Here is a 144179-nt window from a genome sequence, read left to right as displayed (position 1 = left end):
GACCAAAACCAACCAGCTGGCCTGGTGGAAAAAGTGCCAAAAACCTCCAAGGAGAGACACAACAGGTGCTGATTCAAACACAGGAATCATGCTGTAAGGAAGTTCTGCTGCCAGAAAAGGATGTCTCCATCATTCTTCCTTGCCCCTCTCTTATAGCGATGAGGTCCCACCCTCCCTTCAGCTGATTCTAGACCCTGTGCTGAACAAATCTAATTAACCAAAATAGCAGAAAACTACCCCACTCTTTCCTCCTCTGAGATATTTTCTGCCATTTTAGTGAGGTAAATTAGCTCATCCAAAGGTCCTAGTAGTGTCGAAGGCAGCACCAAAAAACTGTCAGGAGAAGACACCGACAAGGGGAAGGTGAAATGAGCTCCTATCCCAGAGCCACATGTAGACACTGAGGTGAGCAGTCTTTGCATTTGTTCCCTAGGGGACTGGTGTGTCCTGAGTTTACATATGTCTTGTAACTCTCAGGGAGGGATAGTCTCTTGTGATTTCCCACTTGGTGCCCACACACTTTCCAACAGGATGTGGGTGCATCAGATTTCCTTTGTCTTATCTGCAGCACAGCAGAGGTGCCTTGAATACCCTGTGGCATCTCAACAGGTCCTGAACATCCAGGTTTAGGCACCATCAGTGACCCCAAGTCACTGCCACCAAAAATCTGTTAGTCTCAATGGCTTTAAAGAGGTGTATTTAATACAAGAAAAGCAGATATATTAACTCTTCACAGATGCATAAAGTACGAAAGAACAAGGGTGTCTTTAGAAGCAGTTCCAAGCAGGAGCATATTGAATGATTTTTAATGTACAAAATAAGAACTAATAATTAAAATATTTCTTCCATACATCTATGTGTTCGGTATATTTGCATTTTAAATTCCTGAATTTCTGCTTAGGATTGCTAATAAGGTTACCAGGCTCAGCATTACCCAATTTCTGACACTAAAGGAAAAAAGCAGATCCACACACACACTAATATCTATACATGATTGCATATTTGGGCATTTATTTAACAAGAGGCATTCTCTGGTACTTTCTATAACTGAAAAGAAGAAAAAAAAAAAAAGTAATAAAAAGTCAGATATTCCCATTCGTGTAAATCCTACTAATGGAACTGAAGAAGTGAAGAGAATGTGGCACATAAAATGAGGCTTTACCATGTTATTTGACCATTGTGACATGAATAGCCCCATTAGCAAGGATTGTCCTTTCCCTTCTACTTTTCTTTTCTTGTGTGAGATTTGTCCTCCTGTTTATGAAATAAAGATTTCGGCTAACAGTGCCACCAGATGGACCCTTGGTGGTACTGTATTCCCTAAGTGTTATCCTAATGGAAAAGAGAGGAAAAAAGAAAACCCCAAACTTCAGCATTTCTGCTCATTTCACCCTGTCTTTTCATCTCTCCTCTGGAATTCTCTTTCCAGCAAGAAAATGAAGGCTTTATAGTGTCTTACATAATAAGGTGAAAAGACCTTGGTTTTACTTTTCAATGCAATATCTTAGTGGCTTGCAAATTTCTCACTTGAGGTTAATTGTGCCTTCAGAAAGCATGACCCACACTGCAGGCAGACAGAATAAAACAGTTCTGTATACTTTGAATGGATTTATTTAAAAGGATGAGCAAGCAAATGCTCACTTAAGAGCATCTATTAGTGAGCTAATGTACTACATTTTTACTAGGATAGGTCACAATTAAAATTGAATCAGTAAATCAATAGACTCTGAATGATCAAACCACTGCATTAATACAATACATAATGAAATCGAATTATTAGGTTGATAGTAGATTAAATTACTAGATGATAGTCTCTGGCTTTGGCTGACTTTAACAGAGGCTGTTTCCTTCCAAGAGGACCCCACTGGTGTTGTACCAACATGGTGTTGACCCAACAGGTAAAGGAAGCCAATATCCACATGTGTGGCTCTGCTGGTCTCTTGGTAGTTTTTCCTGGGAGAAATCTAAAAGCTGATAAAGGAGACTTTGCTTAGACTTAAAAGAATATCTCCTCATGTGTGATTTTAATAGGCTCTCCTCAGCTCTCACCACTATTAACACTTTGCTGTGGTTGTTCCCAATTACCACTCTCTGATTTTGCAGCATAACATAGAATCCCTCTAAGGACTCAAAAGAGAATTGTTGATGTAGACATATGTCACAGTGGCCTTGGGAAAACAGTCTTCCTCCAATGCAAAAGAATCCACTCACTAAATCACTAGAATTTTTCTGTTTGTTTCAGAGAATTATCGAGTTGTCATCAATACTATTCTCATACCTGTGGGTATTCTTCTTTAAATGAAGGAACAATAAGGAATATAGTTTCAGCCATTGGCAACATGAAAGGACATGAGAACCCTGATTCTTATGTAAAATACTAGATCTCATAAAGGTTAATTATTTTTTTGCTATGTGTTTGGAGTCAACTGGTACATGAACTCAAGTGGTCTGAATATTCAACATGGTCCAGTACTTCAGTCAATACTTGTTAATTTTTAAGGTTTTGTGTCATGGTAGGAAAATCAAGAGTCAATTTATTCATTTCTGTCTGCCACAGCAGCTGCAGCCATGACAACGGTCCAGAAGAAATGAAAGGTCTTTGACAGAATGGTATGGTGCCAATATTTCAGCCAATACAGCAGATTGAGATTTTGAAAATAAAGTAAATAAATATACACTAGTGAGATCAATATATTATTTCTAACTCAGTTTTCCTTTCATGGCTGTTCTCTCAGTGTTTTTTAGCAATTTTTATTTTTTTTCTGGATTTGTTTTTTTCTCAGGTAAAACTTCAGGAGCAGAAATTAATGACTTATTCTAATGGCTTTTGATCTCAAAAGACTTACAAAAGCTTTTATATTTTTTATCAGCATGTGCTTTATATGTGATTACAACATTTGGGGTGTTTTCCTCCCCAGTTCTACTTAGGTTCCCTAAAATGTCAACAAAAAGAGACACAGAGTTCCAAAAGCAGTATTAGTGACCCCACTCTTCCTCAGAAAGCATTTGTCTCCACTGACTACAGGAGGATAACTACAGTCTAACTTGGCTGTGTCCATTATGTTAACCTAAATTATCTACCCAAAAAGACACAGTCAATCTGAATCAAAGTTGAGAAGCTTCATCATTCAAGTATTGCCTTTGTTCTCTTAAAAACTATGCCGTTATTCTCATCTCTCATCATTTCAAACCTCTGGTCCTAACTTCTATAACTCCTTCACCCAGTAGTCTCTCTTTAACCAGTGAACAAAGCTCTCACAAATAATTAGACAGTGTCAAACTGCCATTCCATCAGCTGATTAAATAGATTTACTCTATTTTAAGAGAAACAATGTAAATGTTTTGGTAAAAACACTTATAAGTATTTTAAATCTTATTTTTCCAGCTACTTATCTCATTAATGATCCATTTCATCCATTTTAATAGGTGTTTCCTATTAAAGAACTTTCAGAAATAAACAGCTAAATGTGGTTATCTTTATAAACATAAAATAACAAAATAATAAATATAAAAAATGCAAGTTGTTTTTTTTTTTTTTTTAATTGTCTCAATACCACAGGAGTAGTGCTCAGATACTATTTCAATTGTTAAGCAAAAGGCTCAGGAAGCCAACTCTTAAAGAGAAGAAAAACACACATTTCTTCACATCATTGGGTGGAGCAGATGGATTATGGTATTGAAACAAGAGCACCAACAATCCCCATATTATAGAGCATTGGTCTGATATTTTGTTCTGGGCCTGTCTCTATGGCCCTTTGCTGTATCCCTGTAAGAAAACAGAACTGCAGCTGCAGTGATTTGTTTTAGAGCTGTAGCACGATTTTTGAGACAAAACCACAGCTGACCTTCATTTACTGTTCGCTAGTTTTGTTATCAGAGCAGTTTAAAACCCCACTGATTTCAGTGGGACGGGGAAGGAGACAATGACCTTGGTCAAGCACCGGCAAGGACCATTAGGTTTCTCCAATAAGACATCCATTTACTGTGTGAACTTTAGATCACACAAGTTGGAATTCATCTCACCTAGCTTCAGTGCATGAGCATCTAGTCCAAACCACTAAAACAGGCTCCTCGGGTTTCTGTTGACATCTGTTTCGAGACCACATGCCTGTTTCTCCAGTAAATGACCAACCATGACTAAAACCCTGGCTTTCAAGTCTGTTAACATGCACCTCTGGAGGTTCACTGCCCATTTCACTGAAAAACAGTGGAAAGTTCAGTGGAAAAGTTACAGTGGAAAGTTACATTTCAGAGTCGTTTTGTGTCTGTGCCAGGGTTTTTGTTTGGGATACACCACAGGCTAGCAACCATGCAGAAGAGATAACTATTCCTGACCAAAATCTGCATTCCATGACAGAACTACTATCTGTGGCCTTGGTGTGTCTCACAGGCCCTGTGCAAAGCAGTCAAAGAGATTATTTCTAGCAGGAGATAATAAGGCGGCAACCTGGGCTTAAGGAACAGGGCAAGCTTAGTTTAATACCATGGGCGACAAGCAGTTCATGTGGCCACTGAGTCTGCAGACTGACAACCAGCAATTCATAAGCTCTACATGGGTGGACTGGGTAGGGAGAGGGAGATAATAACTCACAAACTTTCTAAACAAACATCAAAAAAGATCTGAACACAAGAAGGCTTTATACTATTATATTAAATAAAATCCATGACAGATAGCTAAGTCACAAGAGGCCAGTAGCAAGCCTTTGCTGCTGTGAAGTGATTAATTTCAGTAAGAACATCAAAGAGAAGGAACAAGAAAAACGGATGAGATGCTTGCTGCTTAGGAAAAGACGGCAGTGGGGGATTTTGCCACATTGCAACTGCAGCCCTATGCCCAGAACTGCCCTAATACATCGTAATTGCCATTACATTGGACTCACATAAATTCTATAAGTAGTAAAGCTCACTTTTCCACAGGGCAGTAGTTGATAGCAGGAGGTATAAGCACTTGATGGATGCAGGATAACAATGCTGATCTGCCATTCCCCACCTTGAAAATCATGAGATCAAGTTTAAGAATCACAGTATTCCAAAAGAAAATAAAATCCCTGTGTTGTGATTTGCAGCCTTCAGCTTCCTTTCAAATGGAGGCTGCAAACTCTTCTCTGCAACTGAGAGATATTTTCATCTTAAAAAAAACCCAACCAACCAACCAACCAACCAAACAAATCAAAGATTCTTATGTGAATAAGCTGAATCCAGCTGTCAAAGGTTTATATGAAAAGGGACTGATGGACATGGGAGCCATAATAATTCTGCCGTATTTCTGTGGACAACACACTGTCTAGAAGACTCTCCAGTGTTACTGGTGTTCATAGGAGGCTGTCAGTATGGTCTAGAGAGAGAGGAAAAGGAATGTACTCACTAGGTTGGTCTTTCTATGTACCGGTGAAACCTGGGCACAATTGTAGCAGACCAACTTAGCAGATGAAAGAATTTTTGAGGCCTGATTCTAGCTTCATATTGGAATTCTGGAGAGGCCTTGGGAAGAGCACAGACTTCAATGAGGACTAAAGCTTAATTTTATAATGGAGAAGATCATGGGTGTTTTTTGTTGTTGTTGTTTGATTTGGTTTGTGTTTTTAATTTTTTTCCCTTGTGGCTGAGAGTTAGACCTTTACCAGAAAGGACAGATGTTATTTGATGATTTGATCATCATTGTGAAGACCCTGGTGTTTATTATAAACTCCATCAACCCAGCTGGGTGGAGTTTGAACTCTCATTCCTCATTCCTAGGTGAGTAATGACACACAGAGCATCAGCCAAAAGGGTGGAAATGGCCAATTTCTGAGAGGAAAAATAAAAAAAAAAAAAAAGTGTTCACTCTCTAGAGAGGATCCTAGAGCTAGATTTTGCATAGATATACATGCCCACTGCTTTCAGACACACCGCTCCTACTGTGGGTTTTTCTTTGCTGTATTTAGAGGAGTTAGACCCACCTTTTTCAGCCATTAGATTCTGCCAGATAGGAATCCAGGCTTCTCAATATTGAGGCTGCAGAGCCCATTTGGGTGATGTAGGGCAAAAGCCTAAATTTGAAAGAACCTATGTCTTCTGCCTTCTTGGAAATAGGACTTAACCCACAGATACTATAATGCAAATTCTAGGGCTCTAGAAACTCGGGAGTGCCAAGATGACACTGCAGACTGTTACGGTTTGTGTGGAAATGTATATGTCCAAAAGCTAGATAATTTTTGTGAGATTAATACAACTGCAACCAATTTCACATCTGGCAGGTCTGGGACTTCCCTTCACATATTCAGCAAAACACATAGCAAATGGCAACCTTAGAACACCTACCAGCAGAGATTCATAGATCTCGAAAGAGAATTGATCATAACCCTCTGCAAGCATGACCTTCTGTTTAACACAGGCCACAGGATTTCACCCACCATGGCAGAGGGAATTATTCTTTCTTTCTTCCTAAGTGAACATGACCAAGCCAAATAACTTGCTGGTGGCTGAGCTATAGCTTATCATTAAGTAAGACGTTCAGTCTCAGAGTAAATGCTCCACTGTGAATTTACCACTTTCTTTGGTAAGCTTACCATGTGCTTAAACACCTTGACAGAATTCGTTCTTTTCCATTTGTATTTATTTGACCTAAACTTCTTGCTATTCAATTCTATTATGCTTCAGTGCAGTGGATTGAATACCCTTTAATATAATTTCCCTGGTTAAGATTGTTATACAAACCACCACATGCCAGTGACTTGAAATGGACACTTTCTGTGATAAAATCTTCTGTGTCAACAGTCTGAGGTGCTGCTCCATGGCAGGATACACTAAATTGGGACTGCCACAAACAGACAGTTCAGTGAGTTCAGGATAAAGAAATCCAGTACTATTAAAGCGATGGATCAGATTTTTGTTGGCTTGCTCCCTGAACTGCATAGTCACACAACTCTCTTAGTGCTGGAACAGGGAAAGGCAGCTCAGACAGACTGAGTTAGGCTGTTATGAACTCATTCTTTGGGAGAATCACAGTAGATTTGCATCATCTGTGGAGCATGGTCACACGATACATAGTGACCGGCAGGTTACATACGATCTCAATGAGATCTGAAGATGCAATCCTGAACTTAATGCAAGGCTTTAAAGAAACAACCAAACCCAACCCAACCCAACCCAAACTAACCCAAATCTCATTGCTCCAACTGGTGATTCCTAAATTAATCTCCAGTACATTCAGCACCATGTGCAGGAATCTTGGTACCATAAGAGTACGGAGGGAGTGACACTTTACAGATGGAGTTTGAAAACTAAGATGGAAGGCCAGACCCATAGTCTGTCTTGCAGACACTATATCTGGAAAAACCACCAAAACCAGCTCCTGTGCCCAAAGTGAACTAATGCAAGAAGAATTGATGGACTGGTCTGAATAAAGGTGATCCATTTTTCATATTCTACTAAAATATTATCTTTCCCCCCTTCTTAAATAAAACGTCTGAATGTTAAATCAGCTAAGTGCATCACTTTGATAAAAACTATGCAAATCTTTATACATATAAAGGCATCATCTATAACACTGACAGTCCAGATAAAGGCTTTAGCTTCAGTTTAAAACAGAAGTTCCCAGTACAGAATGTAAATGCAAACATTTGCTTTATTTTATTTTTTTTTAAAGTACTTTGAATATTTTACTCTGACAGTTACAAATTTCATGGATAATTTATTGAAATTTTTCTTCCCCACAGACATGGTCCTTCCTACTTGAAAAGACCCCCTAATATTATAGGAGCCTGGCTAGCAATACATAACTTGAATGGCAGTGGGAAAGAAGATAAAAAACACAGAGAAATGACACAGATTAAAGCAAAATAAATAGCAAGTAGCAGTTAAAATTACACAGTGCTGTGAGTATTAAAAAGAAATCCATCATATGTGCCAGGAAAATGCATGCACTGTATAGCATTCCTGTGCTGGTCCTTCCCTTCTAACTTGGGGTCACAGTCCATCTTTTTTCTCTTCCAAAGGGAACCGGCTATTAGTGACATGACCAGCTCAAGCCCTTTCCTATCAAGAAAGCAAAGAGCACAGCAAGAAAGCATGAAACGACTTACACTTATTCTGTTTTTTTCTCTCAATACTTTTCCATTGCCCCTTCCCTTCCCTTCCCTTCCCTTCCCTTCCCTTCCCTTCCCTTCCCTTCCCTTCCCTTCCCTTCCCTTCCCTTCCCTTCCCTTCCCTTCCCTTCCCTTCCCTTCTCTTCCCTGTCTTTTCTGTACCAAAACAACAGAGTCTATGGTGCTGATGGACAAAGCAAAAATGTACAAAAATAAATTAGAGAACAAGGTTGCATTGTTGGTTTTTTTTTTTTTCTAAACCTAGATAATTTCAGAGACCTGGTTTAAACTGCAATCCCACACATAGTTGTATCAACACAGCTGAAGGGATGGTAGAGAACTTGGCATGCTGCAGAAAAACTGTAGCGTATAACTACTTCTGGCGGAGCCATTCAGTCAAATGGTTTGCCATGCCCATCCTGCCTGGGGAGAACAAAATTTAGGACAGATTTAGTTCAATGTGATTGCACAGCAGTTAAGACCTTGCTCAATGCAAAAGTGCTGTATGGTGATGTTTTGTTGTTGTTGTTTTGTTTTGTTTTTTGTTTTTTTTTTTTGGTGGGGATTTTTTGTTTGTTTGTTTTGATTTGGTTTTTTGTTTTTATTTTTTTTTTTTTATCCTGAGTTAATGTATATAAGTAATATTTTTAAACCAGAGTCTCTAATTTTGTCTTTACAGGATCTAAAAGAGCATAAAAGGACATTATACTGCAAAAATGAAAATCCAAGGAGTCACCTAAAGACCTGAGATGCTGTATCATCAAAATTACTGTGAATTAGATAAACACTCAAGTTATTACCTACTGGAGGCAGCAGAAACAATTTTGTCTCCCTGAACAATGAAGTAGAAGGCAGGTTAGAAATCCTACCCTTGAAAAACCACTTGTGTGTAAAACAGCACAAAACTCACCTTTCTATAAACTAAAAATATGGAACTCAGAGAACTTCACAGGTCTCTAGGCATTTCATCACCATCAGATACCTACAATGAAAGAAAAGGCCAGTGTATTTCTTCTTGTTTAGGTGTCAGAAATCACTTAAAGATTCAGTTCAAAAACAGGGTCTCATCATATACTCTACAGACCTTCTGTTCAGAGAAATAAAACATTCTTCCCCCTGCCTTTTGGACTTTTAAAAAAGCTTCTTTGAATAAAATAAAGAGCCATACGAGAGCCAGCACACAGAGGACTAGAACACTTCATTAGCTTTTGCTATGATGTTACAGAACAGTTCTTGCTTGATTACTTTAGGGCTTAGTCTCAGCCTCTAAGATATGACTAGGATTCAATACATGTTTTCGTAAGTTTGCTTGAAAAATAGCTAAAAATCAGAGAGATGGCTTGACAAAACTATCTGTCTTTATCTCACAGCATACAGTTTTGAAAGTTAGTAATACAGACAGATGGTGGCAAAACAAGCCAAGTTCCATGGGAAACTCAGAACTGAAACCATTTCCACATCATTGTTAGGTTCTGTCAGTAAGAACAAGCTTATTATGCACAAAATGAACACTCAGTCTGCAAACAACTGAAAATTATAGTGGGTAACACCATGGACTGCAAAAAAAAAAAACAAACAACTTTGAGGCAGATGGTACAACATTCTAGGGAAATGGCACCCTGACACAGAAAAACTTCCAGGTTGCTAAACTTATCCGATTACAAACAGATACTACACCTGGGTCAGGATGTATCTCACGTTATGCTGGCAAATCTAAAATTGAGACATTAGGAGTTCTGGTCCCCCTTTTCAATCAAGGGAGAATTAAAGAGAGCCAAAAACTCATGAAGTTGACACCAGAGGTAGGAAGAGCCCAGCCCTTGGTGTGCCCAGCTCTCCATATCCCCCATGGACAGCAGGTCTATACTCCATCAGCACCTCAGAGCAGCCTTCAGACTGTCTTATACATATTATAATAAAATCATAGAATCATTTTAGTTGGAAAAGAATCTCAAGATCATTGAGTTTAACCACTAAACACTGTCACTAAACAATGTCCCTAAGAACCATATAATGCATCTTCTAAGCACCTCCAGCGATGTTGACTCCACCACTTCCCTGGGCAGCCTCTTTCAATGCGTGACAACCTGTTCCATGAAGAAATTTTTCCTAATTTTCAATCTAAATCTCCACTGGTGCAACTTGAGACCATTTCCTCTCATCCTATCACTTGTCACTTGGGAAAGGAGACCAACACCATCCATGTTACAACTTCCTTTCAGGTAGTTGTAGATAACAATAAGGTCTCCCCTCAGCTCCTGTTCTCCTGGCTGAACACCCCAGGTTACTCAGCCGCTCCCATCACACTTGTGCTCCAGCCCCTTCCCCAGCTCCATTCCCTTCTCTGAACTCTCTCCAGCACCTCAAGGTTCTTCTTGTTGTGATGGGACCAAAATTTATCCCAGGAGGATGGCCACTGCCCTGGGCCTGCTGGTCACACCAGTGCTGATACAAGCCAGGATGCTGGTGGTCACCTGTGCACATGCTGGCTCATGGAGTAACAGCCCTCCCTGGATGCCATCATGGGGTTTTCATCAAACCCTAGTGACTGTCCCAAAGCCCTGCACTGAGCCACATGCTGTGCAATTTTTTCTTTACTACTCTCCCTCCTTGCTGTACCAAACTCAATAATTATTCCTTTCTTTTGCTTTCTTTCCTCTCAAGCCTCCTGCTTCTCCCATCAAATCCTCATCTCGCCTTCACTCCCTGATCTAATTATTTCCCACAGAACACCTGGGTTCTGCATGCCGGACTGACATCTTGTGTGATGCACCAATCTTTTGCTCGATTGCCTCAATTAGCTTCCATTTTACACCTGGGCATGGCACTAACATGATGTCTGTACAGTGCAGGGACTGTCTGTTTCATTATGGAGCTTTTCCATCACTTCTCAGAGAGATCCCTCAGCCCGAGGGATCATTCTCTGCCTCCTTGTCTCCCATACAGCCTCTCATCCTCTCTGAAGTTGTTGAAGCCTGGAGAAAATAGGTCCTCTGTGAGAGATGTTAAATAACAAACCCTCAAGGCTTTGGAAATAGTAATTTATTGGAATGCTTGTAGCCAGAACTGCAGAGTTGGGTAAAGTTGTAACTGTTGCACCTTGACCAAACTCTGTGTAGTTCCAGTGAAGCATAGCTCTTCACCCTGTTCCTGCTGGCTATAAAGTTCAGCAGCACCTTAAGCTGAATAACAGGATTTTATAAATCTTAATTAGGCTCAGAGTACCAACCACATGAAGTTCAACGAGGGCAAGTGCTGGATTTTGCACCTGGCACACATCAACCCTGGTTATACACACAGACTGGGGATCGAGATGCAGAAAGCAGCTCTGCAGAGAGGGATCTGGTGGTTCTGCTTGTTGACAAGTTGAACATGAGCCAACAGTGTCCCTGGCAGCCAAGAGGGCCACCCCTGTCCTGGGTTCATCCAGCACAGCATTGCCAGCTGAGTGAGGGAGGTGATTGTCCCGCTCTGCTCTGCACTGGTGTGGCCTCACCTGGAGCACTGTGTGCAGGTCTGGGTGCCACAGAATAAAAAGATATTAAGCTACTGGAGAAGGTCCTGAGGAGGGCTCCAAAGCTGGTGAAGGGTTTGGAGAGGAAGCTGTATGAGGAGCGGCTAAAGTCACTTGGTTTGTTCGGCATGGAGAAGAGGAGACTGAGGGGACACCTCATCATTGTTACAGCTTCCTCACAAGGGGAGAAGGAGGAAGGGTAGGGGCTGATCTCTTCTCTTTAGTGACCAACAACAGAACCCAAGGGAATGGCAGGAAAATGTGCCAGGGAAGGTTCAGGTTTGACATTAGGAAAAGTTTCTTCACCCAGAGTGTGCTGGACACTGGAATATGCTCTCCAGGCTCCCCAAGCCTGATAGTGTTCAAGAAGAGACTGGATAATGACCTCAGACACATGGTGTGAACTGTGGACTTCTGTGCAGGGACAGGAGTTGGACTGGATGATCCTTGTGGATCCGTTCCAACTCAGGGCATTCTATGTTGCTTGCAATAAATTGCAAACCAGGATGTTCAGCGGGTAGGTCCAGACTTTATCATACATAATTCATATTTGCACCATAGAACTGGCTGGCCAAATTTCCCTCATGTTCTTCAAAAGGGCATTGAAGACAGTGATAACAGTATCCTCAGAAGGTGAAACTGCAGAGAATGGTTATTATTTCAAATATAACTTTAACAATAATAAAATGTGCAACAAAATAGTTTGTTCAGTGCAAGTGAGGAAAAATGAAGGTTAATGCTTCCTAGAAAAGATGTCGGCTTTCTCCCTGGATCCAAAACTACTAAATACTATTCTTCAACAAGTCACCATGTTGGGTTCATAAATCAAATTTTTATAAAATTCAGGCTCCTAATTGACCATATTTTTGGGATTGGTATGGAAGAAATTTGCTAGTGTAATTCTATTTCATGGACATCAAAGCTAAGAACAATACTCTTGGTGATGTTATGCTGATGCTGGAAGGTTTATATTATCACTTTTCATCCGTCTGCCCATTCCTCACACTACAACTTCTGAAACTGTTGGACAGTTACAACTGTACCTGCTGGATCAGAGAGGTCTCAAAGATATATGAGTGTATGCTTTATGGAAATTAATCTTTAATCAAGAAGCAGACTTACTAATTTCTCTGTTGATTAAAAGAGCTGTAGCTGCACCAGAAATTTTTATGAAATTACTAGCTTTAGGGAAAAAAAGAAAAAAAAATCAAAAAACACAAACAAACAAAAACAAAACAAAAAACCAAAGCAAACCAAAACAACAACAGCAAAAAACCGCACACTGTCACTATTTGCACTTTAACAAGTACAAGGAAATTCGGCTGAGTGACTACTCTATAATACCCCAGTCTCTACAGTTCTTTAACACTTCCAGTGTTCAAAGAACAAGCTGTTCCAGTGCATTATTTTGGGGGTCCAAGAGGTGTGCCCTTAGATTTGGTTTGCACTTAGAAGCAGTCAACAGTTTAAGAAAGTAAGGAAATGATGGGTGATCACTGTGCTGCATTAAAAACATTTGTCTCAGTCTATCTACCCAATCTATGATGAGACATCATAGAAATTGCTGTGAATTACATATCTCAGGAACTCAGCCGATTAAGTGGCAATCAGCACCAGACACACTGTCACCTCATTTCTAAATGGTGACCCTTTTTAGATGTAGCTAAACTTTGAGGTCATGTGAAGTGTCCTACACGTGTCTTCTCATATTCTTAGGAGGAAAAAGATGATGATAGAATAGGACTTCAGGCTTACTGTTGTTAATTTGAATTTTTGTAGTTGTCATTTTCTTCTATCATGATTGTTTTATTGCTTCAAATTAACAAAAAACCAACCAAACAAACAAAAAAAACCACCCCCCAAAAAAACAAAAAACAAACAAAAAACCCCCCAAACCTGTATCAGGTCTTTTTTTCCACAAAACAGAAACTAAGTTGCTTTTGCAAAATAGGCCTCATGAGGCCAGAATTCAACCCAAGAGGTCTCTTCAGGTTCTTTGAGTTGGTCGTCTTCTGTCATTTTTCTCCTTTTTGTAACTAATTCTGTGTTAATTTGCTTACCTGTCTTCATACGTGCATGTCTCCTAGAAAACAGCTTTAGTTCATCAAATTCAAACTCCAGAGCAGACTCCTACAACTTTGCTGGCATGCCTGAGCCAAACAGAGAAGCCCAGTACTTTCAATGGCTATTAAAACCCTTGTTTCCAAGAAGCCAAATCCAACCCATCAAAGGACTCTCTGCCTTAGAGTTGCTCCACAGGATTATTTGATTATTAAAATTAAATGCCTAAGTGTCAAGCTGAGTGGGAGCCAATCTTCTAAACCACCTTCAGACCATGATTAAATTTCTGCAAAGCATTTCAGCCACTGCCAGAAAGTGCTTAGAAAGCAGAGGGATAATGGAGAAAGGACTGGACCTGTTTAGAAAGACAGAGCTCAGCTGCTTTGTGAGAGGGAAGTACCACATCGCTGATTAAATCTCATCTTCCTTTCAGCTGTAAGTATTTTAATTACATTCCTCACCTTTTTGAGTTAAATTCTTCTCTCATCCCATTTCTTTATCCATCCTCCTGTCAACAGTTTTTCTTTTCAAAGAGTCATGGATTTTTTTTTTTTTTATAGTGTTTTGTGTTGATTCAGGTGATTTCACCACAATCCTACAGCAACACACATTGGTGAGAATGAGCCTGCAGGACAAAGGCAAGGCTACCCTAAATCAGCTTTGCTGCTAGAGAAAATCTCATGTGGAAAGCCACTATCAGTAAGATTTGAAATAGTTATTCTCACCCATGTCTCTGGTGTCCTTGTCTCATTCTTTAGGAACAAACAGAATTAAATAAGAAATTTTTCTTCGACCTCTGTGCTGAGCCAGTAAACCCCTGGAAGTAGCACATCATTTTTCTGGACTTGCAGACTATGTGATCTCTAGTTTCCTTTTGACAAAGGTCCCTTTTGCACACTAAGAGACCACAGAACATGGTTATAGGGGCATCCTAGAACAAGCTCTAGTGTCTTCAGGGGGAAAATATTCCTTCCAGAGAGGCCCCTCATGTACCGCTATGTGTTTTATTTTTTTCCTGCAGTACATATTATTTTCCATATACTATACTATATATACTATAGTCAATCTGGTGAACAGGACAGCTCCACCAGTTGAAAACAATGGTCTGAAAACAAACCTGAACTAAATATACGTGTATAAATATATCTATAATTCTGACTTCTTTTGAGAAAGGGAAAAAAACGTAACACACTCAGTTCCATTTGTCAGCATGGCCAGGGTTTGCTTTCATAGCGAGTACCCCCATGGAAGAAAGATTAAAGAGAATAAAATCACTATACGTAGAGTTTTAGGAAAGTCTGTCCAAACCATTTAAGAGGTGATTTACTCACTGGAGTGTAGGTTTGACTTGACTGTTATAGATTAAAAGTAGTTTTTCAAAGCTCTTTGTATTCATAAATGCTATCTATAACACCTTTCGTGGTGCCTTTTCTGCAATGTATGATAATGTGAGCTCACACGCAGTGAATAATTAGCAGCCAATGGGCTAAAAATAATGGATATGAAAACAGTTTCCAAGAGGGCACTTTTCCTCTTTTTCTCTCTTGACTTTTCAGGCCAGTATTTGAATAGTCAGAGGCAAGAGGTATTATATCCTAAAGGTAATTAACATCAATCAGTCATCAAAACTAGCTGCTTGTGTGAGCTCTAATTACCGAGGAGTCCAACCGCTTGGTGGATCACACCACGCAGAGGGGTTTGGCCATGTCCCTGCTCTGGTCCTTGCAATAATGGTGTATTTCCACTGAGCCAGCCAGAACAGAGCTCTCCCGGGGAAATCACAGAACAGTCTATGGGAACAAGCAGCACTCAGGGAAAAGATTTCAGTCCCTGGTTTGCAGCCTGGAGCTGAGGAAGGGCACAGATGTTGGCCCTCCTTCTGGAGTTTTATCAGTAGCAGAGAGCTACTGAGATGTTGCTGGTGTGACTGCATCGTGTCTCAGTGTCCTGAAAGGCACTTATTTTTTGTATTTCCTTGGAGCAAACCCATCAGATTGAGCCTGTCACAAATGGAGAGGGTCACCTGCTCTCAGAGTCTTGATTTAAGTGTTGGTGTTGTTTAAACCTGGCAAAGCAGGCATAATATAGTGCTTATCCTGAAGCACAACCTTTAAGGTCAAAGGGGGCAATGGAGAAATTCGTCAAAGTTTTTCCTGATTCAGTGGGTGGTTTCAGCACTCCAGACAGTAAAATTCCACTCAAAAGGCATTTTAAGCACTCAGGACCGACCTTCCTTCTTTCCTTCCTTCCTTCTTTCCTTCCTTCCTTCTTTCCTTCCTTCCTTCCTCTCTCTCTCTCTTTTTCTTTCCTTCTTTGCTTCTCTCTTTCTCCCTCTCTTTCTCTTTCTTTTCTCTCTTTCTTTCTTTCTTTCTCTTTCTCTTTCTTCTTTCTTTTCTCTTTCTCTTTCTTTTCTCTTTCTCTCCTTCTTTCTTTCTCTCTGTCTCTCTTTCTCTCTTTCTCCTTCCTTCCTTCCTTCCTTCTTTCTTTCTTTCTCTCATTTTCTCTTTCTTTGGCTCCCTTTTTTTCTCTCTCTTTCTCCATAATATCTCACTATTTAAATCAGAGCTTTTTTCCCCCTGAATCCAGCCATGCTCCTTCATGCTTCTTTTCTGTCTGATGCTTTAAATGTTATTTAATTGTCATCACACACGATAGAACCATATTATGAAAGCAATCAAACCACAGGCAAAGAGACCTACAACATTTATAGCTGCATTCAGCCCTCCAGATGCAGCTCGTGACGTTTGAGCACAGCAAGCACCAGGCTCAGTGCTGGACACAGCAGGTCAGTACTTACCCAGGGCAGATGTGGGGGGAAAAAAAAAGAAAAAGAAAAAAAATAATAATAATAGATGTGATGTTCTGTAGGGCTTTTCCAATCCTAACCAAACAGCCTTTCTGGGTTAGTATCCTGGAGTTCCTCCTTTTTACCATCTCATCCCAACGGCTCGCAAAGCTGCCAACAGAAGGAAGAAGAAAGGTTCTTCAACCAATACCAACATATAATTGATCTGGGTTCCTAATCACTGCTCCACGGGGATCGGCAGCGCTTTAAAAACAAGATGTATTTAATCACAGTGTCCCATTGACATCAGTTCAAAGGCAGCTTCAGCTGCTCTCATCTTCAAGAGAGGACTTTCTTACCCAGACTTCAATTAATCCCCACACTGTCTAATTTATCATCATTTTCAACCTTGTACTGATTTTTAGTACAAAATCCTGTCACACTTGTTCTTTCTTCTCAGTTTGAATATGCAGGTCTTCAGCTAAAAAAAATAAAAGAGAAATAAGAAAACTCTCTTATCCACACTTTTCCTTCTTTGCATTATAAGTCAAGACAGGAGTTGTTTTTTGATTTGCTTTATTTGTCATAATCAAAACTGAAAATAAGCCCCAAAACTCAGTCTCCTCAATTTCAGCCCATTACAGATTGTCAGTTTTCTGCCTTGTGCAAATCAAGTTCTTCACTATTTTTCCTAAGAATTAATTATGATGAACATTTTCTTCAGCATATGTTCCAGATTTTCCTAAAACTATATCATTTGTTTTTTTAAAATGGGAAACTCTTCAGTCTCCTAATATACAGCTATACTCCTGTGTTTTGCAAAAGGAACAGATTTTCTAATTCTCATTTGACGCTAAATAATTTAAGTAATTTTATTCATACTTATATATCTCTGAATTACACCAAGCCTCTTAAAAGCATATTAAATTTTCCTTTGTGCTTGAATAGTTTTCAGTATGGAATTTCCCATATTGTATATCAAACATCAGTTTTAAAAAAGTCTTAAAACACAGTATTCATCAAAAGCAGACATGAGAATGGAGCTTTCTTGCTAAACAAATCAGCCCTCTGTGCAAATTATTTCTTTCTCCGTTCAAGGTATATTTTCTTTTCCAAGACAGACACACATTATCTCTTATGCTTTTCTTACAGAGCATTTGCAATAAAATGGATCACAAAATGCAAATGCATTACACTTATAAACATACAACCAACCACACAAGGTCAGCTGTACTGTGTCATGTTTTCAAGCGTGACCAGTAAAAAAAAGTCAAAACAAGAGTGAAGAGAATGGCAAGAATATATTGATATTTTGCTGTTGTATTCTCTCCATTTCCAACGGCTTGTAAGTTCAGGACATTCGAGAACTGTGGGTAACATTGTGTTTAACTGACCTTGATGAATGTTTCTTCCATGCATTTATCTAATGGTTATTTAGCATCCACACAACATCCATGGTTCAACTACACACTGTGTAAAAAAGCACTTCCTTTTATTTGTTTCAAACCTGGGCAACCTGTACTCAAGTTTGACCACTATCCCAATTAAAACCAACAATTAATTAATTAATTAAAGCTTTCTTGGAGTCAGAAAGAAAATAAGTTTGACAACCAATGGTACGACAAGGAGTAATGGGTTCAAACTGGAACACAGGAGGTTCCACTTAAATATGAGAAGAAACTTCTTCTCAATAAGGGTGACAGAGCACTGGAACAGGCTGCCCAGGGGGGTTGTGGAGTCTCCTGCTCTGGAGACATTCAAAACCTGCCTGGACACGTTCCTATGTAACCTCATCTAAGTGTTCCTGCCACGGCAGGGGAACTGGACTAGATGATCTTTTGAGGTCCCTTCCAATCCCTAACAATCTGTGATCAGATTGAATTTCCCATGCTTAAACTTGTGCCCATTGCATCTTGCCCTGTCACTGGGCAATGCTGAGAAGAGTCTGACACCCTCTTCTTCACTACCTCCCACCATTCTTATATTCATTAATAAGATTCCTCTGAGCCTTCTCTTCTCTAGGCTGAGCAGTCCCGGTTCTTTCAGCCCCTCTTTAGAGGAAAGATGGACCAGTCCCTTGACCATCTTTGTAGCCTTTTGCTGGACTTGCTTCAATAAGCCTGTAACTTTCTTCTACCGGACAGGCCAGAACTCGACACAATACTGCAAATTTTAAAGACTCCTGTCACATCCTTCTTCAGCCACTCCTTTTCTAGACTGAAGCTTCCTTGATCCAGCTATTCATGCTGTGTTGGAGTAATTTTCTTCCCTTGCTTATATTTCCACTCATCTTTATATTCCCTAGATCCAATATATCCATCTTGGGATGGGACAGATGTAGATTTGCTTGGATTCAGTGTGTGGATGCACATGCATAAAGATTTTTTTCTGTACATTTTCTATTCCTTTTCTAACAAATCCTAATGTTCAATTGCTCTTTGACTGCTACTAAGCATGAAAAGCTGTTTTCCTAAAACTGTGTATTAGAACTCTGAGATTCTTCCTTGAATAAGCCTTTAACAGATGGGGTTCTGTAACACCAGTTTTTCCTCATGGTACTATTATTACTAGAATCCCTTTCAAATGATTTCCCCCTGGTCTTCCTTCAGTTTTTATTTGCTCCCTTAAAAACGGAAAATGGAGTTTATTTTGCATCAGCATTTTTGCCCCCTTTCAATTAGTTTCCTATGGCAAAAACAGAAACATGAATAAAAGGGCCAAAAAAAGAGAAGGATAAAAAGGGAAGCAATGTATATGCACAGATGGAATATAGAAGTAATATACTGATTCCACAATTGATTGTCTTTTTGAGATGGTTATGATACAGCTGATGGGAATGCCTTCCACATTTGCATGCTGACCTATGCAATGACAGAAGAATTTGGTCACCTCTGTCAACACCAAGGGCTGGAGACTTCTGGCTGGTGAAGGTGAAATGGCCTTTGCTTTCACTACCTACTTCTGCTATGCTTTTCAAAGCCAGACTGACTACCATGACCTATGACTAGATGCTTGGAGGAGTCCGAAGTAGTTGGATCTCCTTGTACAAGACAGATATGCATAAAGACTGCTTTACTGTAAATCTTTGCATTGTTTTATTTCTTCTCACTTTTCCAATAAATTCTTGTTTAACATTGGACATGCCATGAAGGTTTAATTGCAAGGCAACAATAAACTGTGGCAGATGCTCTCTGTTACCCATTCACCCTCCCCACACCTTCTCCTTAGATAGGAAAAAGTTATAAGAAGGGTAAGGAGGAAGGAAGAAAGGCTTAGACTTGCAGGGTTGGAAAAAGTTGTAAAGGCTTTCCTAATGCTACTAATAAATAGAGAAAACATACAAAATATACAAAACCAATCTAGAATGTCCCAGGGTAGAGCGGCATTTAACCCCTCCTGGGCAGAGCAGGCATGGCCCCAGCAGCTTCAGGGCAGGCACCCAGAAGTCCTGGGTTGGACTTCCTAGAAAACTGGAACTGGATTCAGGGAAGTTAGGTCTCAGGCTTTGAATCACAGGCACGGGTGACAGGGCCCCCTTCAGATGCCAGACATGGTCAAAGAGAGCGAGATCCTCGTGATGTCCCTCTTTCATAGAGTGTATGACTCGTATGGGATGGACTACTTGGTTGGTCAGTTTTAGTCACCTTTCTGTCCACCCCTTCTTGCAAACACACCCCTCTCTATTATGGGATGTGTGGAATCTTATCGGTCTTCTGGGTTGTTATAGCAGTAAATCTAAATATGGGGTTTCTTCTGCATGCCATTGGTTGCTTTTATCAGCTTTGGGACATAGTGTCTGAGAAAACATGTAGGTAAATACAGATAAGTGCAGTTACTTAGAAGAACTTAGCTGAAAGGAAAAATCACTAAGAGAGAACTGGTCTTGTTTTTAACAAAAACAGGTCACATAAAAGATTAGTGGATGGAAAACTCCATGAGATTTGTTCAGAAATGGCTGTTTGTCAACAGACAGAGGTGTGTCACCCTATGAACAAGGCAAGACTTGGGAGTATTTTAGGATTTCATTTCAAAAGGATGAAAAGCACCCAAAATACACTCTGGGCCAAAGGCACAACTGCTTTGTTACAGACAAGGCCTGGCTATCTGTTTGCAACCCAGCACACGGCTTCTCAGTGTGGAGTAAGAAATTCATAGGGATGCATTACTGCAATCTTAATAATAACTTTCTTCTGACTGAAGTTTTACACAAGGAATTTCCTTCCAGCTCTATCCTACATAAAATGGTAAGCTATCTGAATATATTAACTGTTTTATTCTCCACCAGAAGTCATTTGGCACAGTCTAGCAGGCAGACTAGAAGGATTTTACTGGGTGATTAAACAGTTTGGTTTAACAACAAAAGTTGATAGTTCTTCTCACTTTGACTTAGAAAATAAAAACCGATTATTTTTATTATATTTTCAGATTGAGAAAGGAATATGTGAGGTGAACTATTTCTAGCAGAAGGTACAGATTTTCTTCAGAGGGCTACTCCTGTCTTTTATGCAGCTATCTAGTGTCCCTTCTACAGTTAATTTAACTATCAAGATCCAGCTATGTTATTTACATGTGCCTTTTCATTTGCGCTTGGATTGCTGGTTTCTTTCTTAATTATTTATATTACAGGAATGCTCAGAGATTCTAGACCTATGGTGAAAATCACTATGCAGATGTAATGATATGGTCCTTGCTTAGAAGAGCTTATAAATTTAAAAGGTTAAGAGAAGACAACACAGATGGATGCAACAGATGAAATAAGAACCACTTGGATCCCTGATGCCAGTAGGATTTAAAGGAGACTGGATAAACTGCTCATACATATGAAATGGTAAACAGCTGGCATGGTATCTGTGGAGCACTGGGATCAAGTCTGTCCTTTATTGTGCCAGCAGAAATTCACTGTAATGATTTCAAATTCAAATAAAGCTCTTTTCTTAAATTATATAGGTTGAAAATATTTTTTAAGGAAAGTAGCCTCATTCTCACCGTCAATCATGCTGGATTTCATGGAATTAAACAACATACAAGGGCAATAATCAATTAAATCCTCAAGACACATTCAAAAACTGCAGTATCAGTACAAATTCAACTTCAGATTAATTCATGCAAGTCTCAACGTTACAAAAGTTAATAATTTATACCTCTCCTGGCATCTTTCCACTACCATGGTCTGAGCACATTTGTTATTTTAAGCTTCACAAAACACCTGAAAGCAGGTAAAGAACAGAGATCAGAGAAAGCACAACTGAAGTATAGCTACCATGGCAATTGGATGCTACATTAAGATTTACAGCCCAAAGCTGGGCATAAAAGAGCAGCTAGTTGATTTCCTAAGGCAATGTAATTATCTACTCTGTGATTTAAGCTTGGTTGATGTGCCCAGTTGTGTGAAATACTTTCGACTCTACTCCAGCTTCTGAGAAGATGGCATTTTGAAAAAGCTGGTAGTCTCTGTCGCAACATCAGCCACGAATAAATTTAGGTAAAAGCAGTCTGTCTTCTTGGGACACCACCATCTCCTACGGTTCTGGGGAGATACTTTTCATTCATGTAATTCTAGTTCAGTTTAAGGGCATCTGAATGTGGGAAAAGTATCTCAGAATCCAGTGCCAGGGCTGCACTCGTAATACTTTACTGAATGTGAAGCTCTGAACTTCTGCAGAAGTTGGGCTTATGGAAACAACCACCTTCTTAAGGCAACCAGCTGCATGAAAACCCTTTCTCTGAACATTCCTGTACTTATGACTACTCTCAGAAAATGTGTGTGACTACATAGTCAAACAAATTAAAGCTTGAGTGTGATTTTGATGCACACTTAATCCACATCTCACAGTCAATTCCACTGCTCAAAGAGTAACATGTCTGCAAACCAGAAACTGTGATCTCATCTTAGAGAAGGAGATGACCTCGTGCCCTGAACCTCTCCCCTGACAATAAGTAGAACCTCAGAATCCCTTAAAATTATCCAAACTTCCCATGACTGGGAGATTAAGATAGGGATGCCCTCCGTTTGCTCCCTGCAAGGAGCATGCCAATACCGCAAAACAGAACTGCCGTGTGTGTAATTCAGCTTCATATAAATACCTGTATCTAAACTGCCAGCAAGGTCCACGGAAATCTACTCAGTAGAGTCAGTAGAACGTAATAATTTGACAGTCAGCTCATCACAAAGTAGGCACATAAGCCTTGATTTAATTTGGCTGAAAATAAGCAAGCAGTGTCATTTGAAAAGGCCTGGGGTAAAATACCCCCATGACAGTCTGGCAAACGTAACAAGGAAAATATGGGTAATCCATGCTATTCTGGAGCAACAGCCAGAATCCAGGAGGGATACTGGCTAGACCTGGACCTACCTTAAAACAAGTTTCCTTTAGAAATCCTAATCCTAATCTGAGGCTGATGATCCTTATCTGCTTGCCTGGCAAGACAAGTGGGAAGGAAGAGATTATTCAATAGTTGTCCAAGGGCAGCAAAGAACTGAACAGGATCCTGTAGGTACTGTAATCTAGACCATTAGAACATGCATACACCTGGCAGCTTTGATCTAGTAGGATTAATTGACTTCAATCTGTCTGTATGGCAGTGTAAGGGAAAGGGACCTGGGAGTCCTGGTGGACAGCAGGGTGACCATGAGCCAGCACTGGGCCCTTGTGGCCAAGAAGGCCAATGGTACCTGGGGTGGGTTAGAAGGGGGTGGTCAGTAGGTCAGAGAGGTTTTCCTGCCCCTCTACTCTGCCCTGGGGAGACTACACCTGGAATATTGTGCCCAGTTCTGGGCCCCTCAGTTCCAGCAGGACAGGGAACTGCTGGAGAGAGTCCAGCGCAGCCACCAAGATGCTGAAGGGAGTGGAGCATCTCCCGTGTGAGGAAAGGCTGAGGGAGCTGGGGCTCTGAAGCTGGACAAGAGGACACTGACGGTTGACCTCATTCATGTTTATAAATATGTAAAGGGTGTCAGGAGGATGGAGCCAGGCTCTTCTGGGTGACAACCAGTGATAGGACAAGTGGCAATGGGTACAAACTGGAATACGGGATGTTCCACTTAAATAGGAGAAGAAACTTCTTCTCAGTGAGGGTGACAGAGCCTGGCCCAGGCTGCCCAGGGAGGTTGTGAAGTCTCTTTCTCTGCAGACATTCCAACCCGCCTGGACACATTCCTATGCAACCTCATCTAGGTGTTCCTGCTCCAGTGGTGGGATTGGACTGGATGAGCTTTCAAGGTCCCTTCCAACCCCTGACATTCTGGGATTCCGTGTAATTGCAATTATCTCAAATTCTCTTTTCATGCTCCCATGTAACAGTACATTGTGCAAACTGTAGTTAAGTATTTGAGCAGTATCTTCAGAGATATTCTAATCCAAGGCCAATACTCTGCAGTCACAAAAATTAGGATGGGTAGTAACCCTACCACCACACCTATGTTTGCCTTTGCACTAATACCAACAGCACAGCTGAGAACTGGCAAACTAGAATAGTAATGCACCAGCATGAAAAATATTAGTAACAAAAAGAACCATCTTGATGGCTGAACAATAAAACTGCTATTGAGTAGCATTTGTAGGTACATGACCACAGATATTAACATGGGCAACAAAATAATGAAATAGTGGAAAAAACACATGCAAAGTAAGCCTTTTGTATACACACATAGTGGAGATCTAAGACTGAATTGTGGGTGTCCTCATCTATGCTGATTTACAAGTCTTAAATGAGTTGGTCTTCTTGCTTATTACACAGCTCTAACTGCAAATTGGAAAATAATCCTTGGAACTTGTAATTCTTTCTTGTAAACACCCATTTACATTCCACAGAGTGTTAAGCTAGAAAAAATGTACAGCTTCTAGCTATCCTTCTGGCTATATCTCTTAATTGAATAAAATAATTTATCTGTTGCAGTACATTAAATCAGGATCAGGTACCCATTAAGCTGGATGAGGCAGATGCAGAAAACATGGACCCTGATAAAAAGGCCTGACAATGTGTCTTGCGGCTACTGTTTGCTTAAGCTGAAAAACTGATCATCTTATTTTGTTTTATTTCAGTTAAGCTGAAATGTACAGAACTTTAGAATTAGTTAACAAAAGAAACATTTTCATTCTCCCTGTGTTTACTGCAGCTCTCTAAGACAGAAGGATGGAGAGAACCAGCAGAACAGTGTTTGACAGGAGCAGGAGTTTCAGTAAGAACATTTCTTCAGGCATCTTTCAACTGCAACGTATGGAAAAAAATACAAGCCAACAAACCAGGACTGAACGCAAAATGCAATCAAAACACATTGCTCTTTGGCAGATTATAATGGCACTTCCCCGATCCATCTGAAATTAAAGCCCCAAGCTATGGCACTTCTTGTGTGAGACAAGTTAAAAATGGTCCCGCACCACTGAGTTTACAGGGCTGGGAGGGAAACTAAAGTTCAAAAAGTGAAAAGTCTTCAAGGCCAATGGACAACAGAAGTCACAGCCAGGACTGTAACACAGCCATCTCATTTCAAAAATCAGCATCTGTCAAGACAGAAGCAGAATGGGAGCTAAGACTTGTCATCTCCTCATTTGCAGAGTGAGATGCCACTCAGCACCCCCCTGTTATTGGCATGCTGTTTGCGACTTGGAAAAGATAAATGCAATATGGCCCCATATCCTTGAAAAGATACCGCCTACATGTTTTAGTAAATTGTGTGGACTAACCATGCAAAACACCCCTGAACTACACAACCACACTTCTTGTCCCCATTCAGGATTTAAACAACTACAGTTCTTGTGGCAGCCAACTCTCTACAATGTATTTAATTTCTAAAACGACTTAATTACTTACCCCAAGGTCTGTTGCTGTGCTTTCCCTTGGAAAATAAACATAATTAACTTCCAGTGTAATGCTGCCTTGGCAGAATCTGGTCAGGCATCTCAGCTGAATCATTCTTTTAAAGAAAGCTTCCTTACCATGCCTGCTGCTGGTGAATGAATCGGATAATCATTGCAGCATCAGCCATCTCCTCTTCACCTCTGCCAGGTCAGAAAACTCAGTATCTGAGTCATGATCAAACCTGAGTGTCAGAAGTGAAACTGTTACCCACACAAGAATGGCTCCCAGCAGGGACAAAGGGAAAAAACAAAACAAACAAAAGCGTGGGCTTAAGTTGAAAGGGAAGCTGCCTACCTGAGAGAGTAGACACTGCTATTAAATCTGTTCTGCTTTTGTCAGAAATCTCTCCCTGGCATGTCAGTTGATGATACAGCTTCAGAAAGGTGACAGATGGCTGACTGGACTGAATGACTGCAGTTGACATCACCAGGCATGACAAATTAAAAAAAACCCCACTATTTACTGGAAGAGGATAAAACAGCCTGTCCTTGTCCTGGGGACACAGTGTCCCTGTCACTGTGCTACAACACCAGCTAGGCAAGACAAGTAGGTACCCCTCTATATCTGCATGGAGACAGGGAGCTTGTTATTCCACCTGAAGTTCAAAGGGAAGTAGTTTGTGAACGGTTTATTAAAAGCGGAGCTTTTCCCTAATTACTTCCCATGTTCTCAGCTAGAAAGCTGTTTCTATGCGACTGTGCCAGAAAAGCCTTTGGTTGCAATTAACTTCACAATCTGATTCCCAGTGAAAGATGGCACACTGAAGAAAGGACTGTGCAAAGTCTTCCAATTTTATAGATCACGAACAGACGAAGAAATTTGTTTGACAGTGTGGGATATGGATCTGTATGATTTACCCAGTACATATCCCAGTTAATGTCTAAGCACCTAGCGAGAGGGAGAAAGTGCCATTATCCCACTGTCACTATTAGGACTATAGGCTGGAACTAAATGAATGGCTTGTGCATGGAAGAACTGACCTCAGAGTTCCCCAGAGCCACCACATCAGCTCAGCCCTCCCTCCACATCCCTTTGCTTTGCGTGCACAATAGTTTATGAATTGAAAACCCTCCTTTGAGTGAATCTGTAAAATCATCATCTTCTGATGCCTCACCAAGGGGGATGGAAAAAAATTAGGACACATTTCTGTCAAGGGAAGGAATTAAAAGTGGCTCTGTTAAATTTTACACAACATCTAATTGTGGAGAGGTTTATTCAGAATTTAAGTACCTCCCTGTGGTAAAGATTAATCCACTTTGGAAAGGGCCATCCCACACACAGCTTACCTGATTAATGTCTGTGTGTCAATGAGCTATTAATCCCTCTCCAAGCAACATTCCTGCTGTTTCAGGTTTGAACCCATGCAGGTGAACTGCGTCACTGTTTGATACTCTAGAACCAACTGGTGTTAGCTATTTTACCCTCCAAAGGGAAATCTTTTTCCCCTCCACTCCAACAAAGTCCATTCTAAACCATGGATACTTGGAAGGACAGGAGGACGCCAACACTGCTCTTCAAGTAGCTTCACCATTACAAAGAATCGTCAAATTGGCTGAAGAGGTTACAAATATTATTTTTACCACAATCTTCCCACAATCTGTTTCCAACAACTCCCTTAAGACTCCTTAAATGTACACTCTTTACTTCATAATAACCACAGTATTTTACCATCCACTGATGATACCACATCTTGTGAGTAAAACCTTCGCTGACTACAAAAGGCCACTTATCCATTCTGCCTCTTTGCTGCTGCCCCACGCTGCGAGGAGGTGTTAAGATTCCCATTCTCTGTTCCTCCTTCCCTTTTCCAAAGGCATTATTTCCCCAAAGCCTTGCAAAAGTGCTTTTTATTTTAGATTGCACACACACACACAAAAAAACCCAAAGCTAGATGACTGTCTATAGAAACAGGGACATTTCCTGCCAAAAGGATATGTGCTTTTCATATTAAAGAGCCCATCTCTCCTTTTCCCACTCCCCAAAAATATTATTTCGGCAATTGCTGCTTCTTCCCCTGAAAAAAAGATGACTGTGCCACTTCCTCCTCCTGAACAACTGTCAGTTTAAAACAATGACAGTGTATAGGTAGGGGAGAGAGAGAAAAGAAAAAAAAAAGAATAATTTAATTTGCTTCCCTCACTCTCAGTCCCAACAGAAAGACCACCACAGGTTCCACAAAATCAAGATGAAACCAAGACGTTGAAAGGCAAATGAAACACTCAGAAGCTGGCTTTATAGCACCTTCCATCTCTAGTTATACAGAAGACAACTGCTGGGTAAAAGATGCCCATGGCAAAATTAGTTTTCAATTGTTTTGTTGTTTTTTTTTTCTCTGCAGTGCTTTCTGGAGAAACTTAATAGGATGACTTTTGACAAGTTATTCATTCAAAATGGTACAGCTTGGTTTCCTATCAACTACTGCATCATGCTTTGATACACATGACAGAGCTCGCAGCCTCACTCCATGTGCAATTTTGTATGTGTACACCCCCGTCACATATACACACACAAAAACGCATGTGCAGGGTTGTCCTAGTTTTGTTAAAATCAACTTTCTCTTTTAGTGAATGTGTCTGTCAGCTAAAGTCTTCATATTAGCTGCATTTTCCTGGAGAACCAGATACATGTTTTGATAAACATAGCAATGGAATGCGAGGTTATTGATAAGAATTGATGCACACCTTGTGAGAGGGACAATGAGAAACAGGTGACCAAGAAACTGACCAACGGGGTATAACATCCCATTCACGTAAATACTTCATATAAAAGTGGGAGATCACAAGGATCTTGTCCCTTTTCCTTATGGCCAACATAAGGAGAAGACCTTGTGAGTCGTTCCTGTGAACTGAGGCTTAGTGACAGCCTGAATCCAGCTCCGGTTGGCTGCAGGATCCAGCCCAGGACTTTGCAGCTGCTGGGACTTTCAAGATTGGTTTTGCACATTTTGTATAATTTTCTCTATTCTTATTAGCAGCATTAGTAAAACATTTTTAATTTTTCCAACTCTCTTCTCTCTGTCCTTCTTTCCCTCCCAATTGGCTGTCCTTAGTGGGAAGGCGGGAGAGGAAGGGGCTGAATGGGGAAGAGGGGGTTAACAATACATCTGCCACGGTTTCACTGCCACTCCGCAATCAAAACCCTCAACAAGGGTGAAACTGCTGTGTGACATTCCCTGGGGACCTTCCTTTGACTGGGGATCTACCTGTGTGAAATGTGTAGAAATTTCACCTTTAGCATTTGTACCCCTCAAGTCAAGACTGGTAGAAGTTACTCAAGGGATAAAGAAGTTTCTAGAGACAGAGACATAATATACTCACATTATTGCATAGAAATACCAAGCTGTGAGAGAGAAACTATTAAACATTCTTACTCCAGTTAGTCAAAGCTTTAGACTAATATAAAAAACAAAACCCCTTAATTCAATACAAAACAGCTTATTCCCCCTCAGGTTTTTCTGTTCATTTTACTTTAAATATATGATACTGCACTGAAGTGCTAAGAGCCATTAGATCTTACAAAGTAAAGTCAGAACTTATTTTGTGTATCAGGATTTGGAAAAAAAATGTATTCATTTGTGGACTTCTAAGGCTAATTTTAAACAATATTTGGCATTTAGAAGATAGGACTTGAAGTATCAGATTTACTTACATCTAGTATTTTGTAGCAGTCCTGGTGCTGTCCTGTTCTTCATGCAATATGCGTTTATAGAAGCTGGGAACAGAATATTCAGATCATCCCAGAAACAGTCACTAGCTCAATCAGAAACATATCCCAGAGTTTGTCAGCACTCAGCTGGTACATATTCTACAAAGTTATTTGGCAAATACACCAAAAATTATGAGGGGTCATTCAATAAGCACAAACACAGTTGAACACACTGGTTATGTTCTACTGACTCAGGCAAGATTTACCATTTCTGTGCCTGAGGTTCCCTGTTTATAAAGTGGTCAGTGATTTACATATACACTCAGATTCCATTTGGGTTCACGTACTAACATATATGACTGACTTAGTGTATAGTTTAACAGGTGGTTGCATAGTCTAACAGATTAACAGGTCATTATATTCATTTTAAAACACAAGACACAGTGAACAACCATGTAATAATTCATAACATGTTCATAAAAGTTACATTCAACACTTTATAAACTTCTTCACAAAGTGGAATGTGCTATAGAAATGAGCTGATGACGTCTCTGGGGTTTTAACAAGGACTCATTCTCAGTCATCATTAGTCTTGGGCAGGAGGAAGAAGAATTTTTCTTAAAAAGAACTGGGGGAAAAAAATCCTAGGATATATGTACTGGAAAGGGCTATAGGCCATTCAAGAACTCAGCCCAATAAATGTAGCTACATCATACATGCTCACATAACATGTTGATTTATAAGATGCCCCTTCAAAATAAATGCAGGAAACAAAACAACTTTTTTTTTTTCCACAGTTTTCTCTGAACACCTTAAAATTCCATGTTCTCAGGAATATCCTCATAAGATACCACAAAGTACCATATGGAGAATGAGATCATGGGAAATGGAGGCAGTAGAGAAATATGTATTTTTGCCAGGTGAAGCAAGACCAAAAAACTCAAACAAACAAAAAACAACATAACAAGTTCAGGTAATATGCTGAAATAACTAAGGGCCCACTGCAGCCATAGTGGATTTTCCTCCAGCAAATCTCTTCTGGTGTTTGCTAGCAAAAGAAGCACAAGAAAGAATGACTCGCAAATATCAGCCAGATTCAGATTCAATCTGTCCTTATCATTATAAGGGATTTCTTCCTGATTCAAATTATTACTAAAAAAAAAATACCAGAGTAAATGAGCACCTTTTGAAGACATCCACACATCTATGAAGAGCTAATTAAATTGCTGATCATTCAAAACAGATTCATTATGAACTCAACATGTGGCACAAAAGCCATTTTATGAGTGAAAATCCCTGCAAAAAGCCAAGAGTTATGAACATAATCCTCTAGTAGGCCATGTCTCAGCAGGTAAGATTAAAAAGACAAAACAGAACACCTGAAGACTGCAACAACGAAGAGTTTATTAGAGTCAAGAATATATAACCACCGTACAGAAAACATTCAGAGTTAAAGTGTGAAATATTGAACCGCTCACAGCACATTCTGGTTGCTGAGCCTGTTAGTGATGATTTAATTGGCAGCTTACAGCTGGCTAACATATCAGCACTTAAAAACATTTCTGTAAGCAGGGAATAAATGATTGTCCTTTCTAAACGATAACATTGCCCAAGGTGGGAAATAAAGGATCAGACAAATTACACTAAAACCTGCTCAAGGAACAAAGTTGTTGGGAAGGGACGAGAGGAGATCCCCATAGTTTTCTGCATGGAGGAACCGTAGCCTCACTGCTGTGACTCTGTATATACGCACGTTCAGTACATCAATGATTTCTGTTTTTAAATAAGAAAATATATTAATAGGTACAAGAATTTATCATCAAATCCAGCCTCTTCCAGTTATCTTTGGCTTGGCAGGAAGTTTCTTACTTCAGCCTTTGAGGCTCAAATGTTTTCACTTGGAAGAAATGCCATAGTATCTGAGCCCGAAGGGCATTATAAACAACCATTTTCCTTTACAAAAAAAAAAAAAAAAAAAAGTTGTTTTTAAACCTTCAAAGAAGTGAGACTCAAAAAAGTTTCTCTATCTCCTGAGCTCTCAGTTCTCCATGCTACCAAACCTGCAGCTTTTGCCTTCCAAAAGTGTTTAGTGAAGTCCAGAAGGGCTTGAGAAAGTCTCTTTCTTGAGCATTTGCTTGTTTCCGCCACAGGCAGGCAAAGGCTTATTTTCTCCAATACTAAAAGAAAACAAAAGAATACATAGCACAACATTTATTCAATCTGGTTTACTCCCAAAGAATAAAAGTTACATGTAATTTGAACTCTGGGTTTAAAAACATGGTAACATGCTAATGGTAGGCAATTTTCAGAACCCTTCAGGGTAACGAACAGTGTGGAAACAAACTATCTGCCTCTTGACAAATGGTTTCACTCAATCTACACTCTCCTGCTGGTGGATTTTCCCTGTTTTATTCTGGCATCCAACAGCAGGAAAACAGAAGTCCTGCTCTGAAGGAAAGGAATGACAGCTGCACTCTGGGTGCAGCAGCACTGAGACCACAGCTTGGAGATACCTTAGAGCCACATAACAGCTTAAACTGAGTTTACCCCTACGCAGGGAGCAGCCAACCACTAGTGCAACCCCAAATCATAGAGCTGCATTTCAGGAGGGACACCCCTCATCCCCCAAGCTTCCACTTTTTAAATCATTGCTTAACATGAGCCCTGAATGCAACTGACTTGACTTGTAAATTTTCAAGAGAAATAAAATGTGAAATTAGTCACTTCAACTGAAGATTGTTTCCTTCCTCTGCAGAAATAAATAATGCTGCTAAAACGAAGATGACTCTCCAGAGAGAAATGGCTATCTAGTCTTCATTAGCATCAACTAAAATTAGAATGCATTTTTTCTCCTCTTGAGCACCATTGTACACCATTAACTTATTCTAAATGTTAAATTTATTTACTTTTGAGTCAACAGTTTTTTGATAACCATTAGGAAGGAGACAAGTGCTACATAAAAAGGTCTGTAAAATATATGAGAAGATAACAGATTAGCAATACATTAGAAGCTAAACTAAAGGCTTCATAACACAGCTTTGAACTGAACTCAATTTACGATATCATTAAAAAAGAACAATACTAAGCTGATGCCAAAATATCTAGATTGCTCTATCCAAGAGCTTTACTTACTATAGAGTGACATATAGAATGCTGATACGCAATGGTTACTATAATAACAAACCTTATTAAAAAGCTCTTAACTGCTGCAGTAGACAGCACAGATTCCTTGTAGGCCTATTATGGAGGCAGTAATAGAATAAATATCTATTGACAAACAAGAAAACAGGCAGAAGGGCATTTCAAATGAAAATTTGTGTGGCATTAGGGCAAAATCTGCTGTTTAAGCATGTGTCAAAATACCTGCACAGTGGTTTTGGGGCTTTTAGACAACTCATATTACTACTAAGAGCAAGGACATTGGTAATTCAATGCAGCATTATACATGAACAAATTGAAAGCTTCAATTGGCCATTGTGTAAGATGAGTGCTTTACAGCAAATTCAATGACACATTAATTGTTCATTTATTCAACAATTTACACACTTTGCGAAGGCTCCAGCAGCAAATTCTTCGGAAGACCGCCTCAGACAAAAAGGAAAGATAATGGTTTTGACTAATAAAGTACTAAATGTCACTAAAAAGTGACCCACTTTACTTGTAATATAAAGAGAATAGACATTAACTGCATTAAATTTGATGGATCTTTTGTAAGTTTTGTTTGGGTTTTTTTAATATATTAAATAGACTTCAGATTCTTAAGATTTGTCGATTGCTGATAACTACTTTTTTTTTGTATTCTTGCAGGGGAAAGCCTGCAATTATAATTATTAACAGAACATGAATGAAGGCAGTAATCACAACTCCAAAACTAGCAGAAGACTCCTACATCACATGGAGCCGAGATGCCTTAAGCACTTAAAAAGCAACACAGTGTATTTTTTTCATTTTAGGCATCTAAAAGTCGAAAGCTAAAAGCACATACGTAGCAAACTCGGCACCAGCGTGTGAGGAGAGTTCAAGGCCTCAGGAAAAACAGCCCCAAAGTCTCCACACTGGAACCCAGCACCAGCCAGCTGGAGAGGTTAAAAAAACCCCAAAACGAGAAAACTGTATCAGGCTTGCATTAGTGGCTGTAACATCTGTTTATGTGGTATCCAAAATGCAAGACAGACTGTGGGCTTGCTTTTTAACTCCCAAAATATGAGTAGAAGATTCAATTGGTGCGCGCTGGTGTGTGTATCAGCGTGTTGGTCAGAACACCATCCCCGGGAGGTAGAAGCCTGGGGTTCAAATTCTCACGTATTTATAAGTATTCTGAAAAAGTCTGTCCTGTGATTTTAAAAGCAGTTGTAAGTGCTGAGGAAAGGTCAAGCAACAAGGCTGAACAGAAAAAAAAAAAAATAAAAGGTCACCTAAATCAAACCTGTAAACTCTGACTTACTAATACAGCACCGCAAATGCAATAGTGATTATCTAGGAGAGACTGGCAGTCACCTAAAACCAATCAAGTAAAAATACTCCAAACAATGAAGTAAAAAGACATGTCTTAAAAAAAAGTGACTCTCAGTATGTTATTAAAGGTCTACACAGCTGTTAGAGGAATTTGAAATTTTAATCTTTAATTTTAATCTTGAATCTTTTAATGGCTTTTAAATTATTTTTCTTTATCCACAAGGTAGATGCAAGGCATTTTTCACTTCGTCTTATGAAATTAACCATCCTACATTCTATGATCAAAGTTATCGATAATGAATGACAACAAATTTTGCAATATTTTCCTATTATTATACTCCTTTTTCATACCACATAAGAGATAATCTTTGTTACATATATATACAGATGGAAATGCCATTTTTTATTCTTCCCCTATACTACAGTGCAATCCTTCAAAATAAAAATTAAGTTTGCAGGGAACAACAGATTTGAAGACCTTTAGCAAAACAGATAGCCATAAAAATAGTTCTCAGTTTCTAGCAGAATTTGATCAGCCTTTTGAATAAAGAATCAATTAAAAAACCCTCAAATAACAACTGGCTTTTCAGATTGGTTACATTTTCCCTCTGAATTCCATTTATTGTCATGAATCTAATGCTGAATGCAAACAGCATAATATCTGAAGTCACTGATAAACATAAACTAAATATGTCAGATGGCTTTAAGGAAAAAAAAAACATGGAATATTCAAAGAAGAAATGCTTTTGTGAGTATAGATATAAGAATAAAACATTTTATTGTCTTACTGTGGCTTGTAGTAAGATAGCATACAAATGTGTGGTTAAACATTTCATTCTCCATACTACAGCAAGGGCAAATTTTAATGATAAAAATAGTGGAGACAACAAGCTTTCGTCACATCATTAGTGAGAATCAGATAAAGCGTGAGGGCAGATGTGACCTCTGGTGATCATTTAGTCCAACTCTCCTGCTCACGTAGGATCAAACACAACAGAACTTGCTCAGAACTTCGTGCTGTTGGATTTTAAGTATCTCAACAGATGGAGACTCTGACACCTCTCTGTGAAACCTCTCCCAGTGCTTGATTACACTCACAGTGGAAAAAAAAAGTTCTTTATGTGAAATTTCTTGGCTTTCAGTTTGTGCCTATTGTCTCTTGTTCTGTCACTAAAAGAGTTTGACTCAATTTTCTTAACTCCCATTTGTCAGCATTGTTAAGATCCCCCTGAGCCTTCTCCAGGCTGAACAGGCTGACTCTCTTCTCATATGACAGATGCTCCATGAGCTTGATTATCTCCATGGTGTCCCTTTGCCGGATACAGCCCAGTATGTCCATATCTCTCCTGTACCCGAGAGCCCCAAAGGGGCACAGCCCTCCAGATGTAACTCACACAACACTGGGCAGAGGGGAACGACCACCTTCCTCCACCTGCCAGCACCACTCTGCCTCATGTAGTCAACAAAGCTATTGACCTTTCTTTGCCACAAGATCACATTGCTGCACCGTGTGCAGCTTGTCCACCAGAACCTTCAGGGCTTTCTCTGAAAAGCTGGGGGTTAGTTCACACCAGGTGCAGTACTTGGTGCTTCCCTTTGGTGAATTTCATGAGGTTCCTGTGCAGTCATTTCTCCAGCCTGTCAAGGTCCCTGTGAATGGCAGCACATGCTTCTGGTGGACCAGCTACTCCTCCCAGTTTGTACTGTCTGCAAACTTGCTGAGGACACACTTAATCCAGTCATCCAGGTCATTAATGAAGATGTTAAACAATTTAGGCCTCAGTATCAACCCTTCAAGTACACCACTAGTGACTGGCCTCCACATGGAGTTTGTGCCACTGACCACAGCCTTCTAATCTCAGCACACTTACTAGTTTCCAATCTATGTCAATATCCATTTCTCTAGTCTATATTGCTCTGTTTTGTTTACGAGGATATTATGGAAGACAGTGTCAAAGCCTTGTGAAAGCCAGTATAAAGAATATCTACAACTCTCATTCAGTCCAGTGAGCTAGTGATTTTATCTCAGGTGGTTATCAGGCTGGTCGGGCATGGTTTCCCTTTTGCAAATCCATGCTGAACAGTCCCAATCACCTTTAATCTATTCTGCAGGTGTGGATCTGCAGGTAGAGCAGAAGCTACCACTCCTAATACCAGAAGCCTAAAGGTTCCAGCCATCACCATCCTGAGAGTCTCTAGTTATTTCCTAACTCAATGAGCACAATATATTCTAGCTCCTCCTTCAATGCAGCTGGAGGTTCCAGCTCTTTTGTCTCCAAGGTCTTAGGGAAGGTCTGGTCAACTTTTTTCTTGTCAGTCCCAATACTGTGCAGTTTGTTGACCTCCTCCTACAGCTCCTTTAGTTGATAGTGTAGACATGTGACCACTGCACAACTTCTGCAAGCAAGGAGCCCAATCCTACTGCCCCAACAAGAAGTCTCAACCAGTCCCTACAGCCTCATATCTCAAAAACTGCATCATCCCTCAGGAACTTTATCTTTGTAGAGGCCTCTGACATAGGGGACAGGTCTTCAGACAGCTGCTGGGAACCATGTTCTGTGGAACACTGTCAGCACTGCAGAGGATATGGATGCTATTATGAGCAGAGTTCCTCGCCCCTTACATGCTCCCTGCTGTGCAAGCTGCTACAGCTATTAACGATCAAAATGACTACCTGGAATGCACAGTTCAGGATGTCTAGCAAAGGTAGGAAAGAAAGAAAATTTATCCTCACTCATTCATGGAGGGACTGAAAGCTAAGAAAATTCTGGATCGTTCTCTCAGAACTCCAGCTTTACAATTTGCAGTTCTTACCCTACGTAATAAAACTGGTCACATCCTACTTAACACTTTGAACTTATTGGAAAATGGACTAAAACATCATAAACAATGAAGTGAAGTCTTGAACTTACCACTTGCAACTTCACACCTTTCACAGTACTTTCACAGAGAACAACAACTAAGAAGATATCTCACCTGTGCAAACTTGTGTATCTGCTCCACCACAGCTGCAAAGAGGGCATGGACACTTTCATCAATTAGACTCTGCATATAATGGACAGCTTCTTCATCAGACAGGTCCAAACGAAACTTGTCCTGTACCTGGAATGGGGGCAGAGATGACAAAAATTAATTCAATTAAACATTTAAAACACACACTCTTCTATTTGAACTATACAGTAGCAGATACAGTGATTTCAGTTATGGAAGTTTAGTAGAGAATCTCTTTCACTCCTAAGGCAAGCTCAGGAAGTGTGGGCTGGATGAATGCACAGTGTGATGGATCATGAACTGGCTGGATGACAGAGGCCAGAGGATTGTGATCAACCGTGATAAGACTGGTTGGAGGCCTGTAGTTAGTGTAGTTTCCCACGGGTCAGTACTAGGTCCAGTCCTATTCAACCTGTATGAAGAGACTGAGTGCACCCTCAGTGAGTTTGCTGATACCAAACTGGGAGAAAGGGCTGACACTACAAGGCTGTGCTGCCATTCAGCAAGACCTGGACAGACATGAGGACTGGGCAGAGAAGAACCTAATGAGGTTCAACAAGGGCAAGTGTAGGGTCCTGCACCTGGAGAGGAATAACCCCAGGCACCAGTACAGGTTAGGGGTGGACCTGCTGGAAAGCAGCAATGCAGAGGACTTGGGAGTTCTGTTTGACAACAGGTTGACCATGAGTCAGCAAAGTGCCCTTGTGGCCAAGAAAGCCAACAGTGCCTGGTGTGCATTAAGAAGAGTGTGACCAGCAGGTTGAGGAAGGTTGTTCCTTCCCCTCTGTTCCGCCCTGGTGAGGCCACATCTGGAGTTCTGTGTCCAGTTCTGGGCTCCTCAGTTTAAGACACACAAGAAATTAGCGGAGCAGAGGGCTACAAAGATGATTAGGGGCCTAGAGCACCTTTTTTATGAGGAGAGACTGAGAGAGCTGGGTCTCTTCAGCCTGGAGAAGCTGAGAGGGGATCTCATCAATGTTTATAAATATCTGCAGGGTGTGTGTCAAGAAGATGGCACCAGACTCTTTTCAGTGGTGCCCAGTGAGAGCGGCACTGGGCACAGACTGAAGCACAGGAGGTTCCATGTGAATATGAGGAGAAATTTCTTTCCTTTGAAGGTGCCAGAGCCCCGGAACAGGCTGCCCTGGGAGATTGTGGAGTCTCCTTCTCTGGAGACATTAAAGACCTGCCTGGACGTGATCCTGTATGATCTGCTCTGGGTGAACATGCTTTAACAGGTGGGCTGAGCTAGATGATATCCAGAGGTCCCTTCTGACTCTAACCATTCTGTGAAATTTACAATGCTACGTAAAATGTCTATTTTTAACTGATTCATAAAGATGAGTGTTTAAATAAGCCAGAAACAGCACCCTATACCTCATCCCCCCAAGCAGTACTTTCAAAGCTCGAGCCCAGAAAGTCAAGAGAAGTACCTGGACATAAGAGCTGAAACAGAACTAAAATGTTGTAAGAGAAGATACTCAACATACACTAAACAGGAATGAAATGCCACTTGTGAAGAAACACATCACTTTACATATTAAACAGACAGTTGGTAGAAACTGGATGATTCTAACCATCTCTGAAAATAACTAAATACTGCCTTACTCTAAGCTTATGTTGAGGTAAAACTGTCTTTCAGAAACTGTAAGGCAATTAAGAATACAGAACCAGGAAGGCGCAAGCAATTCAACCCTGTCAAAACTGACCTTTGCATGGCATGTGAGAATTTAATTAACTTTGATTATATCCACCATCCAGGTTCAGTTATAAGGGGTAACAGTGTCTCCAACCATTGTTTATTTTCTTTATGTACCAATAATACATTTTGCTTAGTTCTTGCAATTTGTGTAGGAATTAAAAGCTGAAAGCACTATAATTAGCAATACAGCAACAACATCTATACTTTCCAATTTCAGCTTTGGCAAAGCCTTGACCTATGAATATTTACAAAGCTGCAGTGGATGCCTTTCTGTGAATTCCAGCTAATTCCATGGCAATTGTTCAGGACTGCTCCAGATGGCAACATCTCAAAAGCACCATTACCACAGACATTCCTTTGGTAATACTCAAAAAAACGCTCTGTACATAGAACTGGCAAGAGCTTAAACAGATCTTTAGGGAAAAAATATTGCTTTACAGGAGCCAAGCAATTTTTGCAGACATGCCTTATCCCTCCCAACATTTATGAGAGGTAGATGCATAAATAAGCATTTTGGATGAGTTCAAATAATTTAATACATGGATCTGTGAGAGTGCTACAGATATCAAAACATAATTTAAGTTTTCTGAAGTGTTGGATGTGCAGCGAAGTCTGCACATAGGAATGGCAAGTGTTCAGATTCCTTCTGATTAACAACCAAAAACATCACAATGGTTCAAAGCTACATCAGGGGAGGTTCAGACTGGACATTAGGAAGCATTTATTTACCGAGAGGGTGGGCAAACATTGGAACAGGTTTCCACAAAAGGTGGCTGATGCCCCAAACCTGTCAGTGTTTAAGAGACATTTGGACAATGCCTTTTGCAGCATTATTTAACTTGGTCAGTCCTTAGAAGGTCAGGCAGTTGGACTAGATGATCACTGTAGGACTCTTCCAGCTGACACACTCAATTTTTTGGATAATGTGAACTTCGGGTGCTCAAATTGGAAAACCAATTGTACTGTTCAAGACCTGCTAGTTAGTCCTAGCACTCTGCTCATTAGATCCTAGCATTCTCTAATCAATCCTATCCCCAAACTTGCAAAGTAGTGATTACAATATGAAAATTGCCCAGCAAATTCATATTACTTGCACAAAATTAATTGCTGCCATCTAATCACGTGCTTTATTCTCATAAACTTCAAACGATGTGAGCTCTTGTGCAGACCACCATATCAATCTACTTCAGCCTATTGCTTAACGAGCTAGGTAAAATTTTATCAAATAATTTTTGCATCAAGTATGTAACTTCTAGTTTATCTGTGAGTCTTTTTAATGAGACAGAATGCTTCACATCCTAGGTAAATTGTTTCAATTATTAATTGCCTTATGTAACAATTGTGACTTATTTCCTATCTGAATTTGTCCAATTTCCGTCTCAAACAGTTGAGCTGATTACAAATTTTTACATTAAAGAACTGTCCATCAGAAATCTCTAATATAGGTAAAAGTATCAAATAATTTAAGTTGCTTTTTAACCTTCTCCTGGATATGACTAAGGAGACTGACTGTAAGGCAGAATCAAGTCTTTCCTGAACATTTTCCACACATTCACTTTTTTTTTAAGGGTTGACAAAAATGTGAGTCAAATTATTTCAACAATATTTTTAATAAGGTTGAATTTGTGAGATGATACTACTACCTTCTTCTCTTCCCACTTTATATTTTTTCTATCCGCAAAGGTTACTGCATATATAACTACCCTCTTTATGATAGCAAAATAGACCAAGATTTCAGTTTAGTATTACTCTGCTTTCTTTCCAAAGGCAATGTGTTCCAGAATTGTGCCCTTCAGTGCTACAATTAAAAGCACAAATTAGCCTGCCAAGCATGGAAAGATAACGCTGCTTCACTCAGAATACCATTATAACTCTGTTGTTGATACGTTTGAAGTAAGCGTAAATTGAGCTTTTCCTCCACTTTGCCTTAAAAGTAAGTTTGATAAATATGAAAAAACAGATCAAGCTGAAAAAGTTGAAACTCTCAAGGAGGGAAGTACCAGGGAGGGATTCAGAAGATATTTCACGCTAATATTATAGAACTTTTGTCTTCCTAACAAACATTACGAGAAGGAACTTTAATATCTCCCACAGACATATTAGAAGTTAAAGAGCCAATGAAGCACACGGTCAAATCCACCTGAATTTAACGGACTATTCACACGCTTGCAATTACGCAGGAGATTTAATACCTTCCCAAACTAGAGAACAGGCTTCTATCAGATCTATTTTCACGCTCGTAGAAAAGGTGATGTAATGAGAATTCAGCAAAATTCCTAACTGCAGTTTCAAAAAAAAAAAAAAGAGAAAACCAAACCAAAACTGTAATGTTCTTTTACACAACTCCAATAATCGTGCACTTCAGTGATCTTCTAATTTGTTGACAGAAGAGCTTCTCAGAAATTCTTGCAGTTAGTGATGTTAAGATGCAGCTTCATTCTATGGAATTAATGACTCTTTAAGCTACTTCCCACCTTACGCAGAAACAGACTGGCACACTGATATACATGAAAACAAATTTACCCAGATTTAGACCTTTAAATCAGTTTGTAATTAGCAGCAGGATCAAATGCTGCCAAGTACTAGATCCTCACATCAAAGTTTTTCAGTTCTGCAATTAAAACTGGCTGCTGCAAACTAGCTGAGAATACGGCAAGATGAAAAATTACCTCTTGAGCTGCAATGGCAGCAGCAAGATTAATATACATTGATTTATAGTTCTTGTGACAAAACCAATAGTAATTCTTATTCGAAATCTCTGAGTTCCAAAGCAAACCATCTGTTCTGAAAACCAATAGTTTCTCACAGAGGATGTACAACTAGGAAGAGATTTTTGCATGGTGTAAAAAGCCAAAACCAAAACCCAAAAACCACAGAACACCAAAAACAGAATGTAAGGGAATCAAATTTTGATGAGTTACACAATTATGTGTACACACTTAAGAAGAACAGCCACCATTAAGGTGTCAAAACTGTCACATGTGAACTATTTACCTAGAGTTTTCACTTCAGCATTTAAGTGAATTGTTTTAGGTTAGTCATTAGTATCTGTTGAAGAGAAATGAAACACACTTCATGAATCCGGTTAAACTTCTGCTTTGTTTCCAGAAAGGGAGGTTTTAAAACACACATCACATACACACAATTATTTTAAACATGTTCCGTCAGGTCTCAACAGCAGAATTTGAATGTTTAAGTTTGAAAAGGTTGGATAAAGAACTAGAGAGTCCATGAAGATACTGATGTTCAGCTTTTAAGGTTCCATGTTGTCCACTTCCTATCGCCCCGCACAATGATAGTTTAGTAATAAAACATAAAAGAACAAGAAGGCATAGTTATTGGAATCTGCACGGATAAAAATTTCATTATACTTCAGTCAAATTTGAAGTGTCCTGTAAGAAAGTTACTGTCAGTAATCATGACAGAGCTTTCCTTTTTCAAAAGAAAAAGAAAATTAAAATTAAAGGAGGAAGAGGCCATAAACCATGAGGAACAGTTCAGAATAAAACATGGGGGAGTGTGCATGAGAAAATAAGCATTTAAATGTAAGTTACTTGGAGCTGAACTCATGATGAGAATAGAAAGAAAACTGATCATCACTTGCAGCAGAATCACACAGAGGATGGAAATTAGCAAGGTTAAATGACAAAAAAGTGAAAAAATGTATTTTGCAGTAAAATCATGAAGAATTACTACTTTGCACCGTGACTATCCCACCAAAATTATAGATTTATCAACTACAATTCAAACAAATTCAAGAAGAAAGGACTATAAGAGCATGAACTGGATGCTTAGCATATCCCTCACCTTAAAGCACAGGATGCAAAAAAATACAACAATATACGTAGTGGGTTTTTTTGGTGATGTGTGGGTTTTGTTTTTTTTTTTCTGTAACTGATGTATATCAAAAGTCTCCACACACTCCATTACTGCTGCTCCATGCAATGAATTTCTCAGCGTCAGGAAAGATTGCAGATTAAAGCATTAACTAATTTTTTTAATACAAAGATGAACTTACACAGCCCTTATTTTTAATATGGTTTAAAGTTGCATTTACACTTTTTTTTTTTTTTTTAAATAATGGTGTCACAGTTTGCAAATACATTGTGTTTTCTAGAACAGTTTAAACATAAGGGTTAAGGTGCTAAGATATAGGAGGGTGGGGAGGTGAAATAACAAGAAGAGACATCAGTTTTGTTTACACTTTTGCTGAAAAAACCCAAAACAATCAAAAACCAAAAGAATCCCCAGAAGCCCCAAACTCAAACTACAAATACCATGTGAGATCCCAGTCAAAATTACAGTTGACTTCCTCTCTTCCTGTCAAAACCAAACAAAACCCCAGATCAAGTGGTCATTTCTTCCATCTATCGTAAAAAAACCTCAGGATCCTATAATGACATGGCCAGAGAAAACAGTCACTAGAATCCCACATCTTAAATTCTGTGGTAGGTAAAGGACGTCCCACACCACAAATGTTACGGGGAAGCAGATCATCATGGACAGAAAAGACTGCTATAGAAATTACACTATTTTGTGGCAAACACTGATATTTCCCACGATAAAAAAAAGCCCACACTAAAAAAGAAAACAAAACAACACCAAAGCAAACACTAAAAAACTGTTTTAAAGATCTGAGAATTCAAAACCTGTGAACTTGTGTATTTCTATATGATGTGACATTTCACTAGAAAAGGAAAGCTGTAAAGTTAACTGAAAGGCAAAGAGCATTCCAGCTATGAGAAGAACGGGCAGCGTTAATTGCTGGTAAACTCGCACCTTATTTTCGCTTGAAGTGTCTTCAAGAAGAAATAAAAAGAGTCGTTTTCAGAATGGCACCAAATAGGTTGCATGAAGCTGATTTCCAAAAAAAAAAAAAGTTGCATTCAGGCTCACAGAGCTGTGTTCAGTATAAAAATCAGGATGGCAATAAAGAGGAGATAAAATACTCACGAAAACCATAATCATCATTAAAAATTGCAGTTAACGGTTTGAGGTGACGGTAGACAAGGATCGTCTCACTGCTAAAGCGTTACCTAACAAGTACTTTAGGCTCAAGGTTAAGATAGACTTTGTAGAAATTCCTAGAAAGTTTTTATAAACTTGAGAGCAGTATCTGAATCCACAATTCATGAACAAGTCTTGCTATATTTTTCACAATTATTAGAGAAGTTAGCAACACATTTCAAGCTACATCTCACATACACCTCAGAACCCTTTCTCAGTCCTTTTTAGTTTTTACACTATTTGCAAGTCAGCCATTCTGAGGACTGCTGGCTGCTCTGGTATTTATTCTTCCAGTAACATCAGGCACCACTGCTGGTGTTTTCTATGAGTACTAGCTACGTGATTTTATCACTCCAATCCGGGACTGCTCGCTGCAAAGTCAGCTACTTAAATTTAAGAGAAACTTCAGCATCCTTTTTCATTGGGTCATATCACGCACTGGATGTAAGTATCCTGCAGACTATTAAATCCTCTGATAAAAGTCAATTGATAGCCAAAAAAGAAAACAATAATATTAGGTAAGGTTTTCATTATTATTTTTATGGTTTCCCCTTGGAATTGTTAACAACAGTCAGCATCCAACATTCATGTAGCAGAAATTGGCATTAAATGCTTGATTTAATCCTTATCAACATCATCTTATTCAGCAAAAGACTCTTCTTGCAGTCCAAACAATCTACTTTACAAACTATTCAGATATTCTATTTGCATGAGCAATTTTATTTGAAAGACTATTCCAACAACAGCTTTTGTTTCCAAGGCTTTGATTTGAACAAACTGCAGTTTCTAAACAAGCCCATGTAGGCTTTTTTTTTTTTAATAATATAATCCAGTAAAGACGTTCGTGAACATCTCTAAACTGAACTTCCATGAAAATAAGGGCTTCAGATGCTGCAGTACAGAAAGATAACATTGTTCCAGCTCAGAATTTCATCATATTGGCCAAAGCCTTATAATCAAATAGGCAGCATGATAAAAAACATAGGAGTGTTCTCACACTCGGCCCATGTTGTGATGTTTATTCCTTTCTTTTTTTTTAAATGAATTAATGTACATCAGCCTAGAAACAGAAAAAAAGCTGGGTGCGCAGCTGCAGCATCATTACCCAAACAGACAAAAAGATGAATGTCTGCCTAGGCAAAATAAGCTCCATGTCAATGTCACACTTCTACAAAGAATAAACCTCCCCAGAGCAGCAAGCAAATATAAATACTGAAACAAACAGACTCTGATCAAGAAAATCTTGAGTTTATTTCTGCTATAGATTTCCTCTTGGCATTAACAAATCTCAGAAATATTTCCTAGCTCCACCTTTTAACAAATACTGGTATTTTCAGCTGGGTGAAAAGGGACAGATATCCGCTGCTTAAAAAGGCATGCCAAGCACTAAATTAGAAATCCTTTCCATTTCATTAACTCGTGAATTCAACTCTCAGTTATCCATTGACTAACTCCCAGGGAGGACACAGGAGAGGAAAGAGCAGAGGGAGTTCTACTACAACCCAGATGAAGAAACTAGCAAAATTAGCTCAGGCTTAGGAAAAAAGCTAACTCAGAAACTCTTCCTGTACCTCAAGTCATATCGTGTCTTTGCTTCAGCTTTCATACCTGTAGAGCAAGAATCATTTTACTTTGTTTTCTTTAATATGAAAGGAACAAAATATGTCTGCTCTCTCTTCTAGTTTCCAAAAGTTTATGTTATTATTTTTCTTACCAAGGGGCATGAGACCTTGTCAATGTTTGCACAGACTTGGAAACACAGAGGGTGCTCTCAGTGCTACACTCCACACTCTGCTGAACAGTCTGAATTCAGCTTTTTTTCTCACATATACCCAAAGGCGCTGTCAGAACTGAACGGGGCTATTTTCATGGACAGCAGTTACCTTCTGCTTGCTGGCAGCCAGGTCTGCGAGTCTCCATTCACAATAACCTCGCCTGTAAGTGAAACAGTTGCAGCATCTTTGCAGAACCTTCGTTAATCAATGGGCATCTGAAATAGAGCTCAGTCAATTAGGACACTGTCCTTTAATGCCTGCTGAGTTCTTTGTGTGCCAATGAATCACTGGTCCCTGATGTTTTCTAATTTAAAGGTCAAATTTGCTATGAAGGACAGATAGAAGCCATCTGGCTTTCCTGTCGAAAAATCAAAAGCTTTTTTTGTTAGGAGGTGACAATGCTGAATACATTAGCTACATCTGAAGAGTGATGGTCTACCTTTTCCTTACGTGAAACCGGCTGTATAATTGACTTCAGATTTTAGTCATTACTACTAAAATTTATAGCACTGGCTAATTTGAAAAAAATCCTACAATTAGCAATTAGTGCTGCAGCTGTACTGGAAAGAAAAAAGCAAGTAGCATTGGCAGGAAAAAAGGGTGTGTGTGGGGAAAAAAAAGCACTTCATTTTATTGTCTGTTAGGCATTGATAAGTCAACATAAAGACATGTCAGCCTAGCCATTTTCCTGAAAACTGAGAAATGGGAAAGAATAAGTAAAGAGTTGAAAATTTAAAGGCAATTACTTCAGAGGCCACAGAAAGAACAGGCAAACTGGGGAGACTCTTCTGCTGCTTTTCAATTTTATTTCATTTTGTGACATTTTTGAGCCAAAGTGAGTCTTCAAGAAAAGCCTAAATCAGAGAGTGGCAGTAGGAGATCGTGTCATGAACCATAAGGTGAAGCACACTGGCTGACAGTTTTCTTTATAAATAGTACGGAGAGGACAAAAGGAGATGAAAGGAGCAAAAAGACAAGTAATTTCAAGCTCTGCAGCTATCTTTTCTTGGTCAAAAATTGACAAATGTTTTACTCTTAAACAAAACACCAAGAATCTGAAGAGAGTTCCTATGGTTTTGAGGATGACAATTTTGTGTAGTTAGCAATCACCATTTTCTAGGTTCTCCTATGTGGAAAAATAGTGATTGAATCTGGAGTGAGGGAAGTGAGTGACTAAAATAAGCTTTTCTTAGAATTGAAAGGTACTAGGCAATTAACCCAGAGATATTTGGTTTACACACTAAAAGTAAGCTGGTTGAAAAACATTTTTCCATAAGCTCTCAAAGAATAGTTGCTAAACTTTTTTATTTTCAGGCCAACCCTCACTATCTCATGTTCAGTCCAGTTTTAGGTGTCAGAATGCATAATTAAGGTCAGTGCTGATTTAATTTCTGAAAACAGATGCTGTGTAAAGCAAATAGGAAAGTATTGTCAAATAATTTTGGTATGCTCCAAATCTGCATCTCTCATTGAGGCCATTTGGAGTTTCTGGTTCTATTCAAGCTAACAGGAAGAAAATATCTGCATTGTCATCTTTCTCTGATAAGTAAAACCAGTTTGTATAGAGTTTGCTTTCTTTTGAACAAGAAGAATGTGGAAGTACCTTCAGAGATGACAGGAACAGTGCACCCAGCTCTGCTTACACCATCTTGTGCTATAAACCATGTCAAAGAGATGTAATCCATACTTATTTTATAGAAAGCTGTACATGACACAAACTGCTGTTTCAATTTTGCTTTGACTCAATACATATTTCTCCCAAGACATTTCACAACTCTTGGACAGAAAGGACATCCAGACAAAACACTTTCAGTTAGACTTTAAGCTTGGGATGTCATGTAATAGTTAGTGGAAGGCAGGTGCTACTTTGCAAAAACAGTCTCCAACTATAAAGATCCTGCCTTCCCTTTAATTCCCCAGGCTAGTAATAATATTCCTTAAGAACTCTTTCCACAGGTTTTTCTAAAAAGTCACATTTAACGTATCAGTCTGAAATTCTTAAATAATCAAAAAATCACAATTGAAATCACCCCTGCCTTACTCTGTTTCCTGATTTGTTGGAACGTATGAAATTCTAAGGATTGTTGACTTCTAACCATCTTTTCAGTTTAACTAATGAGCACTCTGTTATAACACACATATATATCAATGAGAAGTGACAAAAGAGAGTTAAAAAAAATCAAGTTGTACAAAACGGCAGTAGTTTTCTTTATTCTATTTCAATTGATTTTACCCATCGTTATCACATGGTATATGAAAATTTTATTTTATTTAGACTATGTATATTATTACAAAAATTAAACCTCCATTCTGGCTCTAAAAATTCGGTAGGTTATGTTCTAAAAGTTTAGAAAGGGGGAACACCAAAAATATTTCCAAAGGCAGCTTTACTCACTAGCATGTTATTACATCTTACTGTATTTTTCAGCATCAGGCAGATATTTCCTGCAACGTAAATCACCCCCTGCCCAGTGGTGAGGAGCACACACTATATCACTCTGTGAAGCTAAATATGAGACTGGAACCTGAGCTATCATCTAACATTGTAATGAAGAACGAAATCTGTGGCCATTCATGAAAAATGCTTCTTTAGAAGTCCTCTTTAGAATAATTCATGCCTGCTTCATAACAGTAGGATAGCTGCACCTACTGAAAAATTCCAGTACCAAGGATCTCTATACCAAAATAACTGATGCATAATACTCCATTCAGCAAGAATTCCTTCCCTTAAAAACAAGATTTTTTTTTCTGACTACAGAAATTTCATTGTATTTTAATCATTAAATAGTATTCTGATTCATCACCAAATTTAGACACATATAACCTATCTCATTACCTCAGTGACTTGACTTCAGTTGCCTGTGAGTCCAGAGGCTCAATGGCTCCCCAGCCCCCTAAAGCAAAAATTAGGGCTCTACAAAGCAGAGGATGAGTATTAGTACAGTACTGATATGGAAAAAAACTGGCTATGAACTTCCAGCTACACTATTAAGCAGGATATCTTCTTAGATACAGAAACATTTGTAAATATCCACCTTTATCTTCCATGAAAGTGATATCACGGTTGAAATGGCTATTGACTGGACTCACACATCAAAGGTAATTTAATTTTACAGGTGAGTCCAAAATGGATCTTTAGCTGATTTGAGTCTGTTGAAATATATATGGATTTTTTGTTTAAAGCTTTAGGAAAAAAAAAAAAAAAAATCAATTGATATGCTGAAAGCATTTATTAAATTTTCCTACAACAGGGTACAATATTATCTTGTTAAATGACTGAACAAACTTGACACTCAGGCCACGAGATGCAAGACATCCTGTTCATTTTTTTATTAGCACTAACAAAGCTCATAGCTGATTTCAGACAGGGTAATGGGAATTTAACATCTAAACCAAGTTTTCTAACACATTATTTTTAAAAAAACAATGACCTATTCACCATTCTATAATGGGTTAAGATGATTCTGATCCTAGTCCACTAACAACTGATTCGCTGTTTGTTTTTTTTTAAGCAAAAAAACAAAGCCAAAAATTGAGAACTCAAGAAAATGATGACTGTCATAGTCATATGCATCCATAGATCATAATGTCAACAACTGGTTCTCTGTTCACCTTCCCTTTAGGGATCACATTATGATGTATTAATTTTGCACAAATTACAGAAGTATATACAAAGGACAATATTGGAACCAAAAGGACCAAACCTGAAGAGTTAACAGGAATTGAAAACAGCTGAGCTGTGAGAATAAAAGAAAAACAACAGAGTTTACATTAAATAACAATACTTGGGAGAGGGCTGAAAAGTCTATGAATAACAAAGAAAACATGAACGAGCTAAACAATTTGGTTATCTTTCTGATAATTGATTAATTGATGAAATAAATCTTACTGCATGGGGGTTTTGTTTGTTTGTTTTGTTCTTAAGGAACAAGCACACTGTAAATGAACCTGCAGAACTTGGGAAATTAAACCTTTTTCCTCTCAAAACATTTGAAAATGTGAAGGTGATTGGCATTCCTTATTATAAACACCTGCCTTACAGGTTCGATTCCAGCTCTTTTCATACTTTAAAGCCTGACAGACTCAAACCTACCATGAGGGTAAAAGTCACAGTTCACCAAGCTGCAGCACTGCCAGAGCTCAGAACCTCAATAACTAACAGCTGTATTTGATTAACAGTGATCTGCCACATAATAACTAAACTTTTGTTCTTTTCATGCAAAGAAGGCACTGTTATTTATACCTTGTAAGGTAATTTAGATGTAACCACACTGATCTGATTCACAGATTCTAGCTTTTGCTTCTTTCCATGATCTCATTGGATACAATACAATAATGTTTTATGAAATCTTGATTTTTAACTACTGTACATCAGTAAACTATAACATACTTAGCAGCTGTAGAAATGACTTGTTGGCTTTTGATTCTGTATCTTGATTTGCTATTTCAAGAAAATAATATAGGAAATTTATACAGAGTAATACAGTTTCAGATGTGTCTGAAATATTCAAATGGTGCTACATTAAAACCATCCTTTAAAAATATTTTGTGGAATCTGACATTCTGTTTTCATTAACTACAGAAAGCAATATACCCTTGGACAGCACTGCTGCAGAGTTTACCGACATAAAATACAGTGCCAAGATACTAATAAGAAACAAGGACATTACGTGTTAATTGGCAGGGAACCCTGGGAGACTCAGTTTAATAAAAAAAATGTCAGAGCTCAAAAGAAAGCATTCAAATGAGCACTACCACACCAAGCGACAGTGAACTCTGGGCAGAGATGAGCAAGATAAAAATACGCAGCAAGTCTCAAACACTGCTGCAAACATGAAAGAATCAGCACTCATGGAATTCAGTGAAACCATCAGTTTGACTTCTTGATGAGTATTTCAGTCAACGACAGACTCTCCAAAATTTGTCCCTGCACTTTCCAAAATTAGCCCCTGCATTACCTATAGATACATACTTCAGTTTCTTCCAGGATTTGTTGTGCATCCTTTTGTAGACTTTCCAGTCTAAATATTCCTCCCCATTTTTCCAATAGGTAGCCAGAATGAAACATGCCATCTTTATAAAGATGAAATCCATAGGCATGTGATGCAAGCATACTGTTAGGAAGGCCTCTTCCTTCATGTGAGGGATTGACCCTGGCTGGATACCAGATGCCCACCAAAGCCACTCCCTCACTCCTCTACTCATGTCAACAGGAGAGAAAATATTATAGAAGGCTCATTGGTCGAGATAAGGACAGGGGATTACTCAGCCACTACCATCACAGGTAAAACAGACTCGACTTGGGGAAAATTGTACACAATCAAATCAGAGTAGGGTAATGAAAAAATAAAAACAAGATCTCAAAACACCTTCTCCCCACCCTACCCTTCTTCCCGGGCTCAACTTCATGCCCAATTTTCTCTACCTCCTTCCCCTGAGCAATACATGGGAATTGGGAATGGGGTTGCGGTCGGTTCATGACAAACGGTTTCTGCTGCTCCTTCCTCCTCAGGGCAGGACTCCTCACACTCTTCCTCTGCTCCAGCATGGGGTCGCTCCCACAGATACAGTCCTCCACAAACTTATCCAATGTGACTCCTTTCCACTGGCTGCAGTTCTTCATGAACTGCTCCAGTGTGGGTCCCTTCCACAGGGTGCAGTCCTTCAGGAACAGACTGCTCCAGCCTGGGTCCCCCATGGGGTCACAAGTCCTGACAGCAAACCTGCTCCAGCATGGGCTCCTCTCTTCACAAGGACACAGGACCTGCCAGGAGCATGCTCCAGCTTGGGCTTCCCACAGCATCACAGCCTCCTTTGGGCATCCACCTGTATGGGATCCTCCCTGGGCTGCAGGTGGATCTCTACTTCAGCACAGACACCACTTCTGCCTCCTGCCCCTCCTTGACTGACCCTGGTGCTTGTAGGTTTGTTTCTCTCACACATTCTTTCTCCTCTCTCCAGTTGCAGTTGCCATTCATGCAGTTTCCCACCTGCCCCCCCTTGCCACGCAAACCCAATACACTTCAAAAGAACGTCTCTCTCCAAAATGCCATTATTCCCATCACCTACAACTTTGTAGGTATTGAAGCATTTTGGTTTTCTACTTCAAGCATCTACGTCCCATGTTCTACACGAGTAACCTTTTCAATCTTTGCAGGGTATTTAGGCACAGTGGTTAAATATTGAAATAGCTGTTAGTTTCTCAGGAAAACAGCCAAGTGGAGGGAGAGCTGTCAGCTTACCACAAAATACAGCAGTTCTGGCTAGCCCAGCCATCCTGGAAATGACACTGAATAGCTACACAAATTCCTTGTATCCATTTGGAGTCACAATTTAGTTTTCTTTAAGAGAATTCAACTAGACCATAAAATATTAATTTAAAGTTTCTGAATCTCTGCTTTCATACCTTATTGAAAACACTGAAGAACAGTCTGTTTTAGATAAAATCCACAGTTTGAATAAAAATTATACTGAACTGGTTTCCATTGGATACACAGGCTCCACAAAGTCTTTTGTGGAACTAAACCAGATAGCCCTTCACTATAAATCAGGTTATTAAAAAAAGCTAACATCTGCCTAACATGTAAGTGTAATGAAATCTAGATGAATGTTTATCCCGTATTTTTAATGTCAGCTGTTGCTGAAACATCAAATGGAGAAGAATGATCCAGGCTGGTACAAAGGGACCACATTAGAATTATGGACACAAGTTTGTTTTCACAATAAAAATAAAATTTCTCGGTAATGAAGATATACCAGTCTACTGGCTTTATATCTTCAACAGACTGGTTTTATATCCACCAACAGACTGTTTTTATAAAACCATCCGTGACATGGGATTGCAGACTAGATGGAACAATCTTTCATGATACAGTCCGTGTTGACTGTTCCACTCATCAGAAGTTTCATAAGGTGGGATCACTGGTCTCAGAAGAATGCTGAAATAGCCCCTGGAACAGGGTGCTAGAGAAGACGCTGAGCTACTGCATGGAAGATAAAGATTGAATCCCTATTTATGGGCACATAAATGTTACAAGATCTCAAAAGCAGATTCTCCTACTTTAACTACAAAGATTCTAGAAATTGCTCAAACTTCATAGCAAGTATTTTCACGTCACCAGCTACAAATACGTGACCACAAGTGACTGAAAATTTAATTACATGATGGCTTTCATTATTGAAAGACAAGGAGAGCTTTCTGGTTACCTTTTTTACAGTCTTGTCAGGTTCAAGAGCAATATCTGGAATGTTGGCATCCACCATGAGGGAAAATAAGTTCAAAATCAAGTTGGAATACCTAAGCAGAAGAGTAAATTAGGTAAGACACTTTGCAAATGGTACAAAAGACATTTTGTAAAAAAATTCATTTAAGAACACACCACCATCTTCGCATGAATTGATAATGATTCAGAAGAGATGCATAACAATTTAGTTGAACATATTTATGTTAAAAATATAAGATACTTGATATTAGCAGTGAAAGTTTAACTTTCAAACGATCTCAGGACGCAAAAACTGACCAGACTGCTCTGATTCTGTTAAAATCTTTTAAAAATTGTCAGAACATTCATGCAAAGACACATCAAATATAATTTCAAATAGTGGGGGATTTAATGACATTTTTTACCTCTAGTAGGATAATCATATCCTAGAATATTGATTCAATCTTTTTTTTTTTTTTTTAAAAAAAAAAGTATGTCAGTGATATAGAGGTATTATATAAAATAGAATTCAAACAGTTGAAGTCTTCACAGTTTCAACAAACAATTTTTCAAGTTGCTGTAAGGACTTTTGCCACAACAATTTCAGTGTAAGTGATTTAACTGGATCCAAGTACGCAGTTAGGCTGCTATAACACTGGTAGGCATACTGCATTTATGAAGTACACGACCTTTATAACCACTAAAAAAAGATAGGACAGAGTAGAATTTTCAGCTTTAATGTGGTGTTAGAAGTACTTGTGAATCTTTTAAAGATCTCGATTTTGCCATTGCAGGAAATTAGCTGCAAGGTGATTTTTGAAAGGATAATTTTCAAGCTGTTCAACATAATCTGCAACTTCCCTTCCTCTGTAAAGAGATCTGGGGCCACTTTTCAGAGACCAAGTACGTAACTGACTTCAATATCTGAAATATCGCTTTGTTAAGAGCACTAGGAGTTTCATAGATGATAGAAAGTGAATTCTTAGCAGCAAAACTTGTATATTAAAAAGCTGCTGAATATATATAAGCTGACAACTGCAAGGACTACAAAGTATTTTAACTACACAAACGACTGCTTCATAGCCGTATTTTACAAAGTAAATACTACTCAATAAAAATCTCTCTGGAAAAGCATAATTCCAACAAAAACTCTTAATGCTTCATTGTGAAATAAAATTAGTACTGCCCAACACATTCCAATTTCAGTTTTAACTCTCTGTAACACAAAGATTTAAAATAAACTGTTTGAGCAGAAATCTTCAGTGTCTACTTTGTTTCAGCTGTTCTGTTTCAGTTTCCCAGGGGCTGGAATCAAGAAAAATCACAAGAAAGATGACAGACATAAAAAGTTATGCTACCGCTTTGTTTCAGATTCCACTAACATATCCAGCAGTCAAGCTGCTTTTGTGCCAGGAACGGTCACCACAAGTATTAAGGAAATTTTTTTCTATTTGCCTGAAACAAGCAAATCTCACTTGAAACATGCTTAAATCTTACAGCTACATTCTCTCAAGTCTCTTCCTAGGTCATCAGTAGCTTCCACTGGTAGTCCTCCCATTTAACTTACCCAAGGGTCCAGAGTTTCAAAGTCCCTTTTGCTCTTGAACAACACAGCAAACAAGAGCTTCTGAGCAGTACAGGTTACTGGGGTTAATTAAGTGATGGATGCTCATAAAATGTTTGGGCATCAGTGCCAGATGCCAGTTAACAGCTGTTTCTGTTCCATACAATAACGTTTTGGTTCTTGGTGCTTACAGTAAAAGCATAAGATCCTCTGAAGAACCTCATTCAACAAAAATCAAGACGAGGTAATTTTGGGACATTATAGGGTAGCAAGAGACAAAAATTAGGAAAGAGATGCTCACTATGCTATCTGCAGGTCTTTCTTCTGCCCTTTGCTGCCATATTTCTTTAAATCGTTAATAAACTAGACAGTGGTCTAAGGATGAAGCTTATTAAGTAAATCTGTTAGCTGCCTCTATGATCCTTGTCACAGTTCACAGATTTTTTAGAAAATTTGTTCGAAACGCAGGACTTGACAAGAGAGGTAGGAGCTTCCTACTTTACAGACATCCTCTGTAGGATCTGAGAGGTTGTCATCCTCTCCAGATGCAACATCCTTGGCAAATATGCCAAGATGCTCACAACTGGTCAACTGACAGCCCAAATTAAACCTAACACAGACATTTTGCTAAAAAAACCCAAACAAAACAACAAGTTAGGAATCTAATCTGTAAAAATCAGACCTTTCTCAGGCAAGTCCTATCACTCATCTTTGACATCTGTGTTAACAAAGGGCTGTGGCACGGCTGACTGCCACCCATATCCAAAACAAACCAGGACCTCAGCTTTTCTAGGTATAAAGAACTTCAGTTAAGCACTCAAACCTGACCCCAAATCCTCCTCACATAAATGCATTCTTCTGTTTCCTCAAAGGCCCATACAAATTAATTTACAAAATAAATGAGCACTCAACTACACTGGAGGTTGATTAAACTTACGGTTTGAACATAAAGTCCTGAAATTAAGGAGGTTCTGTAAAAATTTAAGAAATCCAACAAAATAACTCTAATCCTATGTAGAAGAGGCCTCAAATATACCAAGACACACACATCAGACAAAAGTCATCTTTTCTGAGAATATCAACTTTTAGTTTTAAGTGTTTAATATCTCATTAAAAGTACACTTGATCCTAAGCACTTCTTTATGTATTTTTTAAACATTTATCAGCTCATTTGCATAAAGATGTCCTACACCAAACAAATATTTAGGCTCTTGGCATTGCAGTATTTTTTTTTCAAATTCGAAGCCACAAACTTCCACCACAAAGACAGGACAGGAAAGCAGAGTGTTTTCTGCAGTCCCAAACTAAAACACTGTTTACCTAGTCTAACTTAAAAATTTAAAATGCGATCACCTTTGCTGCAGTATAAGTTGTGACTCTCTAGGACTCACCTCTTCTCAAGACTACATACACTCCCCAGTCACTGTCATGTCCCAGTTAGCTGTAATAAACTATGGCATTTAGCCTTCCAAAAATACTTCCTCATAGTCCAAACTCAAGCAAAACTGACCCGATCTCGTCCAGTTTCACTTTTGCTCTGCCCATCTGACCATCTAGCCCCAGCTTTTAGAAGACTGTCTAAGCCTTGCATTGCTTTGCTACCACCTTTACAAAGAATGGGCACTTCCCAATGGACATCACAGCTTTCCACTTATTGCCTACAGTTTCTTCATGCAGAACCACATGCCCTTCTCTGCTCACTATACCCCTGAGAACAGGATGGGGAAAAACACTGTGGTTAACCCAGCTGGATATTCCCATCCATAAAGAACAAATATCTCAGTCTAAATTACAGCTTCTGTCTCCAGCTACTTCCTAATTCTTTGTCCTACCTGTGTCCAGTAACTAAAACTCAATATCAAACTTCTTACATGACTAACGGAGTGGAAATCTTTACAATCTAAAACCTCACTCTGGGAGAAAACTTTCAGATGTTGATGAGGGATTCTTGTCTGCTAGATCCTGCTGAGGACATGCAAAGTGGGATTTCTCAGAGAAAGGAAATGCTGACATATAACAGGACTTGAACATCTTTAGGCTCAATGTGTATAATGAAGGTGTAGAAGGCAGATGCAGCCCAAGGGAGGATGCAAGTTCTGCTGCCAGCCATAATTTGCACAGCAGCACATTCAAAACGCAGAGGCTGCTCCTTCATTACAGCACTGCTGACAGACACACACGGATGATCATCGTTTATCAAAAAGTGGAAAGCATATCTCCCACTGCCTGAAGAAAAAAAAACAACTCGCACCAAAAAGCACACACTAATGATTATATGCCCAACTGCTTCCAACCTACAACAACAAAGAAAACTATTTTTCCACTTATGTTTCAAATTGCTTCTATTTTTACTATGCAACACCCATTCCACCAGGAATTCTAGAAGACTGAGACACAGCACTTCAAATGCGTAGAGAACTGTCTATGGCCCCAGGGAAATAAAGAATAATAAAATAGGAATTGACAGAGATGATACAGTTTGCATTTTGTCTTAGCAATCAAAGACGTTAGGATTTCACACTACTCAATCAGAAGAATTATCTGTGAACAGGTCTGTGTCAACATGCAAAACTTTTAGAAATAAGCCATTCCACTTTTGATTATTATTATTTTTTCAATAAGCAACCAACCTTAGTCACTTTTAGGTCTCGCTGGATAAAGCAATAATTATAACAACATTATTCTACTCTATCTTCGTTGAAAGACTTAAAGATATTTACCCAGATCCATTTAAAAATAGTTTCCTATTAAACTGAACAAATATTGGAGAAACTATAATTACAACTACAATCCCAGACATTAAAAAATGAAACCATCTTGATTTAGAGTTTACTTTTATGCACAAAATTACTGCTATACTGTACACTTAATGATCTTTGTAGCAAATCATTACATAAATTAATGCAATGGATAATCCTTCACTGACACAATAGACCTTTCCATTGAAACAGCTGGGTTTAAATAGTAAAAAACAACTCAAGTATTTCACAAATAAGAAATGCAGTATTACAAAACAGTTTTAAGCAAAATTTAGACCACTGAATACACATTAGGCCTCCTGATTATTGTCTGAAGTCACGGCTATTGTTTGCTAATACCATGCTGATGTTTTTTGATGCTGCTGAGTTGCTTTTAAACCAATAATTTCAGTTCATAAACTCCTTACTCTTTATCCTTCTAACAGAGAGAGAACTACATGTAGCAATTTTTTTTAAAATCACTGTCTTCTTTTAATACTACACATTCTTTTCACATATGCTTTTCATATTACTACTTTTTTCCACATATTTGGAGGTTTATTTTATGTGATCTTGATACCAAAGTGAAATCCTTTCATCTCCTTCGAAGAGGTACTAAACCAATCACTTGGCTCAGAAAGTTCATGATAAGTGATATAGTCACTGCAAAAGAATGAAGTTGATTTCAAGTCTAAAGGGGAGATCTATTGGTTCATAAATAAATACAGTCTAAAGAGGTTTTAGCTGTCACAGTTCTGGATATCTACAGAAACAGCTAACATACTTGATTGTCACTACAATGAGCTAATTTTTGTCCCACGGGACCTGAAGCCAACTGAACTTATGTATGACATATTCAAGCCCAAGAATTTGATCACCACTCATCTAAACTGGAGGAGGATACAGCAGCAAGTGAGTCATAACTAAGAGTTAAAAGGACAGTTGGTTAACTCATCATCAATAACCAGAGAAAAACTTGCTTAAAGGCAAAAACATATCCAAAAAGCAAGATATAAATTAATACTCCAGGAGTTACGAAAAAAGCTATTTAGTTTATTAAACAAGCAAAATTAGGGACTTAACTTGAAGGACAATTACACTCAAGCTCCCCATTACAATGCTGTGATGTTTTCATTGCTTTGTTTCATACAAATTCTTGTATCTACACTCAGACTCCAAAGCCATTTTGAATTTTCAACAGAAGTATCTTCTCTGATTCATCCATTCCTCTTCACTCCTGCTTTATGGTAGATCTAACAAATTTTACCAAGAAAACAGTATTGTTACCTGCGGAGATGGAGAAAGGCCGTGTAGCACTGCTTACGGAACTCCTGGTACTGTTCGCTCTGCGTGCCCCCCATGCCTTCCACCATCTCCTTATTCAACTTCATTGGGGGAGGCAGAGGCTTAGGGTCCCGACCCAAAATATAACCGAAGTCAATATGAAACAGTTTACCTGTAGAAGGAAAGGCAAACATAATCACTTATGTCAACATTTCATGTGGTATCAAATGTCGATAGTAAACTTGGGGAAAAATAAGTCTATGAGCATAAACCATAAGGGTAAGGGGTCTTTGTCTGAGTCATGTTTTAAACTAAATGAGAATTTAAAGACAAGTGAAGTAAATTTCATCCTCTGAGCTTCTTACCTTCTTGTAAGTCTAGATATTAATATAAAAGGCCCTAGATTTCTAATAGTTAGACACTGAAACCTTAGAAACTTATTTAGAATACTGTGTTCCTTATAAAATGGGAGATTTTAGGCATCTGAGGAAACACGAGATAACAATTCAGGAAACACCTTGATACCACAGACAAGTATCCATGAAATTTCTGTTGTGTTTCAAGGCTAGAAGGACTATTCATAGGCACTTACATATAGTTCAAGGCACACAGCTCTGGAGAAACATTTCTGATGTTTAAAGTGCCTCACTCCTGAAAGTCTAAATGATGACATTAACACTCCTTCAGGAAAAAACTCTGCTAGAAAGACTCCAAATAGTCTCTCAACTCAAAAAAACAGTGCCCTAATACTCACTCTCCACTCCCTATTTAATTTATCTTACAGTAGAAAAAGCAAGACATAGGCATTTACTAACTGGAAGAGGATGCTTCCAGGAATATGCAATACAGCAACATGCACACACAAAATTATTTCATTCAAAATCTAAAACCTAATACTACTGTGTATTTTTAAGCTTTTTTTTTTTTTTTTCTTAAATTTTATGGAGTTGATTACATCTTTCTACTGAACAACTGGTTTTCTAACATATGGAATAGAAGAGTTCCAGCCCTTGGAGAGTTCAAGGAAACAGCACCAAGCATGGAAAGTTTCCCCGACTAGCAGTCAGGCCATGAGGGATTTGAATGTCCATCTGAGTTCCTTTCAGCCTTGAGAGTGACGTGATCTTTGATTAAGTGAAGCATGGACTTGTGAAGGCTAAAAATTGATACCTGGTGCTTGCAGCAGCCAATAACATCTGACCGCAGCCAGAAAGGTTGATTTGTCTATCCCTACTAATGCATAGATTTTAGTACAGGAGAAAGCTCCCAGATAGCAGCACAGAAATTGTCTTATTTCACCAGAGGACTGTTGAGAAAAGCTACTACCTGCACAGAAGTCTGAAATCCTTAAACAAAATGTGGAAGGCAAAGTAAGTTAGGTGTATCTACTAATATAACTCTGATGACAATTGTCTTTTAACAGGTAATAAAGCCTTAGAAATTATTCTGAACTTAGCTGTTCCTACCTTTGGGAAGAAGGGAAAAAAAACCCAATCATTACACAAAAATCTCAAAGATCTGAATTTCAATGTCTTTTATGTAAACTGCAACTGCCACTGTTATTTTAACGTGGCTCATATAAACAAAGTACAATTTAGTGACTATGTTAACTGAAATTCCTATTTGAAATTGGAAGTAATAGGATAAGAATTCCATTGATGAAAGTGTGGAGATGGATGGATGGATGGATGGATGGATGGATGGATGGATGGATGGATGGGGTGGTTTCCTGGCTTTCCCAGCAAATTCTGATACTACTGCCAAATTTTCTACTTTACTAACAGAGCACTGCTGTGGTGAAAAAAAATAAATCTGAATGCCTAGTTTATTGTCATATTTTTCATCAGCTCCATGTCATAACATTTCTAAGACTTCACAAAAGTGGAAGGAAGTAGTATGAATTGTTAAGGACTAACTCAGGATACAGACTTTAAACTCAGTATGCAGCAACAGCTGGAGGTAAAGTTTATCATCATCCCAATAACAGATAACGGCCCAGCTTGTGATAAACACTGTAATTTTTTCCTCTCGCACCTCAAGCTGTCCATTCTCAATATACGCTCCATGCAAGCATATTATAAGAAAAAAACGATGTGAGATGTGATGTTAAATAAGAAATACTGTTTAAGATACCTATAAGAGAAAACATTTTAGCAGATCAACAGCTACAAGTTTATATTCTCTTTGGTAGACATCATGGAAATTGGAATTGCAGAGAGAAATCTAAACAATAACAGTATGTGTTAGCTTTTTTTTTTTGTTTTTTAAAGGAAGTTCCTCTATTGAGACCAGTAACATTTAAAAACATATTTAAGAATTCCACCACTTTTTCATGTGTTATAGAAGCTTCAAACAATAATGAATGTATTTATCAATGTACTTATATAAGCACTGGTATATAGAGAGACTCTGAATCCTATAGCTTTTGCATTTTTATCATCTTCAAACCTGCCTTGGCATAGGTGATTTTAACTGAAAAGCACTGAAAGTACAAACACTTAGTGTCTTACACACGGAACTGTTCTGATTTTTATTGTTTTACCTGGCAACTCTTTATAACTGAGAATAAAGAATAAATTAGGTGTCAGCTGGTGCACTTCACACTGAAGACAGACCACAGTGCTACCTCTATGAACTAAATGAGAAGACAGTCCAGTCCTTTTACCTATCTATAAATGATGCTAGAAGTAAACATGGTTTTCAAGTTCTGAGGCCTCAGCCTTTGACCTGCCCACAGATATTAATAACCTAATCTTACCCACATAACAATTTGCCCTACTGCTACAGGTGCTGAGTTCAGATCAAAGTGCCTGTATTTAAGCAATGTATAACGAGAACTTGGATTTACGTGTGGGTACCCTACAGGTTATTGAAAAATTAAGTTGTCCAGTCACTAGGGTGAGAATTAGTCAAACACATGAGGTGCTACTCAAGAATGGCATTTGAATGCCTCAGGATATCCTAAAATATCTACACATAGCCTGCAAATACGAAAAGACCTTTGTCTGTCTATAAAGCAACCGTATGTGGTTGTTACATCAGTAAACAGATCCACAATCAAAACCAGAGTGGAATAAATGCAGAAGAAATTATTTTCAAGGGAAGGCATGACATATCTGAAATGTACTATAATAGCATAATGCATATTACATGAAAGTTAACTGAACAAGCTACATCTGGTATATCACAACGCAGGTTCACAACCACCCAGCTCTTCCTTCCAAGGCAACAAAGGGCATATTAGCTGGTAAGCCAGACACTGGCATTAATATATAAACCAGCCTGTAATCCTACAGCAAGGCAATGATGTTTCTTAAAGCGGAGTATTCAGCCACAAAACAGAGTTTTGTTATTTACAAGTCACAATAATATCTGCTGTTATAGATTTGGAAACAAAAAAATTAAAACTCACAAGAACTGATAAAATATTTCATGTCCAGAAGACCCAGGATTTTATTCTTTTAATTTTTAACATTACTGATAGATGAGGATGTTTTTACTGAAGGATGCCTATATGTCTTTCCAGACAAACTTCTACAGCTGCCATTGAAGTATAATGGGAAAGCATTTAAAAATCTGAACACCTAGATTTCTTGTCTAAGGCTACTTAAAAACCAGTCTCCCTATTTCTAGAACTAGAGGCATAAAAGAGTCATGAAAAACAGCAGAAATTATTTCACCCAGACAACAGACATTTTCATCCTATAGCACAAAGAAATCCCATTTCTAACACTGAGTGAGAAACAATTTGTTTTTAAGAACTTCAGCATCTACTACTTAATATTTAAATTGTACTGTATCAATTATAAGCATAGACATCTGTATGTTAGAAGAAGATGCAAAATTCTATTGGAAAGAAGCAAACACAGATGTGGCTGCATCCACCAAACCCATGAGTAGAGCTGAAAAAGGTAACTATATATATTGCCATATATATAAAAGTATGTGAACCCACAGCTGGTACTCAGCATTCTTTACCCTACTGGAAAAGCTTCAATTCATTAAATAAATATCATCAAGGAGGCATATCTGGTCATATAATTTTCAAGAAAAGTACTTATAAGCTTCAAAAGAAGAATGAAGTTAGCTTTTTCCAACTTCAGTCTAAGGGATTTTTCAGTAGCAAGAAACAAGCCTTTGTTGTATTTGGAACATACAAATTTCTCTTGATTGGTCAAAAACCTTCAGCAAATCTCAGTATATGACAGAGCACAGCTACGTAGCAGATGAAAAACAATTTCAGATTCAGAATATATCATGGATGTGTGCTGCCCTCTGCTGTACTGGTTAAATTCCTCCACTGAGCCAACAGCCACCGTGCTGTTATTTTTTACCATAGACAGGTAAGCTGCACTTTACTCCAAAACACAAAAATATTACTAGTCTGAGTATGCAAACAGTACCTGCTATGGCAAGATTTATATCCATCACCTTAGACAAATGTTTGAGATCTCGAGACATATTTTTAAATGCAGATTTGAAGGAATACATGCTTCAGCCTTATCTGTAAACTAACAAACCTCATATGTGAATGTGTCTCTGTTCCCCAAATAATATTTTTTTAATTAAAATGTTTCTCAGTCAATAAACATTTCACTTTATAATAAGCACTCAACCACAACTCCTAATTCTTCATCATAATGTAAGGAAGGTATTTGAAGCATCAGAACTCCTATGGAAAGTTGTAGTTCGAAAATAAGAAAAATAAAACCAAATCAAACAAGAAGCTTAAAAAACAAACAAACAAACAAACAAACTGAAAAAAATAACCCAAAACCTAATTTCCTTTTTTTTTTTTTTTTTTTTTTTTGGTTAGAACTTTGTGAAAGTCATGCAGCTACACACAAACTCATTTCTCAACTGAAATACCTGAATTTCCCTTCACCCCAAGGCACTGTTTGCAATAGTGGGAACAGTTACATTTTCAAATCTTTAATTTCCTCTAGCAGAGAAGTCTTCTATTAATTTAGAATTTCTACAATTATTCAGTCTACTTGGTCCATTATTAACCCTTACAGATTGCAACAAAAAACAACATTGAAAAAGTTAAAACAAGTTAGACAGACTTGAAGTCCATTTATCTGCTATTCTGAACTTTCAAGATGCACAGGTTTTGCTGCAAGCTAATGGATATACTTAGTTTTTAGAGAAGACTTAAAGAAATATATATATATACATATTATCTGAACTGGAGCTGAATGATCCATCCAGCTCAGCTACGCTGCTGATGAAAAACTTGGATTTTGCTGTACAGTTGTTTGGTTTCATCAAGAACACAAATTGATAGGGAACAGGAAATGCTGAAGTGAATCTTACTTCAACATTTCTCAGGTGGCACTCCTACTTTTGAGACATATCATGTGCATTTGTTAGAAAAACATGTAAATATGGGAAGTTCACATAACTACTTTGTTTAAAAGTTAAATCAGAGGCAAGAATTCATATGGATGTCTCAGTGAAGTCACCCCCATTATACCTAATTCCACGTGACTACTGATAATGCTTGTATAAACATCTACTGTGTTTGCAACAGCATACATAAAAACCCCAGAATTATTTAACAACTATTAAAATACAACTGGCATCCAATTATTAGATCTTGAAATTATTTTCTGGTAGCATCTTAAAAAAAAGCTATGAAACATAAATGCTACAAATTAATGAAAAAAATAAATGGTTTGATACAGAACTATTACAATGTTTGTGCTTGGAGGCATTTTATAAATGTTTTTTTAATGCATCCTTTTTTTCAGCTTTGGAGTTCTCTTTGGAGAACTAAGAGTTCTGAAAAACAATGTAATTATGATTTAGTCAGGTTTAAGATAACAGTAAAATGTTTCCTGGTCTTAAGTAAAGACAGTTAAGACAGTTGAATTATATGTTATACTATGCCCATCCTACTTTCAAGAAAGGTATCATCACTCAAGAAAATTCCTGTGTTTAAAAAGAAATAACATGTAGGTCCAGCTTTAAATTGTAAAACAAAATAAAAAAAAGGAACGGTAGAGCACAGGATTGTAAAATAAGCCAACTGAAAATTATACAAAAATCCCAATGTTTATAAACGTATTTGCTGAGCTGAAGTTAACTTCCATTACCTGAAGATGCATAAATGATTCCTAAAATGACATCAATACCATGTATCTGATACACATTATATCACATCTTGCCTACTGATGTGTTTGGAAAGCAATTAATCCACTTGCTTTCTGATTCTTCAACTGCCACTTCACACTACTAACACACTACTAACTAAGCTTTGATTCACTGGATCAAATATTACCTTAGACAAGACAACATAACTTTACACTTAAACATATATTCTAATCCACAGGGTGTTTCAAAAAAGAAGGACCCAATTTCAAAGCAGTATATTTCACAGTATCTTGGTAATGAATTACGCCAGGGCCTGTTTGTGCACTGGAGAGGCATTCAGCAGGAATTATTTGAAACTCTATGTCCCACCCTTTTGAGTGGTGAGAGTTTCATTCATGGGTGGTTCATGGTTGCCACGATATAGTGATTTCAAACTGGGTCCATCTTTAAGAAATACCCTGTACAATACTCAGTGTGTTATACTCAAAAGAAAAATGAAGGAAAACAGTACCAACACAACAGAAATTAAACAACGACTATTAGAAAACCTTAGTGCTAAACGGAATTACCTGTTTTTGTTAGCAGAAGATTATCCAGGTGTCTATCTCCCACTCCAAGGATATACGTAATTACACAATAACCAGCTGTAACAAGTAAATTATAAACATCATTTTTAGGACATTGGAGAATAACAAGTTCTACTCTATTAACAACAATAACAAAATACATTAACTTAGTTCTTGTTCACAAATAATAAATATACCATAGAGACGGGGGCAGGGGTAGTGCTGGTGAAGAATAATCATGACTGTCAGCACTACGAAGAATATTTGGAGCAATAAATTAAAACTCTGAAGTTTATTCGGTACTGCCTAGATCCTCATTTATTTCTACACAATTACATGCCTAACACTAAAAGCCTGAATTCATTCAATATTGGGATTAAGATACTTCAAAGGAAGATGGAAGTGTTTTGAGTAAAATGAATGGATGCATTTTAAACATGACATTTTAAGACAATTGTAAACAGGCATCAGACATTGATATTAATCTGAACATGTATGTCAGCAGTAAGCCAGGCAGCAGTAAATAAATTAAAACTAATGCAAACCGTTTTAGTTCTTACTATCACCCACTAACCAGAACAGTTTCAAGCTGTTCTAAAGACTCAAAAAGACAAGAGGAAAATAGAAGATTACTTTTGATCACTTTTTTTTTTTTTAATAGAATAAAGTTGCTTTTAATTTAATAGACAGCAAATGTGACATTTTAAGATTGCCATCTGTTTACTGAACAAGAAATACCACTTTTTCCTGTCATCCAAATGGAGCAGGAAGTTGAATGTTTTAAAAGCAAATTAAAATTTTCTACCTCAAATCCAGATGATTTACTGCTGTATAAATGCTTTACATCTCCCTGAATTATAGACCCCAACCCATGATGTGGAGAGGCAGAGGTAAGGTTATTGCTAGAAATCAAAGAATATTTAAGGAGAGAGGAGGAGGGCTGAGCAGAGGAATTGTGTATCACATGGCAGACTCAAAACTATTCTTTTCACAGGGATTCTGACAGGAAGTACATGGGCAGTTCTCCATCTGAACAGATACACCTTAATACCTCATCTACCCTGTGCTTTATACTTCAGATATTAAGTAGTCAGTTGCAGGACTGTAACTTACCACAGCTCTTAACGTACGTGTCCATTACCTCTGCACTTATTCCATGAGGACCAGTCTCACTAGGTGCATGTTTTCTGAAGAAGTTCTGCAGGGCAAGTCAACAACATGTTTATTTATTCCACATGATCTGAACTAGGATCTTTAGAACTGGTAGAAAAAAAAGACTTAAATCAAGACCACAAATGGCTGTTATTACAATCTATTACACTAACAATCACTCCCAAAAACCCCAGTAAGATCTAATCTACTCTTATATTGCTTTATTTATTTTCTGTCCTGATCACATTCTCATACTCAAGAGAAACAGATTCCAAGTTGAAATTTAAAAGTAGTTTTCTTTATTAACAACTACAGAAAATTAACAATGCATTGAGAAGTTACTAACTAATAACTATGAGCGCAAAATACTTCCACAGGAAACTCTTCAGGCCAGGTTAACAAATACTAAAACAGGACTAACAGTCCAGATCGACAACTACATTTGGGACACATGCTCTTATAAGGTTTTCCAGGCCTAAGCACAAGTTTCTGCCAAAAACATAAAGCTTAGCAAACACTGTTAAGAGGAGCTTTGTAGGCATCTGGATGACATTTAAGTGACTAAAACAATAATAAGAAAGTGAAAGGAATCTTAAAAAGAGAAGAAGGTACTGGATGAAGGCACCTGAAGGCTATTTAAGAAAGTTCTGCTTAGAAAGCCGTCCAGTTGTAACATGTATCAGAATTTTAAGGCTTGGAGACAGCTTTAATTATCGGTACTCACAGAGGAACAAGCCCTTCTGAGATACGTTTAAAAAGCTGACAGAGTAGAAAGATTCTGGTAAATGTAATCTGTAAGTGAATTGTGGAAGGAAATTTTTAAGAGGTTAACAGGGTAGTAGAAAGCTACTTTCAGTGCTCCAAAATTTTCCATGAAGTATGTAAAAAACCAAATCAAACTAAACCATGAACTGTATTTTCAAGATTGTTGGTAGAAGGTAAGTAACACTCAAACATCAAAACATCTTTCCTGTCCTGCAGATCTGCATTATCAGCCAGTGTTAGGTTAGTTGCTTTAAATCTATTCAGAAGTGAAATATTTAATATTTTTTATATACAGACCCCAATTTTATTAAAACAGCTGTGACACCCAAAAGGAACATAAAGAATAAACGAAATTTTCACAACACCTACAAGTGTTCATTTAGGTTTTACTTCCTTAGCCTACAATGCCCAGCTATTTTTTTCATGCCTTGGCACATTAAATTTGGGCTCTATAATGTATTTTGCCATTGACCTGTGAAGTTATCTTAAATCATACTCTCTTGGCATCTTGTCTATTTAGATTAGCAATTCTTCACAGGAGGAATTGCTCCTTACATCTGCACAGCAACTAAAACAGTGGGCTACGTATTTTAGACTGCAATATGATGTTATAAGTAATTGCAAAATGACTAGAATATGAAGTACATTCCCAAGACTACAAACCATTGCCAATAAAACACTTCATAAACTGTGCAATTACTGAATGTGTAGATGTGGCTTATCACAATCTTTATGAAATGGAAAGTTCAAAAAAAGATAGGCAGCTCTATGCCGCTCATTGTCTGATTAATGATAAACATTTTTTTTAGAAATTATAAGCAGTTCACAACATCTACTTGTTAAGTAAATTATAATGGCAAATGATAGGTATTTTTTAATCTCCATATTTTTAATATATGTAGTTTATAGTAGCTGTCAGCCATTTGCTTTGCAAACTTCCATATCAACTACAAAAAAGGGAAAAAAAGGTACTGTGACAATTTGAATCCATCATGAACATGCTGTGTATTCATTAAAAAATGTATTAGCTACATATCTTATACAACAATTTGCTATGTTTTATGTAACTATATTTATCTCAACCAGCTGAGTTCTGCTACCTCGCCTGTGTGCAGTGCTTGAAATCAGCATGAATTTTGTGTGCCACTGTTCAGTTATGTATCCCTACTCAATTCCATGACAGTTACAGAAGGTTTGGAGAGAAAAAGAAAAAAAAATAAATGAAATCACACAGTATCAATACATCCACTGTGGCAGGGAAACAGACTTCAGAAATTATATGAATGAACTATTTAGCTGTTCCCTCAAAAAATCATTTAAACATACTTTGAGGTATTAATCCAAAAGTACTGGGTGAATAATAGAAACACTTAAAACCACAGAAAAGTGTCATGTGCCTACCACTCAGCATTACTGCAAATCCAGAACACTTCAGTATCACAACTAAAGCACACTTTATTTAAACAGTATTTCTTTTAGGACATGAGATACTAATATGGTAATTTAAGTATACTGACTGTTTTAAAGCAAAACTTCTGCTTTAAATACTCTCATGTTTCAAGCTGTAAGTTGTCTTCTAACAACAGACATAAAAATCAGCTGAGAGACTAAAGACTTTTGTGTGAGATCTAAGCTTGCAATTTATACTGTTTTTAATCAGATTACTTAAAAATGCCCTCATCACATACCTGTATACTTTCCTCAGTAGCAAGAACTTCTGCAACCGGTACTGACTGAATAAACTGCATGAAGCCTGTGACAGAAAACAATCAAAAGAGTCTCCAACGCACAGAACTTTGAAGATACTCTATGATGCATGTTTATTAAAGGATAACACTAATACATACTTCAATCCAACTGCTTCTCATTATGACATGCCTTGGGACATGTTTTGTCCCCATTTTCCACCTTCAGTACTTTCAAAATGACTAGCCATTAACATCAAATTAGCTTAAAGGTCTACAGTCCCAAGTTTTCATGAGAAGATAAATATATATCAATAGCTTTCTAAATATTTATCCAGAATGTATCTAAAAGCATAGCCAAGTTGGATTTTTCTTTGCCCTTTTCTTCCTTCCTTCATTTCATACAAAGATCTATAAATAGAAGCACTACAAGTTCTTTGTCTGAGATCGTACAAGCTAGCAGGAAAAATAAAAATATTGTCACATACTCCTAAATCCAGGTCGGGCTTCTTTTATGAAGATATTTGGGTCATCTACAGAATATTGTGGTCACTCAGGTTGTTCACTTCCATGACTTACATTGCAACAAGATTTTCATAAACATTTGAGCTCCTTTTTAGAATGCTGGACTAGCAAAAAATCTCTCAGGAAAATAGTGTGTTGCAACAGTCTATGAACAGAAGAAGATTTCTCCTAATACTGTATTTTTCCAAAATAAAATTATTCATACCATGTTTTGTACTAGTTGCCAGTACTTTATAGGGTGTCAGCTTCAAATCCAAATTCTCTTTTCTTAGCAGCTGGAAGAAAAAAAAAAAAAGCAGGTTCAATTTCTAAAAGAAATGTGTATTGGACACCGATCTTCACTGTTCTTCATTGAAATCACTAATGAGTGAAACTTGTTTGCCAGTTTATTTACTTATTTACCTTTAAGTATATACAAGGTCATTGCTTGTGTACAAAGAAAAGGAAAAAGGCAACTAAGATTTGAGTTTATTACCAACATAAGATGCGCTAACAGTTTTCAACAGTCTTGCTCTCAACAAGGAAAATCAAAATGCAGAAGGACAAGGGTGTGGAATAATAACTCTCACCTTATCCATTAGTGAAATAATCTGAAGAATAAGTTGATCTTGACGTAAATCATCACCATGCTTAAAAATTACAGGATATTTGCCTCCATCTTCTGTCTTGAAAAACAGCTGGGCAGGCATTAAGGCACTCTGGAAAAGGAAACTTCTTATACTAAACTGGTTGACAGCAAAGTCTGTATTAACTTGTTGCTACAGGGGAGTTCTAAAATATAAATCCTTGTTTACTGCATTGGAAATCTGTGTGAATTAAGCAAGTAACAGTTCACAGCATTCAAGTGTCAAATTCAGTTGCAAAAAGGTTTAGAATAGTCCCATTTGAATACCAACAGTATGGCAGCAAGCAGCAGAACTCTTCTCACATTCCTGAAGTTTAGTGGATTAGAAGACATTCTAAAGCTTCTAAAAGCAGTTACTCACTGTCTAGGACTCAACAATTAGAACATACAATTTCTTCTACCAGAAGTGCATGTTTTTTAAAAAGCAACACCTTAAGGCTTTCCTTTTTTAGCAAGGAATATGAAGGATACACTTTCTTCCCCATCTCCCCTCCCCCAGCAGCTGCAGAGGAAAGCACAGAAGGATTCAAATTTTGTTTGTATGCATGTAATTCCAATCAACATAGAAGCACTATGCAAAAGGTCACAATAAAACAAATTTAAGCTGACCAGATCAAAAAGAGACACAATTATAGGATAAACATCAAAGAAATGCTAGGGGCAAGACATCTTAAACAATTAATTGTTTCCTTAATCCATTTAGTAAAAGCAAAAATGCTTTTTTACATTGTTTGAGAAAGTCAATTTAATTGTTTGCAATTTCTCTGCATAAAGAGGGTTGAAGGGGATCAATTACCAACATGAATGATTTCATTTATTTCAACTGACCTAGTCACTTGCCTCAAAACCAAGCAAACACAAAAAGGAATACAGACTTTAATATTTGAGTAGTTACATTAGATTCTCATATGCAATGAATTATTATTAATTAAATAAAGGAAAAACAATTCTTTAAATAGTTCTACAAAAGCTGGCATATAATGTCCAAGAGCACCAAAAATTAGTCATTCTTCCCTCTTCATGTTTGTTTGTTATTTATCCCACAGTACAGAATGAGACATTAAATGGAAATCTGCACCCTTTCAGAATCAGGATAATCAAAATCATCTATGACTTTGAAAGAAGTTACATCTCATATTTTTGGTCCTAAATTTTCTACATTGCCACAGATGACCAACATGGAGAAGAGTGATTGGAGTTTGTCCTGGTCAAGTTAAGCTATTACTCTTGATGGGAAATACTCAGTTGCTGTACCAGCAGTCTTTTTGTCAACATACTTGCCCTGACCCTTAAATCATACTCATGTTAAAAGCTGGCTCAGGTTTGCAAACCCTTGTTTTCATGACAAGATCTTTCCAATGTTGCCTCCAATCCGAGGTGCAAGACCATGGAATGGAATGTACTCTTCAAAAGTACTCACTGGTACATAATGAAGCAAGGCAAAGATAGGGAACCAAGGAAACGATGGAAAAATGTTCATCTCTTATTTTAAGAAACTATGAGCATAATAAGTTTATGATAGAGTAGAAACTACAGATTAACACTGGTTGCCACAGCAACTTGAACATTTTTTAACTGAAAGAGAACACTTCCTGGGCACAGGCCTGACTGGCAGAGCACAGTTTGGTAATCTTAAAATTAGATCACAGTCACCTATACAAGTTGAAAGTAAATTTATAAAGAGGTCCTACATCACTGGATGAAGGCAATAATTTACAATAACCCCAGCCCTTTCAACAGCATACTGACTCTTTAGTAACTCGATTAAGGAATGGGCATATGATCACAAGCAACTGCTACAGATTTGATTAAGGAGTAACTAACCTAAAGGATACAGGATCTTCCTGTCTACCCACTGCAACAGAATGAAATGGACCACCACCCTACTTTCCAGTCTCTTAACAATTTAACAGTTTTACTTTGCAATGGAATATATCTAGCATACATCTAGATGATATGCAACATACCTGACTTGATTTGTATGATTTTGATCATGAGTGGTGTTCCCAGTGAACACAGTCTACCTTAGGTTCAGAAGAATTCTGAACGAGGAAGCATGACTTCAGCCTAAAGACTTCAGAAACTTTATAAACTATATCAGCCTTATAAAAGCTGCTTTGAAGTTCGCACATTAAGAGCTTAGTGGTCTTACGAGTTGATTGTATTTCAGCTATTCAGAACACCTAGTTTACCTTGAAGAGTGTGGCTTTTTCAGGGATTATCCCTTTAATTTTCACCTGAGGTTCCAGAGGAAGTGGAATAAGTTCCATATCTGCTAAATTCATCTTTTCATTATCTGCTAACAAAGCCTGAAGCCTCTCGTTCTAAAAGAATAAAAGAATCAAATAGTGTTAAAAAGACCCAAACAAACCATAAAGCACATAGGTATATATGAACAGTTAAAGAGTCTTTTAACAAAGGATACATTAATAAATATCCAATTTATTAAATTACTTACTCTTCAAAAAAATCAACGTTTCACACTTGAAATCTAGTGAAATAAAAATTATCTATTTGCAGTAATCTCAATAAGGAAGCAGATATTCCAACTAGTCAAGTGATTTTATAAGTTCCAGATATAACAGTCTTACAAAAATTTACTTCTAAATTGCCTATGCAAATAGCAGGATGATGTTTTCCACACCAGTATTGAATGATAGTTCTGTTTCAGAAACTTGATTCAAATCCTTAGGTCTGATCCTTTGAACCCCTGAACTCAAGGAGATCTCCTACCACCAATGACCTAAACTGCCAACAGGTTGCACAAATCTCTTTTCAGGGCTTGCTCTACATTCCTACATCTGCAGTTACTAGAAATACAATACTGGTTGATTTTCCACTGCTTACACTTGGTGTCCTGCATAATAAAGGTCAAACACATGAAAGTCTGTAGTCTTTCCCTCTACTGAATATAACAGGCAAAAACAGAGACAAAGCAAGGTAGACTGCTACTGCTAGGAATCCTTCCAGTGGTCAAATGTCACTAGTTAGATTTTAATGCAAAAATCAAAGTCATGTTTTTCTTCGCTTTACAGAAATATCCTGGCAATTACAGAAGAACATTTGACAGAATGCTATCAATGTATTGCACAAGCAGGAAATACATTTTTATCAACTGAAAATTCTCCTCCTCTTTCAGTGATTACACCATTATTACCAATACATAGAACATTCATAACAATTAATAAAAATGATGCTATGCCTAAGTGTTTCATTTTCCTGTACAAATATACTGCACAGATTTAAAGAAATAAGGTGACAAAAATTCTTAGACTGAAAAATCCATGTTTAAAAATACTGGTGTGTGTCAGAGGAAAAAGAACTGCTTGAACAGAAATCCCTTTGGCATTCCTGCTTCCTCTCAATACTTTAAGTTCTTTTATAGTATCTAACTAAGAAGGGCAAAGGTTCTTAAAATGCACATGAGAGAAATCTTTTTTGTCAAGATGCAACAGAAGGCAAAGTTCTGCGAAACACACACCTTATAAAATAACAGTTTTGTTGCTCTTGGAACAAATGACACCTTGCTGCTGGTCAAATTTCACTGTCTATCCTGACATAATTCTCATACCACATCTGCCTCCTTCCTATATCCCCAGCAACTAAATTCAGTGTTAGACCTTCAACTATTCCCATACCTTCCTTTTGCCAAAATATCCCAAGATTTTCTCAAGGGCCTCTTCTGTTTTTCATCTACAAACTTTCAGAACACTTAGGAACTTTGACCCATCTAAACTTCTCCAAAGCTCGTTCAAAGTTAGCTAAAATTATTACAGGACAAATGGACATCTGTTCTAAATCTCAGTGCTAAGAATTTTTAGTGAAAAGCTAACATTCCTATTGTCAAATTCTAACCAGAGATAAATTTTCCAATCCCTTAGTTACCTTTTTCTTACGATTACCACTTTCACGCTGCACTGCTTTCATTACATGAACCAGCCGATCTACAAACGTCTGCTGGGCTGCCAACAATGAGCGCATAACTCTGACAGACTTATCACCCTAAGTGAATTAAAAGAAATAAAATTAGTTCTTTGTTCTGTAATTATTTTATCTAGAAATTATTATTTTATTCTTAGACCCTTGGGCTTATAAGAGCTAAGCGAATAACAATCAATTTCCTGTCTACTCAAAAGGTATTTTCCATAAAAGAGAATCAGAATCACTGTAGCTGTCCATCAATTATCTGAACTACCAGTGCACTTCAATCTGCATCAACAGTTTCAGTGGTGAACAGTCATGTGTGACAAATCTATACACGCAGCCAAAATAAGTTAGTAATGATAAGCACATGGCATATTCTTACGAAGCGTTAAGAGCAGATTTGAGTAACATCCCTAAAATGGGAATCAATAAGAAGTATGATATACACTAAATCAGGAAAGACTGTGTATCTGCTATAAATTATAGATGGCGATTCACAAATGTTTTTTCAGTTGTTTTTACTTTTTTTCCCCACTACTCCAGCACCCTCTGCTGCTGACACACAGAACAACACTGTCTGTGATTCAAAAGATAGGCCTCTTGCCTCAATTTGGGCAAATGCTTCCAAAAAAGAAATAGCAAATAAAACAGATTGATTAAACAAACATTTTAGAACCAGCATTTTACTAACAGGAACAAGCAATAAAGCTGAGGAAAAAGATCTATGTTTTTTTTTTCTTTTTCAGTAGTTTCTTTTGTTCGCCATAAACTCAAAATTCAAGAAAAAACAGCAGCTTTTTTTGAAATTTTAATACAGATGACATGAAAAATAGTCCTCCTTCTAGACACTTGTGCCTATTTAAAAGATGACTATCCCAAACCACTAAGTATTTTCTTACACAAAGGCATTACCTTAAGCAAAGCTTGACTAAATCGTCTCATGACATTTAAATACATTTCGTGTGTCTTTGGGTCCCTCTGCTGAGTGTCTTGGTCTTCACACTCCACTATTACATACCTGCAACATAAAAACAAACCAAGTTATGCTGTTCCCTGGTGCTATACAATTTGAGTGAAATACAGCAGCCCTGTATTATAGGCCTGGAACTAAAAATAACGTTGATCTTTAAATGAGGTATCAACCAACAGGCAAACTCTTCAAAACTGCGCAGTCAAATTCCCACTTGGACCAGGAGAGTCTAGGAAAGTTTTTGAGATTTCTCACTTAGAGAGAAGTAGCATCACTCTAACAGGACAACTCAGAAGTCCAAATCATATGAACATTCCAACCACAATTACACATGGGAGAAGTGGGCATTCCACTGTGTTATTACCCTCTACATAACATAGCGGCTGCAAACTTGCTATTCAAGTTTATCTGCAAAAACAAGAAGAATCCTGACCCACCCGTTCCCTATTTTACCATTGGCAACAGTGGAAGACAGAGTATTGGTCCTGAAGCAGCTCTGCAAAGCTTATATTTCAAAATAAGTTTTTATTTCTTAAAGACTGAAACAGCAAAATTTGGAACAGTTAAACTGAAAATTTAATTTAAGCAGTTGTTTGGAAAGCTTTTGTGCTTATTTCTATTCACAGCACTGACAAGTAAAAAGCCTTGCACAGGTCTTCTTTCTGTTGACAAATATATCTCCTAGTATTATCCAGTAAAAAATATAGTCCCCCTATTTAAAAAAGGTAGAAATTAGCACATAAGTTGATTTTCAACCAGTGCATTTGAATTAAAAAATGACTCCATACATTATAGAATCATAGAGTAATTTTGATTGGAATAGACCCTCAAAATTATCACATTCAACCATAACCTAACTCTGGCACTAACCCATGTCCCTATGCACCTCATTTACATGTCCTTTAAACACCTCCAGGGATGGTGACTCCAACACTTCCTTGGGCAGCCTGTTCCAGTGCTTCACAACCCCTGCCATGAGGAAATGTTTCCTAATATCCAATCTGAACCTCCCCTGGCACAACTTGAGGCCATTTTCTCTCGTGCTATTGCTTGTTACTTGGGATAAGAGACCGACACCCTCCATACTACAACTTCCCTTCAGGCAGCTGGAGAAAGCGATGAGGTCTCCCCTCAGCCTCCTTTTCTCCAGGCTGAACCCCACAGTTCACTCAGCCACTCCCATCAGACTTGTGCTTCAGACCCTTCACCAGCTTTGTTGCCCTTCTCTGAACTCTCTCCAGCACTTCAACATCTTTCTTGTCCTGAGGGGCCTAAAACTGAACATGGGATTCAAGGTGGGACCTCACCAGGGCCCAGGACAGTGGCACAATCAATTCCCTGGTACTGCTGGCCACACTATTCAATACAAGCCAGGATGCTGGTGGCCTTTTGGGCCACCTGGGCACACACACTGGCTCATATTCAGCCACTGTCAATCAACACCCCCAGGTCCTTTCCCACAGGCAGTTTCCAGCCACTCTTCCGCGAGCCTGTAGCATTCATGAGGTTGTTGTGACCCAAGTGCAGGACCTGGCACTTGGCCTTGTTGAACCTCAGACAATCAGCCTCAGCCAACAAACATGCTTGGACTTTGACAGACAGAGTTATCCTTTCTTCATGCACTTGTGCAGAATTTCTTTGCAGCTGAATGATTACAGGACAAGATTAGAGGTCTGTCATTTGCAGCTGACCAGATTTGACCAGTCTTATTTATAAATACACAATATATTAAATATTTCAAAATATATGTATATGTAACACATTCCGTGAATATCACGTCAATGAAATCTATGCCTAGAGATTTCTTGTAGAACTTTGCTAATATATTGTTCTACACTGTTCCCTAACTAAAATTACAAAATTAGATTGCAGCAATATGTGTATGAAAAAAGCCCATATTTACAAAGTCTGTGTACCAAAACTTCAAGGAAAACAGGAAGTAATGAACTGAAATGTGCCATTTTCATCTTCATTTGTTAAAAAGCCCCACACAGTTTCTCAAAGCTAACTTGAAACAAGAAGTAATTGTTTCATACTTGGATAGGTGTCTCACACATCTAAAGAAGAGACAGAAAAAAATAAAAAATGAAAAATCAGTAGCACTGACTTCTATAGCCGCTGTTAAAATATAAGGATAGGACAGCTTTACAATGACAAGTAACTGAGCAAGGAAGTTTGATTTTCAAGGGTTATTGTACTTTTTCCATTGATTATTTTAGGTGCATGCTGCGTCCAGATACTTGAAACAAGTAACTGATCAGCAGCCAAGAGGATTTATGGCTATTTCAGCTAAAACAGTGGCTGCAACATTTGTATTTTGTCACCGAGAAACTAACATGTCTTGAAAGAATACAAAGAATAAAGTGACCATTTTTTTTGTTTGTTTGTTTTTGGTTTTTTTGGTTGCTGTTGGCTTCTTTGTTTGGGTGTGTTTTATTTTCTTAGTTCTAAGACAAAAACTTCACAGTTCTGGATGTTTGAACTTCCTGTGGACTGAATATCTGATATGTTGCCAAAATGTGCACAGTTTCTATCAATGTGATAGAAATAAGCTAGTCTACTAAACTCTTATCTTAAATTAAGAATATTTGATTAGGTCAGGCATTCGGCTTCTACTCACACCACTTAGGTCTGCAATTATTTTAATCATTTAAATTCAATAGCATTTTTTTCTGAAGCTAAATATCTATGGCCACAGAAATAAAAGTATGCACACTAAGGAACTGTAGTTAAGTCATGCATTCATGTATTTTAAATTCAAGCTACTGAAAAAGCAATAAAATAATACAACTTAAAAAGACATTTACAAAAGCAATTATTCTTAGGATAGGTCACAATTCTTGTAAGATTTTATAAGGACAGATTGGTAGGTTTACATCATATACCTCACTGTTCCTAATTCACAGTTTGTGGTTAATATTCATAGCACATTAACATATGATAATGTGAATTAGTATTTTTAATTATTAGATACATCTACAAAGGATACAAATGAGAATTATTTGACCTAAGTTCAGCCATGTAAAAAGTGTCTAAGCGCTCTATTTTAAAATACATGTGTATATACAAGGAAATAGCTGTATGTGTTGTGTATATGAACAAACATATACACATACACTTTCACATGGGTACAGCTCTATTCATCTCAGCTTTCTTCAAATTACATAATTCTAACTGCAAATACTCACTCAGAAGGCACGCAGAAGACTTGTTTAAGGATCTAATTTAATTCCTAAACCACTGAGGTAAGACAAGATCCTTAGTAGAGAAATCTTACCCCTCCACTATCTAGATGAACTATCCACAACTGAAGTTCCCCCCTTAAGAAAGCACACATCTGCAATGATATTTTGTTTCTGCACGTTCTTTTAAATTTACTACTTCATCCTGACAAAAACTGAGATTCTTAAGTTCTCAAGACAGCCCACGTTTTGCTGTGCATCCTTCTGGGCATTATAGCTTTGATTTCAATTAGACATTGATACAGTATGAATAAAGAGTTTCTAACATACCAGTATAAGTAGTTTGCCAATGTGGAATTTTTGCATGCTCGTGATATCAAGAAAGTGCAAAGGTCTTGCTGGAAGGGATTTAAGAAAAGCAAAATTAAGTTAGAAAGAAGTTTGAGCCCTTTATAGAGAGACAAAGTTATAGAAAAGCCATAAATAATTGCAGGGAGTTTCCAAAGATACATTCCCTTCTAAAAGCTGAATCCAATCTAGCCTAATATTTAAATCATTTAAGTTTTAACATTAGTCCAAACAAATTCAATAAAAACAACACAAGTGAAAATAGCTCTGGTACTACAGTAATATATTTACAAACATATCAGAAGTACATGATGTTCTCCAACAATAAATATTTAATGAAAAGTTTCTATTTATAATATATTACTCTTTTCTCCTATGCAATTATCCCATGCTGTAAGTTTCAGCCTTGAAAGGGATTTGCTACCCTGTTTTGAATCCAAATCTAAGGCTCATTAAGATGTTCTACATTTTGACATAAAGAATAAATCTGTAGAGACACAGTATTTAGTTGCTTTTTCAAGGTTTAATATTCCAACTAACATTAGAAATCTGTGCATCTTTACTGATATGCTCAATTTGAGGCTTATTTTCTATGCAGTACTAAGACTGAAAAGGAAGATTTGCAATAGGGAATGGATCTTTAGCTTAAAGATTAATTAACTGCAAACCAGATTGAAATCAGATTCCCTCAAACTGTCTTTTATTTTTATATTTCCTTTCCTTCAGTCCCATTTTCATTACTCTTCTACTTGTGGTATAAATTGAGTATAAACTTTGGCAGATGTAAATCAACAAACAGTCTCACTTAGGTACAAAAGGATGACAGCCCTGCCAATGAATATGGTTACAGGAATAAGAGACTTCAGAGGTCAAAACATTTGGATAACTGGTTTCTATTTACAAATCTGCTGTAAAACACCTCAAAAACATGCAACTGTCAGTATCTAATCAGCATGCAATAGCCTTTGCAGTAATTTTCTCTTAAAGTAGAGTAATTCTATGAAGAATTCAAGGCCCAGTCCCCCAATTTTGGATAGTGGGACCAAGTACATAAATAGATGGCCTATTGCTATTTTCTTTGCATTTAGTTTGCATTTATATTCTTTGAGTACTTTAAGTATTCAGCAAGAGTTAGTAGAAAGATTCAAATATCCACAAACATAAACTAAAACCAGTACTAAGTCACTAAAAAGTTTCAGGTATAAAAAATGTAAGGTAAAGCATTTGACTTACATCAAGGTTTTCATTGTCTGCAAGCTCCTTTGTCTTTGAAGTAAGAGGTGGTGAGGAAACAGGTGGAATAGGACTCATTATCTGGGAACTATATAAAGGAAAGCATGTAACTGGCATGACTCAAAGTTCTTGCATGGTAACAGCAATGCATTTCACTTTCACGGCATAATAAATTCAGAAAACTGGAAAAGAAGTATGTTTGAAGATAGTATCTCATTCCTGTTTCAGAACAAACTGCATGAACTGCACCTTTGACAGCTGTGGTTCCTGGAAATGGAAGAAGTCTGTGCCCGGATAGCTACACAGTTTATGGCTGCAAAGGACATTGACTTACATCAAACTTTGCATTTTATCTTCCATAAAAAATAAGCATAGATGGGAATTTAGCAAATCTGCATTTTCAGGATAAGCTTTTTTTAGATGTTCTTAACATGAAATTGCTAACACACAACACCTGTAAACACTTGTCTCTGAAATAAAATTATAAATAACAGAGCAGATAAATCCAATGCTTGCAAGAAAAACTATTAGACAGTAAATTTACCTGAAAGGAAGTAATCAAACAGCTCTTCTAATATCTAAGTGTCATTGTAAACCACACCATACATCCCAGGACACCCACTCTACAGCTTAGAAGCAAGATCAATGAAAAGCAGAATATTTGTAATACAGCCTAGTGACGCAAGTGATTAGACACTGAGGCTTAAGACTAAAAATCCTGGAAATTTTTATTAAATATTCACAGCAGACTTTGCTTAACCAAGTTAGTTTGCACCATGCTTAATACCATGTTAATTAGATATTTCAGCCTTTCTTTTGAATTCCTGCAAGAACAAAAAGTGAGTTCCCCCAGCTCCTTTACATCCACAGGATTCTCCCTACACCTTCTTTGCAGCAGCAGGAAGAAATTTCTTTCCATTTCAGACTAATTAAAGCAGAGCCTCATACAACAACGTAATTGAAGATATCCTAACTTATGCAAGTTCAGAAGAAAGCAATGCCAGTGTTTTTCCTGCTCTTCAGAAGTTGGCTTCCTTTCATGCAGTAAAGTCAAAGACCGTAACTTCAAGATTAAGAACGTTTGCTCTGTAAACTACCTGTAGACAGGAAATATATTCTGTGACATCATGGGGATTAATTTTTTATGTCACCACTTCAAGTTATAAAATACGATGTTGAATATACAACAGTCCTTAAAGAGGAGAATAAATTTGAGGGCTTAAAATGGTACATGTTTCTGCCTTTCTACTGGAAATCTAAGCTTCTTACCTGTCTATTTCTGCACCATTAGTTCCAGATGTTGTCATGCTTTCTGACATTGAACCTTGACTGTCCCTCTTGCTAGGTTCCAGTCCATTCTTTATATCATCAAAGTTTTCATATTTCAATGCCTGGACTAACTGTAGCAGGTACATCAGCAAATCCTGAAGGAGTAAAAAAATGAAAACTAACTGACGGTGTCAGTCAAAGCTGAATAGGACTCCATATGTTTTCAAAATTCTTACCTATAGAAAAACTTTAGGATTTAGTGACCTATAAAGAAATTGATATCTCCCTAGCAAGCAATATGCAATAGAAAAACCAGTGTAGAATAGAATTTGACTTCAAAAGATACTCAGCTATCGCACTACTTATTTTTTGTTACTCAAAGGTAGTAATTGCTAATTAAGTAAATATTTAAGTGAAATTATCACTCTAAAGTTCTATTTAGTTAAGCTACCCTACTCACTTCCAGCATCCACAAAATAAAGGCTTTAGTTTGTTGTTCCCAAGAAGAAAATTCAAGCATAAAATGTGGACCATGTTTCCAGAAATTCATATTCTCTCCTCCATTATGCACTATTTTTTTTTTTTTTCCCGGTTACTTGTGTAGCTGGGGATGCAAGGAAAGCCCACATAACTGATCTATTTTAGAATGAAGAACAGAATTTTAATTACTTGCTGTTTTATAATGAATTTGTCCCCTCTACTATTCAACGTGCTCCATTCAGTTATTTCAAATGTTTTTAAAAGGGTACATTTTTTAAACTCAAAGCAGTATGACCTTGGCTATTGAAGTGAGATTGCAAAAAAATTATTTATTTATGCTCCCTATTTTAAACTCTTGTTGAATCCAAGGATTCAAGATATGGTCATACATTTTGAGTAGTTTTTTTACTGTCAAATTAAAATAAAATATATAATCAAAATTTAACATTAGCATGTATTAACCGGTTCCTACTCACAAATCACAGCTCATCTTCTAATGAGTATACAATTAAAAACACCTTATCGGACAGATGTCTTTCTACTAATTTTCTTCAGCGAGAGTACTGACTGCTTCAATTTACTAGGTGGATTTGTTGGAAATCCTTTAGTAGACTAAAGTTCAGAGTGCTGCCACGCAGGTTAACATTCAAAATTTATCATTGTTTTCTGTGAAGAACATATGGTTGTTCTACCTCATTTGACAAAGCCAGCTATCTGGCTGTTCATACCAAGAAAATTATCAAAGAGTACCACCTAATATGAAGACTTTGCTCCATAAAGAGCTTGTAGTCAATAGCATCATAGTGAATTTCAACCTAAATGCCTTTAAAGGTAGCAAACATTTCAAGTACTCAATGACACTAAAAATGAGACCAGCTTCCTTTCACATGTACCCACAGACCAATGAATACCTCATCATCAGCCTGCTGAAGCCTGGCGACGGCATAACGCCGAACCGTTGGGTTGGTGAAGTGAGATGACAGAAGTTCTAGAGAGTCTTCCACATCCATGGGCTTCCACTTGCCCAGTAGCTCCAGTGCTTGCTTTGCCTCTTGTGGTAGGTCCCAGTTGACACATTTTAAGAATTTTGTCAAGGCCTAAATAAGAGATAGGACAGTTCATAAGTGAAAAGCCAGGCTAAACAAATGATTGAAGAAATCAATGTTTCACCTTAAGGCAGAACTAGATTTAGGCTGTATTTACATAAGTACAGACTTGAGGAACTGTATTGATGTAGATGACAATATGATATTGGATTGTTTCAACACATCCCAAATTACCGCAGCTGGGTTACTTTTAAAAAAAATATGAAGCCAATGGTTACTGCTCTACGACAATTACCACCACATAAAAAATGCCCACTGCTGGGGGATTATTTAATTCACTTTGGGCTTTTGATGTGCTATTACTTATTCTGGTAATGTCAACCCTTTTAGAAAAGGATGAAGCTCATCTTTAATAATTTTTCTCTGCTGAAGATAAAATTGTCAAAATTGCTATTTTAAGCTGACAGTCAGTGCTTGTAGGAAGACTGCTGTAGTGATAGCGAGTTCATATGATTTAAGAGGGAAAATTACAGTCACCAATCTTGAAATCAGTAACATTAAAGAAAATGTTAAAATATTCTTGACTAGCTTCTAAGACACTGAAGCTCTGTACCTCCACAAGGACAGAACACTGCAGAATGAGTGCCAGATGAAGCATCTTTTACATTAATAAGTCCTGTCAAATCATTCAACTTACCTTCTCCTGATTAGTAAGGTAATATCTGAATTTCCAAACTAGATCCTGTTCCTCATACGTTAGCTGTTTTGTCGGTGGATAACTCACTATGATCTGTTAGACACATAGTCAGGAAGTGAGGTTAAAAACACGAACGGGCATAATCAACAAGTTAACAGACTACACTGTGACAAAGCACAACACTGACCACACACAAAAATAGCCAGGACAGAAAAAACTTTGCAACACCACCAAGTTCTCATGCTATTGTGATGATGCCCCTCAGTTATCTAGTTGATAGAACTGGCAGGGCTGGCCAACATACACAGTTACTTCAAGACTATCGTTAGCACCTACATGATATGTGCACAATATGCTTTCTTTTATCCACCAAAAACTGTTTTATACAAAAATAAGCTAGTATCCTCTGCTCCTTTCTGAATTCGACCCAGCTAACTAAGCACCTGTAAGAAACATTTAATGACATTTCTCCATTGATAACTTTCTTTAAACTGAAATTAATTTTCCTTAGATTATCATGATATATAAATACCAATCTACCTAATAACATTGAATATGGCCATCATATGACTGACTTACATTAAGCTGATCTCGCGTAGCAGCATTAGGCTTCAGGTCATGATCAGAAGGTCCACTTCTTAAACTGCGAGCAAGCTTGTGATGTTTGCTTTCTACTAAGTTCTCCTAAACACAGATGGTAAGTGAGTATTCATAAATACCTAAACCCCAGAGAAAATCTCTACTGCAATGAAACCAACTAGCAAAGACTCATCAGTATCTTGAACAATGCATGAGAGTTAAAATTCACATCTCAAACTACAGCATCCTCTGGACTTTTTTTGTTGTTGTTGTTGTTTTATAAAACAAAAACTCCTTCCATTTTATGTGGAGGGTTGTTGGGGATTTTGAGGTCTGTGTTTCTTTTTATTTTTTACTTCACACAATATACAAACCTTATCTTGCCTTTTGGTGAACTGCTGCAAAATGCAGGCGTTTCAATCAACACATCTGTGATTCAGACAGCACGCAAATGTGCTAGCTGCTTCATAAACATTTTTAGGATGTTTGCAATATAAAGCTTTGTATGCAAGAAAAACTTCTCAGAAAGTTTTCCCACTGTTAATGCCATGTTAGCAACAGTAGGAGCCACAATAGGAGCCACGGTGTAAGCGAGTTTTCAGCAGCCAAGGCAGTTTTCAGCATTGTCAGACTTGCTCTTGCAGTGTTAGATTACACGGTGCTCAAACAGTGTCGCCAGTAGAAGCCCACTTACATTAAGGTTCCCAAAGCTGCCAATACCAGTTCCACTGAATTGGCATCCACAATAATGGAAATCTTTTCTAGAACTGTACTTAGGCACTGTCTACATGAAAGACAACGTACAAGAAAGCGTAGGGAGAAAAATATTTTAACAGATGAAGTCACCACAAGTTTGAACTCCCTCTCACCTTATATTCCCACCCTCTGACCTCTTTTGCCAACAATCCCCCTTCTCTGTTCTCCTACACCTCAGAAGTAAGCAGATCAGGTATGGAAAGAAGGAGATGAACATAAGCACTAAGTCAATTCTTGTATTATTCTAGCAGCAGTAGGAAAAACATAATTACAGAAATCAAACCCACTGATATTTCTCAACTGGTCAAATACATCTTTCCAATGGAATTTTTAAATATTAAAGACAGCAATACAGGCAAGCTTTCATCCCCATTTATGAAAACTTCAGCAATACAATACCAAATACTGCATTGCATGGAGCATGCTTACCACAGACATCTGGGGATCTGGAATCTTAACAATTTCAGAACTTGTTAGAATTGGAGATGATTCATCACCATCCTGAATGACAAAAAGTTAAAGGCATATTAGACATGTCAAGTTTATAGGGGAAAAAAACCAAACAAACATGTCACAGTAAAGTTTTGTGAGTTATACTATAGTGAAAGAATGATGCAACTGCACCTTGCTGACTAGTTATAAAGGGGGAAACAGAATATAAGAATTGGATTATTTTTCTTGTTGAATTTTTGCTAGCTGATAAACAAGGTGGCAAGACAAAAGAAAGTTCATCCAAGAAGGCGCAGCTTGGCAACTCACTATCATGCTGGCACACAGGTGAGTGAATAAACTGACGTCATCATCATCATTACATGTGTCCTCTAGAAGTGCAAAGAGGAACCAAATAAGGGTCTGTATTTCCAGCAAAACCAAAGCATTTCCTAGAAGTAACAACCATGTTGCAGAAAATATCTCCTACTAGTACAACACAGAAGGATTTAGGAAGATATATGTGTGCCTATCTATCACAGGTTCCACATGGAGCATGACAGTCTCTTGTATTATGGAAGTCCACACTTTGCTGCTCTGGAGCAGTACGACAGTAACTTGCCGGTTTTCCTTAGGGGAATCTATCCTGTTGCTGCATAAATAAGGGAAAGGAGAAGTTAAAAGTTGCCTCTTTGAACCAAGCAGAAGGTAAAAAATACAAAGCCTGCCAGCACATGACAAAATCTCTGTTTACCTCTTGCAGTCAAACCCAGCTGTTTCTTTTTTCCCTTAGAAGCATAAATAAGCATTAATTGACATGATCTACAGAAGAACATTTCATTTAACAGACAGTGTAAAACAGAAAAAACAAGACAACACCAGCATAATATATGCTATGCTGTATTTGTAGTTAGTTTGTTCTCATGTATTTTGCAGTAAATTTCAGCTAAGAATAAAGTTTTTTGACATATCAACATTTCACTCCTTAGTGAGGTTTTGAGATAACTTGCTCAGGTCTGCTTCTGCTCCCACCCTCCTTTTTTCTCTTTTCCTTCTGCTTTGGCTTTGCTTTTATGCTTTTCAGATCATTACATACTAGTTTTACAAAATCAAATTATAAAAAAAAAAAAAGAAGAAATTTTTTTGGGGGGAGAAAATCCTTCTGAAAATAAACACATCTGATGATAAGAGATGACAGACTGATTTCTAACTAATTGGTTCTCCTCCTAATCAACACCGTAACAAGGCTGCAGTCTGACTTGACCTTTCTTGAAGAGTTACCAATGCCTCAGTGACAAACAAGTTTCCACTCCATATAGACCCTTCACGTAAAAATGCTGTAGCAAAAAAAGTTGACACAGTGAATTCACTAGCTCCTAATACATGTCCAAGCTCCTACTGAAGCATTTATAACATCCATACTCCATGTGGATTCTCCAGGAAGCAGCAGTAATAACACCCATACTACTACACCTTTTTCTTGGTGAAAACATTCAGATTAAAAAAAAAAAAAAAAGTAAAAGAAAAGTCTGAAAAAGCTTTTAAGCTGGTAAAAACGGAGCACCAACCACACAACCAAAAGCCTATGAACAGCTATTACTAACTCAGTACCTACTATGAGGAGAGTGACAAAAGCACAATTGTCTAATATTTGCTTACTTGCAAAACTAAAAAAAATATACAAAACCTTTCAGTGCTTTGATCAAAATGTTTATAATACCCTCTAAAAAGAAGACAGGGGATTTTTTCAAGTGTTAAAAGACTTATTTGTAAACTTATTGCAGGCATCATTTTTTAACCTTTCAAAACAAATTTTATAATGACGGTTCTTTAAACTCCTCAAATGCAGTTAGATTACGCTGAAAAGCCAAGCCTTAAGCTTTAACCAAAACTTGCTATGAAATCAGGTTTTGCCAAGCATTCATGAGACAAATTACTGTGTCAGGAGTTAATAACATTTTCAAAACAGAGTATTTTGTAAAATCCTCAAGAAGGTACAATGGCATTAGTTTGCCCATGAAGGACGTCAGTTGTTTAATTTGCTTTCCAGTTAGATTAACACTCTGTTCTAATTGTCTGTCATACTTGGAGAGCATCACATGGATCACTGTGACCATGACCACTTTAACTGACTAAATCATACCAATGCCTGAGCCTCAGTTCTAATTCAGAATCCGAATTTGTTCAAGCGCATGCTTTTGAAGTGTCTCTCCTGATCATTGCCATGTAGAAATTTTGGTTAACATCACGGAAGTTCCAGAAATTTCTAACATCCTCCAACTGCCAACAGACATCCAGCCCACAGGACCTGATTAAACTTAATCTCAAGTACAAGCACATTCAAGTACAAGCACTAAGACACTGGGCCTTAAGCAACAACTCCTTTGCTCTACAAATCAGCTCCTCTTGGCTGTGTTACTTGCTAGCACAGCCAAAACCTGAGATGACCAGCTGTTTTGCCACTGGGAAACAAAAGCAACATAAATACTAAAACTGCATTAACTTGCTTTAAATTGGTATGTCACAAAGCTTCAGTGGTATTTCACTGCACTGGTCAGTGTGTGTGACTTTATGTAACTATTAGAGTCCATTTAAGAAAGTCGACAAAATCTGCAGAATTTTCTGAACCAGCAAAGTTCTTTATACTTTCCTTAAAGTCAGTTTCACAACATCAGTAAATAAGGAGATTCTATTTATCTTATTATTTAGTTAAAACATCATTTTGAGTAACATCAATGGAATCCAGCTTCTCCCACACAAAAAGTAAATGGACACTGAGAGCTGTAGACATTACTATTTTTTCCTTCGAGCCATGAAAAAGGTTCTGATAATAGGCCTTTTTTAATGAACTCAAAGCAGCAGTGCTATCAGTTTATTTATTCATACAAAGGTTTCACTTGCAACCTGCACAAAAAAAAAAGTTAATGATAGATGCTACTATTATTTGCAGTTGGAAAGTCACACTGAATTTTTGCCTAAATAGTGAATCAGAAGCAATGCTCTCATTACTAGCAGACTAATACACTTCACGTCTTGAATGCTGTATCAAGTTAAAAAAGACCATGGAAAGCGCCACTGTCACTTGACTTCATTGTAATTGAATGCTGAGTCAAAGAATCTCAAATTTCTATCAGCCACTGTTTAGCAGGCTAGTTCTTCGTAAACACTGGAAAACAAATCTATCAACAAAACTGTGACAAGTAATCTCCACTTCAACTATCAGTCACAGGCAGGTGACAACAGAATGAACTTTCATTAGACTCAATATACTGGATTGGTGATGCTGGATATATATACTGTACGCTGTCATCGAAAGCATGACAAAACTGAGAACACAGGCACTAATTTATGTACTGTTTCCTACTGCTGCCAGAAAAGGGTCAAGAACTTGTTGAAAAGCTACTTCATAACAACAAATCCCTCAAACTGCAGCTAGTTATAGCTTTAATATGTATTATTACCCATTCAGCTACTTTATTATCACAAGAACAGCCAATTCAGTCATTTTGTTCTATGCACTTCTAACATGCTTCAGAAACATCTGTTAAAATAAAGATTATAGAATCACTGAATCTTTATGATTGGAAAAGACCCTCATGATCATCATATCCAACCATAAACTAAAACTAGCACTAAACCACGTTCCCTAGGAATCTCACCTATACATCTTTTAAACCTCTACAGGGATGGTGACTCTATCACTTCCTTGGGCAGCCTGTTTCAACAACCCTTTCCAGCAATAATATCCAGTCTAAATCTCCCTTGGCACAACTTGAGGCCCTTTGGTCTTGTCCTATCACTTGCTACTTGGGAGAAGAAACCAACACCCTCCATGCTACAACTTGCTTTCAGCTATCAGGTCTCCCCTCAGCCTCCTTTTCTCCAGGCTGAACAGCCGCAGTTCCCTCAACTGCCTCTCATCAGACTTGTGCTCCAAGCCTTTCACCAGCCCCATTGCCCTTCTCTGAACTCTCTCCAGCACTTCAACATCTTTCTTGTCCTGAGGGGCCCAAAACTGAACACAGGATTCAAAGTGGGGCCTCACCAGTGCCAAGTACAGTGGCACAATCACTGCACTGGTACTGCTGGCCACAATGTTCCTGATACAAGCCAGGATGCTGGTGGCCACGTTGGCCACCAGGGCCACTGCTGCCTCATATTCAGCCATTGTCAATCGACACCCCCAGATCTTTTCCCACAGGCACTTTGCAGCCACTCTTCCCCAAGCCTGGAGCGTTGATGGAGTTGTTGTGACCTGAGTGCAAGACGCGGCACTTGGCCTTGTTGAACCTCAGACAACTGGTCTCAGTCCAACACTGTATGCTTCAAGTCTGAATGTTCTTTCCCACAGTTCGCATATCTTTAAAACAATAATGATGACAAAGAAAAAAACTGTGTGTAAATCAGGAAGAATTCACCTACAATGGTGGGTTTCTGGAGGTGAGGGAGAGAAATCATTTTTAGGAAGGGCACATTCAACTATGCAAATAAGAGCACCAAGAGGACAGAAAGCCACATAGTAGCCATGCTCCTCAGACTGCACCTGTAAAAAGTATCACAGTATCACAGTATATTTGGGATTGGAAGGACCTCAAAAGATCATCTAGTCCAATCCCCCTGCTGGAGCAGGAACGCCTAGGTGAGGTCACACAGGAACATGTCCAGGTGGGCTTTGAATGTCTCCAAAGAAGGAGACTCCACAACCTCCTTGGGCAGCCTGTTCCAGTGCTCTGTCACCCTTACTGAGAATAAGTTTTTTCTCAAATTTAAGTGGAACCTCTTGTGTTGCAGCTTGATCCCATTACCCCTTGTCCTATCATTGTTTGCCAACGAGAAGAGCCTGGATCCATCCTCATGGCACTCACCCTTTATATATTTATAAACATTAACAAGGTCACCCATCAGTCTCCTCTTCTCCAAACTAAAGAGACTCAGCTCCCTCAGCCTTTCTTCATAAGGGAGATGCTCCACTCCCTTAATCATCTTCACTGCCCTGCGCTGGACCCTCTCCAGCAGTTCCCTGTCCTTCTTGAACTGAGAGGCCCAGAACTGGACACAATATTCCAGATGTGGTCTCACCAGGGCAGAGTAGAGGGGAAGGAGAACCTCTCTCGATCTACTAACCACCTCCCTTCTAATACACTCCAGGATGCCATTGGCCTTCCTGGCCACAAGGGCCCAGTGCTGGCTCATGGTCATCCTGTTGTCCACCAGGACCCCCAGGTCCCTTTCCCCTACACTGCTCTCTAATATGTAATTTCCCAACCGATACTGGAATCTGGGGTTGTTCCTGCCCAGATGCAGGACTCTACACTTTCCCTTGTTAAATTTCATTAAGTTATTCCCCACCCAACTCTCCAGCCTCTCCAGGACCCTCTCCAGCTTTCCCTGTCCTCTTACAAGGTTCTAGAAAACCTCTTAAAACAACCACTCATTTTTGCTATTTTAAAAAGAACCTTAAGAGCTTCTTCTGAAGTGGCATCTCTGTTACAAGTTCTAAAATGATTGTTGTTAATAGTTTCAGATATTCAGTAACACCTTAATTCAATGGGCTAGATTAATATAATTTAAACAGTTCTTTGTTCAAACATCCACAAGTTTGAACTTGCAACAGATCATATAGTTGAGACAGGTTCTGCTCCGTGCCTTCCCAGAATTTTTTTGTGGAATCTCACTTCTTGCAATTTACTACTACATTTTTCACAACCTTCTTGAAGATTCTTAAGTTAGACCACAGTTCTTCTGTCCATATCAACTGCTAATGTTACATACATAGAAATACTTGTCATCTGTTTTTTATTGTTTAATGTTTTCTGGACTGAACTACTGATTGTTTAAAATTCTCAGAATACAAGCTGCTTAAAAATCACTGCTTCTGATCTCAACAAGACTCTGGTCTCTTTTTCTACTTTTGTTTTTCCCATAAAGCTGCATCATCCAGTAACCAATTTCTTGATTAATCTCAACGTGCTGAAATTTTAAGAGTCAATCACTGACAAATTTTTTTGAAACCAGATTATATGTATACTGCTTTTTCTATTGCATTGAGTCTTTCCACAATACACAGGTTAAAGTACTGAGAAAGCTTTTCAATGCCACACTGTTAAACTCACTGTTAATCCTCCATTCCATTAAATCTGAACTCATAAAATAACCACTGAAGGCACAGCTTTAGAGATCTGTTTTGTAACAGAAGTAAAAGAGGACAGACTTTCCAATCCACAAATCTTTTACTTAATTGACTTCCAAAACCTTTTCATCCTGAAAGACTAAACTTCTATATTTGTTCGTTTCAGATAAAATGTTAACCAGCAGAGCTCCCGTGTGAAGTTTTAATAACTTACCTTTTATAAAGTTACCAATCAATACAGGTACACATCCTCCTGATATAAGACATCATATTACACACAGCTACTCTGAAAGTACTGCTGGATGACTGAAGGAACCATAAATCAAAAAAGTTTTTAATCCCTCACACTTATTAAATTCTGTAATCTTGAACTGCATTACACGAATTATTGACTTCTGCAATCTTGTTGCATCTGTACTATTTGATTTGTATGTACATAAACAGTTGCCACTGACAGCTGTCTGCCGCTATCCTGCAGCAGAATATTTCACCTCAGCAGAAAAACTCTATCCATTTTAGGTGCATATGTTGCTTTTTGAAGAAGATCATAAAGCTTGCAAGGCACATACCTTTTCGTAGTAAACTATTCCATATTCTTTATCATCACACTTGACGCAACGGAATTCAATCATCAGGTACATAAAATTAGAACTTCGTTTTTCCCTCTGAGAAGAGAACCACCACAGATGTGTATCATATATTAGAGTGCATCAATCTTCGGCATTCTCAGTACAGCAATTACCCTACTTCATTTGTGCAGTAACTGATTAGTTAGATTATCAGTTGTTGTAGCAATTATTCAGTTAATCACTTCATAGCACTACTTGAGACCATATCACCTTCTTTCTGACATTCTTACTTCCTTACGTTTCCCCCTCACGACAAACAACCACATGCAACAGATAAAATCATATTCTTTTCATCAGTGGGTTGAAACTGTGTGCTAAAGATCTGAAAAAAGGCAATGAAGAATAACTAGATGACAGCTGGATTTTGGTGTTTGTCTTTTTTAAAAAAAATAATAACACACAATTATGCATATCAGAGTCAAAAACCAAGAAACGAAAACAACAACAACAAAAAAATCACCATTTTAGATAACACATTTCAAGGAAGAACTGACCATGTATGCAGTCTTTTAAATGCTTTACCTAAAAAAAGTACTTAGAATTTTAAAATCTATGTAGGAAACAAGAAAGACGTTATACATAACCATCACCAGGAATGTGCATTTAATAAAAAAAGCAGCATTCCCAATAATAATGAGCAACTCAAGTTCATTTAAATGCATTAATAATGGATTGACTCTCCAGCACAGGTAAAGTGCCTCTGTACTTAAGGCACAGTGCTAGTAATCAATCATTTTTAGTTTTCTGTATTTTTACTTAAAAAAGAGATAGGCTGAGTCCTAAAAATAAAAAAAAAAAGCAACAACCAAAAAAAAAAAAACCAAAAAAAAACACACCAAAAAACCACCAAACATAAGGGTTTATAAAAACACAAATTCCAAGTTCAAAAATAATCTGATTCCCAGGGTCTAATTATAAAGAAGATTACAAAAATCTCAGAGAGCAAAGTCAGAAGCAATGGAGTTTGTTGTGCAAGATGAGCATAATCAAGTTAACAGTTTGTGGGGTGATTTTGCCCAATGAGGGTTAACACCTCATTCAGGTATTTAACTACTTTTTTTCAAAATATTCATTCCAATCTTACAAGTGCATTTCCTCAGGATCTAAAATAAAAATCAATAATGCTGAACAGGTGTAGAACCAAAGAACAGACTATATGTCCAAAAAAGGTTCCCATCACACTATATACCTTAGAGTTAAGTAAGTTATAGTAAACAGCAATTGTTTCAAGCTATTCCAAATTATTCATAAATTCTGGTTTTTGTGATGAAGTTTACTTGAAACTGGTGGATGAAAGATCGGACATGAGACAGCTATGTGTATTTGCAGACCAGAAGGCCAATCGTATCTTGTGCTACATCACCAGGAGTGTGGGCAGCAGGTAGAGGGAGGTAATTCTGTCCCTCTGCTCCATTCTGGTGAGACGCCCCTGCAATGCTGGTCCAGCTCTGGGTCCTCAGCACAGGAAACACATGGGCCTGTTGGAGAGGAGCCAGAGGAACCACAGGAATGATCCGAGGCTGGAACAGCTCTGCTGGGAGGACAGGCTGAGAGAGTTGGGGTGTTCATCTGGAGAAGAGAAGGCTCTGGGGAGACCTTATTGCGGCTGTTCCATACTTAAAAGGGGCCCATAAGATGGAGACAGACTTTTGAGCAGGGCCTGTTGCAATAGGACAAGATGTGATGTTTTTAAACTGAAAGATGGGAGATTCAGGCTAGAAATAGGAAATTTTTTTACAATGAGGGTGGCAAAACACTGGAACAGGTTTCCTAGAGAGGTGGTAGATGCCCCATCCCTGAAAACATTCAAGGCGAGGTTGCACAGGGCTCTGAGCAACCTGATCTGGTGAAGATGTTGGACTAGATGACCTTTAAAGGCTCCTTCCAACCCAAGCCATTCTGATTCTCATTATTGGCAAAGTGAAATCAACTTTGGAAATGTAAATAATTATTTTTTCCTTTTATCATATACACTGGCAGTTGAAGAAAAATAGCACAAGTGTCTACACTTAATATCCTAAGCAGGCAGATGACCCACCTCATTGATCATTTCTATTTCTCTAAAGGTCAGTCTGTCCAGCCAGTCCACTTTTACCATGTGACCTTGTCGATGAGACTTGGTGAGCTGCATGAAAAAACACAATAACATTTAAATTGCTCAGAGCAATAAAAAATAATATCAAAATCATAATTTAAAAGAGATGCTAACACAAAATCATTGAGAAAAAAAAAAGGAACTGGAAAAAATTGCTTGCACAGTACACACAGCTAAGCCATGCCATACTTTTGTATTTTTAACACAGTTAGCTGATGACACTAAGCTGGGAGGAGTAGCTGACACGCCAGAAGGCTGTGCTGCCATCCAGCGGGATCTGGACAGGCTGGAGAGTTGGGTGGGAAATAACCTGATGAAATTTAACAAGGGAAAGTGTAGAGTCCTGCATCTGGGCAGGAACAACCCCAGGTTCCAGTATCGGTTGGGAAATTACATATTAGAGAGCAGTGTAGGGGAAAGGGACCTGGGGGTCCTGGTGGACAACAGGATGACCATGAGCCAGCACTGGGCCCTTGTGGCCAGGAAGGCCAATGGCATCCTGGGGTGTATTAGAAGGGGGGTGGTTAGTAGATCGAGAGAGGTTCTCCTTCCCCTCTACTCTGCCCTGGTGAGACTCCATCTGGAATATTATGTCCAGTTCTGGGCACCTCGGTTCAGGAAGGACAGGGAACTGCTGGAGAGGGTCCAGCGTAGGACAACCAAGATGATTAAGGGAGTGGAGCACCTCCCTTATGAAGAAAGGCTGAGGGAGCTGGGTCTCTTTAGTCTGGAGAAGAGGAGGCTAAGGGGGGAGCCTATTAATGTCTATAAGTATATAAAAGGTGAGTGCCATGAGGGTGGAGCCAGGCTCTTCTTGGTGGCAAACAATTATAGGACAAGGGGTAATGGGATCAAGCTGGAACACAAGAGGTTCCACTTAAATTCGAGAACAAACTTCTTCTCAGTGAGGGTGATGGAGCACTGGAACAGGCTGCCCAGGAGGGTTGTGGAGTCTCTTTCCCTGAAGACATTCAAAACCCACCTGGACATGTTCCTGTGTGACCTCATCTAGGTGTTCCTGCTCTGGCAGGGGGATTGGACTAGATGATCTTCTGAGGTCCCTTCCAAATCCCAGACATACTGTGATACTGTGTAATATGCAAAGAGTACTAGGACAACATATGAATGGAACATTGTATGTAGGAGAATGCACTAGATGTAGTAACAATGTGCTTCCTCCAAGGAGATGAGGTTACTATGAAAAAAACACATAGAAGGTTTAAGATTTGCTACATGCTGGGAGTTGTCCAGACTTTACATTTTGTCAGATACTTGCACTAGACTTTCAGTAGCTCATCACTACAAAGACTTGATATTTAGTCTCTGTCTACACAGCTTCCTTAGGCTGCACTGGATTTATTCTACTATGACCAAGAAATGGGGCAGCACCAATGGCAGAAAGCTTTAATGAGTTTTTCGTTATAAATTCAAGGTGAGCTAGACTAATAAAAGAGAGACTCTAAATGAAAGTTCTTTTATGGCTGTGATAAATCTCTAGATGAGAAAATGGACATATTTACGGCACTGGACCTATCTTTCACTGGAAAAGGGTGAGGACGAAAGCTAGGAGTTCAGGATTAAGAAGAAAGTACACTAAGTAAGTGGGTCAAGTCATTCAGCAACCTTGGGCTAAGCTTATCTGAAGAAAGAGAGATCAGCTAGTAAAACACTTCAAAAAACTAACATTTACTGATCAAATTCAGAAGCAGGTTTGATTGCAAAAATACACTGTCATCAAGCCGGGAGAAGAAAACACTAATACTGGTCAACTTTTGAAGTTCTACTCAAATTCTTTCTAATGTCATACATGTCCGAACACTATATCAGTGTTACATCTAAAGGATAGCTATTGAAAGAAACTAGACTGTCCTCACAAGTTACTGGTAGAAGCATCCCTTGCTCAACTTGATGGAATTTTAGCTTCGAGCATCTTCAAGGAACATTCAGATTTTCATTCTTTACAAAGAATTAGGATGTTTTAACAACAGAATGCTATATATATATTAAAAGGTATTTAAATGTCTCCCTTTAAAAACACTTCAGAAGTAAATGAGTATGATTTAGTTTACTCATTCATAAAAATCCTGTGAAATATCTAAACAATCAAACGAAGACAGCTTTCACATGAGAAAATAACATGAAAAGCCTGTCTTCATTCCCCTCCAGTGAAAGTGAAAGCTTTTCACATACAACTTAAAGGTTACTTGCTATTCCATCACCTTTGCCAAGCGGCTCATTTGATCTTCAGAGACTGTGCTGCTGGTTCTCCCAGGAGTTTTGGTGGGTTCCGAACCATCAGCTTCTACGTTGGGCCAGACTTTCAAATCGTGCATTCCTTGACGAAACATACTGCAGAGAAAAATGCAGAACTGCTTCAGTAAATTCAAAATAACACAGCTGTCAGGAATTAAAGTACAGCAGCAGCTGCAAGAAAATGAAGGAGCTTCCTTTGCCAAACATAGAAAAATGTGCTGCCATGCATAATTTAACTGAACTGCAAAAGCACCTTGCACCTTATGCCCTTTATGGCCTTCATTTTTATTGGTACACGGAATTCAAACAAAAATGAGTAAGTCTGAGATAACTTATTGTGCAAGTGGAAGAAAAATGGGTAATTCCCAAAGTCAGTGAGGTGGTACAAACACAAACTGAGGACAGAGCATGACCTTCATATTCTTATTATTTGTAATGAAGCAGAAAGTATTCCTCTTGACTTGTAAACTGTAATACTGACTTTAGGTCTGACAGTCTGAAAAAAAATCAACTAAAAAGCTACCTAAGTTTCACTTGAAGGTCAACTAATAAAAAGCTGCCTTTTGAGCTACCAGCTGAAAAAAGGAAAAAAAACAAAAACAAACACCAACCCTCAGCACACCATTTTCTCCATCTATGCTTGAAATTGAATTGGTAACTGAAACTGTGCAGTGAACAAAACTTTGAAGGGTAACTGACCACACCTTTCCTCTGCAAAACCCTGCAACCCTTGCATACTTCTGCTGATCCACCTCTGAAAAATGCCCCAAGAAATCAAGTTCATTAGTTTTGCCAGTAAGAGATGATCTCTTAGCTCTAAGAACTTTGGGTAATCAGAACTGGAAAAATGTTTACATTCAATCCACACATCACTTTGTGGAATACTAACTACTACAAGGGTTTCCATTTACAAGTAAATACAAAATTTTGATATTATTTGCGTCTTTCTGTCCATTTACTTTCCCCAGGCCCCATATGGTGGAAGGAAAAGTATATTTTGTTTATAAACTATACCTTAAGAATTCTCTAACGCTTTAAAACCTACGAGGAGTCTTTGAGGAACAGTGCAATTGATCCAGTTCCATTTTCTGCCCTAAAACCATGTCACTGTTTTTGTCAAAACAGTATCTTCAATGACAGAGATACAACCTATCTCTACAATCATTTTCTGCATTCAAGTATCACTAGAACAGCTTTCCTAATGCTAACCTTAACTTTACCTGAACTTCAGTTTAGCATAATTACTTCTTATCCACTGACAAGACAAAAAAAAGGCTCTTTCTCCCTATTTTCCAATACTACTTACATACTAGAAATGTGCTCCTATAGTTGTTTCTCCAGCCTCACCAGTCTTTACTCCTCCTCCATCACACCTATTTGCTAGACGTTCAGGACACGGACTCCCTTTGAATCAGTGGTCAGCAGCTTGCTTAAAATCACTTAAACAGAACTGAACATATCCTAGTCAAGTGGACAAGTATGGAGAAGGAGAATATAACATTTTCCCTGATGCATATAGTTGTAGATTGTTCATATATTACATGTTGCTTGCACATTTCATGCGGAGATCAGATGACTAGGGGTCTGGAGCCCTGGACACATTCGTTTGGTGAACCTGCTTTAGCAAGCTGGTTGGACTCCAGATGTCCCTTCCAACTCTAACCATTCTGTGATTCTGTGATTTCAGAAGTGCATCAGAATGCTGACTTGTGTAAAACTTAAGATTCACTGTAAAATCCGCGTCTTTTACTCTGTTTTCCTGGGCTGCTGCTCCCCATTCTATATTTGACTACAATCAGTTACAAAATGTACCAGCACCTCATACTTTTCCTTAAACTGCATCTTATTTTTTTTTTAGTCCCCTTTGCACTTAGCCAAGATCTTTTTGATGTACTGTCATCCTCCAGCACACTTGTAATTTTTCCCATCTTGGTGTTACCATCCACAAATTTACCAAACTCACCCTCTATTAGAATACAGATGATTAATTTTGAAAATTCATGGTTTACTGAGTTACACTTTAATCCTTATAAATAATACCACATTAACAGCTGAATTGCAAGCCAGTTAAATCAATTATCTTAAGCAATGAGTATTGGCATCCAAGCATCACAAAAATATAAATATAAAGTGATTTCAGCATTTGCTACCTTAAAATCCAGCTTACAGGTTGAGAAAAAAATAAAAAAGCCTACATTTTGGCATTCTAAGACTTTTTTTCTTTTTTCTACAACACTGTAAAAAGTTTGAAACTACACATAAGAAGAAATAGAGTGAATCAAATATGAAAGTGTTACCTGGTTTAAAAAAAAATATTAAAAAACCCAAAACCATAAAAAAACTCTCTTGAAAACACTGCTACCTTACTATTCACAAGCCAGCTTTAAATCTGTATGACAGAAGAAAAAGCAGTATACCCATATTTCCCAAAGAGTGAGACTGTTGTTCCTCCCACAGGAACTGCTTTACCAGGTCCATATACATCCCAGATGGTCAGAGCCACTTGTGCATTGCGAGGCAAGTCTGGATACTTCACAGGGAGCTTCAGCCATTCATTCCAACTGCAGAGAAATACATTTTATTAGTCATAAAGATCTGGAATTCAAGTTATTTTGTATTAGTTTATTCAACCCAATTCAGATTCTAGTTAGAATATGAATTTCTAATGGCAGACAGGCTATTTTCTTGTGGGCTTTAACCATTCAAATACTTGCCTTATGCACGATTGAAAGGCTAGAGACCAAAGGAAAATACTCTAGCTTAATGACCAAGTACCAAACATGAGTTTGTCCAGTAAACAGCATAAAAATGTGCTAATCCAGGTCCGAGAATTTAGTTAAGTAGTGACCCACATCCAGTCACACACATAACAATTTTATTTCTTACCCATTGTTTTTGTGCTATCAGGGCAACACTTAAACATACAGAGACTTAAAGAGACATAAGTTATTTGAAAAAGACAACAGAAAATGCGTATTTCTGATGCAAATAAAAATATTCTGATACATTTATGTAATTGATGCTCTAGGAACTAAGAAGAATATGAAATAAAAGGCAGTCACTTACTTCCATCTAGTGCTAAAAGCTTTGTAGGAAGTTCTAACTGGAAGAGCAAGAGGCTTCCCTTCTGCAAACACCTGACAAGTTACATACAGGTCAGAGCACGTTTCTTGATACAGTCCTGAGAACTTCAGCATCGGATCTTCTAAGAGAGCTTTGTAACTCTTCTGTTCTCTTTTCCCTTCCAGACTTCCTCTGGGGGGAGGGCAGGAAGGAAGGTGGGAAAACAGATAAAATAAATATGCAAAAAATTATTTTATCCACAGTAAAAATCCTGTTCTATTTCCACGTCCTATATTTAGATTACCCAGTATTGAGGCTATCATCACTTTGCATTACTAGCCAGTAGCAAAATCCAGATATTGGAGAGGAACTCAGCATGTGAAGTGATGAACAAATACAGAGTTTTATTTAATAGGGTGGGATGGAAGAGCAGTGGAGGGAAGAATTACTTGTTTGGACATAACTTCTTCTAGCATAACCTGTAGATTTTAAGACAGCATCAAATAAGGTATCCTAAGCAGGGGAACAATGAGATGACAGATGCTGCTCTTATTATTGAAAAGAACAAATATCAACATACATGTGCTCCAAATACTATTTGGGGGTGGGGAAAAACAGACAAACAACAAACACAACCCACAAAGCAAAAACACGTGCAAAAAAGCTTATTTTTAAGCTGTTTGAAATGTGAAACGTATTACTAGCTTTGGATGCCAATCCAGTCATCTCTCAAATCAACAAAAAATCAAAGTTCAACTAAGTAGGCTGTTCAAACCAAACTTGATTAGAGGCCTGCGAAAATTTACAGCATGATATTGTCAGAGTAAATGGATGGAATTTCTCAGGCCTCAGCCATACTAACATGAAAACAATCATGTATATTATATATCTGACTGCGGATGCACATGTGAAAACATAAAAGAAACTGTGGTGGTGATGGGAAAATATGTAAGATTGATCTTCCAGCAAACAACATTCTTTAAGTACCACAAAAATACTTCAGAGTAGGTGAACAAGTTTCTTGCAAGAAAGTAGCCTAGCACATTCCAGGCCGCCATAGGCTTTGATGCACAAAAAAATCTTAGTTATATTTTCTGTTAGGCAGGATGAATTAGCAAAGAGGACACATGCATCTGACTTCGGATATCATCTTTCATTCGGAAGCTAAGCAAGCCCCAAACAAACTTTTCCAAGTTAGTTTTCAAAAAAAGAGTGCAATACACCTTAAAGTAGCAACATTAGGTATACTAGATTTTAAAGACAGCTACACCACTTCTGTACAAATGCAAACATCCGACTGCTGTGATACAGAAAAATCTCGAAAAATTAAAAAATGAACCAGCAAATACATCAGAGTGTGACAATACCACCTCCAACAAGGGCGCCTGCATATACCCAGTGAAGAACATACACGTTGGAGCAGCTGGATCTACCTACAACAAACACCCTGGCTAAGAACAACTTGCTTTCAAAGGAGCATGCAAACAAGGAGGTAAAAGGCTACGAAGTTGGTGAAGGGTTTGGAGAGGAAGCCGTATGAGGAGTGGCTAAAGTCACTTGGTTTGTTCAGCCTGGAGAAAAAGAGACTGACAGAAGACCTCATCATGGTTACAGCTTCCTCACAAGGGGAGGAGGAGGAGCAGGTGCTGAACTCTTCTCTGTGGTGATCAACGACAGAACCTGAGGGAATGTCAGGAAGATGTGCCAGGTGATGTTTAGGTTGGACATTAGGAAAAGGTTCTTCACCCACAGGGTGATGGACACTGGAACATGCTCCCCAGGGAGTTGTCACGGTCCCAAGCCTGACAGCGTTCAAGAAGAGACCAGACAACCTCCTCAGACACACGGTGTGAGCTGTGGGTTTGTCCTGTGCAGGGACAGGAGTTGGAGTACATGATCCTTGTGGGTCCCTCCCAACTCTAAAAAAGTACCGCCGGGTTCTCGACTCCCCCGAACGCTGAGGAGGGACCCGTGACATCTGCAGATGAAAGGTTATCAAGAGTCTTTAGCATCAATCTTAGCCTTAAAGCACCGCCCTGCACCACGGGACACAAGCCCGTGACGGTCTGTACGGAGTTCAGAGCCAAAACCGCGGCCCTGCTGCCGCCGCGGCCCCTGGGACAGGGACGGGGCCGCGCTGCCTCCGCCCGGCAGTCCCGCGGCAAACGGGAGGCGCCGGCATCCAGACCTCCCGGTGCTGGTGAGGGGAGATGGAGCCGGCGCCGCCCGGCAGCCGCACTCCCGCGGGGCAGCCGGGCTTTGGGACCCAGCGCAGCTCCGGCCTTCACCGAGCCGGGAGGCTCCGCGCCGCTCCGCACACCGCACCGGCCGCCGCAGCTCACTTACATCTTCAGCTGCACGTTGATGTCCAGATCGCAGCTGTAAACATAGTAAAGCTTCTCCGTCTCGCCCATGGCTGCCGCCGGTCCGTGACGAGCCTTCCGCCACAACACCCGGCGGGCATGAGCAGCGACCGCCCCCTCCCCCTGAGCCCCGCCGCCGCCTCGCTCTGAGCATGCGCCGCCGCCGCCATCTTGCTTAAAGGAGGATGGAGCGGAGACGCCGCCGCCGCCATCTTGCTTAAAGGAGGATGGGGCGGAGACGCCGCCGCCGCCATCTTGCTTAAAGGAGGATGGGGGCGGAGGCGCCGCCGCCGCCATCTTGCTTAAAGGAGTTAAAGCTGTAATGGCCCTTCACTAAGATGGCTGCCGGCCTGAGTCAGCCGAGTGGGCGGACCCAGATGCGGTTGCTGTCCGTACGGCACGCAAGATGGCGGCGCCCATGATGGGGCGGCGAGATGGCGGCTGCGCTGGCTGGGTGCCGTATGGCTGCTGGGGGTGCAGAGGGCTGGGCTGCGCCGTAGCTGCCAGCAGAGTGATGCACTTTTAGGTTTCAAGGTTCTAACTGGGAGAATCACAGAATGGTTAGGGTTGGAAGGGACATCTGGAGATCAGCTAGTCCAACGCACTTGCTAAAGCGGGTTCACCCAGAGCAGACCACACAGGGCCGTGTCCAGGCGGGTTTGAATGTCTCCAGAGGAGACTCCACAGCCTCCCTGGGCAGCCTGATCCAGGTTCTGGCACCTTCAAAGTAAAGAAGTTTCTTCTTGTATTCAGATGGAACCTCCTGTGCTTCAGTCTGTGCCCGTTGCCCCTCATCCTGTTGTTGGGCACCACTGAACAGAGTCTAATCCATCCTTTTGACACCCACCCCCAGATATTTATCAGCATTGATAAGATCCCCTCTCAGCTTCTCTAAGCGGAAGAGGCTTGGTTCGCTCAGCCTTATCTCCTGAGAAAGCTGTTCTAGACCCCTCTTCATCTTTGTAGCCCTCCACTAGGTTCCCTCCAGTAATTCCTCATCTTCCTTAAACTGGGAAGTCCAGAACTGGACCCTGAACTCCAGATGTGGCCTCACCAGGACAGAGCAGAAGGGGAGGAACAACCTCCCTTGACCTGCCGGTCACACTTTTCCTAATGCACCCCAGGTACTGTTGGCCTCTTGGCCACAAGGACATGTTACTGACTCATGGTCACCCTGTTGTCCACTCCTGCTCTGTTTCCCAGTAGGAGGCTCAGCAGGACCAGGATTTCACAGCACATCCTCCAGCTGAGACTCTCTGCTCTCCAGAAAAGTTCTTTATCTCTACAACCTTTCTGTGCCCTGGAAGGAGGGTTCTGGCTCCACGCGGTCCTTGTGCCTCACATTTCTCCAGGGGTAGTCCCACACTGTTTGATTTTGGAGTTCGCAGTTCTTCATTTGTGTTACTAATACCTTTACAGGGGGCCAAGCAGAAATGGCAATTGTCTTCTGCCACCGTGCAGCAAGCGCTGTGCAGGATGCAGACATCACAGGTTGATCACTGAATTCATTGTGCTGATTTTATCAAGTGTCTCTCATGCTTAATTTGAGAATATTTTTTCTTCATTTGTTACGTTTTTCCTGATGCCTCAGAAGTCAGCAGCAGGCGATCAGTGATCATCACCTAACAGAAAACATAACTGTAAAATATCTGTGCAGAATGATTCTGTATCTGACACAGGCAACCCAAAATCACCATCAACTTATAGATAATTACATTATTTTAAAAAATCCTTAATGTTTTGAGGGTCAATAAGGACTGCAGGCACTTTTAAGGAAAAAATATACACATCATTCCTATCCTACACTTATCTGTCCATGTAGGCAAAGTAACTGGGGTTTGTGTTTTAAGATCCACCAGAGACACTAAACTTCTCCGAGCTGCTGAACGAAAGTGTAAAAAGTCCTGATTTGGTGTAGCTTGCTGTACTTGCAGCAGCACTAGTCCTGAGGGAGCATCAAGGTAGAGGTGCTCACTCCCAGCACACGCTGCTTTTATTTAAAAAATGTAATTGTCATTTTGAACCAGCGTGTTCTCCTCCATTTTCACAGCAAGAACTTTTAATGAGAGGATGTGGAAGAACATGTTGTCAGCTGGTCCAAAGCAGGGGAGGAAAACTTCTTTAAGGAAAGAAAGACTATTTCACTTCAACACTATTTTTTTCCCCTCAGATGCTGTGACCAGGAGTTCTTTTTTTTCCTTTTCCTCCAAAACAACTAGGAAATTGAAGGCCACCATGACCCAGAACCATTTATCAGTAAAATTAAGCCTTTGCTTTCCAGCATTGCCAAGCTGGCGTGTGTCATGAGTGCAAAACGTAATGTAAACATAAATAAATTAACAAATTCCTTTGCACAGATAATATGAAAATAACTTATCTCTCTTAAAAAAAAAAAAAAAATAAAAAAAGAAAAGTGATCTTTTATCTAGCTTTTTCTGTTTTGTCACTTTTTGATCACAATTACAGTTTCTACAGGCCTGGCATCTGCCATTCATCTATTGCTTACCTCATAATTTTTGATGGCTTCTATTTGTTAGTTTGGTACCAGCCCAGTTTTTTACATAAAATCTCTGCTTTCCATAACAAAGATAAACAAATATATTGTTTTTCTTGTCTATGGAGGAACAGTAAAACATCAAACTGCAAAAATGTATATCTCTGTGTGTACAGAAATGACAAGTACATTCATATGTGTGCACCTGTCTCATGAAAAATTCAATCAGTTTTCAATCAATAGAATTGGTAGTATCAGTTGATTAATCTCACCATCGATTTCACCATTACAGAGACATTTTCAGATCATTATTCAAGTTTTGTTTATTTATCAGAAAAAAAGCTAAGTGAAAAAAATATGTAAAACTTCTGAAATGGGCATTAAAAAAACGTTTTGAAGTGTTGTATTTCCCAGCTTTCTCAGACTCCAGCCTGTCCAACTAAAAAAGTAAATTATGTCTGTGGCAGGCAAAAGAGAAGAAAAATGTTTAGGAAATACTTTTTTTTTTTTTTTTTTAACAATAAAATTGTAGAAAGATGCAATTTCAGTAAAAAAATTTGGTTTATAGTACTTCTTCATATTACTAACCTTACATTTGTAAGTTCTCAAATACTGCCATAGAGGAAGATAGAAGGAGTATTTTTCATCTTTAAGGATCCAACATACTTGGAAAGTGAAGTGATGAACATATCATACATATCTGGGAATTGTTGCCTAAGCTGCTGACACGGGTCTTGCCGCAGGTGACACGTCTAAGCGGTTGCATCTGTAGAACGGGCCACGCTGCTGCCACTGAGGTGGCACACCAGAGCTGAGCAGGGACATCTGGTATGGAGCAGGTGCAGAGCTGGATAAGAGCATTATCCTATTTACGCTCCTGCCACTTCTGTCGATCCTTCAGGGCACTCGGCATTCAAGGCATCATCTACACTGCTAAAAACAGCCACAATAGACTGTTGCCCCTGAATCATAGAATAATTTGGGTTGGAAGGGACCTTCGAAAGTCATCTAGTCCAACTCCCTCTCAATGAGGAGGGACATCTTCAGCTAGATCAGAAGCAGTATGTGGGGCTCACATCTTCCCTATCTTGACTTGGCCTGTGCAGACTGGTCCATCTGTGTCCCAGCCACAATAATATTTGGTCTGTTTCTTCTCTAAGCTTCAGCAATCACTTTTGTGGTCAAAAGACGTGATGATTTCTCTGTGTTTTTTTGTCACAACTGGAGTGATGTGCTTCACTCATAAGAGAGAAGCAGCAATATGTTTATTGATAAGAAAGTTTGGTAGTAAATATGACTGATTTAACAAGATTCTATGGTGAGGTACACGGGATAATTTACTGTGTAGGCGACAAGAGTCAGACAGGAGTGTCAGGGAGACCCCCCCGTTGAGTCACGATGTTAAAAAGGGAACCCCTTCTCTCCTAAACTTCCTAGAGAAGAGTCTAGATGCAGCTGTATCCAGACTTGGTCAATGGTTTATGTCTGAAGAACTATATAGGTGCAATCAATCCTTTATATCACTTGTCTAATATTACAAAGTTTCGGTGCAGTTTTTCCCAACCTGCTTACCAAGTATCTGATGCCATAAGGATTCTCTCAGTCTCAAGGAATAACCTTGAGAGGTGTCCCTACCCAAGAGGAGATTCTGATGTGCAGCCTGCTGACATGCAGGAAAGCTCAAAGAGCTATGTGCTGTCCCCTGTTCATGGAGTGAGATGATTGACTTGGAGTCATATTTGCATACCAACCACAGGTGCCAGGCTCTTCCAGCTTCAGCTTGAGTCAGGCACAGACCAACACTGTAACCAGATGGGCACATCATCACATCATCATAAATTACACCTTGGCTATTGTGCTGTTATCTGTCTCCCTTGAATTCACCTTGAACCTTGAGCTGGGTGCATCCATCAAGACCAGATGCACCCATCATGACCACCACCGGTGGTTATCACTTGATCAGAGTGACAGGAGGAAGCCAAGTTGGGAATGCAGGGGACCACACTGCTGGTTTTCTAGCTTAAAGAGCCTGATATAATGCGACATAGTGTCACATCTAGGGTGTGGCATGAAGACATTATGTGGTGGTTGCGTGTTTGTGGACTACTGAAGTAGGGCAGAGTTATTCCAAGCACCAGGTGTCAAACAAGGGATGACTGTTCTTACAGGTGCAGCACACCTGTAAGCAAACTATCCTGGCAACTCTACTTGGGTTTCTTCTTTAAGGGGACTTATTAGTATATTCCAGAAGACAGTCCAGGAGTGAAGTACCACACACACTGTACAGGCAATTGCATATATGTGACAGCAGGAATAAGTTCTGGAAGTGAACCAGAGTGTCAAGGCTGCTCATGCTTCAAGTGTGTTGTGAAGTAAACTCTGACCTTCATTATGTTGACATAAAAAGGACATCTCTCTCTTCCCTTGGGAAACTGAGAGTGACTTGATGGACTCATATGCCTTTCTGGTCACCAGTCTCCCCTGCTCGTGCCCCAGGACCCCATTTTGGCGGGATCTGTGCCCCAGCAACACCATAGGTATCAGTTTCCTGCTCCTGCCTGACCCAACCGTGAACTCCACTGAGACAAAGCCCACTCTTGGGCAGATGTCCTGGCCTGGCAATCAGCCCATCACCATGGGAGTGCCAGTTGGCCAGGTCTGGGGTACCTTGGCTGTCCCCCAGCCTGCCTTGCTCCCTGGCTGGGGCACTGGGACACAACCTGTTTTTTTGCCACAGCGCTGCTCAACCACATGTTCATGTAGTGCCTAACATTTACCCAAGTGTTTGGTCTTGAATCTTCAATCTAACTCCACACATGGAAGCATTTGCAAACTTTTTGATTAAATGTACAGGGGTTTTTTTTGTTTGTTTGTTTGTTTTTCATGAAGAGTGTAAGAAACTGGCTAGCTAGACCTAGATTTAGTTAGTCACTGCTATTTTGCCTTTCTTGTAATTGGAAAACTTACAGCAAGTGTGAGATTGACACTCTTCTTTGCTTTCTTCATGCATTAAAATCTCTCCCATCCCTTCCCCGTTTTTCAGTGTGACAGTTTGTCGGATCCTGGAAGCCTGATGAGATGAAGCATCAAGAAAACAGTGGGAGCAGTGGAGAGCTCTGCTGCTGGCATGATTCTCTTTGGAGGGAATGAAGCTATTTTTCTTGCTTTGAAGCAAAAATATCACTCACAGTCCATATTCGTTTGATAGCCACAGAGAAATATGTAAGCTCTCAATCCTACCAGGAAATATATACCATCTTCCAGAGGACAGCATTTCTTCCTCATATACCATCTGTTTTCTGCTAGTGGGACTACCAAGATAAGCCAGAGGCCTGATCAGTTCAGATGTTCAGCCAGATCCTACATTCTTGGCAAAAACTTTCAGCAAAGTTGCTGAAGGTGCCTGTGTTGTCAGACTTAGTTTCCTCTTTTCTGAATGTGGACATCTGTCCACTAGAAACCAGACTGAGATAACTAAAAACTATACATAACTATTAGTACATCTGTCAGATGGTAATGACTTTGAGTCACTAATGAACTGGAAAAAAAATGAATTGGCAACTGCCTTTTTCCCTCTAGTAATATCCTGAGAGAGACTTTACATGGTAGATATTTCTGCTGTTCAGATACCACAATGACAGACAGGTCTTCAGGACCATAACAGAGAGGTAGTTAACACAGTGGCTAACTTATTTCTTTTAAAAATGAGTAGAAATGCCGTTTAAGAAAAGTACACAACTTTCCTCAAATATATATCAGAGATTCATATACAGTTGATACTGAATACTTCGAAGTATCTGTAGAATCACAGAATCGTAGAAGTAAGAGACCTTTAAAGCTCATCTACTCTAGCCCCCTGCCATGAGCAGGGACATCTTCACCCAGATCAAGTTCCTCAGAGCTCTGTCCAGCCTGGGCTGGGATGTCTCCAGGGATGGGGCATCCACTACCTCTCTGGGCAACCTGGGCCAGTGTTCTACCACCCTCAGTGTAAAAAATTTCTTCATCATGTCTGGCCTAAATCTCCCCTCTTTTAGTTTAGAACCATTACCCCTTTTCCTATCACAACAGGCCCTGCTAAAAAGTTTGTACCCATCTTTCTTATAAGCCCTTTTATGCAAAAGTAGTGTGGTATAAAACCCAACACATTAGTTTGGAGTTAAATGAAAACCTACTAGTGTAATTTGTGTCCAAAACCAGATCTTTCTCAGAAATCTAGTCTTGTTACAAAGCTGTACCTGTAATGTGCTCACAAAACATTTAGATCTAGACCATATGGAACAGGAAGCAAATGTCCCAAGTCTAACAGAGAGCATTCAGCCAGTAGCATATAGCCCTGAAGGGAGCTGAGGCTCTCACAGGGGTGGCCCTGTGGTTGCTTACCCAGATAACAAAAAGCCATGCATAAAGCACAATTTGAAAACTCAGAGCAGCAATCATTTAAGTGTATGGAATGAGATTTTGCCTAACAAGATTCACTTGCCAGCTGATTTTATATTTTTCCATTATTAACAACTGTTAGATATAGACTAGAGTGCTTTGAGGAAGAATTCATCTGGTCTTCTACGTTTCTACTGTACCTTGCTATTACAGGACTTGGCTCCTAAACACTACAGTAAAAGGTACAATGTTTTCTGTCTAGTGTGTGTCGGACCTTTTCTTAGTAAATGACACTGACGCTGAACAAACTTTCCAGGTGCTTGTTCCTCTGATCTTCTGTCCAGCATCATTCTTTGTGCTCAAAAAAGCCCAGGACTTGCAGACATCTCTTCACATCTGCAGTCCCATCTTTTACTATTACCAGCACCAGCTGTTTAGATCTGTCTCATTGTCTGCCTCTTTACAAGAAAAAAGGGTTTCAGCTCTGCTAAGACCACAATAAGGTTGTCCCAAAACACTCCTGGTTAGGAACCACCTTCTTTTTTTTTTTGTCCTGTCCATAACAGTCTGTTTTCACTGAGACATATCCAGACTGGTGCTGCATTTCTGCTATTTTAAGGAGTCAAATCTTCACAGTGTCATCTTGCTTCTGGGACAGATGTCATACCAGTCAGTAAGCCCCTCCCTCAGTTGCCATTAACAGAGGTACGGTGGAGAAGATGGCCATTCTGCTTGGCCATACAACTCAGAGTGCTACAGAGAATGGGTAAACACTAGCAGGAGTATTATTAAATGCATTTTTGGTAATATTAAAGGATTTGTTCCAATCCATTACAATGAAATATAAGTTTACCTTTTTGTGTTCAGTACTCTCAGGTTTCCTCACATCAGCTGAAGGACTGGGCTTCTTGCAACATTTGATTTCTGTTGTAATGACAACAAAGTGGTGGACTTCAATTTCATTATGGAGTTGACATCTGCAATAACCCTCTTTGGAGGAGTTCCTGAACTCATTCATCCCTATATTACTTGAACCAAATAAAGTTGCACTAGAGAAGAGTTTGACTCATTAACGTTAGTTTTCTAATGTTGCTTAGTCAATAAGCCATATAATTCCCAAAACAAGGAAGGAGAAGGAATAATAATAATAGGAACAAAGAAATGTCAATACAGCCTGTTCAGAAGGAAAAAAAAAAAGCTAAAGCAAAACAAAAATACTAAGTCAGGTCATCAAATAGAGAAAATCAGTGTAACTCAGTGAAATCAATTAAATTATATTGGATTACAACAGGTGAAGATCTTGTATGTAATTTTTTTTTTTTTTTTTTTTTTCAGTTCATCCTCCCCTCCCCCCATCATAAAATTTGTTTAAAAAAAAAACCCGGTCTGCCAGATTTTGCAAGTTCAGTAGTCTGTTAACTGAGTAAGTAAAGATATAATGAAAGCAATAAGTGCTGAAACATCACACATGCAGTATATATCTCCAGCCAGTCCAATTTTATGCCTAAGGAGACTGGCAGAGTTCCTGCTGCGATTCAAATCTTATGTCAAATTTATAAACTTGTTTTCTCCATTCTCCTCTCCTATCCCTGTGCCCCATCAATCAGAGCTTCTACCTGTGCAAAAAGCTGATCCATCATTAAGGAGACAGGTTGCAACCAAATGTAAATTTACACTTTTAAAAAAAAAAAGAACGAATAATACTCATGCTGCAGGGCAGGGTCACTCTCTGACCCTAGGCAATCTGCCTCTCAGTCTGCAGAACACAGGGTAAAATAATGTGTCCACCGAACAAGCAGTAAACTTTTCTGCTCCTGCCTTTTTGAAGATTCTTGGAGTTGCTGCGTCTGCCGGCTGACACTCTGTCTTTTAAAATATGAAAATCTCCATATGCATTGAGCTCAGTTTTCTACTTAGCATTTCAAGAGCCCTAAGGACCTTCAGGGGAAAAAAAAATATTCTGAATTTTCAATTTTGATGACAATTTGCTTTCCCTACAGAATGTGCAGAAACACCTTGAAAAACTTGTCAGCTGCACTAAAGGAAATGTTCCTTGCCATGGGAATGAGGGCACATCACTTTCAACTAACTTAGGGAAAACAAGTTTGAGTCTTTTTAATAGTGAGACATACTTTCACCTGCACCCCATGCTTCCCCAAACTAGCTGAACATCTGTTTTAGGTTGTTCCAAATAAGAAGCATCAATAATAGCAACTTTAAAATGAATAAAGACAGAATTTAGTCCATCCATCCATCCATCCATCCATCCATCCACTTACTGTGGGGTCCATTTTCATAGCATCTGAGTCCAAATAAAGCTTCAGGATATAAAAAATAGATTGATAATTTCTTTAAAATTACTTTGTTATGTTGGGATAAATAATTTTACCTTGTCTAGGGGATCCTCACCTTGCTTTGGAGCCCATGGAAAGAGACATTTAAGTGGAATATAATCACACTTACCTTCAATAATTGTTTGCAATCCTATTTTTCTCCAAAAATCTTTAAAGGAATATAGATGATGTAATTGTATTAAATACTGCTTTTATAAGCTATATATTAGATGAGGTGAATACCGCCCTTAAGTTGAGATGTATGTATTTTCTCTGTGTCCACCAGATCACTAAAGGGCACATTGCAAGTGTTAGTTCTCTTAAGAACCAGACACATACAAATTGTTCAGGGTGCGCTGGGTTTTGGTGCTTCTATGCCACAGATGGAAGGTGCTCAGGTACAGGGAATATAAATTTCAATGTTTTTTTCTCCAATTGAAGCTAATGACAAAACCATAACTGAGCTGACTGCTGAGAAAACCCAAGGTTAGAGAATTTCTGATGAAATCACTGGATTTCAGTGTTCTGAATACTCAGTATTCAGCCTTCATTAGCTCCTGACAGATGAACCACGAACTGAGATAGGAACAGGGGAGATAAGCCTTGATTTCTGGGCTTGTTTTCCAGCCATTAGCCAGCACTTATCTTTAATGTGAAACCCCTAGTTTTAGAAATTAGACTGATGGCAATTGTTTGGTTTTTTTGTTTGTTTGTTTTTTGTTTGTTTGTTTGTTTTGCTATTACCAGTATCTCCGTGTTCTACATGAGCTAAACAGAACTGCATGAATTCTCACATTTAGTATTTCTGCTGCTAATCGTGGTTTAGCCTTGACACAGACAAATCTGGTATTAAGCAAAGGAAGATCTTGCATAAATACAGTAAATCCTGCCTCTTTTCCTTTCAGTGGACTCAGAAATTCACACCAGGGCAGTCAGTTAGAATATGCAATTCACAGTACAGGCTATTTAAATGTTTTAAAATGGAAGAGTTCATTACAAATGCCTTTGCTAGCCTTTTGTCCAGAGTGAGATGCAAATACAGTAGTGAGCGATAAAGAAAAACATGTAAATGAATATGGATGTTTGCATGAACTATATTTCTTTGCCGTTGTGGAGAAAATTCTGCTCTTAGTTACATTTAAGCATCTGCTATTGATTTCAGTGTGGTTACGAGTATGCAGCTGAGGACAGGATAAATCCATCCATCTACCTATTGACTAATCAAACCACATTTTTTATTATGGATCCTATTTCCATATAGAAGTGAAGCAGGCCTTGATCTCAAGGACAAGCTGTGCAGCACCATCGCTGCAGCCCCGTGACATGATGTAAATGCTTCAATCTGGTGGGTGCTCATGCTGGGTACAAAGGGACCAAAGACCCACATGCCTTTCTGCAAAATGCTGAGGGACAGAGAGACACCAGCATTTAGAAGTTTGTTATTTTATTTAAAAAAAAAAAAAAAAAAAAGATATTTCATAAACAGTCTAGGCTCAAAAAGCTTTTGAAAACTCATAATCAATTTTGTCATTTGTGCTTTTCTTTCTTACTTGTAGGAAAAAATTAATCACTTTTCTCCCACCCTCTGATAAGGCTGGGCTTTTGCACTCTATTAACCCCAGGGGCTAAAAGATAGACTGTTTTCTAACAGGTGAATTAGTGCTAGATAGCATTACCACAAATGCCAAGTCATTAAACATGTAATTGGATTTTTTTTTTTTTTTTGCTATCTTAACTTTTCTACATTATAAAGGATCTTTACAAATTAATGACAGAATATGAGGCTGCCCTAAGAGCTATTTGCCCATTAAAAATAGGCATGAAAAACTCCCATCCCCATCACATGAAGAACTATCCCACCAATTTCCAATTACTTCTGCCACTGACAGTTCACTGGACTGTTAAGTTATATTCTGCACCACGCTGCTTAATGTGGTTAAGTCAGGCAGGTATTTGCAACTCTTCTTTTTTTCTTTCTTCTTCTTATTTCTAATTTTTTTTTCCCTGATTGTGAAGCAATTAAGCTATGTCACTAATGAAAAAGCAGAATTTTAGTACTATAAAGGCACAGTTAATTTAAAGATGAATCCCTGGCAATAACTAAATAAATCCTCATAGCACCCTGGCCTGAAAATGTTTCTGGAAGTTTATTCAGGACCTCAAATAAAAGCCTTTCCTATGTCACTCACAGATATTCTGAGGCAAGAAGCCTTAGGGAAAAAAGCTAAAGAACTTATATCTGTGTTGGATAATGACAATGATAATATTAGTGATAATGGTAATAAGAGGAAGAAGGATTCGCCATGGATTTTTTTTTTCTTCCATTTGATGAAAACCTTAAATTGAAAATCCGAGGAAAAGACTGACAAATATGATCACTAATGTCAAGAACTGAAAACAAAAAAAGTCTAAGGCTTTAGAAGAGTGAGCAAAATACCACCAATTCAGAGTGCTTTGAAGCTCAGTGATGGGGAAATCTAAGTGGCAGTGTGTACTAGCTTTATTATTAGATGACAGAGCCTTTAAACAAAGTTGTTAATAGTATCACTGGAAGATGAATAAGGCAATGAAGCATTCTAAGTTCATGAATGCTCCTGAGTTAGAGCTATGGGTGTGTTGTGTTCTGTGTTTCTTGTGCGGTTTTACTTCTCACATAAACCTCCTTGAGGTGCTGATGATGTGTCTAGTAACATGATTTAAGTGGCAATATTATCTCAGCATAGACAAGGGTGAGATAACTAAGACTTAAATGAACTTTATCAAAACATTGGGTCAGATGTGGATCTTTCCTTCAGGTTGCTGACAGGATCCCTTTGAATTAGTTCTGTGATCTCATTCATAAGCTTTGGGGGAATTTTAACCTAGCCATTGCTGGTTTTAATTGAGAGACCATCAGTTGTTACTGAGAAAGAGGAAAGAGCTGGGCTTTCTAGAAGTTGTGTGGTGTCTGTGATTGAAGTGATGCAACTAAAAGGAAGATGACTACAAAATAATTGTAACGGGAAATTGGAGGCACTAATGGCCACAAAAAGGCAAAACAGAGTGGGTACAGAGAAGGACTATTAAAAAGAACAATCAAATGGAGAACCTAGTTTCTGTAGAGAGATTAAAACAGACTGGGTTCTTAAATGAAACATGGGAAGTGTTACAATTTGTTATTACTATTTAATTAAAAACATGAAGGAAATCCCTGGAAGGAGGAAAATTTAAACACTGAAAAATGCAGATAGATACAGCTGTCCTCTGGATGAAGGGCACTGGAGACATCCACATGCCACTTTGAAGTGTCCTCTTTGAACATCACTATGTGGGCTGTTTCAAAAAGATGGACCCAATTTGAAATCAGTGTGTCTCTGCAACCACAAACTGCCCATGAATGAAACTCTCACCACTTGAAAGGGTGGGACATAGAGTTTTAAATAATTCCTGCTGGATGCCTCTCTCATTGCACAAACAGGCCCTGGCCTCAGTCATTCATGAGATATTGCGAAATATACTGTTTTGAAATTTAGTCCATCTTTTCGAAACACCCTGTATATTCTGAAACATCTCCTTATTGCATACAATCCACACATATATAATAATTCATTGTGTCCTGGTAAGTGTCTTCTTTAGAAGACCAAACTCCAATGGATCTCTCAAGCAGATCAATGCTGGTATATTGCTGGATATGGTGGTGTTTGTACTGAACACAGCAACTCATTCCATGTGGGCCAAAAAGCAAATTTACAGACCTGATGCTTTTCACTGGAACTGCTACATCTGCTGCCTGTGTCATTTGCCAGACTTTTCCTTTCTCCATCTTCAGCTCTCACTGAAGTCCACTTTGATATTTTCAAAATTTACCTTGGCTCTCTGATTCTCAGGATGTAGCTTGGCTTACCCAACTGAACAGAAAATATAACCAACACATTAATATAGTAAATTGCATTTTCTCCTCTTGTTGCCTTTCCTTTCCTTACATCTTGTTCTGACTCCTTTGGTTTCTAAAATCTAAAGGCAGAGGTTTCAGATCAGATATTCCTTCATTTCTTAACCTTGAGCTTGTTTACACTGGTGTGATTACAAGATGGAGTATATTGCTAAACCAAGGGGACATGATTTAGCACTCCTTTTCAGGTTTATAATGTCTTACCGAGGCTAATAATTTCAAAGATGGAGTGAAGAATTACTGGTTTAAATGCTATGTTCGGTTCAAGCACCCCATTGCTGCTCAACAGGGCTATATACAAATAGTGTAATTTAATAATGAGCAGAAAAGCTCCTACTTCAACCTGTACATTAATAGTTGAAATTCACTCTTGTGCAGACAGCTGGTGTCTGGGCCACTTCACATCTGGCATCACATCAGGGCTGATGTGAAGTTCAGGTGGGCCACAGGCTTTGAGCTGGGTTTTTGAGCAAGGCTGTTTTCACTCTACAATGAGCAAGTGCAGTCATATGTTTCAATAAGGGACTTATCCGTTTGCATGTGAGAATTTTACTGGTAATTTTACACCTTGAAAACAAATCAGGGTTTCACAGTTAGAAAGCAGAAACCAACCGGCTATAAACCGTCAGATTGACTGTGATCTCGGAACTGAATAGGTCTATTTGTTCTAACAAACAGTTAGGCCATTAAATTGCAAAGCCTTGCAGTGTTTGTCCAGGTAAATAAGGACACATCCAAATTGATTATCTGTTGTTCGAGGTAATGATACGTAATAAACTATTCACTCTGGGTAACATAACAGAAATGTGCTTTAGCGTGCAGGTGTGCAATATCTTCCAGTGTAAGAGTAGCATCTGCCCACTAGTTTAGCTTAAGTCCAGGACTCCATCACACCCTCTGGCCCCCCACCCATGCAGGCAAAACTAATATGTACATTTTCTTTTACTCAGTAACCTTGTGTGGTGTTGCTGCTTTCACTGACAGGGATTCCTCAAAAATATGCATGTGGGTATGCCTGCAGCTTGCAGAAGAAGATTCCAGGGATGTTAAGGTTGATCCTTTCAGTGTTGTTATACTCATTTCAAAAGAGAATATCTGTCATCACAGACGTCAGATCCACTAGCTGCCCAGCAATAAATCTTGTGCTCATGTCAAAATGTCTCCGGCAGAATTTCCAGGATGAAACCTCACAGCTCAACATTAGGCAGAGATTTTTGATTTATGGTACAAGCAGCATGAGCAGTATTCTAACAGGAAAAGGGCTAATCTCTAAATTTTGTCAAATGGGAAGTAGGTAAATGATTCTTGCTTTTCTCAGGAACTTAACTGAGTTTTTAAAACTGTTGTATACGGATTCCTCCCATGCACACATTGTTGGTATCTCTAGAGTCAGACTATGACTACATGTAGATCTGTCTGGAAATCTAAAGTGTGGGAGAGAGGGAATGAGCAGCTGGGTCCAAGAACCAGGGACAGAAACATTTTCCAGCAGCAGCAGGACCTTCTTTATGGGAACCTGCTCCATCACTTGTGACAAACACCAAATTGAATGTTTGTGGGGACAAACTCTGAGAGGGTAATAACCCGTGCTGCGGCAGTGTGAGAATGATAAATGTTTTATTGTCTTTATTTTTCTCACATCAATTGCCAGTTAGACTTACAAGGTGAAATTAGCCACCTTCCGAGTTGTCTTGCCAAAATTTTACCTGACTAAAATGTTAAGCGCGATGTCGTGCACAGGTAAAATGCTTTAATTTAGACACCTAGGGATGTTTGTGCCCAGGCTGATGTTTAAGCTGTCATTAGAGCTGGTGAAGAGCTCGTCAGTGCTGCCGGTGTGAGCTACTGGAGTAGTTCTAGTGTTGGGTGAGCAGCATTGTCCCCCGGCTCCATCCAGCTGTACTGACAGGTCCCCCCTGCATGTAAGGAGATCCCAGGCATAGAAGACTCAACTCAGATTCCCTGATTTCAGGTGCTTTGAGCTATTGTTAATATCCTCCAGCCTTGGGCTGCCAGACAGGGAGAGGGCAGGTCTCCTGCAGGATGTTTCATGCTTGGGACAGCTTGACCGATGCTGGGGGTTGACAGCAAGGAACCGAATCGTGGTCCAGGGACATCACCTAACCTACATAGGTGAGCTCCTTCTGTAATCAGGGGAGAAGACAGGTGCCTTAAGGAGCATTTTCATTTAATCTATCATAAATGCCTATTTTAGAATGATACAAACTCTAATTTCTCCCCAATGATTATTTAAAGGTGACTGCCTATGATTTACACACCTAGCTTTTGGGCCCTTAAGGTAGAAAAGAATCGCACGGATTTACTGGAAAGGAGGAGGTCACCTCTACCTCTTCATGGCATAACTGCTGATATCAGGAGAGTAACACTGTGGGCACATTTAACCAATGTCCACTGAAACAGAAAGCAAGATAACTAATCAAACAAGCGAACCAGGCGTTATCGCTCAGTGATCATATAACAGATGGCAGACAATATGGAAGGGAGAACATACAAAGAGAGATATTAATTTAAGACAGGCAGATAGATGGAGCAATACTTTCAACAGTAACAAATGGCTCAAATTGAAGGCGAATTCTCAAATGCATATTCAGAGACCTATGGGTTCAACTCTTAATGAAAAAATCTTTTTTGTTGTTGTTTTGAAAAGTATAAGGAAAAGAAGGATCACACAGTGACATTTATTTTCTGTCTGTAAAGAAAAACAGGCACAGATACACTTTTACTGAGCCCTTTTTTCTCTGAAGTTCCTAAATATTGCAGTGGTTCTGTTGGAAATGAGACACGGTAAGTAAAAAGACAAGAAGGTTTTATTTTATTTTTTAAAAAGGAAGAATAATAAATGGAAACATGTTTGTTATTATTTCATTTCAGAAAATGGTAAAACTAGTTCATCTCTAAAAGACACAGAAATCTGAATCGGAAGATCCTGCAACAACGGGGACGCAAATATATTTCTAACCACTAGATGGTACTTAAAGCACAGGGTTGAAATGAACTGCTTTACTGTGAGATGTAGTGAAGGTACCTGTGTTAGAAGCTTTAGCGAAGTCGAGGTTGGTTTTATTTTCCCCATATCCAGAAAAAAAAAAAAAAAAAAAAAAAAAAAAAAGGAAAAAAAAAAAGACTAAATCTACTCAGTGCTTTTTGACTTCAAAAGAAAAATGGACATGGCAAAAAGATTCCTGATTAGATTGGTACAAAAAGATGATGTATTCTTTCTGGATGAATCAGGAGATATGAGGCTCTGTCACTCTTTAGACGTAGACCTGAAATACTAAGCTTAAATTTACAGCCTCTTGAATGAGCCACGGGACTGTTTACTCATGGAGTAGAATTGGGTGCTGTTCTTCTGTGTGATCAGTTACTTTATCACCTTGATCAGTTCTAAGATACAATAACTCTTTCTTTTATTACATCCTACTACAGTAGATCCTTTATCAACCTTCTTTGTATTTAATCACACTTCTGGGGCAGGAATCCTCTCCCTATCTCTCTCTTTCACATGTGTGTAAATACATACCTGCACACCCATAAACACCTGGGTGTTACTTTTTTTACGCTTTGCAATTTTTATATTTTCTGTGGGAAAGGCTGAAAGAGATAGAGAGCAGGATCCAGAGGAAAGATGGCTCAATTGCAGCTGCTCCTTATTTCCAGCTCCAGTTCCCAGAAAGGAGAGTCTGTTTCCAAACGTCACTAGGGGAGAGATTTCCATCTGTAGGAATGATATCACAGTCAATACTTGGGAGTTTGAAAAAGCACCTTGGCTACAGATTTTGGACTTTCAGTCCGACTTCGAAACCTCATGAGTCAAAACTGTTATTCACCCCATGCTGGGTCACCTCTCCGAATTCATCCCAGGCTCAACTGTTTAATCTGGTGCTTTGTCTTGGGCTCACTCCTCACATAAACTTTTACAGCAAGGAGTGGCACTGGAGAGGCCAGGGAGATTTCCGAGGTAATAATGAATAACAAATGTCTCCTGGTAGTTCCTCCCATTCAACACACTGCTGAGCAACTAGGAGCATTTCTTCCTGACCTGTTCTGCCAACAAAGTGTCCCCAGAGGTATGCAGATCAATACTGTTGCTTAATGTGCATAAAAAGGTTAGTCTGATTCTTATTCCTTAAAAAAAATGCCACTAGATCTTTTCTAAAAGTATCTCAAATGATGTGTCTCTGAGGTATTCTGTGCCATTGAGCTCTAAAACCTCCAAATGTTTCTTTGGTGTCTCTGATTATGCAACAACAACAACAAAAAAGGATCAAAGAATCTTGCTATGTCTTTATACAAACAACCATGAATGACATTAAGGTGGGAAAGGTGCATCTAAAATGTTATGAAGTGATAGATCACCCAGAGAGTTAGAAGAAAGTGACTTTGTTACTAAGACCTACCTGTTCTTTAGGAAAAAACTGAGTCTCTGGCTGCTTCTTCCTAGTTCTTTGCTTGTCTGTGACAAAACCAGCAGTTTTGGGCCTGATCCAAAGCTCTTTGAGCACAGGACAAGTTCTTCCTCAGGAAAAAAAACCAAAAACATTTATTAGATTCATGGCAGCACACGTGAGCAGGAACATTTTTTTTTCACAAAAGCGAAGTTTTACAGATGGCTGTAGCATTGGTCTCATCACTGAGATTTGCTCTTGCTTTATGGCTTTGCACCAAAGGACTTGGATTTGGTAACGAATCATGTGCAAAACCTTTGAATCTGATGTTTACTATGCAGTTCCTGAGTTTGACCAGCTGCTGGCTGGGAGGTACTTATCTTCTAGAACCAAGCTTGTCCAGAGTTAACCTTCTGGGCAGCTGTTGTTTTGCAGTGTGGTGTTTTATAAAGATGCGTTATAGCATCTTCAGAAATCACAGACTCGTACCTATTGACCAGACTTGTCCTATGACAGCAAGAAGGTTAAGGCTTAGGACCTGATGTAAGCATGCCTGAAAACACTTTTATCTTTCTTCTAGTTGGTAACTTCTATTTCATTATTTCCGACTTGCTTCTGAGTCCTTGGAATCCTTTCCAAAATTTCCCTGAACTTTATTGCCCTTAGCTCAGCCATGAAAGGATTCACCATTTCTTCTTCTTAGCCCAAATCCTATCTGTTCCTGTCTGTCTGTTGCTCCATCTGTCTGTCTGATCTGCTGCTTCACAGTCTGGAAGGGAACACCTTTTGGTTTGTTTCATATATATCTTGTAAGCACTGCAGAGCTTTATTTGAAAGGGCCAAACTCATCCGTGGTGGCGAAACTTCAATGATTTCAAGGTGGTTATGCACAGGATGAATTTGATCTTTGCTTGGGACCACTCCAGATACAAAATGTGTATCTGTGCATATGAACAGCCAGAGATAGGAAAGAGAATCAAATGTAAAGTTTTGCAGAGATTGTTCTAGGACAGTAGTAAATCATACACTCATTGCTGTGCTGCACAGAATACGCTAAAGGAGAGGAAGAAAAATGAAGGAACATGCAATTCTGCCCACTTCAGCAGTTAGGCTTTTGTTAGTATACTCTTAAGCAATTACAAAGCTGCCAGGACTGTATTTAATTTAACATATAAATACCTGTACAAAAATAAAACCGCATCAACACTTACATCATGCCTACAAGGTGTTATTGTTCTGTTTATATTTTACAGATGGACATTTTGTCAGGGAGAAACTTGCCAAGTGCTGTGAGAGAGAGAGGGGGAAGGATAGAGAGGAGGTGGAGGGATGCAGTGAAAAGAAATGTTGATGCTACAGGAGAAATGGCAGCTCTTGTATTTCAGAGAGGCAAACACACAACAGTGCACAAGTGATAAGAAGTGTGACTCGGGTTCCCTACTTAGAGCCTCACTGAAATTGCCCAGTACTCAGGAAAAAGATGACAGAGTAATTAGCGATGGTGCACATCATTCATCATCCATGGTCTTGAACTTCCTGTAGCTGATTTGAATGACCGTATGATTTTTAGTAGTAGACTAAATATTTGCAAGAGAAAGGTGGGGGAAACAGAGCTGAGTAACAAAGAATAAGTCTCATTTGCCTAGGATACTGAATCTTTAACCTTCAAAAGACAAAAAGCATGCTGCGGAGGTTCAGGTGAGGGGAAACAGAACCAGCCAGCACCTATGGCTCTGCTGCTCTTTCTGAGACAAGTTTTGCACACCGAGAAGCACTTGCCTGCACAGGCAGACCCAGGAAGCTCTGGGGCTGCTTTTACTCCCAATGGATGGAGCGTTCAGCTTTCCATGATTTCGAGAGCACACTAAGGCTTTTCCTGCTGGCCAGGTGGGTTCCTGAAGGGACACATCCTCCTGGGGTCTTGCGGGCTGCTGATTCCTACCTAGTGGAAAAGCTGGCACCAACTTTAATCCTAGGCCTTTCTGGCACTAGTGAGACTCGTTAAAAACTTATCTGTAGTCTATATTTTAAGCTGCAACTAATGTCAGGCAGAATAACTCAAAGGCAAACTGATACAGTATATCGTTTCTATCTTCTTGGTTAAGTTCTCTCAGAAATAGGAATATGTCCACACTGAGCAATATTTTCTGAAATGTAAGTGTGCGACATGGGGGCAGCCAAGGCATGTTTCCTCCTCAGCTACTAGTAATGCAAAGTAATGTACCTGTCCACTCTGCAAAATTATGTTTTTGGTGGCACTCAAATCCGTAAGGTGCTGTCTGGAAATCCCATGTCCTACCTGCCTCAGCATCTGCTCAACTGTGATGCTGTTGTGGCGGTTTTATTCTGCCCTAGGAGGCGGACCAAGTCTGTCACTGCAACTCATTGTTCACGACCTCCAAAGCTGCACCTGCAGGTGCCGTCAACCCATGATGATTCCCAGGCTTAGTCCTTAGCTTCAGCAAGAAAGGTGTTTTGGTCCAAATTCTGGAATCCTGGATTGGTTGCTATTACAAAGGAAGTTAATCACCTCAAATGAATATGGCCTGTATGTGAGGCTTTCGCATCACTTTTCATGTGCTTTGTGTCCCTTCATGACCTACAGGATTGTGAACCTACAAAGAAGGGGTTTTTTTGTTTTAAAGCAGGGGAAAAAGTCTGCATTGTTACCTGCAGACGTGCCTTTCTCAGTCCTCAGAATGGGAAATAAAAAGAGTGGTTAAGATTAAGTAACAGCTGGGCTTTTATTTCTCTCTCTGAAAGCTGTGGCTATAGTTTTCAGTAAGGCTAAAAGAATTAAGTATCTATTTCTTTTTCAAGTGAAAAGTCCAAATCTCTGACCTAAGCCTCAAATGTAAATGTTTTGCTTGCTATATTTTAGCCTTGGAACTGATCATGTGTTGGCTTTATCCGTGCTCCTTTATTACCTGAACCATCCCATAGTATTCTTTATCCTGGTAACAGGCTCTACAATAATTTACAAAGAGAAAATCTCAGGGACATCCATAAGCTCTCGAACAGAAGCACTGATGAGGAAACAACCAGGCATTGGGTGCACTTTTCTGTATTTTCCTCAGACTATCTCAGGTGGTGCCTGCAAAATGAAAATGCTTCACTGATTAGTACTTGTGAATGGTAGGTGAAAGAAGCTCTCATTTCAGGTGCAAATCCGACCTCTTCCCCTGTGGTTCGAGGGAGAGGATTATTTCCCTTTGCTGTGCACTTTTCATACCTCCACCCACCCCCCATCTTCAGGATCTGTATCCGAACCCTCCATCTGAACCAAAAAGCTATATCTGTCCCTTAGTAAAACATCTTTTATTTGCCAACTTGTTTTTCCCACAGACTCCCGCTCCCTTTTGTGTTTGCGCTAATGTTCCAAATGTCTACACTGCGTAGCCGATGATTATTTGTGAGACAGAGTGAGTTAATGCAGATTTGCAAGCTGTTCCCATTTGTTAAATGTCAGAAAAACACATGCAAGTCACTGGCTTTAGCACTTAGCTGCCAGCTGGCTCTTCTGAAAGGAGGGGACAAATGACAGTCTATCAAACAGCATGCTTTCAAAGAAAGAGGAGACCTGTTCCAGAACTGCAGCTTCAGAGCCTCTTTTAACAACATAAGCAAAACTAGGAGCCAACCTCATTTTTTCCCCCCTGGCTGTAATGAACACATAGCTTAGCTACAGCATTCTCCCACCCCCAGTAAAAACAAACTGGAATTACAAAGCTTATGAAGAAAACAAGTGTCTTTTTGTTGCTGTTGTTCTTTCTCTCTCTTTTTTTTTTTTTTTTCTTTTTTTTAATTTTCTTTTTTATTTCAATTTTTTTTTAAAAATATTTTTGGCTCAAAAGTAAGACCAAAAATGTCAAAAGGGAAAGGACTGGGTTTCTGAAATCAGGCTCAAATCTCAGAAGAAGATTGCTGGAAATTGTGCCAAATGGAAGTGTTTATCCATGGGTAAGTGCCCAGTGTAGATTAACATATTTTAATTATGGTCTCCGGGTTTGCTGCGCTCCCTGAAGAATACATGGTTTAGGCCTCACTTGTAAGCCAAAGTTGTCAAGGGGGAATTTTTTATTTTCGGTCCTGCATGCTGATGGGGAGCTCTGTCCTCACAGTGCCCAGAGAGCTGGGACGTGCCTTTCTCCTCGAGCAGATGCTGCAGGACTTGCGGTGGTGACGGTTTCTTTATGCCACCCGACATGCTCCAACCCTGACCTGGAGGCCACTGCTCCTTCGCCGCGGCTGCCAGCGCGGTGGTCCGGGTGTAGCTCTGCTTTCCCGGGTGATGTCCACCAGGACCTCCAACATCACCCGCTCATTAGGATGTCTCTGAACAGCTGTCATGTGGTGCTGACTTTTTGTCACGGCTGACAGCGGTGAGATTAAAGCAGGTAGCCGGAGGCTGAAAAACTCTGTGTTTTGTTACAAAGCCCTGAGTCATCTAGTCCCCTGTTATAAATATTAGGTGTCAGATTTGGATTCACACTGAGTCACTCGTAGCCTTGGGTAGATCCCATTGCACAAATGGTCCAATTTATTGCAGCAGGACTATTTGTATACACAATTGCCGTCATCGTCAAGATGTCAAAATCTGGCCCCGTATGTTTAATGCTTCATAATTAACAAGCTGTATTGCTCTAATGAACATCTTCCAATTATACAGTAAGATTTTGAAATAAGTAGTCAGTTCCCAAAGTTTTCTCTCATTTGTACTCAGTATCAGTTAGGACAGGGCTTTGGGAAAGAATGCTGTGGCAGGCAAGATACATCTTTTCTGCCTGCCTTTATCTTAGTCTAAGCTGAACATCCAGGTTCGTTCTTATAGATGAAAGAGGAAACTATGAAAAAAGTAATTCATGCTGCAGGGCTTAAAGACGAGGGAGTCCCTTCTGCTTACCTGGGCCACTGGAGGGAGCCCGGGTGGCTCCAGGTGGCTCTGGGTTCGGTGCTGCACAATGAAATGGAAAAAAACATGGTGAAATTAAACCCTTTCTAATTGCAAACATTGCCTGCACAGCTCATTGCTCTGCAGCTCACAGTTGCATCTCAGGAGCAGCCGCAAAGAAGGACTTTGGTGCCAAAGTTATTCTCAAACTGTCATCCAAACCACATGCCTTTCAACTGCTTAATCCATGAGAATCATAAACTCTCTGGGTGTCCATGCTTTTACCTTGAAATCATACCTTGGGCACCCTTAAATCTGAGTAGTGGGTCAGCTAATTGCTGCCTAAATCCCAATGAGATACAGAGATTATGCTGAATTAAACCTCTGAAACTGACAGGTAGAACTTGAACCATCCCTGACATATTCAAGTCCAGCACGAGGCCCTACTTCAATTAAGGCTCCTTTCACAGATAAAACTGGTCTAGCTGTTTAACCAAAAAGTGAGATATTCCAGGTTCCAGGCTGTCCTCATTCAGATCGATATGAAATAAGACACTGCAATGGCTCTAAACCTCTCACTATCGTCTCAAATTCCAGAGTTTGAGACTGTCTGGGGAAAAGGACTATTAAAGTTATTGTTCTGCGGCTGGAGGTATCTAAGCCCATTTTGAATTTTGAGTGCTCAGGGTCTTCAGAGGCATTCAGAGATATTTAGGTGCCCAACTGCTATTTGTCTCAGTGCCTTCATCAAGGGAGACTTCAGTCATCTTGGATGTAAAGAGCATCCATAAATAAAAGCACCAGGCAATATCAGCCTGTAGAGAGAGAGAAGACAGTAATTACCAGAAAATTTCTTCCACATTAGATTCTTGTTATATTTCCTTTTGCACAATAAACTGTTCCATGCAATTGTGCTTGAGATCATCCAACTGAAAAGAAAGGCTCCCTTGTCCATCTGCCTGGCAGGCCTGTCCAAAGGTACCTCCTTTTCTCGTTCCCTTCCTCAGATCTGGCTGGTGAAGCTTATCAAATGGAATGTTACGACATAGTAACCTCTTCCAACCTCAAAAGTCTGACTCCAAATACTGAGATCACTGAATTTGTTGCAGTTTAGCATATCGTGCTCCTGCATTTTTTAGCGACTTGAGAATATTGCTAGGGAATTACTGCAGATCAATATCCCAAGTCCAACCAGTAGTGAGACTGAGCATGTATTCCCAGTAGGCACACACACACAAACACACATATACAGCATACATATTTATATATAGATGTATTCAGATCTGCACAGATCACAGACAGACTCACAGAGCACTTGCACAAACATAATCAGCACCAACAGCCTCATTGTGCCCCCCTCTGGCTGACTGGGACGCAAGTCTGTCAGTGCAAAATATACAGATATGTATAACATGTGGATACCCCAGTAGCTGTTCTCAGACACTCAGCCTGCTCTGTAGCTTCCTGTTGATCCCAATCTCTCCCATGTTGCTGGCAATTGGACATAAGAGGTCCTGAGGCAAAAACCCTACTCTGGGGGCGGTGCCGAGGTACAAAACCTGTGTACACACCATCACACGAACACACGCACACACACACACAGAGATAATGGATCCAGACAAGAGCACTGACAAACTCGGTTTGCACACAGCTGGCCATTTCATCCTCTTTCCCCTCAGTTTTCCCATGTTCAGTTCTCCCACCCCACCTTGATACTTCCCTTTCCCACCTTTGTTTTCCTCCCCTAACCATCCCATAGTAAGTCCCGTTCAATGAGTCCCTGGGTGGTGACCCCTCTCTGTCCCCAAGGTGCTCCAGAGAGCACCATGGTGGAGTGATGCTCTCCTGGAGCAGCCCTGGAGGGGACCACAGCAGGGACACATTTCTTCCCTCAAGTTATTTGGGTCGTCCCATTCATGTTGTTATGCTCTGTGCTCCTCTGTGTGTGTGAAGATGGGCCTATTATCTCACAGCCTGGCAAATACCTGCTTTCTGTGAGATTCTTTTGTTGCCTGGGTAGATCCTTCTCTGTCTCTGACTTGTATAAGCTCTGTCATACTCATTACTTGAAGAGCACTGGGGTGAGTTATCCGTTTCTCTTCATTTTCTTGAAGAATGTCAGGCTCAGACTTAAGCAGTAAATGCCAGTAACAGCAGAGATGTGGTTCATGTCGGAAGAATGTGAGATGAGACCAGTCTAGTAAATAGAGTAGGGAGTATCTGGAGAGACTCTGGGAGTTGGTCATCAGTTCATGGACTTTTAACCATGTGAAAGTCAGCATCCCCACTTGGTGAAAGGTGATATCAGTGCCAGATTTCTCTTGGGGCGTCACAGGCTGCAAGTAATGCTCGCAAAATAGTTCAACAGTTAAGAGTGTCAGACATGCACAATGGGATCTCATTTTTAAGTGCATACAAGACTCAGATTTTCAAGGATGCTTACATTAAAGATCAGCAGACGAGAAGGAAGATTTTCAAAAGTTGTTACATATTTCATTCCCATAACTTCAGCAGGAGATAAGCATTTTTTCTTAACTACACTTACCACTTATTAGTATCTTTAAGTATCTAGATGTCTCTAAAAACTTCTCTGAGAACTTCTAGGTAGAAAGTTCTTCATTTCATAAGCATTACAGACAAAAAAAATCTACCAGAATGTTTAGGCATTATACTGTTGGTATCATAAATCAATGGTTACCCTTTTTCCTAGGGAATGATTAGTCACATCATTGTTGGACAAGATAGATTTTTAGAAATTAACAAGGACACACTAAACATGACATAAGTCTTGACAAGAGACAAAAGCAAAAGCTATACTTTGATTTGACATTCATCCTGAACCCTGTTTTGTCAGCACAGCAGATACACTTTAAAAGTGTACAGTGGTAAAGCAGGGTTTACAAATAGTGCATTATTTTCTTATTTTACTACAATGCTTATGGGGTGAATTGAAGAAGGTTATCCTGGGCGTTGTGGAGCACTGTACATTGAGCCAGCTCTGAACGAGGAGGCTGCAGAACCTCAGTTTACCATCACCAAGCTGGGATGGCCAGTCTGTCCCCGCAGCCAGAACTAGCATCTCTCCAGTCAGCAATGCTGCAGTGCGGGCACTTAGCTATTTTGGAGCCAATTTAAATCTCTGTCTCGCAGTGATGTCTTATGCAGAGCAGTTTTGCACTTAGAGGCTGATCTGGAGTCCACAGATATGGATAGGATGCTCTTGACTGCTTCAGCTAAATCATGAAATTCCCCTCATCTCACTGCCCTTCCCAAAAACAGGGAAAACAACCTTTTCTTAACATGATACCTGTCTTGCTCAACACAATAAATCCCTAATCATGCAGGGAAGAAGAGAGGGGAGGGAAGGCCAGATGGTATCATCCTAACGCAAATAATTAATAATCAGATTAAACCCTGTGTCACGACAAGAGTTTGATTAGGTACAGAACTAGGGAAAAATACTGCTGCATTCACCAGGAGAAAGTCAGAGAGGGATGTGATATAAAGTGTTCCCAAGCTTTTTGTTTTTTTTTTATTTTATTTTATTTTATTTTTAATGCTTTTTTTTTTCCTTTTTTTTTTCTAGTTTACATTTGTGTAATAGCGAGGTCAGAATAATATGGGAGGGCAAAGGCGGAAAATTATAGTGCTGAAAACCAGCTTCTGTGTTCAAAAGATTTTTGTCAACATCTCACGAGCAGGGTGACCAAATGCTCACATTGTAGGGGTCTTGTTTCCGTGATCTGCATCCATATGTCACACACTTAATCAGAGAGGCACAGTCGTGGACTAAAGCAGGCAGATCTGAAATGTCAGTGCTCAGGTAGGAGGAAAGCCCTCTTCCCCCTGACTTCTTTAGCTGAAATGCTGAGCACTTGCACTCCTATTGCTACTTCTTGGTTGGACTGTTTCCATTTCCGCAGTGTCCTCATGCCTGTCATTGCCTGGACCTGGTTCAGTAAACACATTAGCCACATCTGAGAGTACAAATATTTCTTCAGAGGCTTAAATGTCTGTTTGAACATGTGATTGCAGTAACTGCACGTGCGGTCAGAGCCAGCCCTGTGTACAGCATCGGTGCTGGCATGTCCAAATTCAGCAAGATCACGCACAGGAGGAAGAGCTACACTGATGTCAAGTAATAATGATTCTGTAAATACCATCAGGGGCTGGATGGGATTGCCGGTCTCTTGAAAACCCTCCACACATAGGATGCACATCATCGTCCAGCATGTGGCTGCGCTTCTCCTGAGCCCAGCTTTCCTCCTGCTTGCTTGTGACAGCATGCTGGGGGTGTCACCTCTTGTCCCGTAGCAGCGGCACCATGCAGCAAAAGGCCTGTGGTGGCATTTTTTTGCATATAGTAACCCAAAAAGTCAGTGTGAAAAACCTCCGTAATGCCATTCTGCCGTTGTTGACCCTCAGATGAGATACCAGGTTATTCCAAAGAAGCAAGTGTTGTTCAGAGGATTCCCCATTAGCAAACACTGATACGAGTGGAAACTCAGCTGCACTCCTCAAAAAGCGGGTTTCTTCTAGTGCAACTGCTGCTAGCCAATACACACTTTCACAAAAACGAATTGAGCAAAATTAGTATTTAATATGTGAGGAATGATTTATAATGTTCTTTCCAGAAAAGTTTTCAGCAAGTCTGAATTCTCTATTAAAAGCTGCTTGCTTCATTACAGAGCTACCAAAATAGGCAAAGAAAATATTCCTTGCTTATCCCAAGACTCCTTAACTCCTGACAATTTTAATAAATCAAGGAACATTTGTAAGTACTAAATGTTAAATGTGTATTCACAGTTAATTTTTAATCAAGTAACAACGGTGATGTGTTAATTGAATGCCATTAAGAAACCATAACTTGATGCATTAGCTATTTTCCTATGCAGAGGAACTTTTCCCAAGGCTTTCAGTTGTTGCCCAGGCTCTTTTTGAGAAGTATTTTAAATGTTTTTAGACCTGGACTGTTCAAACCCTAAAACTGAGCCAAGTTCACAAGGTTCACTGAGGTTTGTAGTTTTATGAACCTGAGATGAATTTTAAACAAGCCTGGGCTAAGTTTCAAGTTATCTTGTGCCTTAAGGTATGACTTACAACCTACAAAGGCTCAACATGTAGACACCTGGCTTCAATATGAATTGCTTAATTTTTGGGATGTCAGCCAAAAGATCAAAGAGGAACTGGCTCAGAAGGGTGACATTCACCTGCTTCTGAGATTTGTGAAACCTGCTGTTTTTGCATCCACCTTCTCACGATGTGTTGTCTGTAGAGCTACGCCGCTTTTATTCCAAGTGAGGTCTTGCACTAAGGCCTTGACCACACATCTCTGTAGCTATAGTGCAACTAGTTGAAGAAGTTGCTGTTCCCTGTCCAACCCCATCCATTCACCGCTGCCCTTGCTGGCCTGCTGGATGGACTATTTGTGTTGTCTCTTCCACTCTCTATTTAGTGAAAATGAACTAGGTTGGTTTAACTGGTCTAACTAGGAAGTCTTTGCTAATCTGGATGAACATGAGTGATAACAAGCATCATTCACACGAGCAGCTAAGCGAGCAAGTCTCATGGGATGACAGCCCCTAATAGAGCAACTGAGAATGGACTGAGGTTACTCCTTTGGCCAGGAGACCAAAATACAGATAAAAAGGAAGACTGTGAAACCTCCATATTCCCCTCTGTGCATAGTCTTTGCATGGGTGCTTTACATATTTCACCAGGGTCTGAAATAAGTCTGATCAGAAATGCAAGGAGGAAAAGGGGAGGAGAGATGTGAGACAAAACCAGACAAGTTATAAATATCTCTATTTTTAGATACTCAGATGAAATTTGCTATAGGGGTTTTTAGTGATGGTAATCAGGAGAAGAATGAAGGGCATCAGTAAAGATGATTGAAACCTATCCAACAAAAATAATCTACTGCAGTTGGCTCATTTTCTTTCTGATGTTGTGCTCAATGAAATGAATTTAAACTGTTTATTTTACAATTAACATGCAATGTGCATTTCCAAAGTAATTTATGAGAAACAATTTTCTTTTTATGAGGGGCTGCAGCAGACAGAGAACAAAGCTTCAGTTCACAATGCCAAGGTGAAATTCCAGGGAGGGGGAAGGTGCTTTCTCATATATGAGAAATTTGCCACTTTCTGTAAAAAGTTGCATCCTTTTTCATGGGCCTTTGCCACAAAAGCCTCAGGGTGCCAGGAATGAAAACTGGAGGAGGAGGAGGGATACTGGGTTCATGGGCACCTGATTCTTGCAGTGTTGCAGGTAGCACCACTTGGTCCATGAAAGTCAGAGGACAATCAAGGCAGACAATTTTTATTGCATTAACAACAGGTTGAAATAGATATCTAGGAAACAGTGTGCCTCATCATAGACCAGAGCCTCACAGAGCTGAATTCCTGAGGATTTCAGTCCTTTAAAATCAGGTCACTTCTCTTGTCCCCCAGCCACAAAACACTGGTCTCTGCGACACTGGAAGAGGAAGAGGTAGCACTGTCCTTTCTCACAGTCTCACCTGTAAAGCCCTTTCTGCATGCTGCATTAATAACCATTATCCATTCCCATTCTCCAAAGTGCTGTCAACAGCATGGATGAGCTGATGATCTGGGCATTATCCTGAGATTTCGGAGTCTGAGGTTTTGTTCTTTGATTTGTTGTATAATTCCTTTGTGACCATGTGCAAGTTGTCTCCTAAGGGAAATATGCTGGCTTATAAAAGCATATTGAGTCTTGAAGAAAAAGTCTTAACAAGTGTCAGTGGCTGGAAGCCAGGCAAATACAAATGAGGAAAAAAGTGCACATTTACAGTGGAGAAGGGGATTAACTTTCAGAAAAAAGTACTATGACGAGGGGAATTCTCTTCCTTTTGATATCTTCCATTCAGGACTAAAAAGTAAATACAGACAAATATTGATTATGTCTAAGCAAAACCAAGTGAGTGGGCTTCATATAGTTATAATTATGTGACAGTGAATAGCTGATAATATCCTAGTGTTTAGACTGTGGAGCTAATACTCTTTTCCTAGGCCTTATGTTCCCTGAGCCAATAACATGGAAGAATTTTTGAAGGATCATGGCCAGTTCATGACTCCACAGTTAAATCAAGCAAATATGCCTCCATAGGAAATACCTGGTATGAAACTCATCTCACCTCACTTAAGATTATTAGAAGTAAGGAATCTAGTAATTAGTTACCATGGTTTTTGCTAAAGCTGATGGCAAATTCTGGAACATGCCATGGATGTTTCAGCCTGCCAATAGTGGACAAGAGTTAGATAGACCATCTGGTCATGCTGTCTCTCTCCGTCAACTAGAATGGAGCCTAGATGATTAACTTGGGTCTGATGATGATCTTTTAAGTGGGTGAAGTTGAATGAGATGAATTCCAGCCTGTATACTCCTAGCTCAGATATTTAGCAGCTGTACTGTTATCTTCACTCTTCTTGTCTCATGACACCTCTCCTTATATTTATCACTGTTGTAAGACAGTCCTACATTTCATATCCACCCCGAAATGACTTTCCCTTCACCAAAAGCAAGACTGAGCCTGCGGATTAATTGCCCTCTGAAGATGTTTACTTCTTTCTATTATCTGTGATGGAGCCTAGGTGTATAGCTCAAACTTAAATCATTTTCTGTCCCGAACAGTAGGTGCAGTGTTGTTAGCAATTGATAAAAACCTGATGTGTTTCTTGAATTTTAAGAAATGATTTTGCAAGGAAATCTAAGATTCATCCAGATGAGTGGAAACAAGCATTTAATGAAAAGAGGAGGGAGAGAATCATCTCATGTAACGTGTCCTCACCTGCACTACTGCATCCAGCTCTGGGGTCCTCAGCACAGGACAGACATGGAACTGCTGGAGAGGGGCTGGAGGAGCCCCAGAAATGATCCGAGGCTGGAACAGCTCTGCTGGGAGGACAGGCTGAGAGAGCTGGGGTTGTTCAGCTGGAGAAGAGAAGCTCCGGGGACACCTTATTGTGATCTTTCAGTGCTTAAAAGTGACTGATAAGAAAGATGGGAACAGACTTTTGAGTTGGGCCTGTTGTGACAAAACAAGAAGTATTGGTTTTAAACTAAAAGGGAGAGATTCAGACTAGACATAAGGAAGAAATTTTTTACACTGAGGGTGACAAAACACTGGCCCAGATTTCCCAGAGAGGTAGTGGATGCCCCATCTCTGGAGATATCCCAGATCAGGCTGGACGGGGCTCTGAGCAATCTGGTCTGAGTGAAGATGTCTCTGCTCATTGCAGGGGGTTTGGACTAGATGACCTTAAAAGGTGACTTCCAACCCATTTTATGATTCTATGTAACTTCAGGTGTCAAAAAGTTGTAACTTTAACGTCTGAGGCTAGACATGCTAGGCTGACACCTCTAGAATTGATGTCACCAGCCTCAGACGCCTGTCTCAAGATTAGGTCAGTCACTGTGCAAATTAGACTGAATTCATTGGCTTCAAACACCTTTCTACTGATCTGCACCAGATAAGGAGAGGCATTGTTTTATTTGGTTGATCAAAAAATTTGGAACTAGGGACCAAATTCAAGTTCTAGTTTTTTTAGCCAACATGCCTAACAGGAAACAATTCTACTTTGTCTTCTTAGGCAAGGGGTAAAATCCACACCTCCGGAGGGTGATTCAACCCCCCAAAATATCAGAGTAATCTTCTCAGAGTATCTTCCTCTCTTTCTCTTTAAACTACAGAGAAATTCAAGGGTGACCAAGTCCTCTCTTATAGATATTAACTAAATATATAAAATTAGAGAGGATGAATCTGTGCTGACAAATCTTAAAAACCAAGCCAACTGAAATTTTGTTCTGCATTCTAGTTACAATTTTGTTGATATTGCTGGAACCACGATGTATTTCAATGATTATTCAAATCTCCCTATGTAAAGATATTTATATATTCATCTGTAGATATTTATATGTTTATTTAGATGAATATTTATATACTCATGTAATTATTCATATAGGTCTCTCCAGCAAACTGTTCTCTAATTAGGTGCTGTCAAAGAAGAGCAGTATTTCAAAAATAATAATTTGAGATTTGGGGAAAGTTTGCATGAGGCCCCAATCCTGCAAACTCTTGCTGTATATTAATAAAATTACAGCCCAATTTGTGTCAGTAATTATGTAGTTAACTTCATCTATACAACACTAGACCCATCGTGCTAGTTTACATACATATATGTCATATTCAGCTATAAGTCATATAGAGGAAAATAATAAAAATATGTCACTAGATGGACTCCTTTCTTGGAGTGGAAATTTCTGGTAGTATTTTGTTGTGGTTGGGCTTGGAATTTTTGTTGTATTCACTGGTTAGTCACTCTTTTGCTATCTAAGGTAGTAAATGATAATCTAGCGTATCTGCTGACAGAGACATTTAAATGTAGTCTTTTTATGAGCCTCTGTGATGTTTTCCATTTCAGAATTTTAATTGATGTTCTCTCCTCCAGGCTATAATCTCTGCAAAACTGTCCATGGCTTCAGCCTTCAGTTTGCAGACTGTCCCTAGTAATGGACATGTTTCTCCACCTGGGTGACCTCTGCAAGAAGCAAGAAAGCAGATTTCCAAAACAATTCTCTGAGCTGCCACCTCACTTTGGCTCCTCTATGGTCTGCAAAGGAAAGGCAAGTCCCTGAGATGCAGTTTCTTTTCCTCCACCATTTATCTGCTCCTCAACATCAGATCTTTCTTCATTGTAGCACATGATTTCACGAAAAGTCCCTTCTAACCCAAACTATTCTGACTCTATCACAGCCACGGCTACCTAGGGCTCATGCAGCTCCTTGAAGAGAATGGTCTTATTTGATTTCCTTACTCAACAGGAAGAGGCATCTGGCTCTTCAGTGAGGGAATAAAAAGGTCAAGCAACAGCTTGTTGGAGCATTGAGAAAAGATGTGATTTCAGCATTTTGCATTTCATCCCCAAGCTAGCTATTTCGGCCCTAGGTGTAATCTTCGCTGACACTATCATGATTGTGTTGGTGTAAACCCACAATGCACTTGGAGAGGGGATAACTTTCCACCCCCAAAATAAACAATGGAAGTACAGATTGCTGGCTGTCAGAGGGGAGGTAGGAGCACTCGAGCACAAGATTCGGGATCAGAGAGTATCTGGCTCTATCTAGTGAGCAGGATATAATTTGATCAATTCAATCACTTCACTGTAACATAGCATGGATTGCAATTTTTCCACCTAAAAATGAAAGATTTAATACTGCCAGGTCCTGGTATGCCTGAGCATTTCAAAACACAAGTTAAAGGTCCATAAGGGTTAAGCAGATGCCCACCTAACATTATGGGCCTTTTCCACAAAGCTCAGGTTCTTTCGTTTGTGGAACAGTACAGGTATGCTGATAGCAAATTTTGACTGTACCTAATCCTCCTAATCCTCTTTTGTCTGCAGGGGAATACATCAGGAGGAACATAAAGCAAACAGCAGAGGAATATATATATATATATATATATATAAAATTATTATTATTATTTATTTATTTTTCCTGGGGAACATTGTGTTGTATATTCCTTACCCCAGAAAAGTCAGGCATAAGCAGATTTTACCTTGGTTTGCATCTTCACCCGGAAAGCTGTAGATAAACCGCCAGGTCTCACTGCCCCTGATGGGAAGAACGCTTGTATTAGATTTTCTAATATTGCTTGTCTGACACAAGTTATTTTGTCCTGGCTTTGTTCCAGTAAGTGGAAGCTTGGGTTCATTATGAACTCTTTTCCTGTGTCCCTTATTCTTTGGCAGTGATATTAACAGATACAAAATACTGTAGTTTGGATTTAAAAATAACCTTCTGTTTTCATCCACCTTTCATGCTTGAAAGGAAATTTGTAAATTGTCAAGTTGACTTAATTTTTCCTCTGGACTTGCACCTATTTGCTGTAATAAGAATTTCCCCCTTGGGTTTCACTCGTCTCCAGTGTGTGGCAGGAAAAAGGGATTAGGATTGTATTTGTCTTCTTTCTGAAGCCAATACCCTTTCAGCAAGTCTGCTATCAGTTCTGACTGCCAAACCAGCATCTTAATGCCTTACCTGAGGGTCAAGTATTTTATATTAAGTTAACTTTTGCCTCTGCTGACTTTCAGTATTCTATTTACTTCGGAATCCTCACTCCTTATGGAGCTTACTATCATTTTATGTGCACTCAAACCTGTATTATGTTCTTTGGTTCCTCCTGCTAACCCGTCAAAGAAATGGGGAAAGAGTCTTGGGGGTTCTTCTTCCTCCAATAATAGCCCGTTTTAATGAGTTTATCCTCTGATTTGGAGAGACTCTTAACCCTTTGGCACCAAGAGATGGGATTTCTTGACACTAAGTGCTCTGCAAATGCATTTTTGTCAGAGCTACAGTCCAGTGGTACCTGGGGGGGATTTACACAGTACTTAGCAGACCCATTTATTCACAATACAAAATAATGTTTTGTTTACAGCCTCTTCCTCACAGGGCATTACTCATAAGGCACCTGATTCCAGCTGCAAATAGTCAAAAATGCAGGGGCTTTTTTTCCTCATTTTTTTTTGTCACGATATAGAGGATTTCTTATGTCTGTGTTAAGAAGGATCTGCCTGTGTGAAGTTCTTTATGGAGTTTTTTTCCAAGGTGACTTGCAGTTTTAGGAGTTTTATAAGTTCTAGCTCACAGACTGCTAGGCGTACATAAACCAGATGAGCACTGTTACCTGTCTCTAACCATACAGTACTATCACAGGTTGTCCGTGAAATGCCTGTCAGAGTAATTTAGAACTTCACCACCAAAAAGGCAAAAATTTCTATCAGTAAATTACTGACATCTATTGTTTTACCTGAAAAAAACAACTATGAACTATTACCTACTATCACAGTTACCTCTTGTCCTAAAGGACATAAGACAGAGTTGAGCAGTCATGATTTCTTCTAGGGGAAGTCTGAGTTTTACTTTCCTTCTGTCCAGTCAGCTGGAATATTTTCTTGGTATATAGCATTACTTCATCTAGTGATCTAAAATACATCAATAGCTTGGATAGATAGGTCAATTTATTTTAATAGTTTGTGTCTATATTTTTTTTAATGGATTAAATAGAATTTTCCAAGTGATGAACAAGAGATATCAGTATTCTATTTATTTTTTTGAAGGTGAATGAACTGATACAAGGAAAATCAATGTAATTTTGCCCAAGAGGATACTGTCTGAGTAGTATCCAAAGGGGCCATTCAGGTACCTAAATGTAGGTATCATTTTATATTAAAACATCCACCTATGTGACACTACTAGACAGAACTGGGCACCTGAATCACTGACTGGGAGCCCTGACCTATTGTATTTATACCTCAGCAGTACATATACTATGGATCTATCTATATTTAGATCTTTGGCTTTTCCTCACAACACATAATCCAGTTGGCAAGTGGGTATATGGGAAAACAAGCTTCAAAAACCAAACAAAAACCAAACAAAACCATCCATTTTAAATTTCTTTTAGTACAAGAAAAAACAAACTTGTTATTGGATATTGGAGTTTCCCAGTAAACCTACTAAAGAAAGAAAATATTTTATTTTCATGAAAATTTCTGACTTTCCAAATCAGATGATTTTTTGCTTATTTGAGATTTTTTGTCATTGAAGTTTTATTAAAGTGTTCCATTGTAATTTCATTTTCCTAATTTCATAGAATCATAAAATAACAGGTTGGAAGGGACCTCAAGGATCATCTCATCCAACTTTTCTTGGCAAAAATTTTTCTAATTTCATTTCTCCTTTCCCCCATGGAAAAGGGGGTGGTAGGAAGATACAAGATAGAAAGAAAGGGGTGGGAAGATACAAGATAGAAAGGGACATAAAACTAGTTGAGGGTAGAAATGTCCACTTAGAGAAAATTTTAGGAGAGACAAATCATCAGGGGGCAAAATAGTTTTCTCCAAAGCCATTCCCTAGTTTTGAAATTGAGACAGTTTTATTAAAAATATCCTTGGTTTTAAAAGTTCTGTCTTATTTTACTTCTCTTTCACCGTTGATTTCAGCTACATCTCAAAATCTCCCTCTTATGTTACCTGTTGATGCAGTTCTGCTGAACTGATGAAGCAAGCTGGGCTTGGATAGACACTGACTGCTCTCACTCATCATATCTTGTGTTCTCTGTGTCATTGGATTCGGTACTTCTATAATCCCACATCTTGCAAACTGCGCGTTACTGCGTGAGGATCAGTGAATGAGGTCGATAGTGTACCAAAGTGTCTAAATTGTAGAAAGCGGTATTGAAAAATAACAAAAACAGCGATTATCATTGCCAAAATGAGTAGTGCTTCAAAGTGCTAGGCTGAGATACCTGTCTAACTTTGGAGAACCGTTTTGCCTGGGATGAGCAGCTACTCCTGGTGGGTTTGGAAATACTGATAACTTTCAGTTTTGGGGCTTGCTGCTTTATGCAGTATTTCCAAGCAGGATCAATCCCTGTGTGTCAGCATTTACACAACCTGACAGTAATCAATGTATGTTTTAATTGGATCAGATAGTTGTCTATTTTATTTTATTTTATTTTTTTTTTCAATTTATGAGTGACAACTTTTCTTTCTACGAGATTGAGTTTTACATTCACCTGTTTGGGAAGCATGATATCTGCTACTCGGCACGTCATGCAGCACCAGGATTGTCTACTGTCTTGCATGAGGTTATTATGACAGGTTCCTCTGTTTTTGTGGCCTGGCTCCATGAAGCATGTCACATTTGATGAATGTCTGACAAATGTGAGTTGCTATTTGTAGGCTTGATTTAGATGGGAAGGAAGTTTTGCTGGGAGAACTGTTCCCCCTGGATGTGATTCGATTCCAACCCTTTCAGTTCAGGACAGTCAGTTTGCAACCCTGACTGAATGACGGGTCGATATCCAATAACTCATGATCAAAAGCTGAAGTCTTCTTAGTCAGCAGAGCTTGGGTTTCCTTCAGGGGATGAGAACACTTTGCAACCACTCTGACAGAGATGCTATTTCCATTTTCCTTTAATCTAGGGACACTACAGGCAAAGCTAACTTGGCATGAAACATTTCTTACATTAATTACCACAGCAAGATAAAAAATAATAGAATATAAATTTTGGTGCCCAGCAAGTTAAAATCAAACCTGATTCATTTTAAGTCAAAGCTATGCAATTAGGCTTGGATTTTCTTTGGGATGTATGTTTTCCACTTAATTGAGCTATACTATCTGTAAGTTAACTTTTTTCCTCCAACTATGTGCAGGAATATTAATAAGACATCACAGAGTTTTTATTTTTTCATGACTAGATTGCTAAGTGTCACGTTCCTTTAAGGCAGTGACTCAGAGAAGAATGAAAAATGGATCTAATCTATTGCCATTCACCATGGTATCCAAGTACAGAGCGCGAAAATTTATGATGGTCAAAAGATTTCGCCATAAAAAACCCTACTGCCTGCTGCTTAGTTGAGCCAGTGCTGGAGATTTCTCTGTTGGTATGAATCAGGTGTCAGACCTGACTTCAGTTTCGTTTGGGGGACAAAATCTTTCAAAGGTGTATGACACACAATGTATCTTTGTATTTGGTCAACATCTTCCTTCAGATCATATTAATCTTAAATTGCAAATTTACCTTCTCTTTTCACAGTTTATTTATTTTACAGAAGAAATCTTCTATTGCTTAACGATCAAGTGATTTTTGAGGCATATCATTTGCAGTATTCAGCATTTATTTACAGAAATTTGTAATTTCTCTGATACTGCTTTGTTAAGCTTGTCTTGGAGAGTTAGTCCACGTGTCTGCCAGCAGAGTACAGAAGAAGAGAATTTTGCAGAACTTTTGTCGTTTTGAGTCCTGGGCCCTAAAAAGGAAAACAGCACAATGCAGAGCTTGCATGTGGCAACATGGTGATAAGGCAAAAAGCCTTGAGGGTCTAATTCCTCTGAAAGCAAAGGGCAGACAGCACTAGCCAGAGCTAAGCACAATGTGGGGAAATATTTAATGACCAGTATTTATGCTAACTCAGAGGAAAGTGCCAAATCACATCCTTAGTTAGCTAAACATTGAACCTACAATTGAAATGTCCCTGTTGACCAGAGCCATTCCCTCTTTTTAACAGATGGAAAGGGACTCCATTAACAATAAAGTTTTTGATCACAAAGTTTCCAGGGTATGTGTGGGATCAAGGCAGGTCTCCCATGAGAAGGAGAGCTCATTCTATTTGTACCTATAAACAGACCATGGTCTGACATTGTTGAACAGCTAATGCCAAAAGCCATCTAGCTTTGCCCCTCATCCTTTACATTTCTTCCTGTTTTTAACTGTTACTCATTTTTACGGCACCTCAGGTGTGTAAGGTTTTCTGAGCTATCATAAAAGCCAAGCGGTCCCAGTCCATTAGTGACGCATAAAAGCTGTTTGCAGTTTTATATCTGCTAGTTTAATCGACTTTTCTGCAGACTACCACATGGCGTTCCTTCCATTATATCACACTGAGGTATAGCAAGAGAGCATTCATCGTCAATAGGATCAAAGCACAATGAGCAAGAGCCATATGAAAACTGAAGAGCTGCTATATGAAAAACATTTCCCTTTTAAGGTGGTTAAAGACCCTCTCCTGCCTCTTGTTGTTAAAGGTGGTTCCAAGTGGGATACTGCAGTCTTGCATAAAAACCACAAAACCTTCCAAAGAACAACAGATACCATATTAATAGAAGCTTACAGTTTGCTCCACAGCCATTTTCACAGCTAAAAAATGGTACTCAATAACTAAAAAAGATGTGTTATACCTAAAACCAATGATAGGAAATTGGACCACTAATGATATCTTCTCAAATCAGAGCGAATGCTCCATCTCCCTGGCTGAGAAAGTCAAAAGGAAACTCTCGAATGGGGAGAGGAGATCGACATGCAGCTTAATGACTGCACCAAAATATTGTAGGTCCTCCAGCTGTCTTTTGCTTAGGAAAAACTGAAGTCAATCCTGTCAATAACAAGCATTAAATTGTCGATCTGGGAGTCCCTAATGTGTCTGAGAAATCCCAGAGATCATATGTAGGTCCATGGCAGTATCTGTTCCCCCTAAAATTAGAGAAATCCAAGCTGCTTACCAAATAAGGAAAAAGTTTTTCTATTCTTATAGTAATTATAAAGCTCAAGGAGATCTTTAAGGAAATACTTAACAATCAAGAAGGCAGTAAAATAATTTTAGAATGCTCAGTGTTCAATGCTTAGCAGTGTTTGAAATGGTTAATTGCATGTTAGTAATGAATAGGAAAGGAAATGGTCACTGAATGGAAAAAAATCCTGTGCTTGCAGGATGTTAATAGATCTCCCTGATAAGTTCTGGGCAGGAGGGGAAATTGAAGGCTACAGGTCTAAAATGCTGCATGCTGTTATGCTGTTTTACTTAATGCACTTAGCTGAGAGCACACTCTACCATTCTAATTCAGCAGCACAGTCTTGGGAGTAAAAATTTGCCTGATCAAACTCAGTTCACTGACAGTGTCAGACATAAAAACTGCCTACAAATATCAGCAAAGTAGTAAAAAAGAGTCAAGAGAGAGGAATCATTTGGGTCAAGTCTTGCATAACTGAATTAGCAGAATGGGAGGCAGCTGTGGAAAATGCAAGATGACTATTTTGCATTTCAGCGCCACTAAAACAGGCAGGGTAGGCATTCTAAAGAGAAATATCAAGAAATACGCCTTGATACAGAGATAATGAATATTTTCCCTATCATGTAGGTGGATGGTAGGTGCTCTGAGTCTGGTTCTCAATCTGTTATGACAGTTTGCATCACTGTTGCTCCATTTACTCCAGATTTATGCTTCAGTTATCCTGGGCAGGCATGAGGATTCCTAAAGTCCTCTCTGTGTTGTTAAATGTTCTCAGCGTTTCTGCATTCACCCATGTGTGTCTGGTGCATATCCTGTGGTTCGGTGGACTGAGATGTTTTAGTGTTATTTCCCATCGAGCTGTTTCATTATTTATCTGTCCCTGGAGGACAATTTGTGGAGATGGCATTGGAGAACTGTCAGCACTTATGTGTTCTTGCTTGCATCCTCTTGGCAAAGTGAGTTCCAGATCAAGCAAAGCACAGCTCAGACTTGAATTCATATCCCAGGTAAACAGATTTACGAAGAGCAGACTGCACACTTTAGGGTTTTACACACATTTTGGGGGTGGGCAGGAGATGAGCAGGGTGTGTTGGCTGCAGAATGATTTTTGTTTAGGAACACAGTTCAAAACTATGATGTATCTTTTCCTGGGGATAATCAGCAGATGACACGTATGTTTCCTATGAACATCACTGCAGTAAGGGTAAAGCAAATAGATTTTCCTTCTTCTGGTTCATTTTGTTCTGCATCTCGTTCTGACCCCTGAAACTCCAGAAGAAAACTCAGGAACTTTAAAACTGCCTAATTAGTCTGGACAAAATGTAGGGGAATCTCATGTAGTGATGGGTACTGAAATAGAAAAGCTAGATGAACAAGTCCTTTCATATTTCACCTTGTGGCAAGAAGACTTAGTGCAAGCTGAGGGATTTGTAATCCGTGTTTCATTCTCCTCTTGACCTGTGCTATAACTTTGGCCAGGTGCCTCAATGGACATTTCCTTTCTTATCTTTTGTCTCTGTTGCCTGTTTAGTGCTTCAGGGATGCTTTGACTCACGGCATGTACAGCTCTTACCAGAATGGCTGTGCTAGAGTTTGGGGAACCAGTCTCCTACATTCCTCAACACCAAACTCCCTTAATATCCTCACCACATAGGATGTGTCTCTTGAGGTCCAAACTGATGAAACAAGTAAAGAAACAGACATTTTTCATGTTACAATTTTTACATTTATAAGGAAACTTACTTTGTAACAAGGGTGAACAAAGACTGACCTGCATAGTGGTTATGAGGCAAAACAGAAATTGGAAATTTCCTCCTGAGTGCTCTCTGAACCTAAATATTACTTAAAATCCAGGTATCTTGGAAATAGCTTATTAGTTTACATGTTTCTAGGGGAATACAAAATACCTGTGATCTCCTAAGGATTTGTAACCATCTACATGTTGTATTAAAAAGAGAGAAAACATCAAAATTGAAAGATAAGTGTGTAGCAGTACAGCATGATCTCCCTGAACCAGTGGCAATGTCAGCGTTGAGCTGAGTGATTTTCAAATGGAGAAGACCAGCCTCTGGAGACAGTCAGAGAGAGTTTTTGGAGGAGACTTTTTTTCTGCAAAATAAGCTGAATCTAATAAAAGCCATGTTTTCCACAGGAGAAGGAGCTTTTCCTAGTGATTTGGGGCAGAAGATGCAGGAAATTTGGATTATATTTTTGTGTCGGTGACCCTGAGTAAGCAGCTGAGCCTCCCTGGACCCATTTGTCCAGGAAAGTTTGTAAAAAATGCTGTTAGTAAAGCAAAAGCAGGAGACAAAATATCACACAAACAACAAGCACACAGGACAAGACTCTACTAAGTTTGATGTCTCAGTATCTGAAAAAAATAGATGCCTGACAAGCAGCAGTACAATACAGGGTGGAATTCAGCTCTAAATTCAGGGTCTTACAGGTAAATGTTTCCATATGTGCTGTGGGTCTATATGTGTGTTGCGGTTAGTCCAGTCCAGTCCATGGAGTCTTAAGAGCTGTTCTTTGAACAAGTTGATAGCACTGGTGGTGACCTACAGCTAAGCAAATGTCCACTTTGGAGTGAGTTGAATAGTGCTCCATATGCTACTGACTGAATCACTGCTGAATATAATGAAAGCTCAGGATTCTAAGCTCATTTGTAGGCATCTCCATCTTGACAACAAGCATGAAGGCCTAAATCTGGCCTGACGTGTATCCCAGGCCACAGTAGGTGCTTAGTGCTTAGAGGGAGATTGTGCTGATCTGTGACCCAGAAATTGGCTAAGTGTGAGTTAAAAAGAACTAGCCAGAAGGAGAACTGAGATGCAGATGGTGTCTCTGAGCTTTCATCCTGCTGACCCTGGGTTTGTGAGTTGCCTCTCTTCACTCAGGCTGTCCCTCTTGGCAGGGAGTTGAGGGTCACTTTCCATTTCCAGTTTGTGACGAGCTCTCCCAAAAGACAAACATAATCCTTTCTAAACAGTGGAAGACTCCAAACTCCATCAGTGAATCCATGGCTTCAGAGAAGCAGTGATATACACCTTTGACTTCCTGGGACAACATCTCTACCCTACAAATTAATTCAATGGCAATACTAACAACAGTCAGTTCGTTGGTGCTAGGAGCCTGATCTATCCAGTATTGCTGTCAGCATGTTATATATCATGTAATCTATCTTGGTTCAGAATAATCAATACATTGCTCCCAAATTTGCTGAAAACTGTTGGAGTTGAACCAGTCATAACAAGAGTGGAAAACACTTGCAAAACTTCCCCTTAAGGTATACAAATTTAAAAGACTCTTCCCCCTGCCCCCTTTCGTGGAAAGCAATGAAGATAACGGCTAAATTCCGGTCTTACAGGTGTTTAATGAGGTTAAAATCCCCATTTATAACCAGTTTGAGATCTTTGAATGAAAAGTGTTACTGCAGACCTAGGCATTGTGTTATTATTCTTTCCTTTCCTTTTTGAAAGGGGAACGTACCCTTCAGAGTGTTCTGTTTTGCAACTGCATTGTTATGGTTGTTGGTGTATAAAATTGGTGCTTGGTGTGTATAATTTATAGCCTCTAAAAATGATAAATAGCCTGAGAAACAGGAGTGATTTGTGTGTTCAAGTCCTAGGAGTTTAAAGAGGAAAGAATTTGTTTGGGAAATTGTCTATAACTTCCCACAAACTATTATTTAACCTGTTTTTTAGCAGTGATGTTTCTACTTACACTGATGGAATTTAATTTTGAAGGCATTCTTGCTCTGATCTGGTTGGTGGAATCTGTCCAGGTCTGGTGCAGTCAGTAGGAACAGAGAATTCTGAACATGTTACAGAAAAATTCTAAAACTCTATGGGTTCAGGTGTCATAGACATTCTGGTATCACCAAGATCTTTCTGATATGGATAAACTAGAAATAAATATATTTAGCCTGGAAAAGGTGATAAAGATTGTATTTATTAGAGGAATATGGCTCTGAAACTTGTCTCCTATTGGAGTCAATCAAAATGAACAATGCTTTAAACAGTGTTCAGTACATTTATATGTGGGACTAAATTATAAGCTTTCCTGAGAAAATAGGAGACTGGACTGGATTCTTTCCAGGCTAATTTCTGATCTGATTCATCTATGTTGGATACTGGGATTGACATTCATGTTTAATGGGCTGTCTGTGTTATGTTATACTTAATAAAAGCTAGAGCTGGCTGAGTAATTATTACCATATCATATACTTGGTGATACTTGAGGAACAGTGTCAAAAATGTAGTAAGTCATGAATCAGATTAACTTTACTCAGTTCTCTAAGAGGCATATCAGACTAAAGAGGAGGAAGGAAGGCAAGGCAATGCAAGGCAAGGTTTTAACTAGAAACTGCCATCAGTAACAAGTAAAGATGCCATAGGTTTTGTTTCTTCTGGTTTGGAAATGTCTTCAAATTCCTGTGCACTTTCATTGCTGTTACTGTAACTAGAGCATTATCTTAAAATTTTAGTTTCCATTGATATTGGTCTCATAAAATGCTGAGCATGTCTATAACATTAATGAAAGTTGAGACTATTCAGCAGCTCACAAGTTCAGGCCCAAAATGGTTGCATTTGGTTATATAAAATGCATCAACCTCCTAACCTCATTTTACAAAACTTTCACAGTGTTATGGAATCAGCTTAAATGATTCTGTCTTAATGGAGCTCTTGAGTAGTGGTTACCAGAAGCTCTTTCACAGGTCAGCAAAACACTATTATGTTGATGGCTCCTGCTGACAGAGACTAGCAAGAAACATGTCTTCATAGAAGATAAAATGCATATTTCATTGGAGGAAGTAGAAATGTTATTCTGTATTTCAACTTGCTCAGACCTACATTGCAACATTTAACCTCATGGTAACTCTGTTCCTCCCTCTATAAAAGCATGAGGTATTCACACAAAAAAACCCCACTTGTTTTGTCATGAAAAATGGGATGAATATATGAATCCAAATGAAGTTTTCTAAACTTACCTGAATCATTATTCGCAGAACTCAGAGATTCCCACTATAAGGAAAAAAAAAAAAAAGATAAGGGTAGCTGCATTGGCTTGTCAGCTTCAATTGGTATAAAAGAGTTTCCTACATTATCCTGTCAGATCTTATACATCTAAATCATCTGT

At 39.0% G+C, this 144179-nt stretch overlaps 1 protein-coding gene across 6 annotated transcripts; it reads right to left on the bottom strand.

Moving 5' to 3' along the window:
• Positions 1 to 30216: 30216 nt before the first annotated feature.
• Positions 30217 to 100620, bottom strand: PIK3C3 (phosphatidylinositol 3-kinase catalytic subunit type 3). 6 transcript variants are annotated; one of them, XM_080362142.1, is made up of 26 exons: positions 100492 to 100620; positions 98149 to 98337; positions 97500 to 97643; positions 95049 to 95178; positions 92773 to 92859; positions 90675 to 90770; positions 83976 to 84047; positions 83485 to 83574; positions 82791 to 82895; positions 82212 to 82304; positions 81380 to 81565; positions 79989 to 80143; positions 78720 to 78807; positions 77469 to 77536; positions 73899 to 74004; positions 72948 to 73064; positions 71255 to 71386; positions 69007 to 69135; positions 68643 to 68712; positions 67916 to 67980; positions 65424 to 65508; positions 64314 to 64388; positions 57652 to 57820; positions 52067 to 52157; positions 36362 to 36487; positions 30217 to 31107 (listed from the first exon to the last, which is right to left on the bottom strand). In XM_080362142.1, exons 1-26 carry the CDS (start codon positions 100557 to 100559, stop codon positions 31093 to 31095), a joined length of 2751 nt encoding a protein of 916 aa, XP_080218268.1. In that variant the 5' UTR covers positions 100560 to 100620; the 3' UTR covers positions 30217 to 31092. The 6 variants fall into 6 exon arrangements, 4 of the variants coding, with proteins under 4 accessions (XP_080218268.1, XP_080218270.1, XP_080218269.1 ...); XR_013923515.1 differs by lacking the exon at positions 30217 to 31107 and adding an exon at positions 44969 to 45075 and having other exon boundaries at positions 36401 to 36487; XR_013923514.1 differs by lacking the exon at positions 52067 to 52157.
• Positions 100621 to 144179: the final 43559 nt, after the last annotated feature.

The sequence above is a fragment of the Nesoenas mayeri genome (genome assembly GCF_963082525.1).
Source record: "Nesoenas mayeri genome assembly, chromosome: Z".
NCBI lineage: Eukaryota > Metazoa > Chordata > Aves > Columbiformes > Columbidae > Nesoenas > Nesoenas mayeri.
This window is presented reverse-complemented; position numbering and strand designations above follow the sequence as displayed.

Excerpts from the sequence above, each read along its gene's own strand:
- PIK3C3 (XM_080362142.1), bottom strand. The coding sequence starts at position 100,559 with ATGGGCGAGACGGAGAAGCTTTACTATGTTTACAGCTGCGATCTGGAC. Across the intron at positions 82,896-83,484 it reads GCAGCTTTGGGAACCTTAAT|GAGAACTTAGTAGAAAGCAA; the intron begins GTAAGTGGGCTT and ends ATCTGTGTTTAG. Across the intron at positions 77,537-78,719 it reads CAGACAATGAAAACCTTGAT|CAAGACCTTTGCACTTTCTT; the intron begins GTAAGTCAAATG and ends AATCCCTTCCAG.